A 139,179-nucleotide genomic window follows, 5' to 3' on the forward strand; every position below is an offset into this window, starting at 1 on the left:
GTTTCATTTAAATACCTTTTAATACAATCCCAAACTGAACCCTTACTCGTTATGTGTGCAAGCATGAGGATCTCATGACCTTGTTTCCCAGACAACACTATCCTTCTTTTATCTATTGTTTAAATTTGTGAGCATCTCCCTCAAAAAGAGTGCGGCTGTTATAGCTTTATTTTGACCAATGAAAAAATCTTTATCATCATCCTGATTTGGGACTCGGTGTCGAGGTTCACGAGTTTCATACTGCCTAGCATCATGATATGTTTCAAAAGTATTTTGTTTAATCTGTTTTTTTTTCCGGAAGATTTTTGACCTGTTTCTTGCCCTTTATTTTCTTTGTACTGACCCAACCCTGCGAATTGTTTTTTTCTAATTGCTCAATTTAATTTCTAAATTCTTTTTTATAAGACCCATCACCTGTCGTCATATTGGTTTCTTAGACAAAGTTGTTTACTTCGAGATAGCTATAAGAGACATGCATAAATGGTTCTTACCATATTCTGTTTTGAACTTTGCTCAGTCCTGGTCACTGACACCAAGAAAGTTCATGTAAGCCTTCTGTTTTACGGATCCAATTGAGGGTCAGCTCAAATTTAGTGATCACAAGTACAGTACAGCAAAACTCGGTTATAACGAAGTTACTGGGACCTAAGAAATTACTTCCTTATATCCGTAATTCGTTATAACCGTATAAGAAATTCGTTTAATTTACATAGCTGGGGATCCAAGATGCCTTCGCTATATCCGTGAATTCGCAATTTCCGTGTTCGTACTAAACGAGTTTTACTGTATTTCTTTCTGAAGCGGTTTTATTAAAGCGTGATTGTATAGTCAAAGTTACAACAATTAAAATCAGTCCAAATCAAAGAGTCTGGTCAACATCATTTCACCTGGGTATATATAACATTTTACTTATAATGGACAGTTCTGACTAGTTGGGCCCATTTACGACGACCATGAGTGAACATTTAGTGTTCAAAATTAAGATTAAATTTTTTATTTCTAAATAAAGTAACAAAACCGTCAGAACTGCCAATCAAAGAGTACGGATGCAGGATTTGAGTCTCCGAGTCCTGAGTCTCGGATTCCCCCACCTAGGTATGAGGCATCACTTACTCATAATACGTTCATTCATACATGGCATAAAAGGTTACAAAGGTTAATATATAGAATACACAATACATGACTTAATATAGAGTACCAGAGCTATCGTTGCAGACACAGAATCGCCAAATATGACACTTGTTTTTAAGCTCTCAATTTGGATATTATTATGCCCGTATTATTCACCTGGTTTTATAACATCATTTAGGAATACTAGGCAGTGCTACAAGATTCACAGAGTTCATTCTGTTAATTATTATTAATACCATTCAGTGCGCAGTACCTAGGTACACATAAATATCATAGTGACCATTATGTAATGCTAGCAACTCAAGGTCATAGCATGGCTATCTGTTTTACAAATGTTTCAGGAAATACATTCGCAAAAATCAGACATGACATCCCCGAGCCGGACGGAAAAATTATCAAAGGTCTTCACTTAAAATGGGAAAGGCGATGAAATATATTTTGCAATATTAGAGGAAGTAAAGCACTTGTAAACATATTTTTGCTCTTAACGTTTTCATATCCATACTAATCAACAACGAGAATGTCATACGCTTGTGCGAAAAGTTTCTGGTTATACTTTATGGTACTAACTATTTTTAAACTAGGTAATGTACTTTTCATCAACTTTGTTTGTTCAGTCGTCAAATGGTATACTATACTGTTAATCTTTTGTACCTTTTTTATATAAAAATTCTAGAAACAACAGCCTTTGTCAAAAAGAGGGCATACCAGACCTCTACAAATGGTTCGTATGAGGCGTTTCTTGGTTGTGATGGTGACATGGACACATTCTCTCTGACAGCTGAAGTAAACAGTGACTGGTTAATGAAATTAGATAAATCAATCAGAATTATTTGGATATATGTCAGCATTAGAGCAGGTAAATAATAGTTTATTTTTTTATTTTTAAGGTACAGTCTTTGTTTATTAATAATTCATGCTGTTACACACAACTGACACAACCATGGACAATTTTTGTTATTAATGAGTTTTAAATAATTAACAGGTCATTGAAAATGATATAGTATTTATAAACAAATAAATAAATATATAGCAATTTTATGACACGCGATTTTTGTTTATTTGAACAACGATTGAATCCTGTTTTTGTGGATATACTTGTCATAGTATGCCTATATAAATGATTGAACATATCTCTTCTTTTCATTCACGGTGCACTATTAAAACCAAAAGAGCATGTTAGGATAGTCTAAAATATAATGTGAATTAATAATTTGATTCATATTTTATAACGTTTTGTGCTTATCTTGAATACATTTTTTATTAAAACAAACAAAATTTTTGAATTTGCTACATTTTCCATTCTATTTTAACATCATTGTATTTTTAAATAGATTGCTATCTGTAATTAAGGATTCCTTCATCAAAACGACATACTAACAATATTTAAACTCTTATACTTAGGTGCTTAGTTTAAAAACTGAAACCATGTTTATTTGATTATTTCTGATAGTCTTTCTTTAAATGCGCATCGATAATATCTTTAAAATGTATGTAACAAAAGCAATTGATTAAATGTTTTAACAAATCTTGATTCATTTTGCTTTAGTGCGTAAAGTGTATTAGAAAATTTATGTAAAGAATACAGAGTTCTCTTTTGAATTTTATTATGATATCATGAAAACAGGTAATATAATTTATAAACAAGTCATAATGTATCTAATGATTCAACAAAATATTATATCAATTTATAACGAACACTATTGCTTGGAAAGAGAAATTATCCAAGATTTTAGTTATGCGAGGGAATGAAAATGTACATCTCCTAATTCAATTTTAGTTCATACTTAGTCTCATTTATATGAAGAAAATTTTAGTGTTAAAAGTCGTTCATCACTAGCTTTAAGTGATACGCATGACGGTCGCAATCTATTGAGACATGCGATCAGTGATTATTATTGCATTTTTTCATGCAGGTACCTATAGAATTTCAGTTAAAGATACAGAAAGTGAATATGTTAGTTGTGCAAACATCTCTAAACCTAAAGATAATGCACAGATTATGAAGAAAATAATAACATGCAGCGACTCGGAGTTCAAATATGGACATAAAATTTTAATCACGTCCTTGGAGGATAACCCGATGCAGATATATGAAGTTGAAATCATAGGTATGAATAAGCAAGTCTGTGTACCTTGATGAAAATTGCTTTGCTTTCTGAACTGTTTCGATATTGATTTAATCATATTTGCACTAAAATGCGAGATATTTTATTATCAAAAAATGTTATGAGAAAATGTTATGAGTTTCTTGGGGTTTGATCTATGATAAGCCCGAAATAGCGTCAATTATCTTGCGTGTATATAGAGCGCAGCTCAGCTGTGTGAAACGTTGCCAAATAGAGCGAAATCTAAGAACCAGTGTGCGGGAAATGACCGAGCTTAACCTAAAGATATTTCAAACAAATTTTTTGCAGCATACCAGTATTCCTTGAAGCTCCTGTAGTTCTTTGCTAAAAATGGTTGACCTTTCACGGGGATGTTACGTGGTGTAAACCAAAAAAGCTGTTACAAGTTTCCATTCCTTCGTATTCTGTCGAAAAACAAGCAAAAGAAGGTTTATGTATGACGGCAGAGTGAACTCGTGCTTTATTTTTCCATGATCAATAAAGCGGTGGATCAAACATATGTACTGCGCGTTACATGTTAATAGTATTCAATCTCTCAGTGTAAACCGCGATTCTTCGCCTAATCATTGTTTAAATTCTTTCCTGGCTTAGGTAATTGGATGATATACATATACACATACACAAGTGCCACACTTTACTGACATTCCGACTCAGTAGTGAGTAGGAATTTTTAAAAATCCAAATTTTATCAGAATAACATCTACATCGTTTTTTAAAGGATGAAAAGGAATAGAAAAGAGAAAATTTAACAGTTACAACTCTATGCAGAAGTTGCATATGGTCAATCCTTAAAGTGGGAATGGGTAATCCTAATACGTTTAAAAAAGTGAACTATGATTTGTAATTTTTTTTTAAATAAAATAATTTAATAATTTTTACATAATTCATATATGATATAAAATTTATATATTGCTCAAAACGTTCATATCTAAAATTGGCACTTCACAACCCAATGTATAGCACTTGAGCCGTATACAGGAGTACTAGTTTGCAAAACCTGATGTTGTATTTATTGCATTTTCTTAGGAAAACGTTACCACTTTTTCAGCTCTCAGGTGAATTTTATAAGTTCATTTCTATTTATGTTTAAGATGATATCTGAACCCTCCTAATTAGTCATTATCCCTACCTGTGATCAAAATTGAATATAATATATATGTAATAGAACATTCAACTTTTTTGTCCTTTTCCTACCATTAGGAGTTTCCCAAATAAACCAGGCAATTATTTGGAATGTCTCTGACTCGGTGGATACAAAATCAAAAGCTTTGGATAACAACTTAGATACATTCTACAGTTCAGAAGAAAGAACTAAAGCTTCGTGGATTCTAAAACTTGATGCAACATATCTGATGAAATGGTTTCTTATTTCTATAAGGGGAGGTATTTCTAATTAAATATTTCTCAACTTCTTTTGAATATGATATCTTATCGTTACACATCTCGAATATTATTGATATATTTGTTAATAATTTTGGTAATATTTGTATTGTAAACAGTTTCATTAAATAAAGATGACGAAAAAGTTCTTTCATTTTACCTAAATGAAGATGTTTCAGAATTAAGTAAAATAGTATACTCAATTTGTATATTTAGTATATTTAGTAGTATATATTCTTTGTTGATATCCATTAAAACATAATCCTATAACATTAAAGACATTTTTGAAAGACATTTTTTTCTAAAAAAATTTTAGGCCGGCAATTGAAAGCAACAATTATGTTTTCTTAGGTTTCATTAACATTGAAATAACTTTACATATTTTATTATGATAAACGAAATGATAATTGTAACTTATTGCAGTTAATGTTATATTTGCTTTGTTTAAATCTAGTTTAAACCCAATTATAGATCTAATATTTCAGATTATTAAGAAAAGTATGGCCATGTGAATAACAAACATATTTTTATAAAACATAATTACTTACTTACTACTTGTATATATATATTCCTTGTACATGCTACAATGTACTTGCTTTCATGATAGGGGAATTTGAAGTACACATTACAACTGGAGACGTAGAGTTAAATTTGACGACATTGTGTAAGCGTTTCAGTTTGCCTGGAATTATACAACATTACACAGCATTAGAATGTGACAAGGGAATGTGTGGGGATACAATAGTTTTAAAAAAGATGGATGAAGACTCTTTGCGATTATTTGAATTTATTCCAATAAGCAAGTATAAGTTTAATCAATTTTACCATGTTTTATTTAAATTAAATTTTTTATCATTGTTAAAAGATGTTTTTCCTGAAATTATTCATTTGATTATAGGATACTTGTTCTAAACACTTCATGGAAATAGATATATAATTTAATATAATTGCATTAGGAGTTTGAAATAATTTAAAAGTATAAATTATACTTGATGAAGAATTTGTAAGGTAACCAGTTAATTGTTATGGTAATTATACACTCATTTGAAATTAACGCACGCACACACACACACACACACACACACACACACACACACACACACACAGAATGAGCAATTAATTATAGCATATATAAGGTCACTTGAATTTTGTAAGTATTCAAAGCCACTTGCCTCTTTCATACGTATTAAACATGTAAACTGGTTAAATTAAAAAAATGTTTCTCTAATCAAATTATAATCGAGGCGGTTTGCTCAATTGTGTTTTTCTTCAATATATTTACGAAGTGATCCATTGTCTAAATAATCTTTTATTTGCAAATCTTAATTTCTTTAAGCTTTACTCAAACCCTTGATTGTAAATACTGGTAAAATTGTCACTTTAATATCTGGATTGAGTATAAGATTGGAATTTCCTCTTGAAATTAAAAATTTGTAATTTATCTTATCATTATCAGAAAAAATCTTGCAAAATTTACACTTCACATGTTTATTATCAAAACTCTAGTTTTTTCTCAAACAGAAAGAAACTTTAATTCCTTATTTACTGAGATAAAATCAAAAGTGTATATGAAAAATTCTATGGTTTAAAGGGGCATGTTCAATATTTGTTAGGTCCAAAGTGACCCAATCAGCTTTTTGATATTAAATGAAAGTGGGCACAAATAATGTATTTCCTATTTAAATAAGAAATAAGGAATCATTTTTTGAGTATTATGAGGTGATGATTTTGGCCCGAAGAGCTTTATGATAGATTTGATCACGCCCCGACCGAAATTATCATCTCATAATGTTCAAAGAGTGATTCCTTATTACTTATATTTATATAATTTTAAGCCATCGTACGATTGAATATTTAAATATAAATAAGCAAACCCCGCTGGCACCTCAATTTGGCGTCATTTGTATTATGGTTTATATAGAACATAATCGATGCGTAGTGTTATCACAGGAAAAGACACTGGAAAATGTAAATATAGTTAAATAAAACCTATTTGATTACAGTATGTCCTTCAAATCACTTCGGACCAAACTGTGCAAAATGTCCACAGAACTGTCGGTCTTGTGATTCTATCACTGGGGTGTGTATCCAATGCCAAGAGTCGTACTATGGAAAGTTTTGCCATCTTAACTGTCCAGTTAACTGTCTCAATTTGATATGCGACCAACAGACAGGATCTTGTAATGGCTGCAAAGAAAGATTTGAAGGAAAAAGTTGTGAACTTGAAATGGTTTCATTGAGTATATCTACAGGTTTCTTGATATTTTTTATATATATTATCAATTTTCATTGTCTGTGTCGTTGATCATTTTTTGATGTATATATATCCAATTGTTGTTACAGGAAATACTCGAGTTTTATTTGATGAAACCTTTGACAAATCAACTTTAATAGACAAAGAAGGTAGTTTTGCTGCACAAAAAATAAATGAGAATATTAATGTTATAATAAAAACAAATATAAGGAATTAATTTAATTGATTATTAGAAATACTTGTTTTAGGAAATCTACTGTAATTTTATTTTCATTAAACTACAAGAATGTATCATACATTTTTACACAAAAAACCAAAGTACACTAAGAGTTCCGTTTGACAGATAATAGAATTTGCCTTAGTATGTCCACCTCTTTTCGTTATGATTTTTTATACCTTGTGATGAAAGGGTTAAAATATATCATTATTGTGGAAATTTTAAAACTGAATTTGACTACAATATAAAACACCCGCGCATTTCCAAATCAAATATACTGTAATCGTTTCTCAGGAAAAAGATTAAAAATCTCAGACACTAGATGATTTTTAAAGAGCGAAAGTTTCTGGTCAATTAAAAAGCTGCCTTTATTTTGTTTTTCTGTTACCTGCTCCAGTGATGTTTTTAACAGGAGACTATATGTTTAACAAATGAAAATTATTAACTAAAACATTTCGTTTTAGATACAGAAAATACTCGTTCGTCTGACAATTTAACCTTTGTGTCCCCCATAATGGAGAAAAAAAGTAACTACGTTTTGTATAGAATACATTTTTCATGCAGATTATGTGTGCATTTACAAATACGTTTCAAGACGATTTTTATGCCTATATTTCATTTATCTGAAATAGTTACGTAAACATGGAACTTAAAGACATTTATAGTGAAGTTAAATTAACTGCAATCAAATCTTGTTTAGTTTGATCTATTATCGTACAACAATATTGGCAGTAATATATAGAGCAGGATCGAAAATGTCGTTTTAGATTAATATAAAAGTTGCCATATCAAAAGTAAATAACGAAAACAATTAATGAATAGCCAAATTTCAAACAACACAAATTTCCTTTTGTTTATGCGTTTTAGTTTTAACAATAACGGACAGACAGACAGTCACATTGAATATAATTAGTATAATTATACTATTGCTTATTTTCAAGCAGTGTCTATTCAAAAAAGCACTGATCAAATAAAACTATCCGATAATGCCAGATTACAGTCGAAAATTAAATCCATACTCTATGGTTCCGGATGAATAGCGTAATAGCAATGTGTTATGTCTAGTTTATGTTTTTAGCTCACTTGAGCTGAAAGCTCAAGTGAGCTATTCTGTCACATTTTGTCTGTCGTCTGTCTGTCTGTAGACTTTTCACATTTTCAACATCTTCTCATGAACCACTTGGCCAATTTCAACTAAACTTGGCACAAAGCCTCCTTTGACTTAGGGGATTCAAAGTTGTAAATTTAAAGACCACTCTTCTTTCCCAAGAGAAATAATTAAGAATTATTAAAAAATTTCGAGAACTTTTACATAGAAATGTAAAGGAATGTATAGAGTAAATCTTGAAAAATCTTCTTCTCAGAAAGGTATCAGTCAGGAAAGCTGACATGGGAACATCCTCAGGTAGTGTATATTAAAAGTTGTAAAAATCATGACCCCCGGGGGTAGGGTGGGGCTACAATGGGGGTCAAAATTTTACCTCGGAATATATAGAGTAAATCTTTAAAAATCTTCTTCTCAAAAAGCAATCAGCCAGGAAAGCCGAAACTAATGTGGAAACATTGTCAGGTAGTGAAAATTCTAAATTATGAAAATCATGGTGGGGCCACAATTGAGGGAGGCGGGGGGGGGGGGGTCAAATTTCAATCTGAAAATATATATAGTAAATCTTTTAAAAAAATTTCTTCTCAGGAACCATTCAGCAGGGAAACCTGAAACTTATGTTGAAGCAACTTCAGGTAGTGTAGATTCAAAGTTGTGAAAATCATGACCCCATGGTAGGATGGGGCAACAGTGGGGGGGGGGGGGGGGGTCGAATCTTTACATACTAGGAATATAGAGATTAAATCTTTAAAGATCTTCTCAGAAAGCAATCAACCAGAAAACTGAAACTTACGTGGAGGCATCGTAAGGTAGTGTAAATTTAAAGTTGATAAAATTATGACCCCTGGGGGTAAGGTGGAGCCACAATGGAGAGGGGAGGCTCAAATTTCAACAAAGGATTAATTAGGGATAACATGTAATTAATTAAACTCAATTACAAATACTTGAAAAAAAGTATTTGTAATTGAGTTTAATTAATTACATTTTAAAAGTAATTAAGTGGGGACACAATGTGGAGTCGACGTTCAGAGTTTGATGTAGTTTTATATCCTTTATATAAGCAAAAGGTTTTTTGGAGAACTTCAATGCTGAATGTGATATAACTATAAAAGCATCCTGTTCGAAAAGGGACGTGATTATATAAAGAAATTAGAATATCCAGGAGGAAACAGAGAGTTTAATACAGGTTCTACATGTATTCTACCAAATTGTCCAGATATTTTGTATAATGAGTCCATGAAGCTGACTGTATTGTTAATTGTTTATTGTTGCCTATTGTTGCTCAGGTGAGCGATGTGACCTGCTGGCCTCTTGTTTGTTGTGTTGCGTTTAAAAAAAAGAGCTTATGATTTTCGTCAGGACAGGTAGTCGATTCAACACTTTTTTTGTTGTTATAAGATATATACGTTAAGTCACTTTATCAAACTCATCATTCGCTAAAACAAATTCAATACATACTCCTTTGTTTTAAACGTTTTTAATGAAAAGCAACTGAAGATGGCAACAACGTTGACCAGATCGTTCTATGGTGTATGTTGGTAATCCTCTCGATACTTGCTGCTGTTGTGATTAGTCTTTTTGTTCATAGGTAAGTCAATACGTTAATTATACGTCCTATTAACCAAAATAGACCATCAATTAAAACCTCATATACAACTTTCAATTTTGATATAATGATATTCTAACAAGAAATATTTTAGCAAGAAAAAAGGAAATCCAATAGTAAAAAACATTGAGGACAATGACACTAATATAGAACTCCACAGAGAAATCTCCACACACGAGTCTGATCTTGTGGAGATTGTGGAGGACAATCCTGATGACGTGGAGGAGGAAGTCATCACCGTGGAATACAATAACTTGACGTCAAAGAGGGTGTCTATAAATAAGTTCTTAGAGGATTTGCCGAGCAGAATAAATAACGGTGCCTTGGAGGGAGAGTTCAATGTATAAATCATTATATATTTTGAGATTACGCTTAACCGGTCTTTGCACAGAAATCTTTGTTGTGACGTTTTAAATTTATTCTTATAGGATCTTCCAAGCGGACTACTGGAATCATATTCGAACGCGTTGAAGAGTTTCAACAGAAACAAAAACAAATATAAAGGAATCTACCCGTGTAAGTATATTCTTTAAAGCATTGAATTCAAGATTTTAGTTATATGTTAAGAATTACGAACAAACAAACATGTACATCCTGTGATAAGAATTGTACAAAAGCCTAAAACAATATACAAGTGAAGTATTATTGATGATACTTAATTATATGGGAGTGTCTTTTATTCAGAAATCATAAAGAAAGTAATATACAGCATGTTAGATGAATGTAGCTAACTCAACTCTCCGTTACTCCATGATAGAAACTCTATGTTTTCATGTAAAATTTATATCCCAGACTGATCACATATATGTATAATGTCTGTAGTACTGCACTTGATACCACCGATTTTTAATAATTAAAATATATTTTTATTGATAAAATATACTGAGGACAATCACGCAGGTTCTGGAGTACTCCAAACACTTAGAAATGAAACTTTTATAAAATAATGTTCGAAAATAGACTGTTACAGACAATAGTTAAAAACATTTTCATACTGCTTGATCTAAAGTTATCCTCCTTTTCAGATGATCACAATTGTGTTAAGCTGACAAGAGATGACAATGATACTGAGGGATATGTCAATGCATCCTACATACACGTTAGTTAGATAGGCATGAAATAATGGTTAATCAAATTTTTCATGTTTTAATAGACCAGTATTTCTTTCTAAGATAGTAAATTGCTTTATACATTAAGTAACTGTTGTTTCTTTTTAATAATTATTTATAAGAAAAACACCTTCTGTAGGGCTATGGAAAAGAAAAGGCATATATTGCAGCACAAGGTAACACTTTTATAAATTGTCTTAATTTCGTAAGAACAAATAATGATTTTTTCATCTGTATAAATTATAAAAGGCATCTTGTGTTAATTTACATAATAAACAAAACGATACCTCGAACAAAGCTACACTTATATTGTGTACACAATCAAAAAATAGCCATCAATGTGAAAATTCTTTTAATCAATATGTTTTCCTTTTCAAAGTACCTAACAGCAAATAATTTTACAGGTCCTTTTAATCCAAGAACGTTAGAAGATTTTTGGGGAGTTTTTTGGCAAAACGACTGCAGAAGAATCGTTATGCTTACAAATTTGTATGAAGGAGATAAGGTAACTGGTTTGTTAACATTTTAAAAATGTTCGAAATGTTCTGTATTAAACCACCTTTTATTTATGATTTAAAATTTGTGACTAATCGGTATAAAGAAACTTGCCTCAATATGGAACATTTTCATGATAAGAAACGTTTAAATTAATAACTTAATTTTGTTTTTATTTTCCCAAGTCGTTACATTATACTTTGTTTATGATGCTCTTATCAGTTTTACATTGCCACTCATATTTGGTTGTATTTCATAGATGAAATGTTTGAAGTACTGGCCAGATAAAGAGCTAAATATTGGTCCATATACCATTGAATTGGACGGTATGGATGTGTTTGACTCGTACGCAGTGCGGTATTTGACGGTAAAGTACCAGGTCTGTATTTTGTTCTCTTATTTGATATCGTAAAACATTTCTTAATTCCTTTATTTAATATGAAAAATTGACAAATTATATATATAACTTAATATGTAAGACAGTTCGTGAAAACATACTTATACCTGCTTGATATGTTAAACATATTCCAATCGAGAAAAGACAATCACGATTTTTTTTATCAGTATGATATAATGATATTTTTTTCCCTCGGACTGAAATGTCACATTTCCATTGGTTTAAATATGACACGTAACTGCCGAATATATTTCAATGTTTTGCTGGTAAGGATTTATATTTGGTGATATGGTAGACGCTTTGCCTAGATCTTCTTATCACGTCATGATACAGAAATCATGTCCGCATTTATAAGTCCTTTTTATTTTGCTTTTTAAATTTCTTTAAAATTAGAGTAATTGCCTTTTGAAATAATGTTCAATTTAAAGATACAGCCCGAAGTTAGCATAGCTCTCTCCTATTCATGACTATTTGAACACAAAGTATCGTCAAGTTGAATATCCCGCGCCTTCTCTTACGTCACGTTTTAACTTGTTTTAATTCTACACGTAGTTCGCTGTTACTGCATCAACAGTAAATATCATATTTTGTGTAAACTGTGATTAGAGATAAAAGATCGTATCAAAGTGCAATCTTTAACAATGGTTCACTCGCAAAAAATCACGGCCATATGCCAGAGAATCGTGCAAAATGGCCATGGCTTAAAACGATGAGTCGAGATTTACCCAAACATCTGCGGAGAAAAAGAAAGTGAAAACTTTTTTTGTAAATATTACAAAATCCGTTGAAAGTGACCAAGAGTGCAGCGAAGATTCCTAGGCTTATTAGTAGTTGAAACTGAGGTTTAATGGGAATTTGAAAGTAAGACTGCGCGAGATGTAGGGCAACTTTTACATGGATCCGTTTGATACTTCGTCTCTGCGTCTATGACTCATCAATTTGATATATGTCTGAAGTCAGTCAGTTACAAACCTTATAGAGACACTGTAAATTTATTAATGGTTGCTTTGATATTGTTGTGTACATTAACTTTTCATATTTGCAAATACGACATACCATAGGAAGAAGTGAAGAAAGTGACACAATTCCACTTTACGGCCTGGCCTGACAACTCCGTACCAGAAAATGTGACTTCGTTGATCAGCTTCCGGAATCTCGTAAGGAGTGGCCTAACGTCTTCAGATGGACCAATAATTGTTCACTGCAGGTACATCTTCACCTTTTTAAACTTTGATTTATACTGAATGTCAATATGATATGGAGACTGTCCTAAAAAGTAATTGCCTGAATTATCCTTCATCATACAATAGGCATAGCTTAAAAAGTTAAAAACTCACAAGAATGACCTACATTTATTGTGATTTTTTTTCCTCAAATCAAGCTCGATGATAGCAAAATATTTCTAACTGGCTCTAAAGCTTTATTTAATATTTTAGACAAAACTATTGATGTTTCATGCAGTGATTACATTTGAGTTATGTATGTTAAGCGCTGGAATTGGTAGAACCGGTACATTTATCGCCATCGATTATCTTCTGGAAGAGGCCACTGTTGAGCAAACTGTTGACGTCAAGGGATACGTCATTTCACTTCGACATCAAAGTGGGAAATCCATTCAGACATACGTACGGTTCCTTAAATTTTGAAAATTCTATTAGGTTAATTCCTTTTTTATAGAATCTTCTTTATGGAATATATGAATATTATGTAAGACTGCATCATACAGGTTTTAGGTAAAAAAATTGTTGTTAAAGTAAATCCACCCTCCTGTGACGTCATACATTTTACATAAACCATGAATTCATTAAAATTCTTGCAAGTAGATTTGTAATTTCTATGTTACCATAGATGCACATCAAAAACTCAAATCATTGTTTACTTGGAGATATTTAATAAGCGTTTCTCATCCTTATTTTCGACATAATTCAAAAATGACAAAGGAAAATAACTCTGTTGTACTTTTCTCTAAGTAATATATCTAAATGCTATTATTTTTCTAATGTAAACAATTTTTTCTTTTTTTTTTAACTAATTTAGTTTTCTGGCATAGTAAGTAATAAAAATTTAATAGACAAACTTATATTTAATTTTTAAACAAAAAAAGTGTGATTTTCAGATAATAATTTCTGCCTTTGTTTTTTATTACCTTACATCTTAAATAGTATAGATACATATATATTTTATTTATTTTTTTGATAAAATTCAAGTCCAATAAGTTAAAAAAGGTTAAGTTTTTAACTTTGAACCCATGATTTTATATGTACGGAGTTACCTTAAGGTGACTTAAGGTGGCTCACTATATATGTACTTTCAGATAATTTTTCAAATAAGCAGAAAACAACAGATAAGAAGTATATAAATTAAATAGACAAAGATAGAGAGATACAAAAAAAATTTCTTTAATTAAATTCAAAGATAAAAATATAAACAACAGTTTTAAGCAGATTTTAACTTGTGATCTTCAATACACAAGCCCGATATTTTAACCACCGAGCAAAAAAATTGTTTCGCAAAACATTCAAATCGCCAGTGTGAAGTAGTGTCATAAAAATTTAAAACCTTGATGTAAGGAGCTACTTGAATGATTTATAATCTAAATAAAAATCCAGCAGTGAAATTACTTAAACAAGCAATTATTTTATGTAATTTTTAACATTCCAGTGACAGGTACAGTACATGTACATCATCTACAGTTACCATTGATTCGCTATTATACTGTCTTAATATTATTTTCAATTTCATAAATTAATAACTATGACGGCACATGTATCAATTTCAGGAACAGTACGTCTTTCTTCACGACGCTGTTGTTGAGGGCTTCACTAACACCATTGGTCAACAAAGCTGTCTAGATGCGCTATGATGGACGGATCAGCTACGACGTCGGATAAATCTGTTTATCTTTGACATACACAGGAATGGTAGTGATTTTACAAACGAAAAAAACGATGAAAGATTAAAAGAATATGTATTCCAACGTTTGTTGACAACTCTACAGAAAATAATTTTGCTGCCATATTTTTTGCCAATTGTTTTGTTTAAATGTGCGAATAAGGTTTCAATAAATGACTCATACATGTATATAGAATGCAAAAAACGATCTTTTGTCAAACGATTTAGGTAAAGCATGTTTGAATTTAATATCATCTTTAACAACATGTTTTTGCATTGTTCAATTATGTCATGTAATTTAATGCACAATACGTCATCCAATTTCTTCCCTAAAATTGATCTAACATTGGTCTAGACCGCTGAGTAGATTTTTATTTTTGAAACACAGATAGTACGATCCACCTGTTTTTCTAAAATATCATTAGTTAGAGTTAAACTATAACGTCGGGTGTTTAGTCTACATAATGACATCATGTTTCATACGTAAAACATAAAACTTTTTTCTTTGGAAATAGCTGAAGAGAGTTACATGATTTCGATTTTTTTTTATGTTTTCCTGTATTGTCAATCGTGTTTCTTAATTAAGGCACAATTGAAACTTGTCTGGTTTCGATTTATTTACTTTTAATTTTAAATTACCTTTAATTAAAACATTGGAACGCTTTTAACTAAGTATAGGTGCAATAAACATAGATAAGTGCCATCAAATCAATGATCCAACTTACTTTCTAAAAACAAAAAGGCGGCAATAAAGCTGCACCAAGGTCGTTAAGAAAAGTTTTAGCCTATAGTACCCCTGGTTCAATTCTCACTTGTCACTGATTTTCTTATTTATACGTGTTACAATTAATCCTTGCCTTTTAAGGCGGGCCGCCTCTCGCTGCGCTTAATATTAATGTCATTATTTAAGTAATTGAAAGGTTTTGACATAACAGCATATTTAAAAGCAATTTCACTGTCTAACACGCTCATTGAAAATCCCTGCATATTTCCATTTTTAGTTAACTTAAGTCGCAACAAAGGTTTTTTCCCCAATTCATGCAAGTATTGCCATGAATATGCTTCATACTTTTAAACACTTCTGATAAACCTTTACTATAAATAATGCACATATATTAAGATTTACAAGCACGACAAGAATGATTATTTGTCATGCATAAAAAATTTAAAAAATGAACACCACTTAATACTAAATAAATTGAATTAGGAATTCCTTATGAATATCCTTAACATGTAATTGATACCTAGCTTTATCATACATTTACAAAAGATTTCAAATACCATTTCTTTTAACTACTGTGTAAGTGTCTTGTTAACTTGGTTCACTTATATTTAGTGAGAATCTTTTGTATCACTTTATAAAAGCGCAATATTTGGGAAAGACCTGTAGAATATTCTTTTATATAAATGCACTCTTTGAATATTTTTTTCTGTTTCTAATAAGACTTTGGATAAAATGATAAGTGTATTTTACTATATAGATATTACCTGTTTATCTTAAGCTCTGACACATTCCTAAAGAGCAACATCAAATGTGCTTTGTATAATCTATTTGGGTGCCGGTCAATCCGTACCCAAACAAAACCTCCCCGGTCAATCCGTCCCCTATATTTTGGCTAATCCGTCCCCAATGTTTGGTCAATCCGCCCCAAATTTTTGTTCGTTATCTGCTCCCAAGTTTGGTCAATCCGCCCCCAAGTTTGGTCAATCCGTCCCCAAGGTTTTGTTTTTATTTTCATTTTCACATACATAATGTGTTTCTATTTCACATATTTTTTGTTTCTATTTATTTTTTTCAGAATGTACATTGAATGTGTTCCATAACTTAATTAGAATAATGTGAGATTTACGTAGATTATTAGTTGTTTTGTTTTTTTAATATCAGTGTAGTGTTTTGTTTTTTACTGTCTCTGTATTCCAAACTTTGACAAAATACGAATCGTGTTTCATAATCAATGTATTAATAGTATTTACCTTTAATATAGAAGAGCGTATATTTGAATAAAATTCTTCCAATCTTCAAGGAGACAGGCCAAATTCATAATAATCGCTAAATACCAAGGGTGGTCATAGTTTTCACACACAAATAAAGACTGTGCAGACCGCAGGCGACGCTAATTGTCAAAACAACAGGTGGGTATATATAACTTTAAGATCATTTATATAGCTATTTGGAAACGCTAGCTTTTTATATTACTTTAAATATAATTAATATAGCCATTTAAATATGAATCCATTTAAATATAAGCAAAATAAAACAAAACAAAACTAAAAAAAAAAACTAATGAATCTAATGAATCTACCGGGGAGGGATTGACTAAAGCATGGGGACGGATCGACCAAAATATTGTGTTAATTAACATTATACCAGAGGACGGTTTGACTAAAGTTGGGGATGGTTTAACCAAAACTAAGGGCCGATTTACTTTGCATACATAATTATACGATGGGACGGTTTGACCAAATTTTGGGGGCGGATTAGCCAAAATATAGGGGACGGATTGACCGGGACGGTTTTGTTTGGGTACGGATTGACTGGATTTCATATATTTTCACGTCTATAAAACCATGAAATTAGCTGCAGTTTTGGTAAATAAGTAAAACTTCGTAGGAATATTTTTAAACAAATACATGTTAAACTTTAAAAAACCACAAACAATCATTACAATTGAATAGGTTATATGTATTCCAGGAAACTTGATGAATTAATCTAAACAGCGACCAAAAACTTCCTTAATATCACCAATTGATACATTTCAATTACAAAGCTTCATGCCTATCACATTTTTCCGTCCGCATCCTCGATTTCTGAAATAGAGTAATATCTGAGAATGCAAATTATTTAACTATTACCAAAAAACAAATGGAGATATTTGAATTTTTTTTTAAAAATATGATAAATATGTTAACTATTGTTGAAGTATCTCATTTGAGTATCAAAAGCGCAGCATGCATAACAAACAAATCTTTTGTAGATGCACCATTTCTAAAAAAAATAAGCATTATACTCTTATGTACCTTAAACCTCATTTTGAGTAAGTAGTTCATTAGTTTGAGGTAAAATGATATCTTTCTTAACGATAATAAAGTAAACGTTTCATACAGCACACACACCGTTTTCTTTAACCAATGAATTCAAATAGTGTAACAGAATTTTGTTACAACATGTTTTCAAAGTAATGCTAATAATGTGTAATGCTACAAATTTAGTATTACAAGAAATGGTAATGTTATGCATTACTTTCCAAAATCTAGTGTAATGCTGGCATTACAAGGCATTGCTTTGCATTACTATAATTGTTTATACATGTCCATTCTTAAAATCATAATTAATTGTATAACTGAAATTGTATTTGATTGAAAACTATTTTTTAAAAAATAGAAATAGTTCTTAAAATTAAAATATTTCAATTTGTTATTATTTTTTAAAATCCATTTTAAAATTGCCAATATTATTAGCTATAACAACACAATCCAATATCATTTAAGAGTCTTGTTATTAAGAGTTTGAAATCGTTTGGAAAGTTTACTCCAATTAGTTGTGCATTCAATAATTCTTTACAGTGAAGAAAGTGGCAACAACACACAATACCCTCAGGATATAATCTACGTATCGAAACAATCTTTTGTTTTAAAAAGTGCTAAACAACCCCACCCCTTCTAATGACTGCGTTCAATTAAAATATTGGACAGACATGCTCCTTTTAAAGCAAAAAAAATACACTGACACTGTCCAAACATGATCTATGTAAGCTTAAAAATCACTAATATTAAACCCATTTTAACATAATTTTCTCTCTCTCTCTCTCTCTCTCTCTCTCTCTCTCTCTCTCTCTCTCTCAATTTCTGTGTTACATATTAGGTGTTGGTGCACTGATAGAAAATGCAAGAATCATTTGTTTCTTTTATTTACAATTGCATGAACACTTAATATATTCTAACATAAAGATTTTCAAACAGTATTTTCATTCCAAGCTTCACCTTCCCCTGTAGAACGTTAATTCAATATAGCTAGGTAAATTTCAAACCGACAGGATAAAACTTTAATGATCACAAGGTGCAACAGCAATCTTGAATTATTCCTTAAATTTAAACTTGATAATGCATGAACATTAACCTATAGATATGAAAAAGTGTGTTTTATATTAGACTTAATATTTCACGAAGTAATGGTAATGGTAATACATTACTTTACCTTTACCTTTTTGTGTAGAGGTGTTGGTACATTTGATAGCATCGACCGGGTTGGACACGGTAGCCCCGGGTTTGAGCCTGGTCTGTCGCTCTCGCGGTAACATTGGTACATTGGGCAAGCTACTTTACTCTCCTAGTGCACTCTCTCCACCCAGGGGTTAAAATTGGTACCTGGTACAAAAAGCGAGCTGGTAATGTGAATGTAAAGCATTAGCACCGTAATTTGGCAGCTCTGCATGTATTCTCCCCTGGGAGTTGAGGATGCCATGAATTGTACGGGTCTCGCCAGGGGGTAATATGTAGAAGTCGTGCAAATCATTGTACTTTGCGAGCAAGACTATAAACTCCCACCTTTACATTTTACTCATGTAATGGTAATGTAATGCATTACGTCAAGAAAATTAAGTAATGGTAATGGTCATATAAAGCCCAAATGCATGAAGTAATGGTATTGTATTGCATTACTTTACAATGTAATTCACCTTAAGCCTGATATATATATGTAAAAAGTGTAAAAAGTGTGTAAAAAGGCCGATTGGTTGAAACTATATACTGCATTATAAAACTTCTGTATAAATGTACATGCATATCTATATATGAGCCTTCATCTATGCTACAGACACACAAACCTTGCTATTTTCTTATCTGTTTATCTTTTGATGAACGATAAGTTATTGAATTCTAAAATATAAACCTTGTACATATATACAAGTTTGCAATGTTTGACCTTGCATTTTGGGTAAAGGTTGCTGTTTGGCATACATTTAGTAATCTTGCAAGACAGCAGTTTTCTAAAATACATAAAGAATATTTGATTACAATGATTTATTGGGTTTTTGTCAGTTTATGATGCATTGCATTTAGTAATCTTGAAAGACAAATAACTCTAAATTTAATTGGTAATGGTGAAGAATATTTCAACGAAGTTTTCATGTTTCATATTTTACGATATAATTTTGGCTAGATTGCCTTTAATTCGCTTAAGATAGAATTTGGAAATAAAGTTCATGATTACTTCATCAAATTGCTGCAAATAATAACTAAAAGTTTTTCTTTAATTAAACATTGAAAGAAGAGAATAACTTCAAACAGTCTATTTACATTTATTCAAAAATTAACCATTCATTCATTCTGTTCTAAAGCATAAGAGTAAAATATTTTGAAAAAAAAATCGTTTCATCACTAGTTACATATAATTCATTTATCTTCAAATCAGAATGCAACAAAGTAAATAAGATTGCTACTTTTTTTTACGGTAGGTTTACAAAATTGTGGACATAAGTGATTTTTCGGCATCTCATTATTGTTTATGGCTGAAGAATGTAACAGAAGAAATTAATAATTTATCACAGAAATAAAAAAGTATTTAATTCATGTTCTAAAATTTGTTAGTACAACCATTGATAACAATATTAAGCAAAAAGAAAGATTTTTGACCATTATGTATACAATTTTAAAGATGCCAATAGCATAATTTTCTCTAATCATGTATAGAAAATGAAGAAATGTTACTTCTTTAGTTGGTGTATGACTTTATAGCTAAATATTATTGTACATCATTTCTATTATAAACTTTCAAAACAATTTCATGTATTTTCCTTACACCTAACAGTCATAGATTGAATTAGCATCTGACAAATAAAAGGACATGTATAAAACGAATGTAGGAATTTTTTAAAACTTTCTTGTTTAATCAATTTTTCCTCCCTTTTATTATTTAATAATTTAATTCTGGTTGTAACGCGCTTGCTGATTGGCTATAAAATTATTTTATATCGTATAAAGAAGGTTGCCTACGCCATAGTAAGACTAACGTCAAAAACGTATCAATATGCGTGACGTTACGTTTGAATTTTGTACAATTTTACGTCATTTTAAAGGTGAAATGACCGTTTTAATCGACAATGAAGAGTAAAAAAATTAAATTACAAGCAATGAATTCAATATTTTTTATTATTGAAACAGTTTACGCTTTTTTATAAACCGCTTCGCGGTTTATAAAGCGTAAACTGCCCCAAACCATTTTATATCGTATAAAAGAAATAAATATTGAAAACTTTCCTTAACCAATGTTGCCTTAAGAAACGGGACCTCATTCTTATAAGTTAAACCATAGGACGCTTCATGCAAATGTGTATGTTCACTTATCATTTTTTTTATATCAAACGAACTTTTACCTATTTTACCGTGATGGAATATATATATATATATATAATAAAAAATAACAGAAAGCCGATTCAAAACTCTACCGGTTTCATTAAAATCTTCAGGAGTTTTGAACAATCACCATAGATACATAAGATACATACATTTCAAATGATCATTGTGACGTCATATAACATCAAGTATATGTTGCGCTTACCAGTGCACGGCTGTTAGCGGACATCTCAGAAACTGTGCCAAGAACATTTTTCCGAACTTTACAGTGTGTCCTATTTATAAATTTTATAAAGCAACAACCGAAAAAGAGCGTGAAACAAAAGAAAAACATTTCATTTCATTATATAAACCAAAACTGAATGCATTATAATTATGAATGTTTGAATATATTTTATGTTTTTCTTGTACAATTATGGAATATTTGAATATATTTTATGTTTTTCCCGTACTATTATAAAACGCTTATACTATGACGTCATAATGAACTCTGAAAAGCGCAACATATACTTGATGTTATATGACGTCACAATGATCATTTGAAATGTATGTATCTTATGTATCTATGGTGATTGTTCAAAACTCCTGAAGATTTTAATGAAACCGGTAGAGTTTTGAATCGGCTTTCTGTTATTTTTTATTATTTATTACTTGTGTGGATTAACTTTACTTATTTTGGATTATATATATATATATATATATATATATATATATATATATATATATATATATATATATCTGTTAACAATTAGGACAGTTTGAAATACACATTAGTGTTGGGAATACAGCTACCAATTTGTCAACAAATTGTAAGGCAACTGCGTTACATGGACTACGAAAACGACGACAGACAGCCACAGAATGCAAGATGGTAATTAAAAGAGATGGATTCATTGTCAAGAAAATAGGTGCTGGATCGTTTAGTTTACTTAAAGTGTATCTGATAAGTTATCTGTCGTATGAAAAATTTCGTAAACGTTTTTAGACTTACCAATGATTCTTTTAATTAAAAGGATCTTGAATCAAAAATGTATTTAATTTACAACTGACAACAAAGTATTGTTTAAAACTATCTATACTTTATGTTGTTATCGATGTATTTTCATTCAGTATCTCTTCCAAATTACTTTGAACCAAACTGTGTAAACTCTACAGAAAAATGTCAGTCCTGAAACAGCTGCTTTAATTTGATTTGACCAAAAAATAATAATAATAAAGAAAGAAAATTTAATGCTGTGCTTTAAGATACCAATATTATTAGGTCTATCTCAACAACAGATATAGGTTAACATAAACCATACTGAATTTAATGATTATACTCATATAATTAAGCTGCGAGCTTTTTCTTGACAATTTAGTTAAATTGTTGTGTTGAGTTTCCTCTGTAGAAGCATTGATTTGCTCAATTTTGTTTGTTAAAGGACGATATCTCAAAAAAATATATCAGCATCTCCTTTTTCATACGTTGAATTATTAAAAAATCTGCAATATTTGATATTTTAGAATAGAAGTGTAGAAAGTGGCACATTTTGAATAGTGTGAATATTCTTTGATCGCGTAATATTTCAAAACTTGGCGTATAATCGATGAATTTGTAGACTCACTAAGCGTGAAATTCTTGCCCTGATATAAAAAAGGATATACAGATGTACATATGAAATAATTAAACAGATCGGGCAAGACTTATTTACATATCACTTTACATTGTCTATCGCCAGTTAAGGACATACCAAGGGATCAGTAAAATCTGTTGAAAATAATACCTGCTAATTATGCTTTTGCATCATAGAAATTTAATAGCCTAGCATAAATTATGTTGTCACATCAAATATTATTGATATGAAACACAATAGATATTCAATTTGAATAATCAAGTTGAGGTAACAGTAGACACGTTCTAAACATATTTTGATGTTGAAAAAAGCATATCATTAATTTAAAATGCTTATATTAAAATTGGTTTGTCATTTCACATGCTTTTGTAGAAATCTAATTCAGGAAATCACCAACACGGAAGGAAAAGCGACAAAGGTTACTTATATCTGTCACAATAAGGGTGTTGCATGAAACCTTGTAGAATTTAAGGAAATGTTCAATCCGATTAGTTCATTACAATTTATATTTATTTTAAATAACAACGAAAATGCTGACATTCATCATTTGGGCAAACCTTTCTTTATAATGTCAGTGATATCTTATTTAAAGATAGAAGGTAATTTGTTAGTCTGTCTGTCACCCTGTTTGTAAATTCGTTTTGAAGATAGTTTGTTTTGAAAATGAATGATAGGCACAACAGCCTTTTCTATATTGGAGACCAGCCAGACCTCCACCAATGGCTCTAACATTGTCTCCCTCGGTTGTGATGGCGACATGGACACATTCTCTCTCACTAATTCTTGGGGAATCCAGTCATGGAGCATGATTTTAAAAACGAAAACAAGAATCAAATGGAACTTTATCAGTTTTGGAGCCGGTAAGTATTTTGAAAGGGATGTGTATGTTGCATTTAAAAAGATTTAAGGAAGGAGTCTTCCCTGGTTTTCGACTTGTCAGACATAAATCTAATTAAATGTCCAACAAATCAAGATGAAAGGGAAAGAATTGCTTTAGATTCAAGAGTCTATTTAGCATTTTTAAAGCAATTTCATTTATATTGGATTTTAACAAAAAATGTCTACAAATGATGTGATACTTGGGTTTCAGTATATGTTTTTAAAATATAATTGGCCGATCCAACTAAATAAATTATTTTAATGACGTATTGAAATGTTATAACTAGTACTCTTGAGTACTGAAACACAAATCATAAATAAACAAGAAACAATCCACCAATTAACAAACAATTTTACAAGTCAGTTTGTACTTTTATGACGACAGAGTACTTGTGAATACATGCAAGTGGGATTCAAATATCTATTAAATAAAGCGCTAACATCCGTGCCAATGAAAGATATTGATATAAGTTGAAGAACTTGTTTATATAATCAATCGTTGTAATATAAATAACGTTTAGGTTTGTTTTCAAATATGTAATTTGATTTTTTTTTTAATCAAGGTTATAATCTATATACATGTATATTTACATCCTTAACTGCTTTTTCTTATATCTCAAAAGACAGTGTAGTGAGTCTAATAGACATCAGTATAATTAAAATCACATAATAATATCAAATTAAATGAAAATGAAATTGTGATTAACAGATTTGTTCTGAAAAAGAATCATTAATAATTCAATAATATATAAATATATAAGACTTGCAATTGAAACAAAATCTCCATAAAATGCATTATCAGTTTAAGTTGCTTTTATTTTTTTGTTTTGTTTTGTTTTTTTTTTTTTTTTTGCAATGGCCTTAACCGTCACTTCCAAATAAACTAGCACAAAACAAATTTTTCGTATCAAAATTATAAGTTATTTATGTTTGAAAGCTTTGCTTCGATGGCTAATGTTGGTAATAAGACACCAGGATGTCATTAAGATTTTAGTAATATAGCTTATATATCATGCAGGTACCTACAAAGTTGTTTTAGAAAAAAAAAGCTGCACCCATGAGATGTGCTTCAATCTCGCAACCTGTTTAAAGGAGAAATAGTACAATTTTAATATGCCCTTATATAGTACACAAATTGAATAATAAAATTTCAATCAGCAATGCAGAAAATAAAGCCCTTAAATAGTACACAAATTGAATGATAGAATTTCAATCAGCGATGCAGAAAATAAATCATTGACAATATATGAAATTGACATCATGGGTAATTTTCTTTCTCTTTAATAATCTTTAACCTTTCTTTATTTATCAACTCTACGATGATTATTCTGTAAAATTGTCATAAGATAAAATGTCATTGAAATAACTTAAACAAACGACTTTTTAATTGGCACAAATAGCATATGATGTTTCTAAAGCGATCTTTAAAGCTGAACACCACTCGTAAATAGGAACCGGTACCTGGTATATAAACCCCTCGATTTCGTCACACTCGACTGCATACCTGAAACTGAAACTGGCCGACGTGTAGTGTTCCGTTTGTGGTCTTTGGATGACTTGCATCTATTTCTTATTATGTATGCATTTTCTGTTTGCATATAATGCTTTTACCAATATATTTGATGTTAGCATTCTCCTGACGTAAAAAAAGTACGTTAAATTTGATAATTTAATCACGATCGAGTAAAATGGCGAGGCAAAATGTACGTCGACACAGGTGTTTAGAGGTATGTGTCTTATATAGGGGTTGTAGGGACAGCAGTGGTGAAAGAGAAATATGGCGAACAGTGTCTTTTTACGAGCGGTGTTCAGCTTTAAAGTTTCATCAACATATCATTTAATATTTATTCGTTTGATGAGATATCGGCGCTTCTGATTGGTTGAAAAATTTCTTTGATACCTGCATCAATAAAATTTTCGCCGGATCTACTTTTCTCAACTGCTCTGATCTAACACTATTTATAGAACGGGAATTTCCAAGATAAACACTGTCAACAAAATGTAAAGTTGTGTCTGTTTTATTGTCAGCAAACAAAATGCAAACTTGTGAATATAAAAACTTGAATGTTTAACCTTCAAAAATAAACAAAACACTTTGTTTGATTCACGAAATAGAAAATTAAGCTTCTTCTAACGATTTCGTCTGCTTGAGATCAATCAACATTTACAGCGAGACTGGCTGTTCCTTTTAAGGATTTCAATATTATAACAAACATATAGGCATATAAACTTTCACGGTAACACTGCTGTTCAAATTTGGTAACGATAATTTTTAAATTTACACACGTAGATGATCGGTCATCAAAATAAGCGTCGTAAAGAAAAGCTATGAGTAATGCATCAACTCCTTCGGTGAATTCCAAGCGGCAGATATATACCATTTAAGTACATCACTGGCTATCTAGTTACCACAAAGTTTACAAAAGTCGCTTATACATACTATTCTTTGTCGACATATCAGCTATTTTCGTCCACGATCGCTTTTCCTTGGATGGTTATGTCCAATTGCATATTCCAGCGATCTCACATGAAAACTAGTTTTAATACGAGTTTTTCTGCACAGTGAATGATATCACAAGCTATCGCATGTATTTTCCTTTCGTTTTCAATTCAGCCGGTTCAGATTTTAACTCACTATTTTTGTTTAATCCATTAAATTCAGCAAGTAGCTCTGCATCAGCTGAAGGCGAATCCATTTTGAATATTGTTGCTGTTGTTGTTTTGTATTCATACGCGCCGCTTCATTTACATTATTTACATTTTTGATCAATGACACTTCACATTTTTTTATTTGAAAATGTTTTATTAAATGATAAGAAATGAAGATAATAATTTTTCATCAATGCGCTACGCGCATTGATGAAGTTTTCCGGTCAATTTTTTCTTTGATACGTCGATCAATAGAAAAATTATTATCTTCATTTCTTAAGTCAACATTTCAAATGTATGTCCAAATGTATGCGTGATCTTTTTTTTTAAAGTAATTTCTGATTTAAATCCAAAACTTGTTTTAAATTCTTCTGATTTTCTGGATACAGTATCACGAGCCCTTGAAAACAATTTTGAGACGTATCATGCTTCACAAGAAAGTAAATATGAGGCTTGTTTTCTAAAATTCGATGCAGTCTATGTGATAAAATGGTTTCTAATTTCTGTCAGAGGAGGTAATAACTAATCAAATGTTCAGCTTCTGCAACTAACTACATTCCATACAGTGTAGCTTCCAGGAGTACTTTTGATAAGACAATACTCCTTAAAACGTGTTACTTGGAGTACACGAAAAAATTCCTCAAGTGTTGCAAGTATTAAATTACCATACTTTGTACCAAAAGTAAGATAATATTTCTTTCATATTATTGGAGCGTGTTTTGTTGATTATCATCAAACTTGATAACAAAATACAATAGGAGAAAAAAAAATAAACATAAAAGTATTTACAATCAGTTTAGAGGAAGAAAATATTCACTTTATAATTTTCTATTGTCAATTACAAAATGATCTCACAAAAAAAGAAATCATATTTTTTCCACTTTTTAAAAGTAATTTGAAAAAAGCGATATAATTCAATGCATCCTAATAGAGCCAAGCGTTTGATTCCTCTAATACTTTGTCTCTGTGTATCTTTCATTAATAATGAACAATTGAGCATTACAACCATGATTAAAAATCTTTTACACTGAGACCGTTTTTATACACTATAATGCAATAAAACGATTAAAATATTTTCTAACCCATAAATGAATCAGCTTTCATTTACAATGTTTATTTCTATAGACTGACATTTCATTAAAGTTGGACAACTATTGTTTCCATTTTGTTTTTTTCTTCAATAAAAACATTCTTGACTACTTGTTTCGTTGAAAAACACTATCTGCATATACATTGAAGAATGTGATAAATTATACTCAATTCTGTTTTAAAGAGCATTAAAAACAATATTTATATATTTATCCGATGTTGTTTATACTGATAGGCGGGAGCTGGTTCAGATCATACAATGTTAATGTAATGATATAACAATTTTAATTAATGACAAAACTAGTGAACAAAAAAAAGTCAATTTTTTCGCCTTTAATGAAATAAAGCTGGTGTGTATTTAAAGCAGGTTATGGATCTTGGAAAATTGCTTCGATGTATTCTACATAGATAAAACAACACCAAATTAAGCGGTTTCAAAGGCCGTTCCTGCTGTTATGTGTATTTTTGTTATAATTTCAGATTATTAAAGCCTCATTTTGTCATACAAACACATGTTAAGAATAAACTTTCGTGCACCTCTTTCCTTTAATTATAATTGTTTTCCTGAACATTGTATACGAAATAAAAGCAACATATAAACAAAATCTTAGACAACAAATTATATTAGTAATAATAATGAAAATAATAGTAATTATAGTGCGGGTTATAATAGACATCACTAGAATACATGTATGTCATATGTATATAGCTTTGTAAAATATTTAACAAAACTATTCTCCTATCTTAAGTTACATGTCGTCTATTATTGCAGTGTAAAGACAATGAATAGTTTTATTATAGATTAAGCTTTTACAAGTTATTGCTCTCGTGTATACAAATCACATGGTATAAATCAACCAAAAAAAATTCAATCAAAACCTATATATCCAACCTCTTTTGTGATTCTCATGCTTAAGATAAATGAAACATGAAGGCTTCTTAAGTAAAAATTTAAAAAGACAACTTCTGTACAGCTTTACTTTGTACAACTCAAATTTTGCTTAATTTACACAAAACTATATTCTTTCATGTAAGGGACATTTGAGTTGCATATCACCGATGGGGATACTTTGAGGAGTTTGTCAACACTGTGCAGGACGTTTTTACTTTCCGGAATAAAACATTACCAGATATCAATAGAATGTGAAAACGTTATTAGAGGAGAAACAATTGTCGTGAAGAAGATGGACGGAGGCTCATTGCGACTTTATTAATTGAATCCTCTAAGCTTGTGTTTAATTAGTAACAAAAACTTCTATGAATCCATCTACTGAAAAATTGCAAGTCCAGTAGTTTAAACCCTGCAAAAGTGCAAAATCATTTCTTATATAATTCAAAATGCATTTTATTTCCTTTTAATTTTTAAATCATATTTCAGATGAATATTTTGCATTCATCTTCTTATATTGTTTTTTAATATGTGTTAGCATTAAATGATATCAGACAGTGCTATAGGAAACACATTTACGTTTTTTTTGTCCTGAGATTTAACCACATTGTTAATTGTTGAAAACAATAGAAAGATGTTTACGATATTCTAGTAAAATAAAAATGCATTTTTATATACATTAAAATTTTTGATTTACATCATTCATTGTATGTCCTCAGAATTATTTTGGACCAAACTCTGCCAAATGCCAACGGAAGTGTCGGTCCTGTGATCCGATTACAGGGAAATGTACTCCGTGTCGGAGTTCCTTGTATGTAGAGTATTGTCAGCATTTAGAGCCATTCCCTGTAAGCATTTAAACTTTTTCGGCACGCATAGAAACGGATTTTGCCGAAAATTTTCCAGAATGTAGACTTAATTGATTTACAAGCCAAATTGTCTATATACTGTCCAGTTTCCATGGAAACTCGACTCAAACTTTATTTTTTATTAAAATAGGCCATTTTTACTGCAGTGTTATAAAAAAAAATGCGGCAAGCTCAATGTTTAACAAGCATAGAATTAAAATCATCAACCCTTCATCTATCTAAAAATGTAAAAACATGATGGGGAAGCTATCCTTATTGTTGTGAAATAATAAGTTCAAAAATGATTACATTTTTGGAAAATGAATTATCTCCCTTTGCAATTTAGAACTCTTTTGTGCTGAGAGTTCAAAAAGAGAAGTGTTGAAACAGCATGTCAACAAACAAATGACAAAGTGGGTTTTTCCCCAAATCTTGAGGATTTTATCCTTATTTTTGTTAAGACACATAGATATTGTCACTACACATTTAACATGAACCTGTATTAGTGTTTCTGAAATCCCATCTAATGCCTTATCATGTTAATGTAGTGCAGTTGGATTTAATGGATTTTTTGTTACTTCAGGTATGTAATGCATATGAATTAGTGAGAAAAATAATAAATTACAAATAAAAATACCAGTTATATTAATTACAATACCACTGGAACTTATTTTACATGCATGTGTTATTAATGTTTCTTTCAATCTAAAATATATGAGTTGTTTCCCCTTTTAGTACCTTCAGTCCCTGCATGAAAACAAACAAGAAAATCAATACACACAAGAAAACCAAACTAATTAAATCTGTAAGCAAGAAATAAAAAAAAAATGTGCGCAAAGATAAAGCTATTACCATACATATTCTGGTATTCTATTAATAATATGAAAATTATCCCCTCCCTCACCACAAAAGCTTGGAAAATACACACAAAATCACATATGTATCATTTGAAAGTTAGAAAATTGATTGTTAAAACCAAACACTTTTCACAATTGCTTATATGTACATGTATTCATTCGTTAAAATACATGTATTACAACTGTTTGTTACATGTACATTTATGTAGAATGCATTCATATATGTAGGGGATACAATCGACAGTCAGAGGTAGTTTCTAAATTTTTTGGGTAGAGAATTTTGTTAGTACTTTCTTATAAGTTTCCTCCTAGTTATTAAGAAAGTTGAAACATGTTACCAAACTAACTGTCATACTGTTTGAGGGGATTATTTTTCCAAGAATACTTTCATCAATGAATAAAAATGCATGTAGGTATTGTATTGATAAGTATTGTTTTAAATTGGCTTGTGTTTACTAGTCTTTATGCCAGTAATTATCATTGGGATATAGGAAAAGGACTGTAAATATCAGATTCGCAGATCTTTTAACCTTTTATTTCTTAAAAAAAATTGAGTATAAATAATTTGTCATTACACGCACTGATCTATAGGGGTGTCGGAAGTCAGGGTCACTTCCCCTGTTGTATTTAGAATTACAAATTTCATAAAGAGAACTAAAAAATGACAATGAATCCGGCCTACCCAGGAAAACACTTAAACATCAAGTTTATTAAAATGTATTGTGGGGTCCATTGTATTATGATAGGGAGGAGTTACCTTGATTTACTTTTATTATCTATTGAATTCACATACCTTAAGATTTATAGTTATTATAAACTTTTGAAATCAGCATAAAATTTTATGATATTTGGGATAAGTAATGAATTTAAAGCTTACTTGATGAAAGTAATATTTATTTTCTGCTGGGAAATTATATTTCATGCATAACTCCTTTGCTGAGTTTTATATAAATGAACCATTCTGATTCAGCCAAAACTGTTAATTGATATGAAACAATGAAACAGGTCGGGTACACCACCTTATATGGATAGCATTATCTAACATGTGACAATATTTACGTCAAAAAGGTTCTCCAATCCAGTGAATAAGTCGCAAAGCATGACGGTCTACTACGTGTTTACTTTTCAACACATACACGTGGTTTGTGGCTGTATTATACACAATATTTAATTGCTTGCGGGAAAATTTGTATAACTTGATTTTTACTTTAGTTGGTAAAAAAGGAAAGATTACTTTCCGTAGACATTGTTCCATGCTCACATTGAAAAATACTGTTGTTTTAATTTATCAATTGTTGCTTCAAAGTTCGATCAGTATCAATAGACTGGTATACATGCGCATACAAGTACAAGCAAATTTTGATAAGGAAAAACTGCCTTATTGTTTATTGGTGACTTAATTATTGTACACCATTAATAAATACAGGTAATTGTACATTTTTAACATACATAAATAGCCACGATAGTACAAATGCACAAAAATACAAATACAGAAGTGCAAGTTATGTATCGTGTAGTATTTTGTACACTAAGCATTCTGATGAGTGTCCCTGAAGAAACTTAAAAATTCTACTAATAAATGTTGTCCCAAACCTGGGGTACTACGTGAAAAACGTACTCACTGCTTCTAATATAATAGGGCGTACATCTCTTTTGAACTTTGACAATGAGGTATTTAGATGGGTTGAAATAAGGCTTCATAGGCAATATTTTTCAAATGTGAGCATAGGAATGCAAGATCAGACATGATTTTCCATGTTTATTTTATTAATTATGAAAAATAATTGAAAATGAGTTTCCAAAGGACAATTCAAAATGGTTAAATATATTTTCAGTACGCATTGTATACACTGAAACTTGTAGTAGCCCACAATGCCATGCAACTCATTCACTTGATTGGTTTGGCAATAAAAGTAAACAGATACCTAATTTTGTATGCAAATTTATGCCGACGTCACAAAATCTAGTGGTCTCGACCTGTGAAAGGAATGAAAAAATATGCATTAGGAATGTAAACATAACTTTAAATACAAACTTGCTATTTGGATGAACATGTTTAAAAATTCTCTGCATTAGTAAATTGCAGGAATTGTATTTTTGTAAATAATGCATGTAAATTAATAGTTATAACATCATATCGGGTACTTGTATAATATAGATTGTGAAGTTTTAAAGAAGATAATTTGAAAATTCCTGATCCTTGATTACAATTAAACAGGAAATATGGAATGAAATTAGCATCCATGTAAATACTTTGATCCAATGGGAATAGAGTGTTTCAAATACAGTTCTATTACAAGGACTTATTTGGTATTAAAAGTGTATATCTGGTAACTGAAAAATAACCTTGTATGCTGAGTAACAGTTTCCAGATAAATTTTTAAGAGTTCTTTAAACTTTTCTTCAAACTGCATGGTTATAAGCATATGGGTTCATCCATGAATTAAAAATTCAAGTTGTTTGAGTGAGTGAATTGGCATTTTAAGCAATGGAGAAATGGAAATTACAACAATTGGGATTCTGACCAGCATATTTATAACTAGAAGAACTTTTATTTTTTTTTTTGCAGCTAAGAAAAATGCAAGCATTCATAAACATAGTATATACTTAATCAACACATGGATCATTACGTACAAGTACATTTGCACGATTATATTTTTACACATATATATATACATTTGATTTTAAAAATTAATTAATTTCAGCATTCTCATCTTTATGCATTTGTTTTAATTCATTAAAGTTATAATTAAATAAAATACAGATGTATGATTTTATTAGTGCTGCAACAATTACTTGAGGGATTGAAAAAGAAGATGGCAAAGGATGTCATGATAATTTATATTAGAATACTATTTATAACTGGTTTGAGTAATAATTACCATGATAATATATTTTGATACCTTAATCATTAAATTATTTGAATGAAAATTTAAAGGGACATGGTCACGATTCTGGTCAAATTTTATTTTCCTGTTTTTATTATTTACAATGCTTTATGAATGCATTTCTAATGATCGAGTGAAATTTTGGTGGCCATCGATGAGTTTTAAGCGAGATACAGGGCTCACAATTCTTCGTCATGTAAACAAGGCTCGTGCCCTGTTTTTGTTTACATAGGTTCAATATACCAGTAAAAATTCCTTTTCAAGATGATTTGTCAATATTCTTTTTCATCTTAGGTATAAATAAACAGTTTCTAACGATTAACACATTCATTTTAGGTCTAAATCTGGAATTTTCACTTCAACATTCAAAATGAAAACAAAAGCTTTGTTTACATACCGAGGAATTGTATGCTCTGTAACTCGCTTATAACTCAACAAATTTCACCTAAATTTTGATTGCCTATTGAAAATGCCTTACTGAAGCATTATAAACATTAAAATCGAAAAAATAATTTTTGAAAAAAATCGTGACCATGTCCCTTTAACATCAAGGAAGAAGTCAACTGTTTTTTTCGCACTAAATGAAAACATGTACATGTAGCATTATGATCTTTCTTACCATATAATAAAATATTACCATAGCAATCAGTTATGCAAACAAGAGGCCTGAGGGCCTCATTGCTCACCTAATCAACTGTAGCCATAACTCTAATGAAATTAGAACACTGTATCTTGACAAGTTAGTTAAGTAATTCTTGTTTAAAAAAGATCTTCGAATTTTTTCTTTTTATTTATATGTAAAAATTCACCAACCCCCTCTGATTGTGGGCTAACCCTTCTCCTAGGAATCATAATTTGAACAAACTTGAGTCTACGCTACCAAAGGATGCTTCCAAACAAGTTTCAGCTTTTTGGACATATGATTTTTGATAAGATTTTTAAAGAATGCCAACAAATTTTTAATAATTATAAATAAGGGTCGTGCTCTGAATGTGACCTATAGTGATCTGTTTGTCTGTACATTCATCCATCCAAACATCTGTCCATCTAATGAAGGTCTTATCAGATTACTCTAAAAAAAATTCTAAGCATATACACACTCCTTTAAGCTCTGTCTGGCTCATACTTTTCTTAAACAAAACATTTTATGTAAAATGTGGAAAGTTCACAGATGGACGGACAGACAGAGACAGATGCCCTACAAATTGCTTTCAGCTCAGATGAGCCAAAAAAATAAGTTTGATAAAATATGCTGTCCTTTTTTTCCATCAAAATTTGGTAATCCTTACATAATGAAATGAGATACAAAGACATAAACTGTCTATTATACATAGAATTGAACGAAATTGTTTATGATGTTTCCATGGTAAAGATTGTTTATATATCTTACCTAGTAGGTTCAATAATGTACACCAATATTACAAACACTCTCAATATATTGCATATTTAAATATTCACATATTTTTTTGCTCAAAAGGACATAATTACAGTGTAACACATATTTATGAACCATCATAGTAAGTGTTTTCTGAAGTTTGAAAGTTGTAAAATATACACTTTTGTTTCCATGAAAACAACAATTTTGAGGCAACTTCCCCATCATGTTTTGATTGTTTCTAATAACAGAAGACCCAGTCAATTCAGGATTGGTGTCAGTTTGCATCAACCTGTCCGCAAGAATTTACAGGGCATCACCAAAAATGCCTCATTTCTAGGTTTTTTACAAAGTCGTTAACCAAGTACTTTTAAGCCCTTGGTACAATAAAGAAAAATAAATACTTTGATTTGATTAATGTATTATTCAATAGTTAAGATGTGATGCTTTGAGAGTTTGATGAAGATTAATCACAACTAATCTAATTGAAATAAATATTTAAGCTGAAAAATTGTGTTCCTCAGTAAAAATCAAGACCATTTTGTGCTAAGAATGATGGTTATGTGTAACCATGGTAACAGAGTTGCCTAGCAACCAACTTTTGGTGTTTTTATGATAGGTATATGATAATATGCATCATATTAAAATTTGAGAAAAATCGGTGACTATGCGTGCCGAACCTCCTATGTACAAGTGTTTAAATACATACAGAGAATGGCTCTTAATTGTCCAGCAAATTGCCTCGACATCATCTGCGACTATGCAACAGGAGCGTGCAATGGTTGCAAGAAGGGCTTTAAAGAAAATCACAGTTGGTCACATACCACTATTTTTACCCCGTGCTCATTAACCGCAGGTAGTTCCATTCTAAAAATGTATGTATTATTTTAAAAATTCTTAGGGGTACTAAATGGCCGAATTTGGTTCCTTTTATGGCATGGATGGAAAGAAGAAGGTTTGAAAAAAATACAGGCAGGAAAAATTTTAGAAAAATTATCTTTACAGGCGCAATAGAAAGGGTGTAAAGAGGCCAATGTTTACACAAATTCCAAAGTGAAAGTGAATTTTTCATGGTAGGGGTTATTTTAGGAGCCATATCTCAGTTCCCTCTCGATTGATTTTCCTGTAGTTTAGATATGTTGTTGGACTAGTGTCATTCTATAGGTATGCTGTATATGAACTCATTTGAGCCGGTGGAATTTTTTATATGATTTATTTTTGTATAAAGGAATAAGAGGGAAAAATAATTGTGGTCTGTGTCCAGTAAACAAGAAATAACTTCATTAGTTATATCAACAGGTATTAAGAGAATATTCAAAGCATATTAACAACTTTCTATTGTTTGTGACATTAATCATTTCTGGAAGTTATTTATTCAGCTGTAATGAAACCTGTAAAATCAACTACATTGCATAATGAAGAAAGTTTTGTCACAAATTATCATAACGCTGTATCATATATAAGTCATTTTTGAAAAATATTTGGGATAACGTGTATTTAAAACAAATGTTAGAATGTGCTAAAGAAGTTATATTATATTATTATAGTCTATACATATTTTAAAAAGTCAACATCTCGTTAGATTTGCTTTTCTGTATCAATACGTTTGGTTTGTTGGATTCGGAAAGAAAATCAAATGAATATTAAATCGGTTTCAAAAAATGTTTTGATTTTTTTTTGGTTTCCAACAACATATATTTTTAACAAAAAAAAAGATCGGAATATATGTTAGAGAAGCAAAATCCATTTTTTATTTCATTTGTATGTGCGTGCTGAAACTACAAGGGCATCAAACAAAACAAACTTTGTCACACTCAAGGAGATAATATATAATTGTGCAACTTAAATTATATATTTTTATGTAGATTACATGTTTATTTTTAAATTCGTTTTAGAAATAGTTTGCATGCATTTAAGAAAGAAATTGTAATTTCATTCTGCATATTAACTACGTTCAAAACGCCTATAGTTGTAGAATAAAAAACACGTATTTTTTCCTTAAAAATGCGAACAGAGTCGCTTCCACGGACATCCGTTGAATGCGCATTCCATTCATCAACAATGTGTTCAATATCTTGCATGTTAAAAATACACTATGTATTTTTTTCCTAAATAGCTCTGTTATGACTGGCATATTTCAAAACAGACTATTTTTTGCTCTATTTTCGAGTAGTTTTTAGTGCAAAAAAAGTAGGTGGTTCATTTTGAAAAACGGCTTATTATTAAATCATACTAATTTTCAGGTTTTTAGTAATATGCATATCAATGTCTTCAAATAATGTCACATTTTAGAAACTCAAAGCCGAATACTTCATGCTTTTAATAGTTTGATATTAAAAAAAAAATGTAATTAAACCAATGCTTGACGCAGTGATTACTTTACATTAGAATTTTTTGTCGAAGCAAAACATTCCACCAAACGTTTCAGGAAAATAAACAAGAGGCCCACCGGTTTTGGCGGTCACTGGAATACTATAGCCCTTGGATATACCTTTCATGTTGTTCTATGTTTGCATTTTGACCTTCAGTTTAGAGTCTATCAACCCAAATGTCGATACATAAAAAGTGGGAAGAAGAGCGGACAATAGCAGGATGAATATACGAGTTACTAAAGTGACCTAAAAAAATACATGTAAACTATATGCTCACATTCCACCCCTGAATTTTTTTTTATAATAAACAGCCTGAATTCGTGTCCCATGGGCAGTGGATTTTATAATGTAGTAAGAATCATTATGGACGTATATTGGCCCCGCCCTAAGATTTGTACCCCATATACACAGGGGCCATGAGTTTCAAAATATTGGTAGAAGACTTCATGGACACCATAACCATCCATTTAGTTTTTTCATATATGTGTGAGAATAGAGAAAAACTTCCAAGATTTTTTCAAATTTTTGGCCCCCTCCATGAGGCCCCCTGAATTGGTAAGTATATCTTTCCTCTTAACCTAGAGTTGCTCTAAACCGAAGTAAAAATGGGCGTTACAGTTTTCAAAAAGAAGTTAAAAATATTTTTTTTAAAAGACGACAGACGGCGAACGACGCACGTCGCACCACGACACACAAATAATAATGGCAAAAGTGACTAAAGTGACCTATAAAAAGTCAGCGGATCAGAAACGCTTTGCTAGCGTAGATGAAAAGTCAGTAGTTTCGCTTAAAATTTTACTTGGGCTCAATCACAATCAAAATTAGACTGACTCTTTTCTAAAATCCTGCATTTTTTAAAATAAATTGAAATGTATTTATTAACAATGAAATCAATAGTCATTGCGTCATCTTATTCGCCCTTCGTCTCCTTGTGACCTTTGACCTTATTATGCACCCTTCGTCTTGTCAGCATGTTTAATCCTAATAATGTTTACCAACGTCGTCGGAATCGACAACTGTCAATCAATGCTCAAGAGACGTCGATTTGACAATACTCTTGACATAATCTACTGACCAATTGACCTTTTGAACTGGACATGCTATACAAAATGTAACACAATTTTGTCAGCCTGTATACAAGGATTGACGACAACATCATCTACCCACTTATAATACCTACAATCTAAGTAGATTGCACACTTCCTAAAGGGAACATAATCTTTGATAAAGAAAACAGGGCATTATATCTCCGATGCTGCGGTGCAACAAACAACACCGTTTCAATTTCTGAGGAGAATTTAAAAATGTTACAGTTTTAACAATTTTTACCAGATCACGCAAACATTCAGACAATTTGTTCTATTCCTTTGAATCTGAAAGTACATTTTAATGCTGTAATATTTAAAATGATGGGGTCAAAGAAAATTTAATCAAAACCAATTGGGGTCAAAGAAAATTTAATCAAAACCAATTAACAAAGTTGTTTACAAATCATTTATTAGACATGATAACACATTATTTAAGGTATACAATGTACAACTGCAGGGTTTATTACTATAGTGTGTAAGAAACAAAAGTTACTCAATCTTCAGTGACAGAAATATTAATGGACAAAGATCAAATAAACACCATTCTAATGTTCAACAAATGTGGTACCTTCAGTTTTTCTGCTTTGAGAAAAGAAAATTTATGATTTTTATTTCTATTCTTATAAAAAAATGATTGAAATTAACTCAACTTAATATAAAAATAATAAAGGAGAGCTAAAAAAAATTTTTTACAGATATTTAATTCAACTTTTAGTGTCATTTTATCAACATTAAAATGTTTTGGTTTCTTTAACAAATACCAAACAAGGTTTCTCTGATTGTATTCTTATAATGTACACAGTTTGTTTTGACATTAAATGTAAAAACATTTAATTCATTGACAATACAATCACTACACTAAAACAGTTTATTATGATGTATAAACATGATAAACAAAACAATGATATTGTTGACATGAACTAAATGGACATATTTTTATATGCATGACTCTATTATATATTCTACTACAGTTATTGCCGAGATCAAAGAGATGCCGCGGACATTATTCTCCAATATACCACGAACGTCATCAGTAAAGTATCAGATCAGAAATACCTATTTGTCTCGCACTGACCATGAAAGTACAACTTCAAACCGTAAAAAGTTTTAAAACTATGTCAATTTCACGTGTTAGTTCCAGTCAAAACGATGTGTATTGTCTCAAATGTTTATTTTTAAGAGATCAATGCGGCTGTTCCTAGGACCTCCCCAGCACATTTTCACTGCGTGTTTTTACATAAAATATATCACGTGTAGTAGTAATAATCGTATTAAATTGCCCTTAAAATATTAGGAAAATAACTCAAAAGATATTTTATAAATAAGTGAAGAGTATTAAAATCCTAAGAAAAAAGTATGTCGTCTGCATGTGATTCCTTTGATCGATACACATGTAAACATTACTAACAAAACCGTTGGGGTTACACGGAACAGCCGTCAAAATGACCTAGATCGTCTCTCTATAGGAGAAACGATGTGTAGAAATACTGGGCTGTTAGTAGAATAGAAATAAAGTTCTTGTTTTCATGAATGTTGCAGGATAACCTCCTCGGTCTCGAAATGTTGTTTGAAATATAAAAGCCTCGGCTAACGCCTCGGCTTTTATATTTCAAAACATTATTTCTCTACCTCGGAGGTTATTCTGCAACATTCACGAAAACTCGTACTTTATTTCTTAAATATAATTAATTATCTTTATGCTAATACATGTTATATATATCCACACATTCAGTTTGTCAACATGTAATACATATAAACAATGTTACACTGCTGTGTAATGTTCTAGACATATTGTATTTTCTTCACTTTACCTCTGTACTCAGCCACAAAGAGGTTGTCTCTGGTGTCTACACATAAACCCCATGGATACTGTATATGACAGTTGTCAATGTAGCGGAGGAACTGTCCGTCCTGATCCAGGATGTGGATACGGTCGTTGTTATATATAATGTCTATGTCTGCTGTCAGGATAAGACCCTGGCTGTCTGTTGTGATGCCGCGTGGATAGAATGATTCCTTGGTAGTAGAGGGAGGACCAGTGTAGGTAAACCGGAGTTTCCCGGCCTGATTGACCACCACTACTGCACGGGCGTCACTGTCTGACACACAGATATCTAGGTTCCTGTTCTCACTGATGTATTTAATGCCACCGGGTGAATAGAGAGGTTGTCCTTTGTCGTTGTACTGAATACTTTGTTTCTCTGTGGAGCCAGAGTAACACACAACTTTTGTTTGTTTATCATCATTACTGTCCATGACAACCAGGAGGTCACCAGAGGAGGTACTACAAACACCGTAAGGTCTCCACCCCCGTAGTTTGATCACGGTCTTTATCTTTTTATTCTTCACTATGTTCACAGTTCTATCATCGTAATCAGTATAAACTAGATCCCCACTCCTTGTCACTGCTATGTCCAGTGGATAGGTCCCTGACTTGGTTTTGACTGACTTCACTAGTTCCCCACGGAGGTTGTACAGTCTCATGATGTTGTCATTACCACGCGTCCACATCTCCTCATCACTAAGACAGGACACACTGCCTAATCCTCTATACTCGGTGTTTATCTGTGTGATGATCCGTGGTACATCAATGAGCGGTCTGTCCGGGGGAGAGGACTCAGCACCGGGAGATTCCATGGTGTAGCCATGTTCTTCTGTTTTGATAGATGACGCTGACAGATAACCAAACTGTTGATAAAGCTGTTCTTTGTTGATCTTCTGAGGGATAAAACTTGGTAAGGACACTGTGAGTTTAGGGGGCAATCTTCTGAATTCATCATTCCTGGATTTGTAGGCAGAGACACGGCTGACATCATTGGAGTCCAGTAACGTCTTTAGTTCAGTAATGGTCTGTGTGATTTCAGAAATGGTGTGTTGAATTTCATCTTCCTGTTTGTCTAAGACAGCCAGGTGTTCGGTGTCCGTTTCCTCCACGTAAGATTTCATGTTTCTGATAATGGTGTTTATTTCTCTGTGCAAGTCTTCTCCATGTTTGTCGATTTCTGTTGTTATTTTCTGGGAGTTGTCATTCAGAGCAGATTTTTGGACTTGGTTAATGGATGAAATCTCTTTGTATTTGGGATAAATGGATTTCTCTAGTTCTTGTAAATCTTTTTGAATTACTTCTTTCTTGCTGTCAATGTTTTTAGATATTTCAATAAATTTATGGCCACTGTGTTCTTCAGAGGAAGCACATGTTGTACAAATAGGAATGTCACATTGTTCACAGTAAAATACACATAATTTTGTGGAATGTTTTGGACAATTAGGAGTAGATCCTCTCTTTTCAATTGGCAGCACTTTGTGTTCTTTGGATAGATCAGAGAGATGGTCCTTCTCACAGGCTTTACACAGATATTTGTTACAAATGGCACAGTACATAGGGGGGACCGGAGTCTCACAGAGACCACACCGTAACACATCCTGGGCCCAGCGCTTGTCCATGGTCAGATACTTTTACTCATGTTCTGAAAAAATAAAAAGATTTTTTAGTTTTTTGTCCACTTGACTATTTCTTATAAAACTGGTATTTTTTAAAGAAAAATATTGTTCTTGTTGCAAACAGGACACTTTAGAGCTGAAATGACAGGGAGACATTTAAATTCTTTAAAAACAGAAATTTCTCATAGATATAACTTGTTTAAAGAATGTGACTGACTATTTGAGACATTATATCCCAAACAGGCTATGGTGACCAATTTGGGTGATTGGTCCAACCTGTTAAACCAGGTCCGCAGGACATGTAGGACAATATCATTTAGTAAACAAATGTCGGCAAACACTGCTTGCTTTAACTCCAAACACACAGAGTAGTAACTAAATGGCTGCTATTGGTAAAAATAATGCAGTTATTGTCTCTATTCGAAAATTATACGGCTACTAGCTGAAAAAAAATGGCCAATATAGTAAGTACTTTTCTTCGCACATTGAACGAAATGCCATTATATTGAAATATTTTAGCTTAGTATAGTAGTTGACAACCCTTACGGAACAAAACACAAATTTTGACACTGAAATATCAGTCTATTTTTCTATAAAATAAAGAATTTCCATTAAACTAAGCAATTAAATGTCATCGATTTGGACACTTGTCCAAGCAAACTAGTCTATTGAACTTGATTGCACCATATTTAAAGATAACTCTAAGAAATTGAAGCCACAGATTACTTGATATTAGTACTCTATACAGTTTGCTGTTCAGAATTTCCCATTTTAATCATTTATCAAAGAACTGTAAAGATTTTACTTAAAGGACTTATGTTACGGCTACTATTAGACAACAGCACCGGTTTCTATTGGAAATATAAAGTTCCTAACTTTAATGAAGTTACTTCCCCGTTATGCATAGAATTAAACAATTATGTTCAGTGTTTCTATATTCTGTTGAATATATGATCAATAGATTTCTATACTATTAAAACTTACATGAACCATGCCAATTGTAAGTATACATTTACTGTCATTGTCAATGAATACCTTGGTCAATATTTTCATCCTTTAGTAAATTTTAATTTTTATGAAAATAAAATAGTTTGGAAAGAAGTAGCTTTATTAAATTTGATAGGTTCATTCGGTAGTGTTAAATCTAGGATTTGAAAAGGGCATGTTAAATAATGGTAAAAAGGGCACTTTTCTCCGCAGTAAATATCATAAAACCTTGAAAGGGCACCTTTTTCTACGGTAATATTATAATTAAAATCATTAATCCTTGAAACAAGCGTATTATAAGGAAAATTTTGCATCGTAATCAAGTGTGACCTCGAGATCTGTAATGAAACGAGATAATTGAACAATAAATGATTTGCTTTTGCATTCACATAAGTCTTATTCAATATTTTATTTTCTGAATCAATCTTTTTTTTCTTTCTTAAATTGATTTACATTCATTTATATCCCTTAGAACAGTCAAGGCATTGCTAGTTTTAAAGTATAATGCATTAAAATGTCTTTATTTCATTTAGACTTTATGTAATATGTGAACTTAAAGATATCTGAATCCAGTAATGTATAATGTAGACAATATTATCTTTTGAGAAGTAGACAGGCATAGCATTGATGTAGGCTATGCCTGTCCACTTCTCAATCAAAAGAAAATAAGTAGACAACTGATGGCAAAATTATTAAACCCTTTTTACCACACAAATTTGGATATTTAAATTGTTGTTTTAAGCTTTTTAAAAATCAATCTGTATTAAAATCTGCATATTCTCTTGACTGAGAAGTGGACAGGCATAGCCTACATCAATGCTATTCCTGTCCACTTCTCAAAAGATACTATTGTCTACATTATACATGTCCTATGATTCATTACTGGATACAGATGTGTTTAAGTTCACATATTACATAAAACCTAAATGAAATAAAGAATTTTTAATGCATTTTACTTTAAAACTAGTCAGACCAATGCCATGACTGTTCTAAGGGATAAAAATAAATTTAAATCTATTTAAGAAAGAAAAAAAAAGATTGATTCAGAAAATAAAATATTGAATTAGACTTATGTGAATGCAAAAGCAAATCATTTATTGTTCAATTATCTTGTTTCATTACAGATCTCTCGGTCACACTTGATTACGATGCAAAATTTTCCTTATAATACGCTTGTTTTAAGGATTCATATTATTATGGTATCGTAGAAATAGGTGCCCCTTTCAAAGTTTTATAATATTTACCGCGGAGAAAAGTGCCCTTTTTATCAATTATTTAACATGCCCTTTTCAAATCCTAGATTTAACACTACACCCCCTTTTAAAAGGGTGTACATGTGGCCCAATTTAAATCCCCTTCACCCAATAATGCTTTGTGCCAAGTTTGGATGAAATTGACCTAAAAGTTTTGGAGGAGATGAACATGTGAAAAGTTTACAACAATGACAGACAATGGCCAAATTTTATCAGAAAAAACTAACAATGCACTGGTGAGAAATGGTACTCAGCCAGAATTGGGGGCACGTCAGTAGAGATAAAACACTAGGTTTATATTATCAACTTAATCAGAAAATAGTTTCATGTATTAATACCTACAGTTAACAAATTACAAACCTTTTCACCTTCAACCAAAATGGCGACAATGCGCTTGGTGTTTTCTTTTCCTGGTTAGGTTTCCTGTATAAAATCACGTGATTGAGTAGTTCAGGCACGTATCATCAGGGGGAGCCAGGGGGGGCCCCCCACCCCCCCACACTTTTTTGGTCAGCAAAGATTTTTCTTAAATTTACATACAAAAAATTAAGTTAAGATGGAGTTGGCCCCCCCCCCCCCCCACTTTTAAGGGACAATGTAAAAAATTGGATTGAATTGAAGTTAAACTGAAGTTAAAAGTAACTTTTTCCTTTCTCTCGCTCCCCCCCCCCCCCCCCCCGGTTTAGGATTTTCAGGATTTTGGAAAGTATTAACTTTTTCCTTTTTTTTTTTTTTTTTGCTTGTCAAGATTTTTTGGATGAGTCTGCCCCCCCCCCCCCCCCTCCCACTTTCAAAAACGATGCTACGTGCCTGTAGTTTCGAGTCTGGATTATGACACGCGATTTTACAATTTAGAGTTGTCTTTCTTGTTTGCTGCATTATTACATTTCCCCGGATTTTTATTCTAGTGTATGCATACTGGTACTGTACCAGTTAACTGAGGGTTCGGGTTTATAGCATGCGACTATCCGGGATTGTCTGTTTCGAATAAAGAAAAGTAAGTTTGATGGAAATCTTTCTTGAATATGTTTTAAACATGAGCTTTAACGGTCATTGTTTACCGCTGATTTACATCTTTGCACTTTTAGCTGTAGGAAAAGTGACGTAATACGTTAAAAATAGAATATGACCTCTTTGTGATACGTTATTATATCCCTTCTTTGATTTGACATATAATATCAATGCATATTAGATTTCTCAACAATAAGAATTCACTAAATTCTGAAGGATTCATGGTGCAGTTGAACGCCTATAAAAATTGCACAATTATGTATTGAACAGCATACGTTTTTATGTATTACCGTACGATGATAAACGGATAATTTTATGAGTTTTGTTTATGTATAATAACCCCACGACCTATAGGCTGACCCTGCAATTGACTTAATTCAATTTTTACTTTGCAGAATATGAAATCAACGTGTAAAGGAATTTTACTGGGTTATTATCACGAAGCCGATAACTGGTACAGTAAATCGTAAAAACTCGGCAAATTCGGAGCGTGCTAAATAGCACAAAAACAATATGTTTGGGTTCTAAATGATGATATAATCTAACGATGGATAAATAAGGAGTTCACCATTCAAAGTATGTCAAGTTTTATTCAAATATATCAAGAAATAAGGAAACACGAAAAGAAAACGTAAAATTATAGCCGATAACTGGTACAGTGCCAGTACATATTAACAATAAAAGTTTTTAAGACCAATCTTAGAAGAATCTAGGATCCCGGGCGCCTATATTTGCTTCTTGGGCGCTCCCGGGCGCTCTCGGGCGCTTTTTAGTGCGACCGTCGAGTCTTGGTAAACATGGTAAAATGGGTAGGCAAACCCGGGCCGGGGCAAAATAAAAACCGGGGCAGATCGATATTTTCCAGTTTTCTTTTCAAATAATCAACCAATCTCATTGAAATTTTCAGGATATTTTAGTAATCGATATAACTGTTTTCGCTGTAAATATTTTTTACCAAGACTCACCGTCGAGTCTTGGTAAAATGGGTAGGCAAACCCGGGCCGGGGCAAAATAAAAACCGGGACAGATCGATATTTTTCAGTTTTCTTTTCAAATAATCAACCAATCTCATTGAAATTTTCAGGATATGTTAGTAATCGATATAACTGTATTCGCTGTAAATATTTCTGCACAACAATGTGTATTTAGAAATTTATCGACGATTGTTGATTTCCAAGTTGGTAAAATGGGTAGGCAAACCCGGGTCGACATTTTACGGTTTTGTGGACTTATTTAAGAAAAAAACTGAACATTTCACGTTTAATTCCGGTAAAACATATGAAATACAAGTAAGAAATAGGCATTTATTGAACGAAAAGTAATAATTCTGCGATAAATTACAGTTTTTAAGAAAAACCGGGTCATTAAAACCGGATCCGATCACCCGGGACAAACTTGATAATTCCGTAATAGTTGCGTGTCTTCGTTATCCCACATGGATATTTTTAATGTTTTGTTAATGTTACTTTTCATTACAATAATTCACATAATTAGAGAATAAAGATTACAGATACTGTGCCTATCTTAATATTAGTGCTTGTAAGATATTGTTTTTTTATAGGCAAACTGAGTGTGAGGCCTGGTAGGGCGTCGTGGTTATCACGATAAGAACAGTACTTGCTTACAAAATAAAGAAATAAACATAAACAAAAACAAAATAATTAACTACAAAAAACCAATCAGCATGCTTAACTAGAGCAAAGCTCGTGGCAAAGCCACGAGTAGGTCTTCCGTTGTTGCTGCGAGTTGATAATTTAAATGATTTGGTGTCAAACGATTATAATGACTAATGACTAAAATTTCACTTCTGCTTTTGTTATAAAAACGTGTTGTGATTGAAAGCCTGTATAAAGACAGGAAGAAAATGCTTTAGGAAAACTATTTGTCGAACACAGTTTGTGTAATTGTTTTGAAAACTCTTTAAAGCCCTGTCACATCAAGTTCCCAGGGCGTGTTCACGGCGTTGTAAAATTCATGGAATTCGTAGGATCGCAAGGAAAATTTACAAGTGAAAATGTCAAGGCATCCTGATGGTGACGGAGGCGTCCTTACAGAGCTCCCAACTACGTTTCCACAGAGTTCTACTTGGCGATTGACTGCGCTCTCGCTGGGTATCCGCCGAGTGCTCATGACGTGCTAGGAGTTTTTACCACATGTCCACAGCGTGCCCTGCGCGCTGACTGCGTGCACATGCGCTGTCACAGCGTTCTAAAATGTTCTAGGATATCCCACCGCGGCGAACGAAGATGCCGTTGCATTGTTACGGCGCTGTAGTAGACTCTAGTTCGTTTACCATGGCGTTTTACATTATTCAATGACGCAGCGGGATCGCCGTGAGGACGCAGCTCCAGTGTGACAGGGGTTTAAACAATGAGAAGTTTAATGGCGAGTTAAATTTTTAAGGATAGCAAGGATTGTTATATACATGTATTCATGATTCATGTAAGGAAATGCACGCAAAAACGTGCAAAAAAACCCCACGTAACTTCTGTAATTAAATCTTTCTAATTTTTTGAAGACTATGTGCAAGTTTGAAATTGTTGCGTGCTGTCAAAATTTGGTAAATAGCCAAAATTGATGGCATCTCTGAAAATTTGTTCAGGGCTGATATTATTTGATAATTCGAGTAGAATCGAACATTTAAAATAATAATCAGCTATGAAAGATCATCGGGAGAATTTATGCATAAGTGAGCGTCTAAATTTTACACCTGATATACAGACACCGTTATGTAACGTAAAATTAAATGACATTACTTACAGAAATGAATATTACTTCTCTCGACGATGCAGTAATATGCAAAATACCCTATTTTTAATTCAGTTTTTTCTCCTTTATCGGATCATAAGTAATTCTCTCGGAGAAAGTTTACGTATGTATTTTGAAAAAAAACCGGTAGAAACTTCAATAAAAATAAGGGAAAAATTAAGGTGTTACGGTTTTTATTTTCAATTGCTTTAATTAAATGTGACAAAGGGGCATATTCGGTCGGAATTTTGGGGTAACATGTACATGAAGTAAATTTGATGCAAGTTCCATGTTTGTATTTTGTGGGTTTTTTGTTTGTTTTTTGCTTTTCTCTGTTTTATCATAAAGATAACCTTGTAAGTCAATTAAGTTGCATGACAACCTCATACCACACAACTTCAAGAAAACTTTTTTTTAAAATCAATTTTCATATAATTAGCAATAAAGAAAATCCCAAAGAACACATGTCCCATCTCACTGAAGTGTACCTTTGAGAAGCGCATATATTTTTTGGAGGCAGATATGTCACTATATTATAGTCTGTAAGTCAAGTGAACTAATCTGTCCACACTTGCAATACTTTGATGATTTCTATGGCGACCGCCTGCATAGCATAATGTAGTCGTATTTCATAACATCTAATCCCAAGAACAAATTGCCTTTGACTTAATTAAAACCTTTTATTATAATATATATAATTCTGTTCATAACTATATATAATAGAAGTTTAGCGTGTTCAACAGGTAAATTTATTATAGCCACGTTCTCAGATTATGTACTCGCACCTTTAATGTGAAAATGAAAGTCTTATTGTTTGATAATTGACCACTTTGAAGAAAGCACACTTCGAACTGTTGATTAATTATACATAACAATTGATGATTTGCAGCCATAAATAACCTGGGGCTATATACGTTCTGAGCTGTGTGCGCTGAAGCGACACAAGATTTTCGGTAGCACGTGGCAATTGAATTAACGCAATAAAGAAAGTTGAAATTTACAAAGACTGACCGAATAAAAAACGGATGGGAAAGAGGAACACGTTCAGGAGAAAATGTTAAACATAAGAAGAAGTCACTATCAAATGATTTTCGACAGATCTGGAATTAAAAAAAAAAAGAGCACAAGGCAGCGGGGCGGTGGGAGGGCAACACAGATATAAGTTCGTTTTCACAATGAAATGATCAAACGACCATGTAGAAACATTACAGAGGTTATTTATATGTGACCGATAGAATCTAAACAAAACTTGTTTCAAAACTCAAGTGAATGTTCTTTAAAGTAATCACCGAATGCCTCAATTTAGGGCATTCCTTTATCGTGCCAGCACCTACTGCAAACATGTAACATGGAACTTTGATCATAAATTGATTTGGTTTTTAAATTACCTTGTACGCTGTCGTATAAATCAATGCTAAATCAACTGTACGAGTAACATAAATTCATCTGTTCACCTTAAATCAATATAATAGTTGAAAACATAATAAAAATATCATACAAAATACCAAACATGCACGCGTGATAAGGTAAATGTAGAAGATGTCACTTGCGCGGGATCTCCTCGGCCATGTGCGAGGGATGATCGTTATTTCAAGGTTTTAATATTTGTGTTGTTGTTTTTTTTTGTTGATTGAAAACATTATTTGTACAGTTTTTAAAACATTTAAGACTTTCAAACCAAACATTCAAATATGTCTGACGAGTTGGAGTAATATCGCTTTTATTAATTTTCAGAACGACTTTTAAAATTTACTCTCCAATGTTTGATTTAAACAGATACAAAATGAACAAACTTTTATAACATATAGTTAAAACATTGTACAGTGTATTTACCGCTATATAAACTCAAACAAGTTCATATTCATGCAAGTGTGCGGGTGCGAATCTTGTGTATTAAATTAGATAACCGTTTACCGCTAGGTAGTGCAGCCGCGGATGATTTCCTCGGCCGCAGGCGAACGATAGATTACGTAAAGATCGAATTAACGCATACACACGCACAGCTCAGAACCTAGGAAGATTTGAAAAGTTTGCAGTTTAATTACTAAAATCTATCAAATAGAAACTTTTTTTTTACTTAAAACCCACAATTGGTCTATATGTCTGTTATTGCAGTAGATTGAGAATGGCATTGCTTTTATTAATTAACTGAACGATTTTTTAATTGACACCCTATCGTTTAATCCAATTGAAGAATAAACCTTTATGTGTACGTAATCAAAACTGAAACAATTCTTCAGTTCGAAGCTGAATTAACTCATTTATGAAAAACGCAACGCTCGTGTATTGGATAACCGCTGACCTCTAGGTAGTCCAGCCGCGACCATGGTGACCGATTTTCTCGGCCGCGGGCGAAGGATAGCTTACGTAATGATACGCACACAGCTCTGATTCAAGGTGGATTTTAAATGCATGCAGTATGATAACTAAAATGTAATGCATAGAATTTTTTCAATACGTAGTTTGTGTTTTACTAGAGAAGAAAAAGAATGTTTTGTTTTCCGATTCTTGTCTTTAAGGACTGTGCACTTTAAGAACTAAGCAACAATGACTTAAACTTCAGAATTCTTTAAATAAAAAAAAACAGCATGTGTTCTAATTTTTTTTTTCTCATGAATTAAAGCCTCCTGTATAAACCAGCATACTTTCTGTGGTCACTTTATGCAAGTTTTAGGCACAAAGACTTTCGTTAAGTTGCCAAATGAAAACAGGTACATGTTAACATGTAAAGCTTTTTTCACTCATACTACACAGATCACTTACAAAATAACATTATAACGACCTTTATAAGATCCCAACAAACAACTTTTCCAGCGACAGCCATATCGAAATCCTAACAGTTTTTGAGTTATTCAGCAAAATTTTTTAGGGGCTACTGGCCCTTAATTTAAGGGACCAGCCCCTTTTTATTGGTGTCAAATGAATGCCCTTAACATTATGCACAACTTTTGTTCAGTATGTATTTAGGAAATATTTCAAACTAAAAAGTTACGAAGCTAAAACAAGAGAAAATTTTTGCTATTTTTAGAACATAGATTTCGATTGATTAATTCGAGTGGAATAATTGGATAAAACTAAAATACAAAAATCGGAGGACAATATTCAAAGTGTCAATGATAAAGATTTTTAACTATAAATTATTTGCTACGGACCATTTCGGAGCCTTTGTCCGGAAACTAATGCCCCTAAAATTTTAGAAAAAGGGGAATAACTCAAAACCGGAAGTTGCGATTTCAATTCTTTTTGTGCTCTAGCAACCTTTTTTAATTTACAATACACCGTGAAAATTTGAACGAAATCGGATGACAAACAAATAAGTTATTGAGGATTTAAAAACGTCTAGAAGAAGAAAAATAATAATGAAGAAGAACCATCAGATTCAGTACAAGGTCTTCCGTTGGAAACGGAAGACCTTAATTATTCGTTTATATTATCACAGCTCTTTTAGTGCTATATAGTATTTAAAAAACTAAAATTAAAAGAAAATAGTGCTTTAATGTATTCTTTAAATATTTATTAAAGGTTAAAACTATAATAAATGTGTAACACCAAAATATTACTAACCTTCTCAATTTTATAAGAACAAGGGACGTTATTGGCCAAAAAATGCCGTGTTTTAAAATCTAATGATACATACCATTTTCAAAAGCCAAGAATAAACAAAACTCAATGGTATATGATTTATTCATATAACTTTAGTGTAAATATGATACATTTTACGTTAAACACGGCGCCTTTTTAAAACGAAACGTCGACATTTTATGAAGCCTTAAACGCGGCGTCATAAACATGACGGACAGGCTTAACTGGATTTTAACACAACCAAACATTTCTCTTTTTTTATTTTTTATTTTTTTATTTTTGGTATTAGTATTTATTTCCAAACTTTCCATCCCCTTTGTTTAGAATAAGAATTTCGTATTAACTAACTCGACATAGTTAGGGAATCCGTACTGCAGAGAAATACTCGAAAGCCAGTAGAGGAAAATGAATATATTATTTACATCCACCAAGTATGATCCCTCTATTTTATTACGAAAATGGATTGTACATTCATAGCTCTGTTGAAATTGACAGAACTGAAATATAAACGATCCAGTTCTTACTAGTTTATGATCGGTCGAAACCTCCAGCAACCTAAGAAAACCCCGGACTACACGAAATAATCATGGTGATGTCAGAATCAAATTCCAATAGGAGACGATTTGGCTGTTTCTTATACCTAACGTACTGATGTACGTAACAATAATTTTATTAATTTTTCTTACTTTTTTCAACCAATTTATTAATTTGTTGATAGAAAGATGTAAATATAAACAATAAATTAGCGATCAATGCAGAGAAAAAGAACGCGGGTAAGGTAATTTTTTCTGCAATGTCGCCACCTTCATTTACCGCATGAATCGCCATAGAAAGCATTTTATTGTTTAATATCGTACTTATACTTTGTTAGTTTCTTGTTTTTTTTTCTAATACACAAACAGCTACATGTAATTTAATACAATCGACGCGCGTGGATAGAACAATTTAGCAACTTTATAAATGCGGGAATTTCACAAAGAAAATCATTTACCAACCGGTACAATAATATACAAGAAAAATGATTAATTAAACAGATGAATAATATATATTTAACTTCTAGCAAGTATTAAGAACGAGCACAGGTCAATGCACTTTCTTTTCAATCTAATTACGTGTGCTTTGTATAGATAAAACCTATAAACCTGGTCATAGATCGTCTACAAACTTTTAGTCACTGTGTGGAGATCGTTGTTTAAGCCGTGAGCTAGTCTAGAATAAATAAAATTTATTCAAATAAGACTTTAGGAGTTCAGTCACTGTTAGTATGCATAAACATACATTCTCAGAGAGAGAGAGAGAGAGAGAGAGAGAGAGAGAGAGAGAGTTCAACGTATAGAATATATAATACAAATTAAACTTCACACTCGCAGTGTAAGAATCATATCAAACATACATGTAACAAACAATGTAAGACAAAGTTATTGCTGATCACACTTCTATTATCTTCGGACTTGAAAAACAAAGGAACGACACATTTTTGTTGTCGACTCGCGGAAGGAGCATGTGATGCAGCTAACGGGCTGAGTATACATGTATATATATAGCACGTGGACTCTGAAACTGCTTGGTTGAATTTCATCATAATATGCTAATAATGTGCATTATTTTATCGATTAAAGGATTTAATATATGACAACTAGATTAAACAAATAGCTTATATTAGTGATTTAAAATTAAATGTACGTAAAGTTTAGTCTATCACTCATTCTCTCTCTCTCTCTCTCTCTCTCTCTCTCTCTCTCTCTCTCTCTCTCTCTCTCTCTCGTTTTTTTGGAACAAGTGATGTAGCCTATAAACAAAAGGTTTCTAAGTGGTTTGATAAAGATGAAGTCTAAAATTTTAGACAAGATCACAAAAGACACTTTATCTACTGATTCACTAATTCTGTGCGCCAAAAAAATGAATATTTACATTTTACAGTGTCTTTGTCTGTGATAACACTACGTATCGATTTTATACTGTACAGTCCAATAAATTCAAATGACGTATAATTGGGGTGCAAGTGAGGTTTGATTATTTATTTTCAAATAATTAATCGTACAATTGCTGAAAATTATATGAATATAAGTAATAAGATATCATTCTTTGAATATCATGAGGTGATAATTTCGGTTGGGGCGTGATCAAATCTATCATAAAGCCCATCGGGCTTTATTGGATTTGATCACGCCCTACCTAAAGTATCACCTCATAATACTCAAAGAATGATTCCTTATTCCTTTAATATACCGGTGTATGAAACATGTGCATGTTTTATAGGGAAAAAAATAGATACTAGTAAATATAAAAATGTATTATAGAAAGAAAATATAGGTTGAAATTGACTGCATATATTGTTCTTATCGAGAAGGTATAATTGTTTTCATTAATATTTTAGATTTAATATCGCTGAATAGAGTAAAACCCGAGACACATTTCCAAAAACGAGCAACGGCGGACTTTTTTTTTGGGGGGGGGGGGGTAAAAATGGGATTAATAGGGTGACAGTCGGCACTTCATCAGCCGTTGTCTTGGACAATGTCGTATTCATTTTTCGTCGGCCGACCAACTTTGTGTCCATCGGGCCAAGTTACATTTTTTTCTGCGTCGGTGTCCGATTTCTTCAGTTAAACCACTCGTTTAATACTAGTAGTCCATCGAGCAATTCTCGATCATCTTCCGACCTTCGGAAGACAGTTCTTATGTCTGTCGTCGCTCGGTCGATCGACATTTCGGCATTTGGATTTTCTTAAATGTCGGCCGACTGACGACCGAGGGTCAACTGGTCTTTGGGGCGATTTTGACAAATCGGCTGATGCACTGACGATCAACCGTATACGGATTAGGTTTAACATTTACCGGCTATCGGTTAATATATGAGCGGCGGTCAGGCGCGGAACCCTTTTCCTCGATAAATTGAAGCAATGTCCACGAAGTTACAGGTGAATATTCAGAAAATTGCGAACTTGTCTATTTAATCGGCCGACCATCGGTAGTAGTCGAAAGTAAGAAAAGATCACGGAAGACGAAGACAATATGACAATATGTCTAACGTCTGTTCTGGTTTTACGATTGATTAAACTACTTCGATCACATATGACGGATACAAATGGATTTAAACATAAACTGTGTACTTAAAGAGGAAATTATTAATGCTTTGATCAATCCTTTCAATATGTCTGCGATTATGTTCTGTTATGATCTCAACAAAAATCCACTGTAAAAATTTTATATAATCGTTTACATCTAAATAGTGTGCGTGTTGTAATTTTCTATTTTTTTATTTATCAATTAATTTATTTTTCGGTTGCAATTTCTATTTCTTTTTTCCTTTTGGCTTCTCTTACGTATACAAAAAATTATTTTAGATTTTTATAAGATAAACTCTCTTTCACCGGTAAACACCTTGTTCTATGCCACGTCAAACGTTAAGAAGGAACTTTACCATAAATTACCAACTATTTGAAAAAACCTTCTTCTTTTTTAAACTGCTTTAGAGCATATGCGCTTTAGTATAGCAATATATCAGGTATTGTTAAAAGTCATATATACAATGTATATAAACATTTTAGATATAATACCCAAGTTTTATTTAGAGCTAATTACCTTAGTCAGCTCAAGATATCGATTACGCCCTTTTTAGCTCACCTGAGCTGAAAGCTCAAGTGAGCTATTCTGATCACATTTTGTCCGTCGTCCGTCTGTCCGTCCGTCTGTCCGTCTGTCCGTCCGTCCGTCTGTCCGTCTGTAAACTTTTTACATTTTGAACTTCTTCTCTAAAACCGCTTATCCAATTTCAACCAAATTTGGCACAAATCATCCTTATGGGAGGGCGAATATAAATTGCAGAAATAAAAGTTTGATCTGTATTCAAAGCGGAGAAAACCTTGAAACTGTAGAAAAAGGGGGGTGCATTTTTAAAAATCTTCTTCTCAAGAACTACCGAGGCAAATTCAACATAGTTTAGCATAAATTATCCTTATGGGAAGGAAAATATAAATTGCAAAAATTAAGTGGAAATTTTGTTTCAAATCTGAGTTATTTCGAAAATAATAATAAAGGAAATGCGTGTTTCAATCAGTTTAATAGCTTCGGGTTCGGCATCCGGTAAAATGATTCCATACTTCTAAAACGAGGTTCTTTGTTTAAAGCAGCCATGACATTATACGAAAAAGGGTCGATCTGACTATGATGAATTTGCTTGTTGTGCAACAGTTCGCGTATGAAGGGAAATTTTGAAACATACAAAATATATTGGTGCCGATTTTGTGAAGTAAATTGAGGCTAAATATTTCAATGCGTTGACAGTTTTCACACATGACGTTGGTGTTAGCTTGTTCTGATTTTCGTTTCGTTCTCATTATGCTTTGTAACCTGGAAACTATCGTCTGTATTTCGTGATTTTTACGTATCAAATCAAACAGAGACTTCGGTAAATCAAACAGTTAACTGTTTACCTGCGCAAATTAAGCAAAATCGGATGTAGGGGACGGGTACTGAAATACAATTCATTCTATCGGTAATTCGGCATTATATTTTGCGTAATGGTACATGTAGATTAATGCAATAGGTTTTGTTGAGATGCTCGGCATTTTTTCGAGTTTATTCAGTTTAAATAGAGTTTGATATCGCTAACGGAAATATGTAGGTATATATATGTATATATATATGATTCATTTCGAAAAAATAAATTGTGTTCTTTATTTGTTATACATGTAGTGCGTGTTTCTTGTGTTTAATTGTTTACAATTTCTATTTACTAACCATATTTGAGTGTTAAGCTTCGAATTATAAGCAAGATACAGCGATTTGCTAACAATTCTATGTTTGTACACAGATCTTAAAAACTAAAGCTTAAAAAAGTAAAATATTTGTCAATATTTATTAAGAAAATTTTCAAAGTCTGTTCTTCCAGAAACCAACTTTAACAACTTATTGTATTGTAAACTTAACCTTTTTAGCTCACCTGAGGGTGGGGCCACAATGGGGGGTCGAAGTTTAACAAATGAATATATAGAGTAAATCTTTAAAAATCTTCTCCTCAGAAACTAATCAGCCAGGAAAGCTGAAACTTGTGTGAAAGCATCATCAGGTAATGTAGATACAAATTTGTGAAAATCATGATCCCCGGAGGTAGGGTTGGGCCACAATGAAGGATCGAAGTTTTACATAGGAATATATAGAATAAATCTTTAAAAATCTTCTTCTCAGAAACTAATCGGCCAGGAAAGCTGACACTTGTGTGGAAGGATCCTCAGGTAGTGTAGATTCAAATTTGTGAAAATCATGACCCCCGGGGTACGGTGAGGCCACAATGGGGGATCGAAGTTTTACATAGGAATATATAGAGTAAATCTTTAAAAATCTTCTTCTCAGAAACTAATCAGCCAGGAAAGCTGAAACTTGTGTGAAAGCATCCTCAGGTAGTGTAGATTCATAGTTGTGAAAATCATGGCCCCCGGGGGTAGGGTGGGGCCACAATGGGGGATCGAAGTTTAAAATAGGAATATATAGAGTAAATCTTTAAAAATCTTCTTCTTAGAAACTAATCAGCCAGGAAAGCTGACACTTTTGTGGATGCATCCTCAGGTAGTGTAAATTCATAGTTGTGAAAATCATGACCCCCGGGGGAAGGGTGGGGCCACAATGGGGGATCGAAGTTAAACATAGGAATATATAGAGTAAATCTTTAAAAATCTTCTTCTCAAAAACTAATCAGCCGGCAATGCTGAAACTTCTTTGGAAGCATCCTCAGGTAGTGTTGATTCAAAGTTGTGAAAATAATAACCCCTGGGGGTAGAATGGGGCCACAATGGGGGGTCGAAGTTTAACATATGATTAAATAGAGTAAATCTTTAAAAATCTTCTTCTCAGAAACTAATTAGCCAGGAAAGCTGAAACTTGTGTGGAAGCATCCTCAGGTAGTGTAGATTCAAATTTGTGAAAATCATAACCCCGGGGGGTAGGTATGGGCCACAATGGGAGGTCGATGTTTTAGATAGGAATAAACAGAGTAAATCTTTAAAAATCTTCTTCTCAGAAACTAATCAGCCAGGAAAGCTGAAACGTGTGTGAAAGCATCCTCAGGTAGTGTAGATTCATGGTTGTGAAAATCATGATCCCCAGGGGTAGGGTGGGGCCACAATGGGGGGGGGGGGTCAAAATTTAACAAAGGAATATATAGGGTAAATTTTTAAAAATCTTCTCAGAAACTAATCAGCCAGATGTTTCTTTATAATTGTTAAGACTTTGGCCCCAGGACAATTCTTTGGCCTCCCGAGAAGGTTCATAGTTTGATGTACGTTTATATCTAATATATAAACTATTGTTAAGGATCATTTTGAGAACTGCAATACTCAACATATGATAAGACTATAAAATCATCTTGTTAGAAAAGGGACTAATGATTATAAACATAAGAATATCCAGGGGAAAATGGATTTTATTTATACAGGATCTACATGTATTATTGTACATTGTCCAGATAGTTTGTATTATGACTCCATTAAGCTGATTTTATCATACCTATTGTTCCTCAGGTGAGCGATGTGGCCCATGGGCCTCTTGTTTTAAAATACAATTGCCGGTCATTAAAGCAATAAATATTTACTGGCAAAGAACAAAATGACGACAAAACGCTATCTTCGCTAACACTGCGTGTAAAGATATCAGGACCACAAAAGAAAGATGGCAACAAAGTTTACCAAGCCCTGCTATGGTGTATGTTGTCGTGATAATTGTGGTTGTTGTGATTGGGTTTTTTTTTTGTTCTAGGAAAGTCAGTATGTTTATATCTGCGCCTTCTTAAGCAAAATAGAACATTTAAAATGCAGATTTTATGAAATTTTCCACACATTCAATAATATGCAAAAGGGAAATATGTATTTATAGGAATAGACATTATTTGTTTGAATAGAGTGGATATATACCCTTTTCCAGTAGTGTTTACTCAAAGAAAAACTGAATGAATTAATTCATTCGAAAACATTAATTCATGGTAGAAACGATATCCATAATCTATCCTTTAGGATGAATAATATAAAAAAAAGTTATATTACATTATAAAATTCTGTATAAAATACGCTTAGTTTGACTTCTATTAGCCTGGAATTTGTACCAACCAAGTAAAACTACTGACAATATTTTATAATATTGAAAGATACTTGGGTAATAAAGAACTGAAGTTATGCGCAAAACACATATTAGAATGAATCAAGTTACGACATGAATTTTAGATCCGTACATTTGTAGGTCTTTAACAAATATTCATTGCAGCACAAGCAGTTTTTCGAATTGCTTTCATATTTCGGAAATATAATACCTTTTCATTTTTTCCAAAATTTCTCATTTTATTAATATAAACAATGAGAGCAAGTCTTTCTATGAGACGATATTTATATGAAACACAATAAACCAAACAAATAGCTGCAAGAGGATTCTTTTCAAATCTTGCAAAACTATTGTGATTTTTTATTTCCATGAAAAGGTATTTTTTGTCAAAAAATACATAATCGTGTGAGCTTTTATTTCCATGAAAAAGTTTATTTTAGTAAAAAAAAGTACATATCAGCAAAATATTTTACAGGTCCTTTGATCTAAGAATATTGACATATTTTATGGTAGTTTTTTGGCTAAATGACGGCACAAGAATCGCCATGTTTACAAGTTTGATTTTCTTGAATTTACAATTTTGTAAATTTTCACATTATCGAACACTTTTTTTGCAGACTGCTATTGTGTAAGAGAACTTTAGGAACTATGTGAGAAGTGGTTGCTAAGGAAATTTGAAAGGCATGTGAAATTTGTTAATATTAACTCTTTTTAAAAAAATAATCAGATGCCTAATCTTTTAATGTTTATAATGAAGTTTTATGTTTTGCAAGTAAATATAAAGAAGAATTAAAATTATGTATCAGGGAATTAGAAAACCACAATATATCTCTTGAGAAATGTAATTTGGTTAAAAACCATAGATTCTAGAAATCGATAGACATTAGCAAAAGTTATGAACTATAATTATGATTATGATACTGATTATATTTATTTACAAAAAAGAAAGATTTATTAGATAATTTAATAAATAACAAACCTCTTTTTCTATCCAGGATTTCTATCACTAGCTTTATATACCTTTTACAAGAAGTGTACAAGTTCAAATGTAAGCGATATATATTCGAGGATATTATGTGTGCCTAATTGACTATACATCATACTTGTTACACTGCACGTTCTATGCATGTACTGTCACTAATATTGTCGATCTGTGGGATGCCAAATATGATGACAGGCAGATAACCAATCTATTCTATATGGTTAAAGACTGCAATACAAAATAAAACAATTATAAGTAAAACAATAAACAATCATATGTAAAACAATAGATATTATGATCAATAAATTATATACAGTTTGAACTTTAGCCACAGTATCAATTATTTATGTCACTAATAACGTTTTATAGGTTAAAAATTTAAACAGTGAGACAATTAATTATATGCATATATAAGTATATGTACATGTATTATACAAAGTGTTCTTTGATATAGCAAGAAAGTATTGGTATATGTACAAGTACTTGTAACACTGCTATTTCCCCAGGTTTCAACCCAAAACAACATAAACATGATGCGGCAAGGCACACTCAAACTTGAATGACGTCGTCTATCAGAAAAAATTAACTCGTTCTAAATCAATTAATATATACAAGAGTCCCATGAGGCCACATCGCTCACCTGAGCTACAATGACTTTATGTGGGCGTTCAAAGAATATTGTACCATACGGCCCCTCGGTAGAATAACAAAAAATAAATATTGTAAAGTATTCGAATTTTACACTTGATTTTGTATACACTTAATCTTTGACCTTTATGGAATACCATTTTTACCAAAAATAAGAAAATCCTATGAAAGATATAACACTAAACTTTTGGTAGGGTACACTGTTAACTTCCAATTCCCTATATTTACGTTCTGCCCCCCCCCCCCCCCCCTCCCCCACTTTATAAAGCGATCAAAATATTTGAGAGCATATACATGTACGCACATATTCTTCCTTATACTCACTAGTTATTTTATTTTTTAAAAATTTATCATAATATCTATTGTTCGATATTACACCAGTTGGTGAAATGAACTATATGGGAAGAAAATTTCATTTAAAAAAATCCTATAGATGTGAAGAATAAAATTGTGTCTCAATGCGCAGCGCTCAATTCCTCAAATTAAAAACATTGAAAAATTTAATTGGTCTTTCCCATCATAAACGACTGTTGTTTGCCTGGCGTGAACTCCCGTGACTTTTTAACCTTACTCACTTGATTGATGAATACACTCGAATGAAAAATGTTGTCATGTGACATGTAAAAGAGTTATTATATTCAATGTATTGATAGGCATATCACTGTATTTTACTAAAACCCAACCATTATTTTCAACTTTATTCAAAAACAACAAATGGCTACAAACCAGAATGATTTTACGCTGTAATATTTTCTTAAGTATAGCGATAATGCATTTATCACCGTAAAAAATGTGTTAAAACTATGGAAACTGTTTTAACGGTGTCGTTTTTATTCACAACTATCAAAATTAATGTGGAATTCATATAATTCATCATATAAAGAGGGGGCCCCAGAAAGAAAATGCTTAGCATCTCAACAAAACACATATTGCATTAATTAACTATTACGCAAAAGATCACACGTACGAATTACCAATAGAATGATTTGTATTTTAGTACTTTGTTAATATACCAGATTTTGCTTATTTTGTGCAGGTAAACAGTCAACTGTTTGATTTACCGAAATCTATGTTTCATTTGATACGTAAAAATTACAAAATACAGGCGATAGTTCCCCAGGATATAAAGCATAAATAATATGAACATGAACGAAAATCAAAACAAGCTAACAGAACACAAATGTCAATGTGAAAACTGTCAGCGCATTTAATATAAATGTCTATTTACTTATGCTAATAATTGCATCAACCAAAAAATCAGATTTGGTTTTATTCAGTAAACAATATATCCTACAAAGTTAAATTTAAACATCAATGCAAATGTCATTTGAAAATAATAACCAAACTACTGTTGCTTTTTCAAGATTGCAATTATAATCTATATGACATTTATTGATAAGTTATATTTTATTTTGAAAAAAAATATTTTCACATGTGCAAATCCTGAAAGTTTCTTCCTGCCTTTTCTTGTGACAAATTTTTATTCCAAAGACGTTAAAAGCATTTTCCAAAAAAAAAAAAACCTCATCATCTTTAAAGTCTACAATATTAGCTTTTGTATGTGTAACGTGTACAGTATATTCATAAAAAGTGCTTAAATCATTTCAATGCAGTAAAAGTAAATGTATTTGGATTTGTTTATCTTTATACTTATCCTTATACATGTAATTTTATATATGTAAACAGTTTCCTGAAAACCGACAACGTTGTTATTCGTGATAATAAGTATCTAATTAAAAAAATATTTACGGACGGAATAAATAAACACAAGAAATATTCAAGATTCTTTACCTAATCTAATATAATTATATATGATTATGTGCTTAAAATAATGGAGAAAAGAGACCAAAAATTATAGTTTTCGTTATTGTAACACAGCACATTTACACTGTGAATTATTATCCGGTTCAAAATCATTCATATGCGGACATATTAAACTGCATGCCTGACGGAAAACACTTCAATTATATAGAAATAATATTAGCATATCATTTTAGTTATGATGACGAATTGTTCATAATTAAGTGAAGAAGGCAGTATGAAATATATTCATTCTCTTGGAGTTTTCTTTTCAACACTGATTATTCTTAAAATGCCTGTCAAAGGTAATATGGAAGGTTATAAATTGGCATTTAGTTAGAAATGTATCTCTTTTTTAATCTAAATGTTTGTAATTTTCAATTTTTGTATTGTAATGGCTTACTTCTGTTATTTTTTTTTATCGAAAATCGAAACATGGCAGCCTATGAAATACGGGAAGCCTACCAGTCCTCTACCAATGGATCGTACGTGGCTTATCTCGGATGTGATGGTGACATGGACACATTCTCTTTGACAAATTACGGAAACAAGGAATCATGGTCTGTTTTACTGGATAAAATCTATAAAATCACATGGATTTTCGTCCGCATCAGAGCCGGTAAATGCTTTTTTTGATTCATGAGAAATGATTTAAATGCAATTCGTTTGGTTAATTATGAAGAGAGCTCATTACTCTGTTTAACAAAATAACATAATTTTTAAAACGAAGATATAAGAAATGTTATTTCTAATATTCTAGCACTACAACTAACACTACTGAAGAAACTCTTCAAGAAACTACTCAAACTTACCATAATTATCAGGAAATTTAAAAATGCAGTAGTTTGAATTCAATAGGTTCCGTATAATAAAACGCACAAAAGATAACGACAAATAAACAAAAAAGCTAAATATGTTACAGAAAAAGGAAGGGTGCAGTAAAATACAGGCGTAAAAATTCCATATATTCCATATACTTTTCCGGAGAAAACCCCTTGTGCTATGACTTGAAGGCCTTGAAGATTTATACCTCAATATAAGATATAACTAACGCACGTTCTCTTCTTGTAGACTGGCAATTTTTATCACGGTATATTAAAACAATAAAATCCTCTCTTTGCTGTTCAAATGGGAAAGGAAGGTAGCGACATTGCAGAAAAATAAATAGCACGTGTACGCGAGTTATAAATATTTTTTCTTGGGTTACTGAAGGTTTCGACTAATCGACAAACTAGATAGAAATGGATCGTTTGGATTTCAGCACTGCTAGTATATATGGAGCTGTAAATTACAATTTGCTTTGTTGATAGAATAAATGTAAAATGGTAAATGTAAATATTGTTTAATATTTTTGTTGCCCCATCATTTTCGTTAAATTTTAATTTCTTTTTACAACCTCCTGCTTTCGACAAAACTAATGTTACATCGACAAAAAAGGATGCACTTAATGCCTCCACACTAAATGCATGGTACGGCAACTAAATTGTTGGCTCTTAAAGCTTGAAATTAACAGTCTGGTGTGCGTGCATTAATTAAAAGAAACTTAAAATTAATTAATATGTGCTGGTAAGAAAAGTTTTATGTTTGTACGTTTTACTCTAGTCTGGCCTTTGGAATTTTTCAAAACAAATGATGCATTTGATTTAAATAATGAAACAAAATATCCGGGTGTCCTTCAAGATTTATATCATCCAAAAAGTTAAGGCTACTTTATGACTGGCATTCAATAAAAAGCTCAACAAGATACATGCAGTCAAAATCAATCAAAATATAAAATATTAATGAAAAATTTGAACATAATAAATGTTATTAAAAATGATTACTTTTCAGGTTCATATGAATTCAAAATTGAACTGAGTACACAGGGAACATCATCTGATAAATGTTCAGATATCAAGCCAGCTACTGCTGAAACGTCAGAGGTTATGGAGAAGATAGTAACCTGCACCTATAGTGATAAAATCGAATATAGATTGGGAAATAAACTCACCCTCACCAGTATCCAACCTGCTGTCATGCAGGTATTAGAGATAACTGCTTTAGGTATGATTTTCTAATTTATGTTATTATTTGTCATTTGAGAAAACAGATATGTTATCTGTTATCAAAAATGAAAAGCATATTATCATTATTCTATTTATTCGTGATATTAAGCTACTTTAGGAATATTACTTAAGACGAACGATATTGATTTTAATTATTGCGATTAGCAAAAAAAAGATGAATTAGCAAAATACTACTGATTGACTTTACTGTACTTTTCAGGACTTTTTCAGTTGGACAAAGAATTGGTTCAGAAAGTATCAAATTTTCCTACATCAGAAGCCTTGGACAACAATTTGAATACTTATTACCATTCTGAATGAAGAAGTAATGCGTCGTGGTTTTTGAAATTGAACGAAGTCAAAGTTGTAAAATGGATTCTTATTTCGATCAGAGGAGGTAACCATTGTCTTACACTTCATAAAAATACAATTTTATGGGGGGTTTTTATGTTCAAAAGCATAAATGTCAAGTCAATTTGTTAACTATATATCTTATTTAAATGCAGAAAATTAAACTCTGGGAAACAAGTCTTATTTTTAAATTGAAATTGGGTAAAACCTGATATTGTGTTGCATGTCAGGTCAATACGAAATACATATTAGTGTTGGAAACACCGCCATTTGTTTGGCTACCAGATGCAAAGCATTTGAATTGCCTGGAATATCAGAACAACAGCAGACAGCAATAGAATGTGACGCAGCACTAAGTGGAGATACAGTTATAGTGAAAAAGATAGGTGATGGGCCATTGAGACTGTTTGAAGTGTATCCCATAAGTAAGTTTATTCGTTTTTTCTTGCTACCGTCTGGCATTAAAAATACTGGCCAATCAACTACTAGGTAATCGATGTTTTAAGTATACGTTGAAAATCTAATCTCAGAAAGAGACCAAATAGATTGCAGGGGAGAGGATTATCATTGCTGATAGTATGTAAAAAAAAAAACAAATTACTAGATTCATAAAGATATTAAACTGTGATTTTGTCTGGTTTTTTATTTTATACATTTCTTCAGTGTAAGCTATCACTTGATTGGTGAAAATTCAACGTATTGAGGTGTGATACATGTACTTAATGAATATATGTATAGAAAATAAAATTAATTGGAACATCCTTTTACATTCAATAACAGTATGCCCTTCAAATCACTTCGGGCCAAACTGTGCAAGATGTCGACAGAGTTGTCGGTCCTGTGATTCTATCACTGGGGAGTGTACTGAATGCAATGGTTCGTACTACGGAGAAAATTGTCATAACAGCTGTCCAAGGAACTGCCTAAATTCGATATGCAACCAACAGACAGGGTCCTGTAATGGTTGTGTGGATCATTACAGAGGCAAAACCTGCAATGAATATATTGGTACGTTTGTATAATCAGCAAAACGACCTCTTCAATGAACAATTTCTATTTTAAATGCATATAAAACTATTCAAACGATTCTTATTACAAACTCTACTTAAGATGTAAACGGAGTAAACAGTTTGTTGAACATTGACTTTTTGAACACTTACTGCTTTAGATCCGAATGCAAACAAAAACACACTCCATTGTAATCACTCGTTTGTCACGTGTGAACAAAACATCAAGGTGTGTATGGTGTGTACCTCGAGTTTAATGCTTGAACAGTGCAAATATAGCTGTGAAGAAATCTGCTCTGGGAGCTCCTTTCTGAAAATAAAGGATAACAAAACAGATCGAAAGTGTGGTAAGGAGATTTTGTTTCGTTTATGTAGCCAAGTTTAATTATATGTTTTATTCATTACAGACACAGTGGAAACAAATACATGTATTTTTTAACTGAGAAGATGAAATAAAATTCGCTACGAAACGATACTAATTATCAACCTATGAAACTGAATGTGCATATAAAAAGGCACAAGCGATAGTAAGCCATTTGTATCCTGAAATATTTGAAAAGAACGTAATTAATTTAGTCAGTTTGTGATATGATTGACTTATTGATTAGATAAAATCCCCATTCTAAAAAACTAAATTGGCGAGGAGAATATTATACTTCTTGTGTATCTAAATCATTAAATCATTAAAGACAACAATAATTGTATAAAATCAATAGGTGAACGGTGATCTGAATGAAAAGTATTCTTTAAATGTTTTTCTATAACCTGTATGGCATTTTTAGGAAATAGATTTATCAACAGACTGGTGTAGATTTTATTAGATAATTTTTAAATGTAACTATTTATGTTAAATAGACTTGGGGACAATTGTACTTAAAATTTTCAAATTTTATTTTTCCATTTTAAGTGTTTAAATTGAGAAATATACATATATAGAAGTTTATAATGCTATGTCAAAATTTGAAAGTCAAATATAAAATTATAAGAAAGATACAAAGTTCATAATTTTTGTTATGTAAACATAGCTCGAATATTGTCATTTTTGTACATATATGTTGTATTGGTGAAAGTTTCAATCAAATGTATCTTGATTTTGTTAATAGTATTTATAATGATATTGATTTAGTTTAAATTGATTTTTACATGTTATATTGTCAAAGAAATGGTGAAATCTCTACATTACATTTTTTGTAAACATCTATAAGACTCGAGCTTTGTTTACATAAAAACCAATTCTTACCTCTGTATCTCGCTTGTAACTCGACTTTAACATTAAATATTTTGGTCAATCATTTAAAATGCACCAGTAAACCATTTCATGCATAAAAAATGAAAATAAAATTTTTGATCTCAAATCGTGTCCAGGTCCCTTTAATTAATAAATGAATACAGAACAGTTATCGATGTACGACATTAAGCGATGGATGCCTTCCGCAAAAAAAAAAACTGAAATATAATGCACAGCCATGTGTAGTGCATGTAATTTTGCAATATTTAACTTCCTGTTTAAAATATTATGCACATACTGCTTCGAGGTAAGTATAAAAAAAGAAAATATTTGAAGTTATTATCTTATTTAAATGAGGCTGCCTTTGATAAGCCATTATGTAAGTTTTTAAATTATAAAGTGACGAGAAGAGATTTGATTGAAAGGTTTTTCAGTTAGTGTAATTACTGCACGTATGTAGATCCCGGTTTTAAAAATCATATGGGTGTTTTTGGAGCTACAGTTTCTAACGTATTAAAAATCTGCAGTTTACGGGCACAGAATATTGCGCTTTTGAACTGATTTATCATATTTCCGACCAAAAGTGGTACAAATATTCCATTTAAAAAATTATCACATATTTTACCACAGATATGTCTGGACCTTCCCTGATAAATTCTAACTTACAAACAAATTCATCGCTCGGACCAATAACCCCCTTTTTAGCTCACCTGAACCGAAGGTTCAAGTGAGCTTTTCTGATCACCCGTTGTCCGTCGTCCGTCCGTCTGTCCGTCTGTAAACTTTTCACATTTTCGACTTCTTCTCAAAAACAACTTAGCCAAATTTAACCAAATTTGGTACAAAGCACCCTTATGGACAGGGGATTATTAATTGTTAAAATAAAGGGCACAGCTCTTTTCAAAAGATAATTGCGAAACAGTGAATATAGGGTGCGTGTCTTTAAAAATCTTCTTCTTCTTAAGAACCGCTGCACCAGAAATGCCAATTTTTACACAAAAGCTTGTATATATAGTGAAGATTTTAAATTGTAAAAATTGTGACCCTCGGACCAAAACTGGGGCCCCAGGTGGGTTTCAAAGTTTAACATAGAAATACATAGGACAATTGTTTAAAAAATCAGAAATTTAAATTAATGATACCTATAATAAAGAAAATGTCAGCTTGAGCCATGTGTGGGCGTTCCGGCCTTTGATATGTATAGTGAAGATTCTAAATTGTAGAAATCGTGACCCTCGGGACAAAACTGGAGCGCCAGGCGGGTTTCAAAGTTTAACATAGAACTACATAGGAAAAATGGTTAAAAAATTTCTTCTCAAGAACTACTGCACCAAAAATGCCAATATTTTCACAAAAGATTGTAAATATAGTGAAGATTCTAAATTGTAAAAATCGTGACCCCCAGACAAAACGTGGGGCCCCAGGAGGGGTTTAAATTTTAACATATATAGGAAAATGTTTTAAAATCTTCTTCTCAAGAACTTTAATGCAACAGTTTGGGATATTACTATGCATACATGTACATCCTATAATAATGTAGATTCTAATTTGTAAAAATCGTGACTCCTGGACAAATAATGGGGCACCAAGAGGGGTTCAAAATTTAAGCATTTTAAAGAATATAAAGCAAACGTTTAAAACTTTTCTTCTCAAGAACTACAATGTTATAGTTTGTGGAATTATTATGCATGCATTCCTGGCTTACGTAGATTCTTAATTGGTAAAATAGTGATACTGGGGTCAAAGTTTCTTATTGAAATATAAAGGTAACATGCTAAATAATCTTCTTCTCGAGAACTACAATGCTTCAATTTGTGAGATTACGATCATGCATACAACCTTGGATAATGTAGGTTCGATAGTTTCGAAATAGTGACCCCTCGACTAATACTAGGGACCCAAGATGGGTTAAAAGTTAAAGGTAGAAGTATATATGGAAAATATTTTAAAATATTCTTCTCGAGAACTACAATTCTTCAATTTGTCAGATAACTACGTTAGCATCCTCAAATAGTGTAGATTCGAAATTATAAAAGCCGTGACCCTCGATCTAATACTGGGGCCCCAGGAGGTGTTCAAAGTTGAGCATAGAAATATAGAGGGAAAATGATTAAAAATCTTTTTTCTAGGGAACTATAATGCTTCAGCTTGTGAGATTACTATGCAAGCATCTTTAAATAATGTAGATTCCAAATAAATAAAGCTTTGGCACTGGACTAATACAGGGGCCCCACGCTGGGGTTCAAAGTTTAACATAGAAAAATATATTGAAAATGTTTTTAAAAAGTTTTTTCTCGAGAACTATAATGCTACAGTTTGTGAGATTACTATGCAAGGATCCTCAAATTGTGTAAACTCTAATGTAGTGGAACCAAGATATCTTTCTTGATGTTCTGTACTGTCTGAGAGGTATACCTCTTGATGTGGGACTCTTCTACGCTCAGTTTTTCAGGCTGTGTACGTGCGGTCACGCCGCAGTGATACATATTTTCATTCCTATGTTATTATTTATATGGTTAAAGCCAACCATAAACCTCGGACCAATACTGGGGCCCCAGAAAGGGGTTCAATGTTTAGAATAGAAAAAGCATATGCTACGAAATAGAATGTTACAAGGAACTGCTGTTCAGGTGAGCGATGTGGCCCATGGGCCTCTTGTTTGATTTTCTTTCTGGATATGTGCATGTGTAAGAACTGACATGAATATGATAAACGGCCTGTAACACCCCGTTGGTATACCCAACTACAATTTATGTTACCTTAATTCATTTTGACAAACTCCTCTGTAAAAACTTTTGTGGTTATACAATAATATTTTATATTTAATGATTATTAATTTAAAGATTATTCATATAATGATATTTTCTATGACAACCTCATATTATTTGTAGAGTAAGCGTTTTGTAACATTCCCACTGGGTAACTCTCTGATTAATTTTCCGGCATTAAAAATATTATATTTATTTGAATTCCCTGAATGTTTTATGTTAAATTTTGTAAAAAAAAAAAAAAAAAAAGGCACAAGTATCTTGATACGAACTTACCTTCACAAAAAGAGGAGACAAAAGACAGCTTCTAATTGATTACTAGAGAGCTGTTTTCCCTGCACCCCCTTTTTACACGTCCGGACACTGTAACTCCCTACTCTTATAAGTAAATGTGGTCATGTCCATACTAATGATCTGACAAACGGTTGTCGGCAGTAGCATTTTATTTATATTTCCGACCCGGTGTCTACAGGCTTAACACTGGACTTCATTATCTATTTCTCCTTGAACACAACTAATGATATGCGAATGTATTTAACAATTACTGTAGAATTTCCGTTATGATAAATATTATAATTATATATACCGGTTGAGAAAGTTACGGTCGGTTGCTTTCCAATCAAGAGATTCAGGTTACACGGACTTCTAAATGCATGAACTACACATTGTATTTAAAAAACAAAGTTTGTAAAAAGTATAAAAGATACTTAAATAAAAAAAATCGTAACAGATGGATTATTGCTTGTAATAATTACCAATGTATCTGAATTATATTGCACAGATAGTGCTGTCCTACTTCGCGTGTACATCGAACACGTGGGTCGTTCATACAGAGTGCATAACGGCTGCATCTTTATGTTGACCCAAGCACTTTACAATAAATATTTTAAATGAGCAATTGTTAATCGAAGAAAGTAGCAACGTAACATTTTTTTTTATCAAAAATACATCTTTTTCTAAAGTGAATGCTGTCTCTGCGCGATCTATTAAAGTGTGTAATTTGCGTATGTGCGATGTTACAACAGAACGCCACAGGAATACGCTCTAGAATCATGATAGAATGTTTTATTTTGTTTTGTATTTTGTTTGATATTTCTTACCAAACAGCATTTATCATTCAAAAGGCGTTTCTACAAATCGTTTTTACGAGCCGCCAGGAGGCGGTCCGTTATTTGATACATATTCAAATATTGTAACTGCGTTTTTGCGAGATTGTTTTTTTTAATGAATTAATATTATGCTCATTTGTATCAATCAAAAGTAAAATTGCATGTGGAAATATGTTTTATGCCTTTTAAAAATTTTAAATAATACATATTTTAGTTTTACTCGTAAATAAAAAAATTGATTATAGACTGTCGTGTTAGACGCGTTTTTATTGAGACTATAATGTATTCGGAAAATTTCGGAGTTTTTCATTGTATCTAGATCGGTAAACGGGACATACTAAAGACCTAAAATACTAAAGACCTCAGTTACATGGAATTTTATATAAATGATGTATTTGAATTTCTCTATCCTGTGTCAAATAAAATGACTTTGTGTGTGAATTTATTATATTGCCATGTGCTTTGTGATAGAAAATTATCATGAGATGCCATCCATATCAATTATTTACGCAAAAATATGAAAGAAGTGAAAATTTGAATGGACCTGACAATTTGAGCTAACCTGAATTACTTTTTTTCATTCTTTTGAAATAACCATGATTATCTTCATAAACTGTAGTGTGGATAAGATTTATAATTCCATTTAGGAAAAAAATATCCGACTTATTTTTTACATTTAAAATTGTGTAGATTCTACCGGATGAGCATGATCTTACATGTACCTTTATATTAATCCATTTCTATTTTATTATGTGGTCCCTTGAAATTATATAAACTGATGCATTAAGTTTTAATTCAATACAATGCAACCAAAAAATCAAGATGGTTTGAAATATATAATCTACAAGAGAATATACATTCGTAAGTATTAAAATAATGTACACGTACAAATCAGCGCATGTGTTCTCCATTACTTTATACTATAACAATGATCATACTTTTACCGTTAAAATGCTTACAGTAACGAACTCTATTCTTAATAATAATAGTTAAATGTTAAATTTCAAAACGTGTTGCTAAAAATATAGTAATTAAAATTAAAATCTACCATTAAAATTAGTACAACCAACTCGTTATTTTCTTCTTTGTGGTGTGTTTTTATGTTAACAACCAATGATGATTCATACAACAATTATATTTTTGCGGCCCATTTGACGCTGCGTCAATATGTTTTATTGTGTCTAATTTAACGGGTTCAGGTGGATGAGATACCTGAATGTGGGGAAGCATGATTAGTGATCTTGGCCTTTTATATATAGGGGGTGTGTAGTGATGAACGGAACAATAAAAATTGGCAACTATTATGGCGGCATTGGGAGATAAAAGGGAAATAATGCGTATTTATTAATTCATCTCAGCTTTAAACTACAGAATTGCAGAATTGTAGACAGTTGCCAAGCTTTTTACATGATGAAAGGAAGCTAGAGTGCTGATAGTCTTTTCTTCTACCAATGGTAAGTTGCAATATTTTGTAGTATGGTAAAAAAGCTGTGATTTACTATTGCTGTGTTTATAGTAAGTATTTTCGTCACATTTTTATGTACTTGTTATACGAGGTTAAACTTCAACATAAATGCTTTACTTAAATTATATCTTGAGTGTGTGCTTTATACATTAATACAAACGTACAACATTTCATGTAGTTTGCAGTGCAGTTTTACAGTGTTAGTCTTTTTTTTTAAATCTCAAGGTTTAAATTGTTTAGGTTTCAGATACTTTTAACGTTATAAATTTAGAGTCCATATACACTGTCTTTTTAAGCTATTATATGGTGTTATGTTACCTCCATATTGTAATATTAGTCGCTTCGACTAGACCTATGTACATCTGAGTTTATTAATTATGTTACTCAAAATAACTTTCAAATTTAAACGTTTATCTGGTTCATTGCCATGTTCCAGTCCACTGCCAAACGTTGCTATTTTCAATCGCTGCTACCACAGACACATATTGCTTAAATAGTCAAGTCATTATTGAGCTAGGAGACTGGGTTCCAGAGGTCGTGAGTCGTGAGTTCAAGTCCCGGCCGGGGTGGAGGTGGAGCTCCAATAAGGTGAATTTTCCTGTGCTTTTTATATATATATATATATATATATATATATATATATATATATATATATATATATATATATATATATATATATATATATATATATATATATATATATATATATAAAGAAAATTATTAATTTTAAGACAAAACAGAGGAAAACGTTAGCGCTTTCATTCAATCTTCGGACGATTTTAGAATTTTGGACTTAACTATATATATATATCTATATATATAATTCCATAAAATAGTTTTTTTTTTCTGTTTGACTGAGTAGACAGTGGCAGATTCATTTCATTATTGACTGATGGAACATCTGCGAAACATCAAGACTACTTCTGTTGATATATTTTCTTCTCCAAAATTACTGAGCAGATTTTAACCAAACTTGACACAAAGCATTACTATGTAAAGGGGATTTAAGTTCAAATGAAGGGCCACACCCTCTTTAAAGGGGAGATAAATTAGGATAATTGAAAAAAAATCTGTATTTTTTCAAAAATCTTCTAAAAAATTATTAGGCCAGATAAGCTATTCCCTAAAGAAAAGTGGGGCCACAAAACGCGGGGGGGGGGGTGTTATATAAGAATAGAGAAAATCTTCTTCCGGGTAAATCAACAAAAGGGGTTGGTATATACCATATAGGCCTAAATATTCTTCTGCATATTCTTCTGTTTGAAGAAAACAATATAATATTGAAACAATGTGTCAAAATCTCGCGTTTATGGGAATGTTTTTATTACTGTAAAAAGGGATTATCTCGCTTTAGAGAGACTGTTTCTCTATGGGGGAATTGTTCCCAACCTGTTAAACGTTATGTACTTAGTACGACAGCCTTTTGGTAGCAGTCTTTATTATATTTTGTCAACAAATTTGTTGAAGGTTTTTTCTCGGGGTTTTCCAGTGTAGCTTATGTGGCCATAGACGGTCATAGAAGACTTCCCGATGCCTAGCGTGTGGGCGAGTCGACGTGACGTCTGAAGCATGGTACTTTGAGGACCGTATTTCCATGTCACGTTGTGACATTGGGGACAGTACAATGGTCGAGGCAACACTGTACATTATGTACGCGGACGCACTTAGTGGGCACTGAGTACATCGGGAATTACCCTGGTCTGAGGGTGGATACCACCGAAGACACCGATACTGGGACCTGGGCAGCGTGAACTCTAACTCTCTGTCTCTCTCTCTATCTCTCTCTCTCGTTCTCTCTCTCTCTCTCTCATTTCAATTTATTTTGTATATATGCACATATTTGGTTTTTATATAAAATTGTTAAATTAAAAAAAAATCTTCTGTTTTACTTATCAAGCTAAAGGGTGTGATGGCAATGTAATATTTATATTAATGATTGCTGAACTTAGTATTTGCAAATATGGCTAACAAAAAACTACATAACAGTGTAAATTCTACAACATGACGTTGTTTTTTGTTAATTGCTCTTTTTAAAAAGCACCAAAATAAAATAAGTGTTCTTGGGTTTTTTTCATAAATACACGTATCTCTTGCTAGATTTGAATTTTTAGAGAAAAAATATTAGGCACAAATTGTACTATTTAAATTCATTTATATTTTTGTTAAGTGCTGGAATTGTAGAACATGTGCATTTAACGCGCTTAATTATCTTCTGGAAAAGGACTGTGTTCAACAAACTGTTGACATTAGGAGATTTGTCATTTCACTTAGACGTAAAAGGGGCAAAACCATTTCTACATACGTAAGAGTACGAGAGAGCAATGCACAATTTTGACTGTTACTGAAGACAGTGCATAGAACCATATTTGTACAAATAAATTATCAATGTAAATAATCAGAAAAAGGCATTCGTTATTAACTTAACAATTTAGTTGATACATGTATTACATTTTACAACATCATTCAATTTTCCTTCCATTTTACGTATTTGACGGAGACCGATCCTGGACAATACAGTTTATACTTTATAAACTGATAATCTAAGTCAATCAAATGACGAGCTATATACAGACTTACATGATTCACATATAATAACCGAATGTGTAATTCAAATACAGTATGCACACTTTGATACAACGGAGTCTAAAAACATTACTTTCAAAGAAATCCCAACAATGAACCATTATTATTGTTTTCAAGTAGAAAAGTAAGTGGTATTAGAGCGATGTTTACATAAGGATCATTTCCTGTCTGCCATGATGTGAACATAAAGACCATTACCTGTCTGCCACGATGTGTACATAAAGACCATTACCTGTCTGCCACGATGTGTACATAAAGACTATTACCTGTCTGCCACGATGTGTACATAAAGACCATTACCTGTCTGCCACGATGTGTACATAAAGACCATTACCTGTCGGCCACGATGTGTACATAAAGACTATTACCTGTCTGCCACGATGGATACATAAAGACCATTACCTGTCTGCCACGATGTGTACATAAAGACCATTACCTGTCGGCCACGATGTGTACATAAAGACTATTACCTGTCGGCCACGATGTGTACATAAAGACCATTACCTGTCTGCCACGATGGGTACATAAAGACCATTACCTGTCTGCCATGATGTGTACATCGATATCATAACCTGTCTGCCACGATGGGTACATAAAGACCATTGCCTGTCTGCCATGATGTGTACATAAAGATCATTACCTGTCTGCCACGATGTGTACATAAAGACCATTACCTGTCTGCCATGATGTGTACATAAAGACCATTACCCGTCTGCCACGATGTGTACATAAAGACTATTACCTGTCTGCCACGATGTGTACATAAAGACTATTACCTGTCTGCCACGATGTGTACATAAAGACCATTACCTGTCGGCCACGATGTGTACATAGAGATCATTACCTGTCTGCCATGATGTGTACATAAAGACCATTACCTGTCTGCCATGATGTGTACATAAAGACTATTACCTGTCTGCCACGAAGTGTACATAAAGACCATTACCTGTCTGCCACGATGTGTACATAAAGACTATTACCTGTCTGCCACGATGGATACATAAAGACCATTACCTGTCTGCCACGATGGGTACATAAAGATCATTACCTGTCTGCCACGATGGGTACATAAAGACCATTACCTGTCTGCAATGATGTGTACATAAAGACCATTACCTGTCTGCCACGATGGGTACATAAAGACCATTACCTGTCTGCAATGATGTGTACATAAAGACCATTACCTGTCTGCCACGATGGGTACATAAAGACTATTACCTGTCTGCTACGATGGGTACATAAAGACCATTACCTGTCTGCCACGATGTGTACATAAAGACCATTACCTGTCTGCCACGATGTGTACATAGAGATCATTAACGTTAACGTTATTTCTATTTCACGGATTCGTTCTATCAACATATACAGCAAATGTCAAATGACAATGTTCATGACTTAATAGCTTATACAGGCAAACACGATAAATACAGCTTGGTCTTATTGGGAGGGGGGGGCTTTGAAGGAATTATTAACAAATTTTTATTTCATTTGACATGAATAGGTGTAAATACCTAGTGTTTTCTCTAATATGAGATGATTCATGAACATTTCTCAGTGATGGATTGTTTCAATTAATCAAACGGAAATGAGTATTTACAACCTGGATTGCGGAAGTATAATTAAAATGGTACTTTTTCTCTGCACTCCAATAAAAAAAAAATGTTTAAAAATAACATTTCAAACCTGTAATATGCACATTATATCTAAAAATATTGTATGAATCAATTAACCTCAATATATTTTTTTTATACTTGTCTGTGCTTCATGAAAAATATTAGACTCAGTCTGGTATGTTTAGTGGTCGCGATCTACTTACATTTTTCAATTGGTTTCTGAAATTTATATTGAAGTCAATGTATAAGGTGTGTATTTATTGCACTTAACACTTGCAAAAATTTCTTTTTGATATCAAAATTTACGATGAAGGAGAAAGATTTTATTTTTTTTATCAAAGTACAGAATGTAATCCTTATAGATGAACTTTAAAACCAAAAAAAAACTTCTATTGCTTATATGGTTAAAAAAAATATTTTCGATTATGTTCAAGAACATGATATGCAATTAAAATAGGAATTTTTCTATTGTGTCTAGAGTGCAATAAAAGCCTACAGCCAAAGTCCGTTCATAACTTGTACGATATGTTTTGAACACGTTTGCAAAGATTTAATAGTGTGGAACATGACCATCAAAAATATGTGATTAGCTGTATCAATTGTTGCTGATTATTCCACAGAAACATCAAAATTTTTACGTAAAATTTAGGACTTTTATTAAAAATCTTTTGTATTATTCCTTATTTGGAAAAATATTTGTAGTGGCATAATACTATGGAATCATTAAAATTCGTGGGGACAATTCTCGTGGATTGCTAAAAATTTACAGATTCTTTAGACCTTAATGTCGTGTTTTCTCTTATACCTGTACAAGGCAATATTTTTAAACCATAATTCATAACGATTGATGAGAGGCACGCACGAATTCAACGAAAATTGAACCACCACGAAATCTAATGATTCCTCACTATTTGATGCAGTATTGAAGCGATTAAATTATCCCTATATCCAGTATAATAAGTATAAGGAAATAGCAAAAAATATAACTGGTTTATGAAATTAAAACGTTCATTCAAAGACTAAAAAAGTGGACATTTCCGAAGAAGGGTAATAAGGGTGGAACCAAAAGAGACCTGGACAACAACTGGACGTGGTTCATGTAACAGATCCGAAGATGGACTCTAAACAGACAGACAGACATGGTTATATCTGTTGGTTATATCTGTTGACGGCTTCATATGTTAAACAGCATGATGAAGCTTTTATGAATCTCTAACCTTTATTTAACTGGTAATATGTGTTGACAATCTTATAATATGCTAACTTGTATGGTTATACATGTACCACCTTCTATACTGAAGGATATTTTATATATTAAATAGATATCATTATTTTATGACGTGTATTGTCCTCTTTACGTCGACTTTGCAGAACTGGATCATTTCTAATCAGGAAAAATATTAACGTTGTTGAATGATTGGCAATATAAGGTATGTACCTACAAAAGTAACGCAAACGCATTTAGATATGCTTCTCTTACGTTAATATATATTTAGAATAATATGTAGAAAGAAAAAGAGAAACACTTTACATTAATAAAATACACTTTTTTCTTTTCCCCTTTAATATCAAAAGTACATTTTTAAACCCACACAAAGCGGACGGAAGAGCATCGAGAATAAATGTTCGCAGATTAAAGATGCACTTAGAACCATTATAGAATATCATGACAGTGTTCAATTGAGGAAGGATTTATCGAAATTAGATACATGTACTGTAAAATAAGACATTATGAAAGGTAGCAACGCTTTAGAAATTATTTGTTTAATATTGTTTATCAAAATACCCGTCAAAGGTAAGTTTTTAAAGTTTTAGATTTTGTATTTGGTGAAAGATGTTTTCATGAAAATATATAATATAAACGAATGCTAATATATAATATTGATGTCTTTTAATAAAAATTGAAACATGGCAGCCTATGAAATACGAGAGGCCTACCAGTCCTCTACCAATGGGTCGTACGTGGCTTCTCTCGGATGTGATGGTGATATGGACACATTCTCTTTGACAAATTACGGAGACAATGAATCATGGTCTGTTGTACTGGATAACATTTATAAAATCACCTGGATTTTCATCCGCATTAGAGCCGGTAAGCGCTTTCTTTTTTCTGAACACATGTTTTTTAAAACGGAAATATTTAAGAATTAATTTCTAATAATATAAGAGTAATTAATAAATTTTATATTCCATGGTGACATAGCATTTCTTTTTTGCGTCAATGAGAAATAATGACGGACAAGACTGGGATTCGAACCCGGCACCCCTGAATATATATAAATATATCTGTGTAATTTGAATGTTTTTAACAGATATTTAAATTTAATTTAAAGTCAAATAAAAGTTAGTCTTTTTTAATATCCGTTAAAATAAAAAACAAAATAACCATTTGTCATATATTTCCTGAAACAATGTTTTTATCATTTAAAAACATATTTTAAACAAAAGGTTTTTTTCGATTTGAACAAATCCTTTCGGTTTTTTTGGCCAAGGGAAAGTCTATCATAATGTATCTTGTACTGATCGTAAAAAGTTCTATTCTACATATAGTTGTTGATAATAGCTTATAGCGTCCTCTAGCACCAGCTTATATGTTATTTTTAGCAAGGAAAAAAAGACAAGAAATAGTCACAAACATTAAAAAGCATGCAACATTTTTACATCCAGCTGAGCTAGCTTCCTTTTCTTTTCAAAAAAAAAACTTCCATATGCTTTTTTAAATCAAAGTTTACAAATCTCGAAACTTGCAATATTTATCAGAGTTTAATTAAGGCAATCTCTTAGGATTCAATACCTGTGTAATACAACGCATAAAATCTATCTTCAATAAACAAAAAAGGCAAAAAATGTGCTTTACTAAAAGGAAGGATGCACACAAGTAAACGTCCTCTTTAAAGAATTATTTATTTTTACTTCCTTCCTACTGTTCTCGAAAAAATATTAACTCGAAAAGTATAGCCGTACACAAATATCTACCTCATACATAAAACGTCAATTTAAAAACATGGTTGTTTTATGCATTATCTTTAAAAAAAAAACTGAAATTCAATCGATAAGTATGGGACATTAATCAGTGATATATTTGATATATTACTAACAAATTATTTAAACAATATAAATTTTGTTGGTGATTCATGAAGGGAGCGATATTTCAGATAAAAATAGATAACACACGTTGCTACCTTCATAAGCATTTCATTGTTTATATTTGCATCTTTCCTTTAAATCTTTAAATTAACAAACTGACGGATATGTTATCTAAAAAAAAACTGAAAAATTATAATTCTGTGCTAGGCAAATAAAGATATGTTTCTCTCTTTTTATTATAATTTATGAACTTTTGACTTTTGGAATTTGTCAAGTTATTTCAACAATACAAGTACAGTAAAACTCGTTTAGTAAGAACACGAGTATAGCGAATTATCGGATATAGCGAATTTTTTTTTAGTCCCCGGTAAAATTCTTGACAAATCTTTGCAAAATTTTACGGTCATAACAAATTCGGATATAACAAATTCATGGATATAGCGAACTGATTTTGAATCTTGTAGAGTTGAATAATAACAGAATTTTAAACTTTTATAACGAATTTCTTTACTGGTAAAAAAGTTTGCACTCGCATTTAATATCATAGTTTGAATAATGAATTGACTTTCATATAAATGTTATCAATTCACAATCCGATTATTAAAGGTATCAAAGTAATGTATTTTTATTTTAAGCCCCAATTAGCAAAAACTATAGTCTGGTGAAAGAAGACATGTATATAGTGAATTTGCTATTGGTTTTTTTTTACGAATTCGTTATACGGATATACGAATTACAGATAAAACTAAGTAAATCCATTGGTCCCTAGAATTCGCTATAACCGAGTTTTACTGTATAGTGCGGGGTTTTTTTTTTTTTTGGTGATTCATGATTATGAGGGAGCGACATTTAAGAAATAATAAATAAGCCGCGTTGCTACCTTCATAAGCATTTTATTCTTTGTATTTGTATCTTTTCTTTGAAGCTTAAAATAAACAAACCGGTGGGCATGTGTTCTTTTCAAGAAACTGGAAATCAGTTGCTAAGAAAAGAATATTTATTTGTCTCTTTTTGTACGAAAGCCTTCAGAATTTGACAAATTAAAAGATACATGTACATTACAGATTTAAAAAATGAAACAAAATGCTTAGATGTCCAACAAGAATTATATTACACAAACATTATTGCTATATGTCTACTGCTACCTATATTAAATAGAATAGGTTGATATCCAACGAAAAACGCATCAAGATGCATGCAATTAAAATAAATAACAATGAAAAAGTAATATAAACTTAAATCAGAGTTATATGTATTGTACAAGATTACTTTGCAGGTTCATATGAGTCTAAAATTGAACTGAGTCAACGAGGAACGACATCTGATAAATGTTCAGATATCAAGTCAGATACTGCTGAAATGTCAGAGGTAATTGAGAAGATAGTAACCTGCTCCTATAGTGATAAATCCGTATATAAATTAGGAAATAAACTGACCGTCAGCAGTATGCAACGTGGAGTCATGCAAGTATTCGAGATCACCCCTTTAGGTATGATTTTCTTATTTCAGTTACCATTTGTGAGTTAAGTAAACAGATATGTTTAATGTTAACAAAAATTAAAAACTATCATATTATCATTATCGTAATTATATATGATGTAAAGTTCTTTAAGGGATGAAAAGAACAATATTGTTTTCAATAATTGCAAATAGATAAACATTGAATTGGCAGAACAGCAATGTTTGATCTTACTGATTTTTTCAGGATTTTCACAGTTTGATCAAGAATTAATTCAGAATGTCTCAGATTTTCCTGCATCAAAAGCATTAGACAACGTATTGGAAACTTATTACCATTCTGAATCAAAAAGTAAAGCGTCATGGTTTTTGAAATTGAACGAAGTCAAAGTTGTAAAATGGATTCTTATTTCGATCAGAGGAGGTAACAATTTCTATACGGTTGGCTTTCCATATATACATGTATATGCATACACTACATAGAAAATATGGTTAATTTTATTTATTTAAGTATTTAAAACAATCAATGCCAAGTTGGAATACTAATTATGTATTGTATTCAAATACAGAAAATTCTTCCCTGAGGGACTAGTCATATTTAGCACGCAAAAAATGGGTAAAACATGATATATGTCTCACACGTCAGGTCATTATGAAATACATCTCAGTGTTGGAAACACCGCCATGACTTTGGCTACCAGGTGCAAGGCATTTGAATTACCTGGAATAATACAACCACAGCAGACAGCAATAGAATGCGACGCAGCACTAAGTGGGGATACATTTATAGTGAAAAAGATAGATGATGGGCCATTGAGACTGTTCGAGGTGTATCCTATAAGTAAGTGTGTTCGTTTTTTCTCGCTACCGTCTGACATTAAAGATACTGACCAACTAACTACTTGGTAATCGATATTTTAAGTATAATTTGAACATTTTATCTCAGAAAGAGACTAAATAAAGGGGAGAGTATTATCGTTACTCATAATATGTAAAAATACAATTTGCTTGATTCATATAGTTTGTCTGGTTTTTGTTTTATACAATTCTTCAGTGTAAGCTATCACGTGATAGCTTACACTGAAAATTCAACGTATTGAGGTGTGATACATGTAATTAATGAATTTATATACAGTCAATAAAATTAAATGGAACATACTTTTACATTCAATATCAGTATGCCCTTCAAATCACTTCGGACCAAACTGTGCAAGATGTCGCAAGAGTTGTCGGTCCTGTGATTCTATCACTGGGGTGTGTGTCCAATGTAATGGTTCGTTCTACGGAGAGTATTGTCAACACAGCTGTCCAGAAAACTGTCTGAATACGACATGCGACCAACGGACGGGGTCTTGTAATGGTTGTGTGGATCATTACAGAGGCAAAACCTGCAAGGAATATATTGGTACGTTTGTATGAATAACATATGTAGATAAATAAAAATATCTGAGCGTTTGCATCAGTAAAACGACCTCATCAATGAACAATATCTGTTTTAAATGCCTGTAAAACTATTCAAACGATTCTTATTACAATCTCTACTTAAGATTTAAAAGCAGTAAACAGTTTGTTCAGCATTGACTTATTTGAACACTTACTGCTTTAGAGCCGAATACAAACAGAAACACACTTCGTTGTAATCACTCGTTTGTCACGTGTGAACAAAACATCAAGGTGTGTATGCTATGTACCTCGAGTTTGATGCTTGAAAAGTGCAAATATAGCTGTGAAGAAATCTGCTCTGGAAGCTCCTGTCTGGAAATAGTAGATAACGAAACAGTTCGACAGTGTGGTAAGGAGGTTTTGTTTCGTTTATTTAGCCAAGTTTGATCATATGTTTTATTTATAACAGGCACCTGACGTCTGAAGCATTGTACTTTGAGGACCGTATTTCCATGTCACGTTGTGACATTTGGGGCAGTACAATGGTCGAGGCAACACTGTGCATTACGTATGCGGACGCACTTAGTGGGCACTGAGTACATCGGGAATTACCCTGGTCTGAGGGCGGATACCACCGAAGATACCGATACCGGGACCTTGGCAGCATGAACTCTCTCTCTCTCTCTCTCTCTCTCTCTCATTTTAATTTATTTTGTATGTATGCACATATTTTTTTTAAATTTAGAATTGTAAAATTAAAAAAAAGTGTTTTACTGATCAAGCTAAAGTGTGTGATGACAATGTAATATTTACTAGTATATTAATGATTGCTGAACTTCATATTTGCAAATATGGCTAACAAAAAACTACATAACATTGTTAATTCTAAAACATGACGGTGTTTGTTGTTAATTGCTCTTTTTATAAAGCACCAAAATAAAATGTGTGTTCTTGTTTTTCTTTTTTATAAATACATGTATATCTTGCTAGATTTGAATTTTTAGAGAAAAAATATTAAGCACAAATTGTTCTATTTAAATTTATTCACATTTTTGTTAAGTGCTGGAATTATAGAACATGTACATTTAACGCGCTTAATTATCTTCTGGAAAAGGGCTGTGTTCAACAAACTGTTGACATAATGGGATTAGTCATTTCACTTAGACGTCAAAGAGGGAAAACCATTACTACATACGTAAGAGTACGAGAGAGCAATGCACACTTTTGACCGTAACTGAAGACAGTGCATAGTACCATGTTTGTACAAATAAATTATCAATGTAAATAATTAAAGAAACGCATTCGCTATGATCAACATAACAATTGAGTTGATACATGTATTACTTTTTACAAGATCATTCAATTTTTCTCCCATTTAACGTTTTTGACGGAGACCGATCCTGGAAAATACAGTTTATACTTTATAAACTGATAATCTTAGTCAATTAAATGATGAGCTACATACAGACTTACATGATTCACATATAATAACCGAATGTGTAACTCAAATACAGTATACACACTTTGATACAACGGAGTCTGAAACATTACTTTCAAAGAAATCCTAACAATGAACCATTATTATTGTTTTCAAGTAGAACGGTGAGTGGTATTAGAGCAATGTGTACATAGAGATCATTACCTATCTGTCACGATATGTACATAAAGACTATTACCTGTCTGCCACGATGTGTACATAAAGACTATTATCTATCTGCCACGATGTGTACATAAAGACCATTACCTGTCGGCCACGATGTGTACATAAAGACCATTACCTGTCGGCCACGATGTGTACATAAAGACCATTACCTGTCGGCCACGATGTGTACATAAAGACCATTACCTGTCGGCCACCAGGTGTGCATAAAGACCATTACCTGTCGGCCACGATGTGTACATAAAGACCATTACCGATATCAATAAGTATGGGACATAATTCGGTGATATATTTGATATATTACTGGCAAATTATTTAAGCAATATAATTTTTTTTGTTGATTCATTCCAGACATGATGGGAGCGACATTGAGGAATAAAATAGATAACACACGTTCTAACTTCTTAAGCATCCCATTGTTTATATTTGCATCTTTCCTTTAAAGCTTTAAATTAACAAACTGGTGGATATGTGTTATCTAATAAACTGAAAAATTATAACTCTGTGCTAGGCAAATAATGATATGTTTCCCACTTTTTATTATAATTTATGAACTTTTGACTTTTGGAATTTGTCAAGTTTTTTCAACAATACAAGAACAGTAAAACTCGTACGAACACGGGTATAGCGAATTATCGGATATAGCTAATTTTTTAGTCCCCGGTAAAATTCTTGACAAATCTTTGCAAATTTTTACGATCATAACGAATTCAGATATAACAAATTTATGGATATAGCGAACTGATTTTGAATATTGTAGTTTGAATAATGAATTGATTTTGATATAAATTTTATCAATTCACAATCCGATTATTAAAGGTATCAAGGTAATGTATTTTTATTTTAAGTCCCAATTAGCAAAAACTATAGTCTGGTGAAAGAAGACATGTATATAGTGAATTTGCTATAGGTTTTTTTCACGAATTCGTTATACGGATGTACGAATTACAGATATAATTCACTTAATCAATTGGTCCCTAGAATTCGCTATAACCGAGTTTTACTGCATAATGCTTTTTTGGGTGATTCATGATTATGAAGGGAGCGACATTTAAGAAAAAATAAATAAGCCACGCTGCTACCTTCATAAGCTTTTTATTCTTTGCATTTGTATCTTTCCTTTGAAGCTTAAAAAACACTGGTGGGCATGTGTTCTTTTCAAGAAACTGGAAATCAATTGTTCAGAAAAAAATATTTTATTTGTCTGTTTTTGTACGTAAGCCCTCGGAATTTGTCAAATTAAAAGATACATGTACATTACAGATGTTCAGATGTCCATCAAGAATTATATTACACAAACATTATGGTTATATAATGTCTACTGCTACCTATATTAAATAGAATAGGTTGATATCCAACGAAAAGCTTAAAAGATGCATGCAATAAAAAAAAACAAAAAAGTAATATAAACTTGAGAGTTATATGTATTGTACAAGATTACTGTTCAGGTTCATATGAGTCTAAAATTGAACTGAGTCAACAGAGAACGACATCTGATAAATGTTCAGATATCAAGTCAGATATAACTGAAATGTCAGATGTAATTGAGAAGATAGTAACCTGCTCCTATTGTGAAAAATCCATATATAAATTAGGAAATAAACTGACCGTTAGTAGTATGCAACGTGGAGTCATGCAAGTATTCGAGATCACCCATATAGGTATGATTTTCTTATTTGTGATACCATTTGTGAGTTGAGTAAACAGATATGTTAAATGTTAACAAAAATTAAAAACTATCATATTATCATTATCGTAATTATACATGATGTAAAGTTCTTTAAGTGATATAAAGAACAATATTGTTATCAATAATTGCAAATGGATAAAAATTGAATTGGCAGAACAGCAAAGTCTGATCTTACTGATTTTTTCAGGATTTTCACAGTTTGATCAAGAATTAATTCAGAATGTCTCAGATTTTCCTGCATCAAAAGCATTAGACAACGTATTGGAAACTTATAACCATTCTGAATCAAAAAGTAAAGCGTCATGGTTTTTGAAATTGAACGAAGTCAAAGTTGTAAAATGGATTCTTATTTCGATCAGAGGAGGTAACAATTTCTATACGGTTGGCTTTCCATATATACATGTATATGCATACGCTACATAGAAAATATGGTTAATTTTATTCAAGTATTGAAAACCATCAATGCCAAGTTAGAATACTAATTATGTATTTTATTCAAATACAGAAAGTTCTTCCCTGAGGGACTAGTCATATTTAGCAAAAAAAAAAAATGTGTAAAACATGATATATGTGTCACATGTCAGGTCATTACGATGTTGGTCCCATTGCTTACCTTAGAAACAGTGTTTAAAAAAAATTGCTAAGTTGGAACGATATATATCAAATACTCTGCATTGCTTAAACCTTATCTAAAACATATTAGTTCTATCAATTCTAGACATAATTTTTTATTGTATTTCAAACTAAACAATAATTTCTTATCACGATTTTTCAAAGAAGAAAGATGTGCAAGTAAAATGTTTTACTCCAAAAACACATAAGTATTGTTGGCAAAACGGTATTTAGAACGAAGATATACTAGTAAAATAATAATTAATTCCACATTTTATTTTAAATGATTTGCATTTTTTATGACTGACTAAATCAATTAGGACAGCTGTTTAACTATAAAATGTTAATCTTTTTGCGAGTTAAAAAATGTTTATTCATTTGTAAAAAATAAAGCACAATACTGCAATAATTAGATATTAAAACACGATTGATAATATCAGAAGTTCATAGCCACTTTACGGTGTTTAATTTCTGTGCTCTGCAAACAAGTTAAAAATTGATCGTGTAAACAGTATATATACATGAAACATAATTTTGTATACATGCAAGATGATTATATTGAAACAAATCCTTTTAAGGCATTGAAAAAAATGCAATGCAAACATGAGTATCTGACAGATATCATAAAGGTGCAAAACATTACTTTCACAAATACAAGTTATTAAAGTCTACATGCTAATATAGTATGCTAACAGTTAACTTATGTATGTCAGCATTTTATTTTATTATCTTAATATTCAAAATACTTATATTATGTATCCCATGCTTGTGATTTTAACATTTGGAATTGGAATTAGGTACTTTTAAAGTTAATTTTCTGGATCAAATTTACCTCACTAACTGAGCTATATATTATAAGAGAATCAGGTCTGTTTTGTTTAAATGCAAGTTTATAGAATATTACATTATTTTACCTGTGTATTACTATTGATATAAGCCATCAATTATTTAGCCAATAAATTAAAAAATGACATTCCTTAAACATTTATGCGGCTAAATACATCTTAGTTTGACATTGTAAGTGCATGAATTTCCCCTAAAAATATTGTATCAAGATTTTTATTTGCGTGTTTAAGTTTAGACATACCTGTCCGACTAATTGGAGGCGCGACTGGGTATGAGGGTAGATTAGAAGTGTACTACAATGAAAGCTGGGGGACGGTGTGTGATGACGTATGGAACAAGCAGCTCTCTGCTGTAGTGTGTCGATCTCTAGGGTTCACATGGTAAGGTTCTTTGATCAATGGCGTAAATATGTCAATCTTGGTAAACTTGTAACCATGTTAAGATTGTATGTTTTTCATGTATTTTACTCCAAATACGCCACATATACCTTTATGAATAATGCGATATTTAAATTGTAATCACAATATATATTTATTAATCAGGAATACCTCTGAATCCTATTGTTGTGCTCGATATGGTCTTGGTTCGGGTCATATCTGGTTAGACAACGTTAACTGTACTGGGTCTGAGGAAAGAATAGAGGATTGTAGGCACAATGGCTGGGGAATTTCCGACTGTGGTCATGGTGAGGATGTGTCTGTCAGCTGCCTTCCGTCAAATGGTACGATTCTTTTAAATGTCTGTTTAGTGTAGGTTTCTATACCTGAATATAAGAAACATTTTAACTCTGATGCAAATTTTACTGATTGTTTTGGATATTTTTATTACAATAACTTAAAAACAAAAGTCTCTGTTATTGTAATAATCATTGTATTTTAAACGACAAAATGTATAAGGAATAATTGTCATCATATGTTGTTCACATGATTTTACATTGAACACAAAGTCTACATGCACATGTACGTGTTCGCCCCTATAAATTGAATAATTTTATAAAATATGAAATAAAATAATCTTAAAACTTAAAAAATATTAAAACTACTATGTCTTCTATAGAAAATCAAAAATGAAATAAGACACTACCAATATTACTTTATTTACCGTGACGAAATTTCGAACAAGAAATTGGTATTCTGCAGCAAGTGCTTCATTTTATGGCTATTTTTTTGTGTTGGCAACCTGAATAAATGTATGTACAGGATGGAACCATTAAAACAAGAACATCGACTTTGAGTAGTTGTATCAAACAGCGCTGTAATGTATGTCTGTCTTTTTCATTGTTGTCAATTCAGACATATATTAAATTGATTGACACGATTTGTTCGACATTTAAATAGTACGTAATGTTTTGATATTTCACTTGCTACCAGCGTCATTTTTAACTTCGTTTTAAGATGAGAATAGTGACATTATACCGAAAGTCTGCATTCTAGTAAAAATGACTTATGATTAAACATATTTGCATTTATGCAAATATACCTTGAATAGATTAAAATATGTCAAGAACCCGATGAATGCCTCATCGACATATTGTTTGAAAAAAGTAATAGTTTATTTATGAACGATGATGTTTTAGCAATACTTATTGATGACCACTTACTTTTGTAGATGTGGTTCGACTAGTAGGTGGTTCATCAATATACGAGGGAAGGCTAGAGATTTTTCACAATGGAATTTGGGGTACAGTGTGCGATGATATGTGGAACAGCCATAACACAGCTGTAGTGTGTACATCTCTTGGATTCTCGCCGTAAGTCTCTCCTTCTCTATCTCTTTATCTCATATTATCGGTGGAAGACGGCAAAATTCAAATATTTACTTCTTTCGATATTCTTTTCGTACATTACCCAGTGTATAAGTGTAAAGTTATATAGACTGTGTGTTAAGGAGGAAGAGGCAACTCCATATTGTGAACTGCCTACTATCGAAATAAACAATAAAAAAATATTCAGTTTGATTGTTATGCTTTTTTCTGTTACAAGTATGTTAAATAACTGCGTATCACAATATCTTAGAGCGTTGATTGCAAATCTGTAAGTCATACGTTAGAATCCCACTTTTGGCTTTTAGAGTTTTCAAAACAAAAAATTATCTTGTAAAATTTTAAAATTGGGAAATGGGGGGATGATACCATTAGTATACCCTTGTTTAGTGGGAAAATGCATTGTATAAGCAAATGAGGAATTATAAACTACTATTTATAATATTGACTTTCATCAGTGCTGAGGCTGTGTCAGTACATGGCCAACCTTTTGGACTAGGGACGGGACCAATTCATTTTTTAAATGTTGTGTGTCAGGGAAATGAAAGCAGTATTGTGCAATGTCAAGACTGTGGATTTGTTAATCACAACTGTGACCACGCGAAAGATGTTTGTATAAACTGTACATCTCACAAAAGTAAGTTTCGCTTACTATTATAACGAATGAATGAAAATTTACCGATTTTTTGATTTGTAATCTTTTTTCAATATCTTGTGAAGATGAACTTCCTCATGTATTTACAACGTATTCACAGCATTTTTTAAAACTAAAATCATTATGTAGAAATCACGACGAGGCTTGTCGGAGGTTCTTCTACTTACGAGGGGAGAGTAGAAGTCTATCAAAATGGAACTTGGGGAACAGTTTGTGGAAGATGGTGGGGTAACGCCGATGCTGCGGTAGTTTGTAAATCCCTGGGATTTCCTGGGTATACTTGATTTTAATATCATAATGGTTATGTACCTTATGACAAACCAATCAAACTGAAATATTAATGCTTCTTATAGTTTTTTTAAAGGTGTGAATTAATAATGGGTCACGGTATTAATTCATCAATATATTACATGAATCTAATGTTCCGACATGTTACGACACATTCTCATGTACTGCAAATTCAAATTTGTTTCAAGTCGTGATATCCGATGGTAGGGTTTGGCCGAATGAGGGGTTGAATTTTTACATTGGAATTAATGGATGAAAACCCTCTCAAGAACTTTAATGCAACAATATTGGAATATGGAAACAATTTTTATTAATTGCAAATTCTACTATATATGATTTAAATAAGTAAAAATCAATATTGTTTTAAAAAATATCGACCTAACCCTAACCCCGACCTATAGATACTATACTACTATATTAAAATAATAGACTCGAGTATTTGGGCTTTAATACCAAGAAATCGGAAGAATACTGTCGTTTGTTTTATATATTTTAAACACCATTGGTACTTGAAGATTACCAATTTGTTTTTATTTTTTTCGATCAAGCTTCGCTGATTCATAATCAACGAAAAATCCTTTTAAAAATCCGGAAATCATCTGGATTTTTATTCATTTTACAACCTTGCGCATGTGCATTATATTCACACTAAATCACGGGATTCTCTTTGGTATATGTTTCCACAATATTACATTTGCATGGATAAACTCAGGAACGATATTACAAATACTTGTTTTTGAAATTTGTCTTATAACCTGTTCATTAATAGAAATACGGGAGATAACTCTTACTCAGTGCATTTAATATGAAAAATCCCGAGAGTTCTGAATGTCAACATGGTTTGTAAAATCGAAGCGAGTGAATAAGTGTTAAATTCTTCATTGATATGAATCAAATTTTTAGATTAAATGTGTCAATGTATCTATTTCGAAAATGTACGTTATAATATGCGATGTCAACCCGTGCATGCACGGGTCAAAGTCTAGTGTTAACTTAAAGGTCTGGAAATGTGACTGAATAGCAGAGTTTTGTCATTAAGTCACATTTCAGTTTCCCTTCAGTCACGTTTAAATTGACTGAATGACACAGATGCATCATGTGCTCTGGATCGTTATAGACTACAAGAAGAGACTCATATTTTGATATTTAAAAATATTTAAGTTAAAAACAGCTCAAACCATGATATTAAACATATGATGCTACTAAAAATGTTGTTTCTTGTAAAAGGAATCCAATTTTTCAAATAATTTATAATGATTTTGATGACGGAATCTCTGGTATAAGGTTTTAAAAAGATAAATAAGCACTTGATATAAAGTTTTATTGTTCTTAGTTCTGTTCTTTTCAGTATTGGTTGTAAAAACAAACACAATAATTTTGAATGTATTTAATTTATAACATTAGGAAACTTTCCTGAAGTTTTTGTGACAATCACATTTTTACAATGAAAATGTATTTTCAAAACGGTAACGACTTTTCATATATTAACAATAATGTTTCTTTTTTTAAAATGGCATACTTTGAACCCAAATAGATATGCAAAGACAGCATATCAAACTGTATCAATATTCTAGGACTGGTGCAGTGGGTAGCTGCTGCTCTTTATTTGGATATGGATCGGGACCGATTCATCTTAATTATGTGGAATGCAGCGGTTCAGAAACAGATTTGAGCCAATGTGTGCATACAGAAGCAAAGAACCAGTATTGTGGGATTTACCATGCTTCTTCTGTCAAATGCCTAAATGGTTAGATCAGCAATATGCAAATTATATGTTCCTATTTTTCCATGTTGTTTTCTTTGAATATAACATATATTACTTTATCTACGAAAAGCTTTTCATGTACAGCACAAAATATTATCTAGCAGTACTTAAGATTTAAAAAAACATAACTTCATGATTCAATCATTTTTAAATCTAAAATAATTCATGATATAATTAAGCTTCTTTCATAAATACCTCTTCATTACAATTTCTAACATAAAACCTGAAATGATTTTGGCTGAATTACAGTTCATAAGGCTACAATGCCATCATCTGATCCAACTATACCTAATGTTCAAACCTCAGCTGTTATATGCCCATCAAAACCCAGCACAACAGCCACACCATCACCAGCCCAAACAACAGGTGTTTCACTAATTTCTACTGAAACTTTAACGGCTACGGAAAATCAAATTACAACTGTGATGTCATCTCCGTTTCAAACTGCAGTTGTAACCTCACAAGCTATTCTAAGTAGGAGTGTTTCTTTAACATCCTTTCGGATTACCACCGTTACATCGGCACCAATCTCATCAACATTTGTAGAATCTTCATCTGTTAAAAAAACAACAGATGTTCCAAGAACTAGATCAACAATAACATCACGTATGTAATAATATTGAAAATGTCATAGACATGTTATATAAAACATAAAAACAATATCATTAACAAACTTAAAATCAGTTTATCCTTTTGGTTTTGTTTATTAATAAAACGAAACCAAAAAAAACGTTAAATGAAAATGTCCTTAATAAAAATATAATTAATTGCTTGCAAAAACGAACTGCAAACTATCTGTTGAAACATGTGTACCTGTACCCTTTAAATGTCTTTTTTTCCATGTTAGATATAGAAATACTTCATTTCGAACATGTCAATTTAACACTACATGAAGGCAAACCAGCCTGGTTTAAAGTGAAAGTACAAAGTAATACATCGTGCAACGTTAAATGGCTTCATGATGGAAACCTAAATACCAGCTCCTCGACAAGGTTTACCATGACGTCAATTAGAAAAGATATTGACACATCATCACATACCCTGCATATAACTAGCGTTCTACCACGAGATGGAGGTAAAGTACAAGGAGCATTTAAATGTACCGCTAATGTTTTTTATAAACTTCTAGTTCATTAATATATAACAACGTTATTTGGTTTTCTTTTAGGAGAATGGACAATTATTGCATCAAATCAGGAGATATATGCAACAAGAAACTTCACAACTACAGGTAAAAACAGATTTCTTTAGTTTTTATCCAGTATCAATATTTTTTTTCTTCTCAAACAATAATGTCCCTTTTATACGAAAATTAAGAAGTGTCATTGTAATAAATAATTTGTATAATTAAGATTGAAGTAAATTGCACTAGTTGCCTTCGTTATAATTTTCGTACATTAACTTGTTAACATTAACTTCTTGTTGGTCTAGTTATTCCTAGATTGAAACTTCAGATGACACCTCAGTACGACTTTTCAATAGCGCTCGGTGACGAAATTCATCTGCAGTGTAATGTTATTAATCCAAATTCGTTAAATGATGTCGTCATCGGAAGTCTCGTTTTGAAGAAAGATGGATCTGTTTTATCAGGTAAATGAATCAAAGATCAAGATGATTCATAAATTGTATGAACTTTAATATCATTTAGATTTTTTTTATCGTTTTTCAAATCACAAATATGTTTTATTGAGCTGTATTTTTGGTCTTGTAGATAACAGTTATACAAATTTCTCTACTATGTGGAAAACGTTGCATGCAGCAAGCAGTCACTCCGGACGATACACCTGTGTTCTTTCTGGTTATGATAATTTGTTGGACCCTGTGTTTGCCTCTGTATACATTACTGTCATTAATCCGGGTAAGATTGGTTCTAACATTTTGAAAAAAAAATCAAGAAATCACAATAATTATTTTGTATTCGTAGAGGAATTTTATAAGCTCTACAGAATATACTTTACAAAATAAAAAAATCAAAGACGTATTCGCAGTTATTTCATAATTTTATTTAGTACACATTTATTTCTTTTCAACCAAATTTGAAACATTTCCTCATCAAAACAAGATAATAAAATGTTGCCATTTTTATAGAACAAATAATATGTGAAAGAGAAGAATCAGAAGGTATAATGTGGAATACTACTCTTGCAAGAACAACTAAACATGACCCTTGTCCTGCAAATCAGAAAGGTTAATTGTTATATATTTTTTAAACAATTACATGTATAAGAAAACCGAAAATTCACGTTTAAATAGATATGAAAAATATAGCTTAATGGTTTTATATTTCTCGTCAAATGTATTAATTTTGTAACTGTACCATTGAATCGATTTTCACATTATTTGTTTATTCAGTTTAAGAAGATAAAATGTTTGAAATTATAATGATTTCTATTGAAATGCAATCTAGGAATAGCATCAAGATATTGTGAACCAAGTGGAAAGTGGGAATTTCCTACTTTTGTCAACTGTACGCTTGAAGCTTTCATAAATGCTTTATCTCAGGTATTTTAGTTGTCTTATTTTGTAGTGGATAAATAAAACCGAACAAAAACTACCAAATATTCAACTGTTTGTTGATTGAACAAAGCATTCATTTTGTCTGTGTTTATTTTTAACATGGACAGTTGGATGAGATAATAGAAGACGGAATACAAAACACAGAGAAGGTTCAGGAGACAGTCAACAGCGGCTTACAAATGATGAAGAATTTGACGACCAATGAAATCAGTCCAGGGGACCTGCACTCCTCTCTGAACATCTTGGAGAAGACTGTTTACGTCTCTAACTCTACTGGGTCTAATATTGAGAAAAAGGTTACTTATTCATTATCCCAAATACAATATTCGTTTAAAAAAATAAAATGTGTAATTTTGTACAGTTATAAATTTGATCGTCTGAATTAAAAACATTCCTCTAATGGGGAATATATTTTATTCACTTTTTTTCAAAATTACATTATTGCATTTCTAATATCAAAGATGAAGTTAAATAATTGGATGCTTACAGTCCAATTCACCATTAAAAAAAAGGAGTTTCCCTTTGCAGTGGCACCCAAAGTAACAAGGGAAAAACCAAATTTAACCTTCTTTTTGCAACTAAATATTCGTCCTCTGATAAAGTCCCTTAAAATTAAAATTTGATATATTCGTTCAATGTGTTGATTGTCCCATCCTAGGGCAATCAACTCACACATCGAACACAGGTTTTTGAAGAGACTTGGACACGATTTTAGATCATTTTTTTTTTAGTTATAAAATGGTTTACATGCAAATTTTGAATGATTGATCAAAATGGGTATGTTATATTTTAAGTAATAAGAGAGATACACAGGAAAGAATTCATTGTTATGTAAACAAAGCTCGTGTCTTATATTTGTTTACAAATAATGTAAAGTATGGAATCGCCATTTCTTGGCTAAATAACTCGTAAGAAACGATGTAAACTTGTTTAATTTGTTTATAAAATATATAATCAATAGAAGAAAGCAATATTTGATTGAAACTTATAACAATAAAACACATATGTAAACAATAACAAGGCTCGGGCTTTGTTTACAAAACAAACAATTGCATACTCTGTATCTTGCTTATAACTCAATATCTGACTTTAAAAGTTTTGATAAATCATTGAAAATATACATATTAACCATTGTATACATTAAAACTGGAAAAATAAAATTTGACATTTTGAGCTCAAACCGTGTCAAAGTCCATTTAATGTCAAATGATAAGTTGCAAAAACTTTCTACTACAAAGGCTAAGTACTGTGAGGCTAAGTACTGTGAGGAATCTATGGGTTTACCCCAAAGGTGGCAGCCAAGGGACATTACTTTTAGAAAGTGTGGATTGGTTTGTTGTCGTCTTAAATCGTGAACATTAGAAAAAAGAAATAGCCAAAAGTAAAATGATTTTCAAAGACTAGGAGAAAATTAGGTATACATTTTATTGATTATTATACATTAAAAACTTTATCTGTTTTTAAAAAAACACTGGTTGTCTTGGATGATATTTTTTAAAAGTTTTGTGAGTTGCTATATTTCAGCATTTTTTTTTCAATGTTACATGTTTGTTTATATAATTTGTGAAGATTGCTATAAATACAAATTTATATGTATTACTTTACCAAAGGTGTTTTATGCTGTTGTTGACAATGTTTCGTCAACAAATAACTCATAATCTTGGTCAGCAGTCATTGAACAGGTACTTGTTTATTTTGATTGTGTATGCTTAATTCAAATGTTATGTTTTTGAGTTGTTAAGTCTACACCTGAATAATACTTTTTTAAGACACTACGTCGCAAAGTTGCGATTTAAATGTTTTGTTTAATTGTGTGTATTGTTGAATATCGTCACAGCACAGTGGTTAAAGTCATGGGCTTGTGAATCGCAGATCATGAGTTCGAATCTGCCCGGGGCTTTAGTTCATATTTTGTTAAATAAATTTTTGAAAATATAATTTTTTTTTTATCCAAAATTTACTCGCCTAATTGACTTATATACTTCTTATCAATCATGATATATTTTATGATTAAATAATATTCAGCTTATTTGAAAAACTAATTCAAGGTGTAGTGGGCTTCCTCAAGTCAAACGTTTGAAAAAAATACCTTTAAAATAACAAATTTTAAAAAAGACCATGTTTGTATTGGGTTATTGATCTTTTTAAAATTAAAACTCTTTTCAATCATTAAAATACCTTATTAAAATTTCGAACATTAAAATAAGCCCATTCAAAAAGATTTGATGTGTGATTAAATATTAACCAATAAGTTTTAGCAGAATCTTAATTTAAAGTGTCAAACAAAATCTGACATGCAGTCGATATTAACTGACGCAATTTCTAATCACCAAACACTTCGCAGTTTTATAGCAACGGACAGATGGCTATTGGCAAATCTATTATATATGTTTGTCATTAATTAAACATTTCACCTAGTGTGAATCACAACATACATGTGCATGTAGCAGTACGTAATACATTCTTTTGTCACTGATCACTGCTTGCAGCTAACAAAATAATACCAAAAAAGTTGCAATTCCTTTGAGAAAAACACGTTCTTACTTCTCATTTCAGACGGGAAAAGACTCAAGTTCTCTCTTAAAGAATATGGAACTCTTCAGTGAAGTTGTGATTCAAAACGACAATATAACGGCAATTCAGTTCAATGGCTCTAATTTTGGTAACCGCACATGTATTATCTGTTTAAGTGAATTATGCTTATCAGTCATGTCTTAATAAAAACATTTTAAAAGGGTAATACTTAACGTGATTTTTGTTTCTTTTTTTCCATGAAGGCGTGACAATTAATCAAGCAAAAATTGATGAAACAGAAATACACTTTCCGGATGGGACCTCAACTAATCCATCTCATGGCTCTGAAGAAAGTTCATCTTTTCTAGAATTACCAAAACAAAAGGCAAAATTTGAAAAAGGTATACATTGCCTATTATCTTTTGTTTAATAAACAATAGTATCAATAATTCAAATATTATTTGGTGGGTTTTTATATTAATATTGGAATGAAGTGACTTTATCAAATTAAATTGCTAACTGACTCGCATATAACCTTTTTAATTATATGAAGTTTTCATCAACAGTTAGAATAATTGTTTTGTAAATTTATCATTGTTATGAAATTCTGATATTATTACAACGATACTCTGTGTGGCCGCATTATACAATATATTATGTTAAAAAGCATATAATAAGCCTCCTGACTTACTTTTAAAAAGAAAATTTGGCTACGATATCTGTGTATATCTTTTTAATCATATCAAGTTCTTATTACTTATGTTGTTTATTTATCATTGTTTTTAATTTCTGATATTCTTACAGCGATCAACTTTGTGGCTGCAATATACAAAACAATGTCAACAATTTTGCCTGCTAATTCTGACATGTGAGTTTTTCAATATAATCTTTTTTTCATGTTATTTTGAACGTTGTACGTACTCCTTCATTAAAAAATGCAATAGGCCTATCAAAGACATTATTTCTAACTGCTAATAAAAATTTGATATGGTTAAAAAATTATACACAGAGATCCAAATGCGGATAAACAAGATAAGACGTCTATGAAAGCATTTGTCAATTCTCCAATACTGTCCCTGACAACTCAACCTAATCTTGGAGAGTTGACCCCGTCTCTGAATCTGGCGTTCCAACATATCAACAGTGTAAGATATCGAACATCTTCCCAACATAAACAAAATTAATATAATATTTAAATTATTATTTTTACTATTTATTTAACATGCAGTATCTAGGCATTGCATGCTTAATTTTAAATGTTGTTGGTCATATACTACTCCAAGCAGTGCAAACAGATTGAATACCGCGCGTTAAAATAATGTTTTGTAAACTATATCATTTTGTTTAACATGTAAATTAAAGTGTTAAAAGCTGTATCAATGTGTCTGATTCTCTTTAATGTGCATTAGATTGAGACAACTGGTATGCGCGCCGTGTGTGTGTCTTGGAATTTTACAGAAAGGTAGTCATTGAGTTGTCATTGTTTTATACAAATATTAATTTGATCAAGTCTCAAGCAAGAAATAAAAGAAGAATTTTTTTTATCGATTAATTATTGTAATTTTTTAACATCTTACATTATTGAAAATATTTTACTACTTATAAAAGCAAATGGACAGAAAAAGGATGCAAAGTAAACGAAAGTGATCATAAAAGGACAGTTTGCCGGTGCAACCATCTAACAAATTTTGCCATTCTAATGCGGCCATACTCTCCGGTAAAATTGATCTCTTTTTTATATATTGATGCATTATAATTCTTAGCTTTTGATCCTACAAACTTACAAACAAATGTTTATTTCTTGAGGTGTTGGAAGAGAAGCAGTCCTTGAAGACGATATCTCTTGTTGGGATGATAATCTCTCTAGCGTTCTCATCTCTGACGTTTATAATCTACATCTTGACTTGGAGGTGTGTAAAAAAATGATTTATAATTTTTACATAAGGATACGGCGAATCGTTAAAATTATTACGAACAACCTCTTTGCGTTGCATATTTTTTTTCTTTTCAGATCTATCAGAAGTGACCAAAACATCATAATGTTGAATCTTTGTGGGTCGTTGATTTCGTCATATGCCATATTTATCTCTGTAGTGGAACAAACAGAAAATGAGGTTCACATTTTTTTTTTCGCACTGTCAGTGCAATGTACTCTATTGTTTTAGATTGAAACAAAATTTTAGTAACAAAAACTTAACATATTCATTATTTTTTAAAGTTAAAATATGATAAACGACTATCATTATGTCAACATTCAGGTTGTGTGCACTGCGATCACGGCCATTCTTCACTATTTCTTCCTGGTTACCCTCTTCAGTATGCTGGGAATTGGCGTCTATTACTTCATGCGTATATCAGTCACGTCCTACGCCATGCGTGTGGCAAACAATTTTGGATCTAAGTCTAGAGTCCATTGGTTCCTGGTAGGAATATGGGGTAAGTGGGTGTACCTGCCGTGTACACTTGCAGGTATTGGTGTGTTTCTATTTAAATAGTCCATTATCTCTCTCTCTCTCTCTCTCTCTCTCTCTCTCCTCTCTCTCTCTCTCTCTCTCTGTTTAACATAGATGTTGTTTCGTATTTCAGATACACATTATATAAATAGTGCCTGTTTGGGAGGGTATTTCAACTGTTATCCTCCCAAACAGGCACTATTTATTTTGTTATACTGAATGTCTTTTTTAAAATTTTTAAGAAAATTTTACTGCTTTTATATAAGAATAACGTGAATTCTACAGCGAACCGTACGCGCATAATTTTCGCGCATGTAACATTTTTTATTGTTATACTTTCATGTTAAATACTGAAATCTGATTGGTTAAGACGCAGTTAATAATATTGACTATTACCCTCAGCGTAAGCAACGCACTTGGCAACGGGTAACATTAAAAAATGTTACATGCGCGAAAATTGTGCGCGTACGGTTCGCTGTAGAATTCACGTTATTCCTATATAAAAGCAGTAAATTTTCTTAAAATTTTTAAAAAAGACATTCAGTATAACAAAATAAATAGTGCCTGTTTGGGGGGATAACAGTTGAAATTGACACCCCTCGAAAACCATTGTCAACCTCCGCTTCGCGTCGGTTGACAATGGTTTTCTCGGGGTGTCAATTTCAACTGTTACCCTCCCAAACAGGCACTATTTATATAATGTTACCCGTTGCCAAGTGCGTTGCTAACGCTGAGGGTAATAGTAAATATTATTAACTGCGTCTTAACCAATCAGATTTCAGTATTTAACATGAAAGTTTAACAAAATGCTTTATTTACTTTTAATGCAATCTAAACAGGCATTCCTGTCATTATTACTGCAACAAACCTTGGAGTGTTCTGGGGAAAAGGTTATCACCTAGAAAAATAGTATGTGTCCATTTTATGCCATTTAAATTATTCCTCTGCACTGATCGTACTATTTTTGACAAGTATCCATTTATTTCTTGGACTGTTAGTTGTTGGTTGTCCATGGATGGGGGCTCTCTCTACCTGTTTATTGTTCCTGTCTGTTTAATATCATTCGTAAGTTACCTTCTATTTTGACGATGTAGATAAATATAACAAAATTTTCAAAAAAAAATTCAACAAAACAAATAAATATAATAAAATTTTAAAATACATTTTGCACTTTTGTAATCCATGAAAATTTGAAATAAGAAAGGTTTTTTTATCGAAAAAATAATTAATTTTATATCATATTGGAATGATTCATTATAAGAAAAAAAATATTGTCATACAATTTATATTCAAATTTCAGTTAAACCTTCTGATTATTGTTTCATTGGTCAGAGTTCTATGTGCTACAAGCGTAATGACTAAATCCTCTTTACATAAAAAAGCGACGTAAGTTATTATCTTTTTATTCATAGATATACATTCACTTGTATATGCTGATATATCCCGTTTTATATTATACTTCATCAATAATAGATTAAATATCAAATTTGTCTACTTTTGAAATCTGGTTTAATAATTTTTGTTACAATACCATTATCATCATAAAAGTTAAACTATTTGCAATATGACATTACACGGGTAGGGCCGGACTACGATCCTTAGGAACACTGCTTCCAGTTCTTGGTGTGACCTGGGTATTTGGAATTATGGCAATTAACGAAGACACAGATATCTTTCAGTACATTTTTGTCGCTGCAAATTCCTTACAGGTCAGACTAGCTCAAGATGTTGGGCTTTTTTTGTAACAACTTCAAAGAAAAACAATACTTCCTACATCCTTATTGCGCCATTTATTTATTTTTTTTTAATTTTTCAGGGATTTTTTATATTTGTTTCACACGTTTTGATGAATAACAAAGTAAGTATATCCATGGAACATATATCAATCGGGAATTTTCTTTTTTTCGCTGATATCTTTTTTTTTAAATATTCTTTTTTGTTTTGGCATATAAAACTTTTAAAGAATTATGTATTAATTTATAATTTGTCAATAAAATTCATTTTATTTTCCGAAAAGGTGATGCAAGGGTTAAGAAACAAGTATCCAGCCTTCAGTTTATGTAAAAGAAAAACTAAACACAGAAAAATAGAATCTGTTTCCATTTCACGAAATAAGTCGACAACTGAATTTGATTCTCCGCTTAAAGAAGATAAGGTGAAGATTGTTTTACATGATAATTATAAAATGATTATAGTGATAACAATTATAATAGATCCTGTTGTAATGAAAACCTGAAACAATTTTTTTTTCAGAAAAGTGGCAAATTTGAAAGATCTCGACAATTGAAAATAAAAAAGAATAAAGTAAAGAAGTCCGAGTCTTTTATGACTGAGAAAACGATGTATACAGATTTCAATCGCAGTATATTAAAAGAAAATGTAGGTTTATATCAGAAATATAATTATATACGATCTTGTTTCTCGAAATAATATTATTTGTATTTAGGTATGAGTGTGATATCACACTTTTTATAGAGGTCTTTGGTTTTTATATCGATCACATCATGTACATATTTATATCTTGCAACTATTGCAGAGTTCAGTAATGGCAATAAATAAATCTGCGATACAAAGGATACAGAAGATAGGAATAATATCGGAAGGAAAAGACACGGTAGAAGTCATCTGTTTATCACTTTTTAAAGACATTTTTTTCTTTTTGAGTATAAGTTGTTGTGATTAACTATATTCAAACAATTGTTGTTTATTATATTATGTATAGTATCAGAAGAGTTGAGCTGATTTTTAGCATTTCACTGATTTAAATCTCTATGAAAGATATAAAAAAATGGTATAAATATTGGTGACGTTTCGAAAAAATGTTCAGTCATTTTTTTTAATTGACATTTTCTTTTACAGAGAAGAATGTTTCGATGGCTGTTCAGTCTAAATACCCCGGAAGAAAACGGATATGGTGAAAAATATAAAAAGTTGGAAGAAACATCTTGAACGCCATGGGATTTATCAAAAGACATTTAGACTTGCTCAAATATCTATGTTGTTTTAACTTTTAACATATCTTTTGCAAATTTAACTGAATATCACAAACTTTGTTTTCTGCTTTCAATAATACTCAAATGTTGTTAACATGTATAGTCCATTCTTGAAATCATTTAAAGTTAATGAAAAGAGCTCGTTTTATTAAATATCGAGACTTGAGCATGTCTAAAAATCTTGATGTGATTGTTTTTATTTGACTTATAATTTCATTCACTAGCTTAATTTCATTCATAAGCCTAATTACTGCAAAAATTTGGCGCAATACATACACTGTATTTGAATACAACATTAACTCTTTATTCTTTGTTATCAAAGTTCTCCACTGTAAAGATCTTCTTCTATCACTGTGAATTTCTCTACTCATCTCTATCCCCACCACCTATAATTGGTTGTTGATTTTTAAGATAGCAGCGATAACGTAACGTAAAAAACGTATTAAGACAGCATCGGAATTTGGCGTGGAATTTTGAAATTTATATTGATGTGATTGTATTTTGGTTTGTATTTTTTGCTTACAATACTTGTATACCTTTCTTTTTGGTTTCACATTTTTACAATGAACGATGAAGAATTTTTTATTTTTTTATTTTTTTATTTTGACATTTTCAACTCACAATTGCATATAAACATGTCATTGGTATAAAAGCAAGTGAAATAAAATTTCAAAAAAAAAAACATTTTCTCATTAGCTAGTGTCTAATATATATATAGAAATATATATGCATAGAAATATACAATTAGTGAAAGTTATAGGGGAGAAAGTTCAGAAAGAAAGACTGATAGTATTATGTGCAGAAACATTGTATCGATTTTTAAGTCGATTTTTTATTGAAAATTTCAAAAGTCAGAGTAGATCACAAATCTGTTTAAAGTGTTTTTCATACTGAGTGAAATTACAATTTTTTAAAAGGAAATATTTTTCAATAAGTAATCTATTGGTTATTATGGTAAACAATGTACTCATATCCAGTTTGGGTACCATTTTGTATTTACAGGCAAAAATAAACTGTTTCACAACAAGTGTCAGTAAGTTATGAACTTTGTAAATATTATTGTTGTTAAATTTACCAAATAATACACCTATATAAAACTATCGGAAAATTAAACTTTGATAGAAACACAACTGCACACCATATCTCTTTAACATTAGGACAGTCATAAAAAAGATGCTCAATGGTTTCAAATTCTACATTACAAAATGTACAATGCTCATTGTCTTTTAGTTTTGATTTCGTTAAAAAGTAGTTTGTTGCAATTATTCTGAAATTAATATTTGAAATTGTAACCAGTGATATATAGATTCCTTTGTAGTTTTAAAATGGAGCTCAAAAAGTTTACCCCAATCCGAGTCACTAAATCTATAACCATCTCCATGCCATTCATAGACTGCTTTGATTGTTTCTTTCTTTTTACTTATTAAGATATTATACATATCTTTACAACCTTTGTTTGCTTTCTTGAAAATTGAAATAGTATTTGGTATATGTGCTTGTATTTTAATTCTTGCCTCTTTGGTATTGTAAGTACCAATTCTATCCAACACAGCCTTTTTAAGTCCAGCATATTCTAAAAAGTTTGTATTTACATGTAAATTATTAACGGATTCAAGACTTATGAAATTGCCTTCTGAATTAAAAAGATCAATCATAAATATGAAGCCTGCATTAAAATACCTTTTTAGGAAAGCTGAATTACTATCAATTCTAATTTGTGGGTTATAACATATATGTTCACTGTGAATGTTTTAATTTTCAAGGGCTGAAATGTCTATTATTTTCTACCAGCTATAAGATACTTCTTTCCAAAAACAGTTATGCATTATATTACCAAGTCTGGACAAAAAGTCTGTTCCTCTTAGCCATAAATTGTTCACTGTTGTATTTAGACTTGTCTCTAACAAATTAACCCATATCGATTTTGAATGATCCAGCTTGACTTCAAGGCCAGAATAAAGTCTTTATAATCTACCATTTTAAGACCGCCAGATCTAAAGTCTTGTATAATAGTTTAATTACTTTGTGTATTTTGCTTCCCCAAAGATAAAGGAATAATTCTCTTTCAAAGTTTTCTAAGAAGTCTTTACTTGGATTTGGTAATGTAAGTATCAAATGATTCATTTTTGAATATAAGGGATTTTATGACAGTTAATCTTCCAAATATTGTTAATTTACGTAGTTTCCACTGCTTTATTAGTTTTTTTATATTGTCTAGTTTTACATTGTAATTTAAGTTTATCATTTCATCTAAGTTTACCGAAAAATTTATTCCTAGCAAGTCAAAGTTTGTATTGTTCCAATCAAGTTTCCATCTCGAGTGATGAAAAGTTTCTTTTGAGAATTTTTTACTTCCTATCCAACCATCTTTGTCTTAGAAAAGTTTATATTTAGTCCTGATATATCCGCAAAAAAATTTAGTTCTCTAAGAATACCGTCTAATGTTTCTGGTGATCCATTTGTAAATGAAGAGGTGTCATCTGCATATTGTGAAATTTTGTATTCAGTATCACCTATTTTTATACCTTTAATGTCTTTATTATTTCTAATTATTGCTCCTAATATTTCTGCACAGAGCAAGAATAAGTAGGGTGATATTGGGTCACCCTCTCTGCACCCTCTTTGAGGGTAAAAATAGTCTGATATTATTCCATTTTGAATAATACATGTTTTTATGCCATTATAAAAGGTTTGTATCCAATCTTTTATTGAATTTCCAAAATTAAATAGGTCAAGTGTATGAAAAACAAATTCCCATGATATAGAATCGAGGGCTTTTTCAAAGTCAATTAACATAAGTAAACCTGGAATATTGTTTCTTTCGGTATAGTTCATTAGATCATATACTAATCTGATATTTTCACCTATGAATCTACCTTTCAGGAATCCAGTTTGATCTCTGCTAATTAATTTGTCCATGTATAACCTATTAGCAATACAGCCTGATGCAATTTTATAAAAAAAATAACATTTAAAAGGCATATTGGTCTCCAATCTTTTTAGATACTGTTTAGATTTACCACTTTTCGGAATGCAGGTTATTATACCCAATTTGTTTGGCTCTGAAAAATGCTTAACTTGTTTAAAAAAGTTAATTGCTCGTGTGATAAATGACCCCAGGTCATGCCAGAAAAATTTGAAGCATTCACAAGTAAAACCATCAGGACCTGGGCTTTTTTCATTTTTCATATTTTTGAGAAAGGATAAGACTTCATTTTTTGTTATGGGCCGTTCAAGAGTAATTGACTCATTTTCACTTAATTTTGGCAAGTTACAAGCATTCAGTTTGTCGTTAATTTCACTTAAATCTACATAGTGCTCTCTTTTTTGGTATAAATTCTGATAAAAGCATTTTGTTTCATTTAATGTATCAAATTGATCATATAGAATAGATCCATCATTTTTAACAAGTTTTGATATTTGCGTCTTGATATAATTCCTAGATTCTAGTGTAAGGAAATATTTACTAGGTTTTTCTATTCAACTTTTGATCTTTCTTATATTTTCTAGCTCTTTCTTTTTAATACTATATTCATTTATATTCTGATCTGTTAAATTAAGCTCTAAGTTAAGTATGTCCTTTTCCAATTGTTTTTCTTTTTTATTTATTTGTTTTTTCTCAAATGCTGCAAAAGATATTGATTTACCTCTAATTTCTGTGAGCAGAATATCAAGGAAGGTTTGATCTGTAATTGTAAATTGGATAAGCTCATTGTCTATATTTGTAACGCTTTCTCTCTCATATATGGGGCATGCATACTGAAGCTTCACTTTGTTAATTTCTTCCTTAATTAAAGTAACATATTCCTTATCTGTTAATAAAGAATTATCAAATTTCCAAAAACCTTTGCCTTTTTTGAATTCACTAGTTTTACAAGATAATATGACAGGTGAATGGTCCGACCGGTAACTATTTTCCGATTTGACTGATAATATCTTGGGTAGCAATGATTCTGATATTTAAAAAAAAATCAAGCCTAGCTTGTTTAATGGGGTTTCTTCTTCTCCAAGTAAACATTCTAGAATCTGGGTAATTCTCCCTTAAAACAACTTTTAAGTTTAATGTATTCATTAGATTATTAACTTCTTGTCTGGATTTAGGGCTATTATGATGTAGGTAATTCAATGAATCTAATTCTTTGTTTAAAATCAAATTAAAATCACCACCTAATATAATGTCTTGAGAAGAGTAAATATCTTGGAGGGTATTCAGTAGTTGAGAATAAAATTCTGGTTTGTCAGAGTTTGGACCATATATATTTATAAGCAGAAAGTGTAGATTCTCTACAATAACATCTAGAATCAAGTAGTTTTCGTTATCATCTCTGTATTGTTCATGAATTGTTATCTCACGATTGTTGTTAAAAAGAATAGCAACCCCTCTTGAATTAGATTTGTACGAGCTAAAAAAAAGCTTTGTATCCCCATTGTGTTTGTATTAGGTTTTCATCTTCTTGAATAAAGTGAGTATCTTGAATAAAATAAATATTATAATTTTTAGTTTTTAATATCTTAAAAACATCTCTTCTATTATTTGGGTCCCCAAGGCCTTGACAATTGACAGTAAGTACTTTTAATTGAAAGGAACTATCCATTATCAAATTCGTATACGGTGGACAGTGTGCTCCAACATAATTGTGCAGACTTTGTTTTGATAGAGAAGGAAAGTGCAAAAAGTTGGATAAACAAAAGTATGTAAAACGCATGATTGGATATGTAATGAAATCATACTAGTAGGGTAGGGGGAGGGTGGGGGGAGGCACCAGAAAAATGTTTTCAAAAATACTGAATATCATTGTATTCTTTAATGAAAAATATATGGATGCGGTTCTGAGAAATTCAAGAGGTAAAGCCCTGTCTCTTATGTTTCATACATGTAATTATAGTCTCTATAAAAAATACGTTAACGTTAGAATATATTGTAATACAGTCATAATCTTGATTCTGCATAAATGGAGCTATGTTTCATATTAAAAACTTTACCTTCAAAATTTCCCTGTGTAAATGGTAACATGAAATAATCCATGGACACGTATTACATACATTTTTGTTTACAGCTGAGCCATGAGTTACAACACCGGAAATACGAAACGAAACGATGAAGAATTAATTTGTGTTTGATCAAAGTACAGAATGAAATCCATGTAGTTGAATTTTAAAACCAAAACTAACACTTCGATTGCTTAGTTGGTTAGATTTTTTTATTTGCGCTAGTGATCAAGAACATGTTATGAATCTAAATAGGACTTTTATTGAGTCTAGAGTGCAATAAACACCTACAGCCAAAGTTATTTTGCAACTTTAAACTCAGTTCATATTTGGTACGATAAGTTTTGGACACTTTTGCGACAGATTTAATAGCTTGATGTGAAGCAATTGACCATCCAAAATATGTTATTGCCGTATCAACTGTGGCTTATTATTTTGCAGAAACATCAAAATTTTAACGCACATTTCAGGCCTATTATTCGAAATATTTTGTGTCAATCCTTATTCAGAAAGATATTTGTAGGGGCATAATAAAATTTGTGGAGACTATTTCTTGTGAATTGCTTAAAATTTACAGGTTGGTGGGGACGTAATTTCGTGTTTTCTCTGACACCTATCAAAAGCAATAATTTTAAACCATTATTTATTATTTCGCGAAGGATTGAACCACGATGAAATCTAATAAGACTCCACATTATTTGATGCAGCGATTCAATTATCCTTATATCTCAGGTAATAAATAAAAGGAAATAGCTGTAAATATAACTGGTTTGTGGAAGTTACTAAACGTTCAATCAAAGAAAGGCAAAGAAATGGCCATTACCGAAAGGGAAAAGAGAGTGGGACCAAAAGAGACATGGACAACGTCTAAACTTGGTCCATGTAATAGGTCGGAAGATGGACTCAAGACAAACAAACATGGTTATTTCTGTTGATGGCTTCATTTGCTAAACAGCATGAAGAAGCTTTAGTGAATCTCTAACCTTTATTTAACTGAGAATATGTGTTGACAATCTTACAATGTGCTAACTTTTATGGTTATAGCACCTTCTAATACTGAAGGGTATTTTTATATATTAAATAGATATCATTATTTTATGACGTGTATTGTCTTCTTTACGTCGACTATGCAGCACTGGAACATTTCTAATAAGAAAAAATGTAAACGCTATTGAATGATAGGCAATATAAGGTATGTACCGACAAAAGTAACGCAAGCGCATCTAAAAATGATTCTCTTTCTTTAATATTTATTTAGAATAATATGTGGAAAGAAAAAGAGAAACGCTTTACATTAATAAAATACACAGTGAATTAATATTGTTAATTCTTTTCCCCTTCAATATCAAAAGTACATTTTTAAACCAACACAAAGCGGACGGAAGAGCATCGGAAACATATGTTTGCAGATCAGAGATGCACTTAGAACCATTATAGAATACTGTAACAGTGTTCAATTGAGGAAGGATTAATCGAAATTAGATACATGTACTGTAAAATAAGACATTATGAAAGATAGAAATGCTTTAGGAATTATTTGTTTAATATTGATTATTAAAATACCCGTCAAAGGTAAGTTTTTTAAGTTTTGGATTTTGTATTTGGTGAAAGATGTTTTCATAAAATATATAATAAAAACGAATGCTAATATATAATATTGATGTCTTTTAATAAAAATACAAACATGGCAGCCTATGAAATCCGAGAGGCCTACCAGTCCTCTACCAATGGGTCGTACGTGGCTTCTCTCGGATGTGATGGTGACATGGACACATTCGCTTTGACAAATTACGGGTACAATGAATCATGGTCTGTTACACTGGATAAAATTTATAAAATCACCTGGATTTTCATCCGCATTAGAGCCGGTAAGCGCTTTCTTTTTTCTGAACACATGTTTTTTTAAAACGAATATATTAGAAAAGTCATTTGTAATGATATAAGAGTAATTGATTAATCAGATATTCCTGGGTGACATAGCATTTCTTTTTTGCGTCAATGAAAATAATGACGGACCAGACCGGGATTCGAACCCGGCTCCCCTGAATCTCTAATCAGGTGCTCTATCAACTGATATATATATATATATATATATATATATATATATATATATATATATATATATATATATATATATATATATATAAATATATATAAATATATATATATATATATATATATATATATATATATATATATATATATATATATATCTGTGTAATTCGATTTTTTTAACAGATATTTCAATTTAATTTAAAGTCAAATAAAAATAAGTCTTTTTCTTATAAACGTTAAAATAAAAAATAACCATTTGTCATATATTTCCTGAAACAATGTTTTTATCATTTAAAAACATATTTTAAACAAATGGTTTTTCGTCCTTTCGTTTTTTTGTTTTGTTTTTTTTTTTTGGCCAAGGGAAAGTCTATCATAATGTATCTTGTACTGATCGTAAAAAGTTCTATTCTACATATAGTTGTTGATAATAGCTTATAGCGTCCTCTAGCACCAGCATATATGTTATTTTTAACAAGGAAAATAAAGACAAGAATTAGTCACAAACATTAAAAAACATACAACATTTTTAAAACCAGCTGAGCTAGCTTCCTTTTCTTTTCAAAACTAAATTTGCATATGCTTTTTTAAATCAAAGTTTAAAAACCTCAAAACTTGCAATATTTATCAGAGTTTAATTAAGGCAATCTCTTAGGATTCAATACTTGTGTAATACAAACGCTTAAAATCTAACTTCAATAAACAAAAAAGGCAAAAAATGTGCTTTACTAAAAGGTAGGATCACACAAGTTAACATCCTCTTCAAAGAATTATTTATTTTTACTTCCTTCCTATTGTTATCAAAAACAACATTAACTCGAAAACTATTGCCGTACACAAATATCTACCTAATACATAAAACGTCAATTTAAAAAATATGGTTGTTTTATGCATTATCTTAAAAAAAACTGGAAACCAATCGATAAGTATGGGACATTAATCAGTGATATATTTGATATATTACTGGCAAATTAATTCAACAATATAATTTTTTTTGGGTCATTCATGCCAGACATGAAGGGAGCGACATTGCAGAAAAAATAGATAACAAACGTTGCTACCTTCATAAGCATTTCATTGTTTATATTTGCATCTTTCCTTTAAAGCTTTAAATTAACAAACTGATGGATATATGTTATCTAAAAAAACTGAAAAATTATAATTGTGTGCTAGGCAAATAAAGATATGTTTCTCTCTTTTTATTATAATTTATGAACTTTTGGAATTTGTCAAGTTATTTCAACAATACAAGTACAGTAAAACTGGTTTAGTACGAACACAGGTATAGCAAATTATCGGATAAAGCGAATTTTTTAGTCCCCGGTTAAATTCTTGACATATCTTTGCAAAATTTTATGGTCATAACGAATTCGGATATAACAAATTTATGGATATAGCGAACTGATTTTGAATCTTGTAGAGGCAAATAATAACTTTTATAACGAATTTCTTTACTGTTTAAAAAGTTTGCACTCGCAATTAACATAATAGTTTGAATAATGAATTGATTTTCATATAATTTTTTTCAATTCACAATCCGATTATTAAAGGTATCAAAGTAATGTATTTTTATTTTAAGCCCCAATTAGCAAAAACTATTGTCTGGTGAAAGAAGACATGTATAGAGGGAATTTGCTATAGGTTGTTTTTACGAATTCGTTATACTGATGTACGAACTACAGATATAATTAAGTTAATCAATTGGTCCCTATAATTCGCTATAACCGAGTTTTACTGTACAATGCTTTTTTGGTGACTCATAATTATGAAGGGAGCGACATTTAAGAAAAAATAAATAAGCTGCGTTGCTACCTTCATAAGCATTTTATTCTTTGTATTTGTATCTTTCCTTTGAAGCTTGAAATAAACAAACCGGTGGGCATGTGTTCTCTTCAAGAAACTGGAATTCAATTGTTCAGAAAAAATATTTTATTTGTCTCTTTTTGTACGTAAGCCTTCAGAATCTGTCAAATTAAAAGATACATGTACATTGCAGATTTAAAAAATGAAACAAAATGTTCAGATGTCCAACAAGAATTATATTATACAAACATTATGGTTATATAATGTCTACTGCTACCTATATTGAATAGAATAGGTTGATATCCAACGAAAAGCTCATCAAGATACATGCAATTAAAAGAATAACAATGAAAAAGTAATATAAACTTAAACTTAAATCAGAGTTACATGTATTGTACAAGATTACTTTTCAGGTTCATATGAGTCTGAAATTGAACTGAGTCAACAGGGAACGACATCTGATAAATGTTCAGATATCAAGTCAGATATAGCTGAAATGTCAGAGGTAATTGAGAAGATAGTAACCTGCTCCTATAGTGATAAATCCGTATATAAATTAGGAAATAAACTGACCGTCAGCAGTATGGAACGTGGAGTCATGCAAGTATTCGAGATCACCCCTTTAGGTATGATTTTCTTATTTGCGTTACCATTTGTGAGTTGAGTAAACAGATATGTTAAATGATAACAAAAATTAAAACAATCATATTATCATTATCGTAATTATACATGATGTAAAGTTCTTTAAGGGATGTAAAAAACAATATTGTTTTCATTAATTGCAAATAGATAAACATTGAATTGGCAGAATAGCAATGTCTGATCTTACTGATTTTTTTCAGGATTTTTACAGTTTGATCAAGAATTAATTCAGAATGCCTCAGATTTTCCTGCAACAGAAGCCCTTGACAATAATTTGGATACTTATTACCATTCTGAATCAAGAAGTAATGCGTCGTGGTTTTTGAAATTGAACGAAGTCACAGTTGTAAAATGGATTCTTATTTCTATTAGAGGAGGTAACAATTTTTATACGGTTGGGTTTCCATATATACATGTATATAGATAGTATGGTTAATTTTATGTTTTACGTATTTAAAACCATTAATGGCATCTTTGGTTACTAATTTTATATAGAATTCAAATACAGAAAATTTTATCCTGGGAGACAAGTCATATTTTGCACACACAAAAAATTAGTAAAACCTGATACATGTGTTACACGTCAGGTCATTACGAATTACATATCAGTGTTGGAGACACCGCCATGAGTTTCGTTACTAAATGCAAAGCATTTGAATTACCTGGAAAAATACAACAACAGCAGACAGCAATAGAATGTGACGCAGCACTGAGTGGAGATACAATTATAGTGAAAAAGATGGATGATGGGCCATTGAGACTGTTCGAAGTGTATCCTATAAGTAAGTGTGTTCGTGCTGTTATTGCTGCTGTCTAAAATTAATGATAATGATTAATCAGCTACTCGACTATCGATATTCTAAGTACATATACGTTGGAAATTTTACCTCAGATAGGGACCAAGCTGAATTGCAAGGGATAGTATCAACATTATTCATAGTATAATATGTAAAAAAAAAAAAATTACTGGATTCACACAGAAATTAAAGTGTGATTTTGTCTGGTTTTCTCTAATATTCTTTTGTAAGAGTTATATTCTTATTAGTAGAAATCCATCGCTTTGAGGTGTGATACATGTTTATATATTCAATGAAGGAAATATTTATTGGAACATAATTTAACATTCAATATAAGTTTGCCCGCCAAATCACTTCGGACCAAACTGTGCAAGATGTCGACAGAGTTGTCGGTCCTGTGATTCTATCACTGGGGTGTGTACCCAATGTAATGGTTCGTTCTACGGAGAGTATTGTCAACACAGCTGTGCAAGAAACTGTCTGAATACGACATGCGACCAACGGACGGGGTCTTGTAATGGTAGCAAAAATGGATTTCAAAGAGATAGCTGTAACCACGAAATTGCTTCGTCTGCAACTATACCAGGTTTACAAAATTTTTGTAAAGCATTGACACTTAGAGGCCATTGGAAGTATTTTTCTATATAGAGTTATAACGGTTTTGAAATAGTATTTAGCAATTGCCTTACTGACGTTAACTGTTTACAGGATTGTTTATTCTTTTTATCCATAATTGAATTCCGTATGAAAGGGTTATAACATGTAATTTGCTTGACGTATGACCATCACATCCATCTTTCGATATAGCATATATTACTAGTAACTAGGCTAAACATTGTATTTATATGTGTTGCTCTTTGCCACCAGCGTGACTTTAAATGTTATAAAACATTGTAACACAATACGTAAAATTATATAGAATAATAGTACGTACATGAAGTACTACAATTGAATTTAAACGCATTTATGAATTTTATATTAATATAATGTATAAATTTTGAATAGTAATTAATAATTATAAACAAATATGAATTTTATTAATTGGCTGTATTTAGAAACTGAAATCCAAATTCAGTTACGTAATATCGTAAATAATATTACGTAAATGTAATACTACAATTGAATTTTAATTGAATTTAAATGCATTTATGCATTTGATATTAATATGATGTATTTATAATAAATTTTCGAATAGTATTTAATAATAATATACAAATTTGAAATTCATTAATTAGCTGTATTTTGAAACTGAAATCAAAATTCGGGTACGCAATATAGTAAAATGAATTCCTTGTGGTCTAAAAATCAAATTCAGACCCCAAGGAAAAATATAAAGAGCAGAGAAATACTGGTGGAAAAGAGCAAACTCATAGCTTACGGGATAAACATATACCCTTCGCTATTTAAATGTTAGAACTACAATTTAATTACCATTAATCTAGTTATATTAATAGGATTTACCGCTTGGCTTAACAAAGTCAATGTTTAAAGTATCATTTATTCTTTTAAAATGATATTTCGTTTCTGGGGTTTCTGGTCTTGCTAAAAAAGTACAATTTTTACGTTTTACCTTGTTTTCATTGATTCTTCGATTTTAGAACAGAAAGTTAGTAGTGATGTTTTGATTGATTTTTTTAAATATTCTTTTTGGTATTTGTGGAAAATTTATTTGGTGTTACAAAAAATCATCACATATTTATTTATTTTATAGATGAAAAAAGTACGTCTATTCCTCTGGGTCCAGCGTGCAGTACAACAGTGATTCCAATGAACAGTAATTAGAAACCATATTCCTCCATTTAAATGTATTTGGACCAACTTTCGAAACCACGTTGTTCATCGCAGGCTTTTTTATTTTGAAGAACTTAGTGCAAAGAACTACATGTAGTTCCTTTTGTATAAAGAAAAAAGTATCACCAAAGGAAGTGATATAAAGTTAAAAATATATTTTTAGTTATTTCGTACTTGTTTTTAGAATTCGTGTTAAAACATTAATTATACAGAAGGAAAGTAGACGAGAGCCAAAAGATATGTTTGACACATATTAGCTTTTTAGGCTAATTTTAAGCTTTATAACGCCTAAACATCGGTAAATTTCAAACTCATTGTAGTTGCTATTCGATGTTTATTTTATACTTAGATAAATTAACACAGATCAGAAATTGATTATAGTCTGTCCCAAGTTATTGCTTCCATCAATTTTTGATGATTTTTAATAAAAATACACATACCTGTGAAAGAAATACAATTGAAACCGATGAAAAGGAATATATCCAAGATATCTTCATTGAGCAGTTATCCCTATTCACTCATAAAATTTCACAGGAACGAAAACAATTTTCTTACGGAGATATGTAATGGGAAATGTTTACATCTTTTCTCCTTTCGGAATACACTCGGAATACATCGCACAATTTTTTAACATTATCATCCGGGCTTTTTAATGGCTGATACAATGCAAAACAGATAATCTGGACATTTTTCATATTAGTAGATGAACGTAGTTTTAGCACAAAGGTATTAACTATTATTGAAATATCAAGCAAAAAGTGGTGGAAGCAAAAACTCGGGACAGAGTATAAACTTTTATTTTTTTTACAAAGTGATATATCATTATCGCCATTTGAGGTAAATGCATAATATCTTTTAAATGACATTTATCTATACAGTAAAACTCGGTTATTGCAAAGTCCTAGGGACCAATGGAATTACTTCGTTATATCCGTAATTCGTTATATCCGTATAACGAATTCATAATAATATCCATAGCGAATTCACTATATACATGTTTTCTTTCACCAGACTATAATATTTGCTAATTGCATGAGGCTTAAATTTTTTTATTGCTTTGATACCTTTATTAATCGGATTGCAAATAGAAAAAATTATATGAAAATAAATTCATTCGAACCATTTTATTAATTGGTAGTAGAATTTTTTTTTTAATCTATAAAAGAAATTCGTTATGAAGGTGTTAAATTTCGTTATTATTCACCTCCATGGGACTCAAAATAAGTTTGCTATATCCGTAAATTCGTTATAACCGAATTCGTTATAACCGTAAAATTTTGCAAATATTTGTTAAGAATTTTACCAGGGATTAAAAAAAAAACGTTGCTATATCCGAAAATTCATTTTATTTTTCAGAATTTATTAACTCAAATCAAGAAAACACCGATCACACCCTAATTGGTTTGTCATGTGTGTTATCTATCCTCACACTTTTAATTGCTGTTGTAGCGATACTTTTTGTTAAGAGGTAAGGCTGGAATTTTCTTCTTCTTCTCCTTCCTCTTGTTTAAAGAAGTGGCAAGCCTTATTTTCTAAAGTTCGATTTTCTTTTATAGCACTTGCAGATTGTTGTTTTCTTCTCTTGTTTTAATGGTTACGTTATCAGAATCATGGTTAAAATGGTTTACAATTTAAAAGATCTATAGCAAGTTGTTATGATATTCAGGCATGGAACAAACAAATTGAGACAACATGCTTTGTTTTATATAGAAGAGCCGGAAATCTAAAGTTTAAACAAAGTGACACACTTGGCATTTTATCAAATAATGGTTTGTCATTGGAACTCCGAAGAGAGATCTCCACACACGACTCTGACCTTGAGGAGATTCGGGATGATGACCCTAATGATATGGAGGAGGAAGTGATTACTGTTGAATACAATAACCTGACGTCACAGAGGGTGTCCATAAATAGGTTCATAGAGGACTTACCATATAGGAAAAATAGCGATGCCTTGGAGAGAGAATTCAATGTATGTTTGATTATCTTATTTATGCTAATTAATATTGCACCTTCGTAATTTCAAACGGAAATTATTATGTTTTTCGAATTTTTATTGTGTAACATTATTTATTTAAGTCCGCAATTGCCTTTTTTATAACGTTAACTAATTGTTATATAATTTTTAAGGATCTTCCAAGTGGATTACTGGAATCCTATTCAATTGCACTGAAAAGTTTCAATCGGAACAAAAATCGATACAAGGGAATATACCCATGTAAATATATATATATATATATATATATATATATATATATATATATATATATATATATATATATATATATATATATATATAAGCACAATATATATATATAAGCACAAACATTGCAATAACTCTCAAATTGACATATACCTGCCCATAGTGAATGATAGAGATATACATAGAGCACAGAGATATTCACCTTTTTGGAGCTCCACCTCCGCCCCGGCCGGGGTTTGAACTCACAACCTCTGGAACCCATTCTCCTAGCAGTGAGCGGCCACCGCGCTAACCTTTGGGCCATCTATATATATATATATATATATATATATATATATATATATATATATATATATATATATATATATATATGATCTTTTGAATTTATCAACTGTTTAACATTATTATATCGTTAGACTTTAATCAGATAAGCATTTATCTAATGGCTTTTTATATATTTCTATTTTTCATCGTTAAATTGGTTCCATCAGATGATTACAATATGGTGAGATTGAGAACAGATGATGATGAGGATGAAACCGATGGATATGTGAACGCCTCCTACATACATGTAAGTAAAGACGATGTCTGTACCAGTGTAGATCAATATAACCTAACTATTATTGTATCATTAAAACACCAATTATATGTAAAACGATAAAACGATATTGGTCTTTTTCATTGACATAATTTTTTATTCTCTAAACATGGCTAAAAACGTGACTGAAATATCCAGATGATAAAGGATTATAGTAGATATTGTTATATTTAATAAGTAATTAATAATTGGTATTTTTTACTTCTATATGTTTTTTAGTTTGTTAAGTTTTATGTTTAGTGATAGGGGTGGTTATCATATGCATATTGTTAATATCTTCTTCAGGGTTTTCGAAAAGAACGAGCATATATAGCATCACTCGGTAATATTATTAAAAAATTGTTTTTTTTATTTGAAATTTTTAAATATTTTTTTTTCTAACATGTCCTATTGACAAGGAAAATTAAAGTTGATTTATTAAAAAAAATAATCAAATATTCAATAAAGATACATAATGGACATATCTATACAATTCAACTATACAATTTTATTAAAGAGCCATGGTATGCTAGCAGAAAACAATCGTTTTCTAATCAAACCTGCTGTCTTTTTGGCAAATATATTTGCAAACAAATAGCATGCGTGCGGCTCATCGACAAATTAACAGAGTGTTGTCTTTAATGTAATCTTTAATATGGTTTCGAATGATCAATTGATACTTAACAGGTCCTTTTAATCCAAGGACGTTAGAAGATTTCTGGAAGGTTATTTGGCAGAATGATACCAGTAGAATCGTCATGCTGACCAACACGTTTGAAGGAGATAGGGTGAGTGGGCAGATATGCATTGTCACTGCCTGTCCAAGTTTAAAAAAATATTCTTTTTTTTTCTTTTCTTTTTTTTTTTTTTTGTTATTGTGCTCCTTCAGACGAAAGATAGTTCTTATACAACTGAATTCTAATGGTACATTTTCTGTTGCTTTGTACCAATTATTATAAAAGTAAGTTTTGGGCACATCCCAAATTGTCCTTTTTATATGTTATTGACTGACTTTTTACAGTTTGAATATTAGAAGACTTCAAGTATTTTATTTACACAAACACTAAACATCTGCATGTGTATAACGTACAGTATTATATAAATAGTGCCTGTTTGGGAGGGTAACAGTTGAAATTAACACCCCAGAAAGGATAAAATCACTCTAAAGCCAAAACCAAATGACTTGGTATGCACAAAGTCCAAGATTCATGGCCCAGTTACCAAGCTATTATAACCATAATCATTTCGGTTTTAATTGACATTGTTTGGTCCTTTACCAATCATTGTCCAGAAAGGATAAAATCACTCTAAAGCCTCTAAGAACAAATAAACCCTGCAAACAATAATAGAATACAGTATATCCAGGATTTTTATTATAAATATGAGTTGCAAAAGCTTGTCCTCATCCTTTTTTTAACACAATAGAAAACTAATAAAGATTCTTTCATTTTTTTTATATCCGACATGTCAACTAGAATCTTACAAAGCTGTTTTACAATGGATTAGAAGCATTTCAATTTTGTTTTAGATAAATGTTTAGTTAGAAGAAATGATTTTAAAATTACCATGACCAGAATAAGTTGTAGGGAAATATGTAATTCTTTTGAGTTTAATCTTGAAATAATGATGACTAACGCAAAAGAATTGACAAAATACAGATAGAACCACAAAAAGAGTTTAATATCTCGTGTGGAACTTATACAAAGTGTGTTGTTAACCTTTTTCCTCGCCATTCAATTTGGTCCCTTGATTCGCTCGGCACCAAATCTCCTTATCTTCTTGCTTCGCTTGGCACCATACCTCGTGGTACTCGGACTTTACCAACATGTACTTGTAACACTCTCTTAGGATTTGCTATATGTTTTATAGATGAAGTGTCTGAAGTACTGGCCGGACACCGAGCTAGAAATTGGTCCTTTTATCCTTACATTGGACACTGAAGATGTCCTTGACCAATATACACTGCGATATTTGATAGTCCAACATCAGGTACGGGGATCTTTAAGTAAATTTTTTTAGAGGTTCATTCTTTAGGAACAGGAATATTTTTAGAGATCGAGCAAAGCTGTGATAGAACAAGAATATATGTTCTCCCTATGTCCTTGCGTAATCAGTAACTTTACGATATATTTACCTAAGAGTTAGATAAGGCATTGAAAGTTTTAAAAGTTTTAAATGTCAGCCCCTGACGCTAGTCCGGAATACAATTTTTAGAGAAAAAAAAGGACAGTTGTTACCTGTGAATTTAAAGGGTTAAGTAATGTACAAAATAAAATGAAAAAAAAAATTAATGTTCTCGAAATATAATATTATATAATTCAAGCAAATATTAAAAACGATTTATATCCTAGGAAAAATGCCCCGCTTGTTTTTGAAATGTTAGTTAATCATCAAATAAATTCATTTCGTTTTTTAACTTCTGCGGCATGATTTCTTTATAAACATCTCATTAGCTCAAGTTTGCAAGAACAATTATAACAATTTATAGGAGGAATTCAAGAGAGTGACCCAATTCCACTATACCGCTTGGCCCGACAACTCCGTCCCTGAAGATGTGACATCACTGATACTATTCAGGAACCTGGTCAGGAACGGCATGACGTCATCAGACGGACCAATAGTTGTTCATTGCAGGTATTGATAGTCATTAAAATAGAAAACGAGTATAGTACACATTATCATAATTTTAGTGCAAAATGTTCCTTATTTGGTCTTACATCGACTGTAGTACGTTTAATACTAGGTAAACACATATATTTTTACTCCTTGATATCGTGTTACATGTAATGTCTGTTATGTTTACCATATCACAATTACAGGTGTTTCTTAGATAACTTGAGGTGCAATTTTATTTAGGTACAGATGATCTTGAACTATCTATTATGATATTTTTTAACCACACAACCAAAGAAACTACAACATTGGAATAAAAATGTGTGCTTCGCCAGTGTAACAGTCCCTGTAAGAGCAATGATCATTAAAGTGTAAATGATACTGACTTCATTGATCATTTTGCTCTATCTTAAGATAAGAATAAATGTCATATAGAAAAAGAGGTATACTTTCCAGCAAGTGTTTTAAGGTCGTATAGCTGCATCATACTTGCTTATTAAATTTCTTCTGTGTAGTGCTGGAATAGGAAGAACTGGTACGTTTATCGCCCTTGATTATCTCCTGGAAGAGGGCGCTGCTGAACAGATGATCGACGTCAAGGGATACGTAACCTCTCTTAGGCATCAAAGAGGAAAGTCCATTCAAACATACGTAAGTTTATTGAGTGCATCATTATTTAATGTGAATAATAGTACCTATATTCTTAAACAATTTTTTTTTCAAATCAGATCTACAGAGAATTATTTCATTTTCCTATTCAGTTGTTATTATACACTAAGTTTAATGTGTGTTCGTACGAAATGTGGAGATAAGTAATCGAGGCGCTGGCCATATTGCCGAATATTAATTCACATCACACGAACATAGAGCTATATCCAGCAGTCACATGTCATGTTTAAACCAATGAAAGTGACATTTCAGTCCGAGGTTAAACAATTATAGCAATGCTTTGTTAATTTCAGGAACAGTACATCTTCCTCCACGATGCTGTGGTTGAGGGATTCACAAACAACACTGTCACTGACACTGTCAGGCAGAGCTGTCTCTCTGTGTTATAATGGACTTACATGTAAACAAACAAACAGCAGCATCCCAAAGCTGTCTCTGTATTATAATACTAGTAGACTGGTCTACTCAGAAACAACTCTGTCCCATAATTATTGATACCTTTCGATGTTAAGTGGAAATATTTAAAATTGATTTGAATATTAATAATAAAATTGGAGTTAAATTTATTTTGAAAAAGAAACTCGTCATATTTTAACCACGGAGTAAAGATTTACATGTAGATATGCCATGTTTCTTTGACTTGGATTGACCAGTCGGCTGACCACGCGATGGTTTCCACACACCTATGTCTATGAAGATTGTGTCAATACCACGTTAATATCATTTAGAGTTTGTATGGCGCTCAGTTTAAAATTTATGATACCTACATTAAGTGGTCAAGGTCAATCGAAACTGTCAATTTATCATACGGGTATAAGTTTATAATATATTGTTTGTTTATTACGTATTGAATTTTTTCCATTTTATTTAAACTTGCTATCAACGTTCTGATTTAGAACGTGATAAAGTACGAAAATAACCAAAAGATTATTTTTTATGTATATTTGTATTTGGATTATTAACATGTAGTTGTATATAGTTTATTGAATGTGCGTTAAATAAAGTACAAGAGATTTATGTGTACGCGTGATGTGTTACCTTTCAATAATTGTCTGTATAGAAAATCATTGATCAGACCATATTTTGAATTTTATTTCATAGGATTTTTATTCATTTGAAACGAAATACTATCAATATATGATTAATAAACCTTAAAAAAAGTATTCTTTGGACAATGTTTTAATGAAAAATATTCAATTACATGTCTGAAGACCTTCAGCCTGAGAGATATTTTTAGTTACCATCAGAAGCATTAATTATGCCGTAATGTTTCGATAATAATCAATGTAATACTAGTATACCATTGTTAAGAGAGCACTATTGCTATGTACTCCTTTATAACAAGGGTGTGGTTTTTCGAAATTCTTGTGATTTTGTTTTTTATAATCAATTCAATTCATGATGATTTGCAACAAAAAGGTTTGAAGTTTGAAATAGCAAATTATTAGTAAAATTCGATAACTATACAAACAACCACACCTGTAAATGACTTTCACGATTAGTACTTTATAAATGTTTTAGAAATGGTATAACTCAGAAAATTAGGAATTTCATAACTATATATACAAATATATTATTTTATGATTACATTTCATATTTTTCTGCTAGTATTTGGTTTTGAAGTGATTTGTTCCTGTTTTGAAACGTTCTCTATTCTGATTTATTTTTTTCATTGGTTTTAACAAAACAACACTCTCCCTTGTAACATTTTAATGAGATAACGGGTCTATCATGGAGTGCAATCGCTACATGATACACTGACACAATTTTGTGCATCAATTATTTTAGATCACTCAAGTAAAACTTTGTTTCGTTAGTCGTGGTATTGATATCCATGCAACTAAAAGACTTTTCTGTCTGCCACTGGTCCTGTCATTTAATGTCCCTCATAAATAGTTATTTCTATTGAGTCGGGGTTGATATTTTTTCCAATACATGTAACTGATGTTTCTCTTCAATGTTCCACACAATACTCTCTTCTTTCAAAATGACTCGTACAATTTTTACAATGTTCAAATTTTACTACGGATCAGTTAATATTAATCAGGTTTAAGAGTGTCTGTTTATAAAGTGTTCTGCGCTGATATTGCTGTATCAGTTATTAGATGATCCTGTGATTGAGCTTTTCCCCCGGTCGTTATATTTGTGCCGAGCGGTGACAGATCTAAGCGATTCGTTCCACTGGGCTCGTTTGATGAGATTTCCTCACCGTATGTTTCATGGATAACTGTTGGTGCCTTTCCACCGTCTATGTTTTCACAAACGACAGCTGGTAAAAATGTTTCTACATCAAGTGCTGCTTGAGCAACCGGTGACAATATTTCATCGGCAACTGTTTCTTGATCAACCGGTGACAATATTTCATTAGCAATTGTTTCTTGAGCAACCGGTGACAATATTTCATCGGCAACTGTTTCTTGAGCAACCGGTGACAATATTTCATCGGCAATTGTTCCTTGAACAACCGGTGACAATATTTCATCGGCAATTGTTTCTTGATCAACCAGTGACAATATTTCATCGGCAACTGTTTCTTGAGCAACCGGTGACAATATTTCATCGGCAATTGTTCCTTGAACAACCAGTGACATTATTTCATCGGCAATTGTTTCTTGAGCAACCGGTGACATTATTTCATCGGCAACTGTTTCTTGAGCAACCGGTGACAATATTTCATCGGCAATTGTTCCTTGAACAACCGGTGACAATATTTCATCGGCAATTGTTTCTTGATCAACCAGTGACAATATTTCATCGGCAATTGTTTCTTGAACAACCGGTGACAATATTTCATCGGCAATTGTTTCTTGATCAACCAGTGACAATATTTCATCGGCAATTGTTTCTTGAACAACCGGTGACAATATTTCATCGGCAACTGTTTCTTGAAGAACCGGTGACAATATTTCATCGGCAATTGTTTTTTGAGCAACCGGTGATAATATTTCATCGGCAACTGTTTCTTGAGCGACCGGTGACAATATTTCATTGGCAATTGTTCCTTGAACAACCGGTGACAATATTTCATCGGCAATTGTATCTTGGGCAACCGGTGACAATATTTCATTTGCAACAGTTTCTTGAGCAACCGGTGTCAATATTTCATCGGCAATTGATCCTTGAACAACCGGTGACAATATTTCATCGGCAATTGTATCTTGGACAACCGGTGACAATATTTCATCGACAACTATTTCTTGAGAAACCGGTGACAATATTTCATCGGCAACTGTTTCTTGAGCAACCGGTGACAAAATTTCATCGGCAACTGTTTCTTGAACAGTGGGTGACAATATTTCATCGGCAATTGTTTCTTGGGCAACCAGTGACAATGTTTCATCGGCAATTGGTTCACTAGTTAACGGTGTCGAAATGATTTTGTCATCTGTTTCATGAGATTTTGAAGTGGGGATTTCGCCAATTATGGTTTGATGTGCATCACATGAAGATATTTCTCTTTCATTTATGGCAGTAGTATACGGTGGCAAAATTTCACTAAAAACTGGTCCATTAGCGGCCGATGAAGACATTCTTTTCGGAAAAGTATTATGCACTTCCGGTGAAACAATGTCGGAATCATCTGTTGTATGATGACAAGGTGACGATATTTCTTGAAGTTTTTCGAGGACTACTGGTGACAAGATCTCGCAATCAATTATCTTACGAGGATGCGGGCGATTCTGAATCTCATATTCTGGAGTAATCTTTTGCGTTACTTCTACGTCCAATTTTTCACAAGCATTCGGTGAGGGTATCTCTCCGTCTTCCGCTTTTTGATCATCCGGTGAGAGAATTTTCCTTGCATTTGTTTCATGATGATCACGTTTTAATATTTCTCCTCTAATAATTTTATTGGAATTCGATGAAAATATTTCATTGTCTGGTAAATTGCTTATAACTGTCGACTTTGGCAATAAGATTTTCTCTTTTTCTGTTTGCTGTGAATTTTGTACTGAGAATCGTTTCCCGTTATTGGCGACATGATGATCTAATGGACAGCTTTTCCCGTCAACTGTCTGATAATGGTCTGGCCTGTAGATAACCTTTGGTACGGGGCTCATTTGCACAGTATTTGGTCGCACGGACCAAGGGCTGAATTCTTTACCTTTGACCCTTGCCAGATTCGGCGGTAGTCTCAGTTCAAATTTCCCGCCGCCAATATGTGGATACGTCGCCGCCATTGGCGATAATCCGCCATTAGAATCAGTCTGTGAAGCTTGGCTAGGTGTATCAACGTAAGCCAGTCTTCTGCTCAAGCCTTGTAACGAAATCATAAAACTTTTATGTAAAAGATAGATAACATTGGTCATTCCTAAATTGTTACCTCACATCTATGGACGACTATACTAACCCGACAGTAAGCATCATACCTAATATAAGTACAGGAGTTTTTATAATCAGCTAAGCAAAAACCCTTAATAACAAGATACAATTATATTTTGATTTGATTTTCCGCATGTCACAAAGAGAGAGAGAGAGAGAGAGAGAGAGAGAGAGAGAGAGAGAGAGAGAGAGAGAGAGAGAGAGAGGGGTGTTGTGTTATATGTTACGAATTAAAGCTAACTTTTAAAAACCAACTTTTGGTGATTTGTGACTACTAGCGTTCTGAAATTTATTATTTCGCTCTGTCAAATTTGCTGTACGATGTACAAAATTTTGATAATTTTGTATACCTACTTTTAAAAAGAGTCCCAAAATTTAATATCATTCAAAAAGTCATAATTTTAAGAGGAGTCTTCCTCTCCTTCCGAGTTAGCGTTGATTATATAATTTAACTAGTATTGAGTGAATAGAGAATTGAATTGAAATTATTTTAATCCCAACACAGAATGGTCATGCAAATATAATGGAGATACCTGAAAGAAATCGTGCTTTAAAAATAATCATATCATCATAATTGTATAAATTATTTCATAATTACATGTACTTTTTAATTATCAGGGTTTTATCAAAGAGCAACATTCTATCAATGACACGTTTACTTAGAAATCTTAAAAAAGATGTTGATATTTTAGTGCAAAAAGGTATCACTTTCACCGTACGTTTGCTTCAATTTTATGAATTCTACAGGGTTCCATTTTAAATCATAAAGGATTTTTAACAAATTAAAGATATTCACAATGAGAAATTAGCAAAGAACATTACCTATAATTCTTTGTGTTCTGTGTATATCTCTAGTCTTCAGATATTTCAGTATGAAAACAGACACTTTCAGCAGAACCAAAGATACCAGAGTGGACACTGCAATCAAAATGGCGATATACCACGTGTTGTTCCCGTGATCGTGGCCCTGACAGCACCACTGGTCATCCGCCACACCGCAGCAAGCCTCGCCATCATCACAATACAGAATCCCGTTGATACCAGTGACGTTATTGAAGCACACGGTATGCATTGCATTGTTCAACTCACGTTACCATTTTTAAAGATAATGTTGCTACATGTGTACGTCATAGATGGTTTGACGTCAAGCGTCACTCAATTTCCAGCCCTTTTATACGTTGTTAAATGAGGACAACTTTGATTAAACTATTGAGTGAATCCATGGATTAACTATTTGGCGGAATAAAAATGAATACAAATATCGTATTTTATCGAAATGTTGTACTTTATGTATACATCAGACTCGGAAGTTTTAAGGGAGATCATCTACTATCCGCTGAAAGAAGTATGCGAAAAAACATTGTGTGTGTATTTCGAGAAATACAAAAATGATTGAAGAACAAGCATTATAATAGATAATCTTTTATTTTCAAATCATACATATAAAATAAACCTCATTTCATCTGTCATGTTGTAAATTTTGAATTTACTGGGTGGGTGTAAATACAAAATTTACAACATGACATGTTGTAATGTTGTAAATTTTGTATTTACACCCACTCAGTAAATTCAAAATTTACAACATGACACATCCCTCAGAATCTGTTAATTAGATTTCACACTATAATTTTTTAAGGGACCTATCAGTCGCTGTCTAATGTACCATGTGTTTCTAATCACAAAAATTATTTATTTAGAATCAATGCTTACTGCATAGTGATTTATAATTAATAAAAATAATTGTATTTTAATTGGTATCAAAGTCAAATTCCAGTAGTGCGTTCTGCACACTTTGATTCCGTTAAATTATTTTTCGGAGAACGAGGAAGGATACAGGAAATATATATAAATAACTGACTAGTGTCATAAATTAATTTTATAAAAATGTAGAATATGTACAGGAGATGTTCTAGGGAGGCCTATAGGACCATGAATTGCCGGCAAATACATTTTAAACTTTATTAATTGTAAAATTGATATTGATGGCAACATACCGTCATTAATCTGGAAATATTTTCCCAGGCTGGAGGGGGGGGGGGTCCGAGGAATAATTTCCTTGCGGGGGGATGGATAGGTTCCTAAACTTATTTTTAGTAATTTTACTTTATGAATTTTCTAATAAATAAATTTGAAATTTCCAAAGAGGTTGCAGGCCTCACCCTCGAACCCCCCCCCCCCCCCAAAAAAAAACCCTCTAGACCAGTTCATATCATAAAAGTAAAACATAACGTAACATGAGACAGACACAACAATTAAAAATACAGATAAAAATATTTTAATATTTACACATTTTCCTCAAGATTTATCTATACAGATCACACTTCGGTGGGATGTAATCAAACGGAGGAGGAACGTTTCCATGCACGCCGCCTGGTGGTGGAGCCATCTCTCTGTGTGGTGCAGGCACCATCTGGTCAAACCCCAGGGGAGGCGCTAATTGTTGGGCTGGTCCGTGTGGTCCGTATGGTGGGGTGGGGTGGTTGGGTAAGGGATAGGGAGGGTGGGGCTGGGAATGACCTTGGTTCGTGTTGTGTGCCCCGTAGGTGGGTTGGCTCCCCGGGTACGGTGGAGGGGCTCCTGGCCAACGTTGGTCGGGTTGAGGTGATTTGATTGGCGGAGAGACAAACACCTGCCCCCCTGACACGCGTTCCCTTACAGCTGCTGCTGGGGGCACGGTGTTGTAATTGGGGTTAACGTGCACGGTAGGATGCGTCCTGTTACTGAAGACCCGGGGTACTCTACCTAGAATATAAGTTCTCAATTCTTGGTCAACAGCAATACAGCTCATATGCATGTACACACAATTAATATAAACATATTAATATAAATGTGAACGGGTCCCTTAAAAAAGACAAAGAGGAGTTTTACATAGTAAAATTCTGTAGGAACTTTTCTCTTAAGATACAATAAAAGGAACATTTCAATATAAAATAACATATATTCATCTTCTATCTCTAAAGTACATAAGCGTCTTTCTGATGGAATATTGATGCTGATTGCATCTACCAGAGGCGTATTCAACAGAGCGAGCGCTCGCCAAAATTCCCTATACCCGAAACACAAATTTTGGCGATCGCTCGCGAGCACTCTCTCTGCTGAACACATCTCAGTTTCGACGGTAAGACAATGCTATGATAATCTTAATTCACATAATTATAAGTTTCTTATATTGTATAGGAATTAAGTACGACATCGTTGAGGAAATATTCAAGAATGTTCATTACCAGCAATAGACTTTAATCATTATATAAAATGGATTGCGTTATAATTACATATTGGTACTTATATTCCATAAGACGCGGGCGACTGATCTCACCTGTGACTCGGCCAGGCTGTCCTCTGCTTTTACAACACACACATTTGATAACCAACAACGTTATAAACGTGACGAACATGAGAGAGAGGACTATAGCAGCGATGACGCCAAAATCTACGCCAGAATCCACAGTACCGTCCCAACAACAATACTCATAGAACCCGGAACTACAGCACACCTCGTTCTCGCTGCAGTATTCGAATCCAGACCGTGTCCAACAAGTCTCAGTAGTGTGCATTTTGAATGTTTATCGTGACGTTATTACAACCCTTGGATATTGTGACGTTTTTGTACGTAAAATAACGCATATATTTGGCGGAAAATCTGAATGTACAATAATTTAAAGCACAACAAATTTCAATAATATGACGAAAAGATAATATATTACGATTGTTGAAAATAAAAATGAAGACAGGCCTTGAGTCTTCACATTGTATTATCTTTCTTTTAATATATTGGCTTGTAGAACGACAGCCGCCACGAATCGTACACTGACACAGTGCCACTTGTGATTCATTGTTTTCTTGGTCGGCAATTCCTATTTGCGATAAAAAGTATAATACACGAGTTACCTAACACTGCTTACCTCCTTGTTTCTTTACACATCGGGATTTCTCAATTTCCGATTGTTTTACGCAGATTTGCTTTTAAAATACCACTCTCCAAATATCTAGTTTTAACTCATTATTCTGAAAGGTGAATTTACCTTTCGTCTTTCATAATTTTAAACACCATAGATTTCGATTTCGCCTACATATAAGGTTCTTTGCGAGTAGTGACAGGATCGGGTAAAAGTTAAAATCCCAAGGTTTTCAATCTTATCTTTTATTTTTTATAGTAGTTTCTTTCGAAAATGATCTAGAAACTTTTTGGTTGAAAATACGCCACATTATAATAGGTGTTAGATTATTATGATGTATCTAACGAGAATTTCACTTGAATACTATTTTTCATTCTTGAAATTATTAAGTTACTGTATGGTTTGTATATCCATTTAGACACAAATAACCGATACAATAAACTTTGGCTTATAAAAAGTAGATTGAGCGAACTAACTATTTGCATTTTCTATCTTTCAAGCGTTGCTCGGCCTAAAAAAACAATGGCAACACAAATATTAAACAAATTGCTGAGGAATAAGTCTTCACTGTAAGAAATAATCGAAATCAGAAACTATTTGATAAGATAGTGTTTAATGCTTTAATTTTCATAATAATCTTTATTTTTGCGTAGTTTCGCAAACTTCGAAATCGCCAAATGGAAATAATACAATTTCCATTCACACATGTGTGTACATAAAAATAAATCTTCATAATTTATCAATTATTTAGCAAAAATTCTTTATTAAATAAAATAAATATAAATTTCCTACAGTTACATATGTACTTGGATACAGAACGGAAACAAGCAGACACAACTAAGTCCGTTTTAAGGTGTAACAGTGTTGCTGCTGAAGTTGTACGTTAACCTTTCTATCAAGATCAATCCGTTCACAATATCACACGGAAACATCGTTCTTCCTCACAACTGAGACCTGATCAGTTCACCTGTCGCTGTGACGTAATTCACAGCGGAAATTTTAGGATACACAATATAAACATAATTTGTGTCCGGAGATTTCGCCGGAAGGCAATGTTTAGGTTTTGGCGGGAATCTTAGAACACATCCCCTGGCCTCTTAATGTGCGGGCAAAGGAAACGGAGAAATGAGAACAGTTTTGGGCTCCATTTGTCTCTCACCCCTTGTCTTCGTGTCTGGTGGGGAATTTATTTATCCGGAGGATTTCTTCTTCTAGATCCTCTGTCTGTACAGAAGTCAAAGATGGACTCTCTGATAGAGGGGCATGAAACCATGGTAACCGGTCACAGTCTATATCATGCTCCTTCATTTTGCCATCTTCAGTTGGTTGTTTTTCCGGTCTAATGTCTTCTTTATCGTCCTGAGGATCAGCGTACAACACCTGATAATCCGAATGAAATCCGGAATCGTAACTGTCCATGTGATGAAAGCAAGGTGCACACTGCGGAAGTGACGTCATAGTCTCACATTCAACGATGAAGGGCACACAGACTTCCGGGCACCATTTTTTCTGTGTGTCGTCACGTGAATAGGTATATGTTTTGACTTCCGTATATTTCTCATCTACTATCGGATCCTGTAACTGTTCTGTAAAAGGTTGAATATATCATAAGATTATTACATAGTATCAAAAAGGTCCGGTTTTGCGTAATTTGAGAGCATGGTTGTTGTTTTTTTTTAAATTGTTGCGCTATTCCATCGTAATTAAAATTGGATTTGAAAACATCAAAAACAATCATTATGTTTATTTCAATTACGATTACATGTTCTTTAATTATCTTAAACAGAAGATAAATGCTTGCTAAATTCATATGATTTAATCTTCGAAAATTTCCCTTTCTTCAATATTATTTTCTACAATGATATAGAATCTTGTTGTTTATTATAAGATAAAACACACTTACCTTTGGTTGCCAGGCTGTTGTTCCGAACTGCCTTCATTCCGCGTTTCCTCAAACATGAGTCCATCGCTAAAAAATAAATTCAAGTAGATTGGGAAAAAAATAAATGAACGATTATTATCGAGAGTTTAATATCTTACAAAATGCAATCACTACCTTTTAACTTAAGGTAGACTGGAATTCCTACGGACAATATGATCACAATGACAACTGCTATGATAACGAATGGAATAACCCCCGGTCCCTCCTCTGTAACCTTAGCCGGCTGCGACACCCGTGTAGTTGGTAACTTCCTGGAAGGGTTCGGGAATGTGTCTAAAATGAGAGAACTATATCATAAATGAAATAATTCATGATTATATATTTATGCGTGTAGTTGAAGCTTTTGATCAATCTCAGTAACATATAATAATGCTGCAAATCATTTGCTGGTTAGTTGCTGAAGTTAACAAAAGGTGTTTTTTATCAACCAGCAAACAGAGTGATAAAAATACCTACATGTACATATTGGTGTGTCGATCCACCTAACGAGTTTAATGCATTTCGCTGTATATATCACATCTTTGTGGACGTAGGTCTTATATCGGCGTGTCTTGGTTGTGATGAAATTATCAAATTTTACGCACTTGATTTAAAGTCAGGAGAAAAATGACAACAAAAGGTCAAGGCATATACACGGAAATGACAAAAAGGTGTGCAATAGGGGGTGTAACGAACTTAAAAAAGTTAATACCCCAGTACTGGTGCTTATTTACAAGTCATGTTCAGTTTTAAGCAAAAAAGAAGTACGTTTTTTCTACTCCATTAATGACACAAACAGTGCGGCGCCGTTTTTCTATAGTGCGGCGCCGTTTCTCTATAGTACAGTTTTCAACATGATCATTTTAAATATTAGAAAAGGAAATCAAAGCAGTCTTGGACGGACACCTAACTTACATCTCGGTAAACAACTGATCTATTTATTTATATACATTGTTCTTCCTTTTTGTTTGCTTTGAAGAGAATGCAGTGTGAAAGGGAGAGAAAGAGTGTGAAAGTGAGAATGCCAAACAATTCTTATGTATTACATTGTTTAAAAGCATATGTGATTGTGAAAATGGAAAAAAAAATAAAACCAAAAAAAAACTTACATTTCGGAATGAAAATGGAGATATTGTCTCTGATGACCTTGTCTGTAAGGTCAAGGTTGATTGACTTCGGTAGACTAGTGACGTACACTCGAAGATGGACAGCCTTCGAGAATGGGTTGTTATAGTGACACGTCAGCTGATATGTTATCTTCTGCAAGAGACTACTTCATAAATTTAATATTCTCTCTCTCTCTCTCTCTCTCTCTCTCTCTCTCTCTCTCTCTCTCTCTCTCTCTCTCTCTCTGCTAAATTTTCTTGCGGTTATTGTGAAAAATGCAAATGACTGATAGTACAAATAATTATACATTATAGCATACATATGTACTAGACTTTTTTAATCTTCAATTTGCAAAAATACCGTTGCGTTTCCCATATTGAAGATTAAGTTATTTTCTCTGAGGTCCATAACGAAATTATGAAAGACATCCCCATCCTCAAACTCGATCTGAAAGCCAAGCAGATCTCGGACTGAGGCTACAAAAATGACAAAAAAATTACGTACAAATGATTATCTTAAGTTTTCTCTAAATGTTAAACATCCTTGTGGCCATAATTGAGCTCATATATGATCATAGTCTCATTATACTACCATAGAATATTTTTCTTTTTTAAAAGCGAGACTGAGAATTTTCAGCTTGTCTTAGTTGCATGGCTTCGGGGCCAAATCCAGACCAAATTGCAAGAATGAATTAATGTTAGAATTACCAATGCATTCTTTAAAGATATAAGGAATAAGGAATCATTCTTTGAGTATTATGAGGTGATAATTTTGGTCGGGGCGTGATCAAATCCAATAAAGCCCGAAGGGCTTCATGATAGATTTGATCACGCCCCGACCGAAATTATCACCTCATAATATTCAAAGAATGATTCCTTATTACTTATATTTATATAATTTTAAGCCATCGTACGATTAAATATCTAAATATAAATAAGCAAACCCTGCTGGCGCCTCTGTTTGGCGTCATTTGTATTATGGGTTATATAGTACAAAATCGATACGTAGTGTTATCACAGGCAAAGACACTAGAAAATGTAAATATATTAACTTAATACTGATTTTACAGAGAATTACAGAAGCTTCTTATTTTATTTTTTTTCCAAACAGAAAAAAATACCACAAAATACTTTAAAATAAAGAACGTGACTTCATTATGAACTGATCTAAACGGACGTATGTGAACCATAGAATTGATACATTTAATATACACATGCATACAAATACATGTATATTCCCAAACGTAAAATGACACCAAAGAGTGCATAAATTAAAGTGGGGAGGGGTGTTCACAAAAAGAGCAAAGTAAACATTTGTGTGAAATATCTCTGTAAAATTCAGATTAGAAACCTGTGCTACGGCGGAACAAGTGACGTAAACGTTACGTAACAATATTGATGGACCACTTGTAAAATGCTTAAAACTAATTAATCTAGTCTGAATAGCACACACTGAAATGAGTTTCATAATTTGGTTGCATCGGTTGTACAACGTGTGAAAAGAGAGCAAAATCGTTAATATTGGATGTAATCCACAAACATGTAGTCCTGTAAATAACACTGAAGTCAACTACAGTCACGATCTAAGGCAGTTGTTTTCCTTGGTGTCTGGAGTAGCAACCTTATCGCTAACATGCATAGAATCTCATCCCAATAGCACATGCAGTTCTTTATTAATACAAATTTGATATTGATAATTATGTTTCCAAATTACCACTTCATATTTCATAGAACTGACTTACAATCATCTGGTCCTCTCCACTGAAGCGTAAAATCAGTGACGTCACCGTTCCGGTTGACTGAATACCGTAACGCCGTAGGTTCGGATGGTCCTAATTTGTTCGTCCATTCCCATATAGCTATAAAAAAAAGATACAAAATGTCAACAATTTTTAAAATGGAGGAATTTACTTAAAGGGACTTGGACACGATTTGACTTAAAATTTTCAAATTTTATTTTCCCATTTTTAATGTTTATACTGATAAATATAGAAGTTTACAATGCTATGTCAAAATTTGAAAGTCAACTATCAAGTTATAAGCAAGATACAGAGTTTATAATTCTTTGTTTTGTAAACAAAGCTCGAAAATGTCTTTTTTTTACAAATGTGTTGTATTGGTGTAATTTCAATCAAATGTATCTTTCTTTTGTTGAAAATAGTATTTATGAAGATATCGAATTAGTTTAATTTGTTTTTTGCATGTCATTTTGTCTACGAAATGGTAATTCTCTACATTACATTTTTGTAAACAACTATAAGACTCGAGCTTTGCTTACATAACAACCAATTCTTACCTCTGTATCTCACTTGTAACTTGACTTTAACATTCAATATTTTGGTCAATCATTTAAAATGCACCAGTTAACCATTTTATACATAAAAAATGAAAATAAAATTTTTGATCTCAAATCGTGTCCAAGTCCCTTTAATGAAAGTATGCATCTCTTTTTTGAGAATCGATGTAAAAAATACATACATTCCTCATCGTCCAACATGTGTTGTTGGTTAATCTTGCAATGTTTTAGTTCGCTCTGCAAATAAATAGAAATAAACTACTAGTATTTACAAAATGATATTCCACTCTATCATTTGAGTTAAAGTTTTCAATAAGACTAGTTCATGATGCCAAAATTCATTTTTAAATATCAAATAAGAAACCTGACATAAAAAAACCCCACCAAACAAAGCGTGAGTTTTCACGTTGTGAAACACCATGGAGGCTAATATAGAATTGTTAAAATCATACTGACTTTTGCTTGATCTGCTGATATCAAAGCAAAAGTATGTGTATTTCTTTTCGACCGCCTTCCCTCTCTAGAAAATGCCAAATGGAACAGATGCACATTCTATCCACAAATAACATGATTTAAAAAATACTAACGAATACTCAAACGGCAAGTTGTAAAATAGGGGAAGAAACCACATTGTTATGAAGTCATATCAAATCTCGCTTTAAAATTTTTAAAAAGGGTTATTTTATTTAGAATAAGACGGAGAAGCAACTTAATTTGGTTGTTAAGTGAATTCCTCTGAAAGCAAAATAAATGTTAAAAAATTTATTTCATATTGGAGGCAATGCCGCAAAAAAAAAGTATCAAAAACAAATTTCATGTTTAGAGACATTGCTCTATGACTTTAATTTAAGTTTGGTTTCTTTATTGGACTTTGTAAAAAAAAAAAAAAAAACAAAGATGGTTACATCGTGTGTTCCTTCGATAACATACATGTAAATACCATCATAATATGGATGAAATGTCCCTTTGAAGCATGAAACTTTAGAACAATGTTTAATTGGGACGTTTTCACCTTTAGTTACGGAATGACACGTTTTAATTGATCCGAAATGAAACCGTTGCACGTTTGCTTAAGCGTAGTTTACGAGAAATAGAGCGGTCATTTCTTATCTGTGTGTCAACTTATAAATGAACACTTACGTCTGTCGTACATTCCGTTCCTAAATTACAAGCGAAACGAGTCAGGAACCCCTGGGTCACAGGGAAAAGAGTGACCCACAGGAAAATAGAGCCCCTCATTGCTGGCACCCTGGTCTATTGTCTCTCCCGTCACACAGTATTGCTGTCCCCCCACGCCGATATCCCCCGGACTATAGAGGACATATCTGTAGACTCTTTAACACTCTTGTTTTATCCACTGCGACAGATAACGAAAGTCTACCGATCCGAGTTCATCTCATAAAGTCGGGGTCGAGATTCTGTTTGGCTCTCCATTAATCAGGCACCACGTGTCGTGACATGATGATGGGATTTTATCCCAGTGTCTAGCTGGTCTTTCTGATATTTCCTTTCCAATCAATTCCTGTGCTTACAAAAGCCATCTGTGGAGTTAATAAAAGGCATGACTTCTAACGCAAGTTTACTGTTATGGAATTTTTCATCACGATTTTCCGAAATGTTTTTTTCCGCACATTTTGCTTAAAGTATTCAATCACCATCGTTGAGAGAGAGAGAGAGAGAGAGAGAGAGAGAGAGAGATAAACTACCCCTAAAGTTTTGTTTTATTTGACCTTCAGTAAAGATACTCCAAATCTTATAAGTTGAATTATCTACGTTAAATAATTGTGAGTAAATATCTCAAATAAACGTATCAATCCCAAACCCCGGGCCTTAGTTTTTGGCAGTTTAAAGTAATCGCACAACATAAAAAGTGTCTAAAGAAGAGATGAAGTGATTATACATATGTCTCAATGTTAACAACTATTCACTTAAAGAAATCATTAGTTTAAAAACATGCAAGGATGTTCGGAATCAGCCGATTCGTAAGGGACTCAATTGCTAACTTTTGTTCATGTTTTATTTCTTGAAAACATTTCTATTAGATTATAGATGTTTTGATACAGATATTTATTTATTATTGTAATTATATATATTTAAACAATAGATGTCTTTAGTGTTTCAGACGGATATGATTAAAGCAATCGTTGCAGAAAAAAGGACAGAACCCGTGGTGAAAAGAAATGTCCTACCAGCTACAATGTATTAGATGTTTTAATGAGTAATAACCTCTGTGTACTGGTGTTGATAAATAAGTCTGAAGTGTTGATCCTCTCTTTGGCTTAAGGTACTGTTAAATATATTATTTGAACAAAACTATTTCACAACATTGGCATAAAGTGTGTTTAGGAGAGAACATACAGTGTATATATAAGCATCAAGCCTGATGTTTGGTCCAATTCAATGTATTTGTCATGTTGTAAATTTTGAATTAAATTCCACCCAGTAGATTCAAAATTTACAATATGGCATATTTACATATACTTGAATGAAATACTAATTTATTAAATTAAGTGTGCTTCATGTATCCAATACTTAATTTTTACCCAGTACAGTGCAATAGCATATATTCGCTAGCCAAGAGTTTTCTGTCAACTCCGCAGTTTATGGGGAGCGGCCTGGAGCGAAAACCCTTGGCAAGCAAAGATGTGCAACAGCTTTGCCCTGAAAATCAAATGTAGTTTTTTAATCATTTTTAACTAAGAACAGATCTCCTGTAGAATTAACAGCAAATGAACCATATCTCTTAACCCATTACAGAAAACTTTAGACCGACTAATAAGAGAATTGACTTGTATGTTAACTCAATACAGTAAACTGTAGAAACCCCCTCAGCCTCTCAGGGGGATACGTTTCTTATTATATAAGAACTCCCTTTTTCAATATTTCCCCTACCAATGAAGTATACGCACATTTTTAACAATAACATGATTTATTGAAATAAGTTTTAAATAAGAAACTTTGGGGTCAACGGATACAATATCTGGATAAAATCTGTTTTGCCTGAAAATAAATTAACTTCCTGATTGTATATCTATGGATTTATGGCGATTCTTTTACTTACTAATACATATACATCACTTCGAGATAGTGATATATCTTTTGGCCCATAAGATCTTTCAAAACTCAATAAATGCAAGATGCCATTTTTAGCTCACCTGAGCTGAAAGCTCAAGTGAGCTTTTCTGATCAAAATTTGTCCGTTGTCTGTCGTCGGCGTTGGCGTTGTCGGCGGCGTTGTCGTTGTAAACTTTTCACATTTTCTTCTTCTTCTCCAGAACCACTGCGAAGATTTCAACCAAATTTGGCACAAAGAATCACTAGGTGAAGGGAATTCAAATTTGTTCAAATAAAGGGCCACGCCCTCTTTAAAGGGGAGATAATTGAGAATTATTGAAAATTTGTTGGTATTTTTCAAAAATCTTCTTCTCAAACACAAGACAAGCTTAAACTTGTGTGGAGGCATCCTCAGGTAGTGTAGATTCAAGTTTGTTCAAATCATGGTCCCCGGGGGTAGGGTGGAGACACAATTGGGGGATCAATTTTTACATAGGAATATATATAGAAAATCTTTAAAAATCTTCTTCTCAAAAACTATAAGCCAGAAAAGCTCAAATTAAAATGGAAGCATCCTCAGGTAGTGTAGATTCAAGTTTGTTCAAATCATACTCCCTGGGGGTATGGTGGGGCCACAAGAGGGGGTTGAAGTTTTACATAGGAATATATAGTGAAAATCTTTAAAAATCTTCTTCTCAAAAACTATTAGGCCAGGAAAGCTCAAATTAAAATGGAAGCATCCTCAAGTAGTGTAGATTCAAGTTTGTTCAAATCATGGTTCTCGGGGGTAGGGTGGGGCCACAAGAGGGGGGTCAATTTTAACATAGGAATATATAGAGGAAATCTTTAAAAATCTTCTTCTAAAAAATATCTGGCCAGAAATGCTCAAATTAAATTGGAAGCATTCTCAGGTAGTGTAGATTCAAGTTTGTTCAAATCATGGTCCCCGGGGGTAGGGTGGGGCCACAATAGGGGGATCAAGTTTTACATAGGAATATATAAAGGAAATATTTAAAAGTCTTCTTCTCAAAAACTATTAGGCCAGAAATGCTCAAATTAAAATGGAAGCATCCTCAAGTAGTGTAGATTCAAGTTTATTCAAATCATGGTCCCTAGGGGTATGATGGGGCCACAATGGTGGGATAGATTTTTACATAAGAATATATAGAGAAAATTTTCTTCTCAAAAACTATTAGGCCAAGAAAGCACAAATTGGCGTGTAACCATAATTCTCAGTTAATGTAGATTTAAGTTTGTTCAAATCATGGTACCTGGGCGTAGGGCGGGGTCACAATGGGGGATAAATTTTTATATAGAGAGAAAATCTTTAAAAATCTTCTTCTCAAGAACTATTAGGCCAGGAAAGCCCAAATTTGAGTGGAAGCATCCCCAGATCGTATAGATTTAAGTTTGTTTAAATAATAGTCCAGGGGTAGGGCGAGGCCAAAATGGGGGATGAATTTTTACATAGGAATATATAGAGAAAATCTTTAAAAATCTTCTTTTTAAAGATTATTTGGCTAGAAAAGCTTAAACGTGTGTAGAGGCATCCTCGGGTAGTGTAAATTCAAGTTTGCAAATCACAGTCCCTAGTGGTAGGGCGGGGCTGGGATGCCGGTTTGAATTTTTACATAGGAATATATAGAGGAAATCTTTAAAAATATTCTGGGAAAGTTTTCTGTCCAAAACTCAGTACTTAGTTTGAAAGCACAGGTTATGCAGGTTTAGGTTTGATGAAACCATGATTCCCTAGAGAAAAGTGGGGCCATGAAATTGGGGGGGGGGGGGGTATATAGGAATAGAGAAAAATCTTCTTACATGTACAACAATAAAAGGGGCTTGGTATTTACCCAAAAAAAAGATGTTGATAAAAGTTGGCAGATTTTGAATTTTTTTGCAAGATCTACTGTACTTAGTTGTTAAGATATGTTGATACTGTACTGCTAATTTGATCAGAGTTACGGCAATTGTTGCTCAGGTGAGCAATGTGGCCCCTGAACCTCTTGTTTAATAAGTTATTTTTAATAACCAAAAATGTTCACCCTATTAAAGTGCAACGCAAACAACCACTTTCAAAATTCTTCATCTTCATTAACATGTATGCACTTTACAACATAGCAAAAAGAAACATTAAAATTCACAGCAGTCTAAAAAAGACTTCTTGATCGAGGCGATTTATTAAATGTTTCATTAAAAACCGTTTTGACATTGAAGAAGAGTTTTATGGTGTCCCTAATCTGGTCAAACAATTCTGGGATACCTTGAATCTCCTAATAAAGTCGACGGCGCTTCTGTGATTTGCTAGGTTTTTATTGGAGCCAGTAGTCAATGAAATTCCTCTTCTTTTTATTATATGTCAATATTCTTCGTAAAGGTAGAGATTTAAAAGGATTGTATCTTTTTATAAATTGAGAAACAAGATCAAAAGGACAATGGGATTTCAAACTGTTGGGAATTAGGTAAAGGTTGAAAAAGGTTTAATAAATAAAAGAATATAAACTTTGGGGTATAATGTGAGTGATTTTGGGTACACTTTAAAGTTGAGAGAGTACGTGTAGTACTTGTACGAAGACAGTTGTCTTATTTATTTATGTTTTTTCAACAGTTAAGGACCCACAGGGGGGCATTTACATTAAAAACATATAAAATTAATGTACACCGATACTATTAACAACTTCATAAATGCTTTCAATTTATATTCCACTATATTATTCAAGCTCTTTCTTCTGTATAGGCATAAAGAGTCTGTCAGATTTTAGACGAGTGTGTATATCGGGTTTACATCAGGTGTACTAATGTTCTGTAAGTAGGTACTGAGGCGCATGTGCGGAACAAGGGTTACTGACTTAGCTGTACGCAATAAAAGTCTGTTTCCACGGGAACAGCCGGGTTGGCAGACCGTTTCGAAACTATCTGTTAAAGGCCTGTTGAAACGGCTTAAGGTGAAAAAATTTGGAATTTTCTAGACATGTTACAACGGAATTTGTCAAAATTTCTCCTAAATAAATGCAAAGCAACCAAAAGAAAATTATGTAAAATTGACAATCTGGCCGAGAGAATTTATTCTAGCTTTTAACAAACTTCACTTCCTGTGCAAGTCTTGACAGGCTGGTGATCATTAAAAACAATTTCTGAAGAATCTACTTTGTATTGGTATGCTTATTCCCGCAAAAAAAATATTTAGGTTATTAAGTCCAGATACTGGGCAAAATTAGTTTAGGAAAATGTAGCATTAGCGTCTGTCAACCCGAATTTTCCTGTATAGCTACAGGTTTTAGCTGGCAGTACTAAAGGCTTGCACTGAACATACGGGCACCTCGATCCTGTAGCTGATCCTATCGACTGTAGCTGATCCTGTAGCTGTTCCTATCGACTGTAGCTGATCCTGTAGCTGATCCTATCGACTGTATATCTAATAGCTGCATGGCTGACACTGCA

At 32.0% G+C, this 139,179-nt stretch overlaps 9 protein-coding genes and 2 long non-coding RNA genes across 12 annotated transcripts; 6 read left to right on the top strand and 5 right to left on the bottom strand.

Moving 5' to 3' along the window:
- Nucleotides 1-1,629: 1,629 nt before the first annotated feature.
- Nucleotides 1,630-15,220, top strand: LOC128158537 (uncharacterized). The gene is made up of 17 exons (XM_052821412.1): nucleotides 1,630-1,715; nucleotides 1,808-1,990; nucleotides 3,048-3,242; nucleotides 4,461-4,643; nucleotides 5,248-5,439; nucleotides 6,644-6,892; nucleotides 6,984-7,043; nucleotides 9,705-9,804; nucleotides 9,917-10,163; nucleotides 10,251-10,338; nucleotides 10,848-10,921; nucleotides 11,071-11,107; nucleotides 11,336-11,436; nucleotides 11,686-11,805; nucleotides 12,885-13,030; nucleotides 13,313-13,448; nucleotides 14,603-15,220. The coding sequence occupies exons 1-17, from the start codon at nucleotides 1,652-1,654 to the stop codon at nucleotides 14,684-14,686; spliced, it is 2,259 nt and encodes a 752-aa protein (XP_052677372.1). The 5' UTR covers nucleotides 1,630-1,651; the 3' UTR covers nucleotides 14,687-15,220.
- Nucleotides 15,221-37,972: 22,752 nt separating this feature from the next.
- LOC128158538 (E3 ubiquitin-protein ligase TRIM71-like) lies at nucleotides 37,973-43,721 on the bottom strand. The gene is made up of 2 exons (XM_052821414.1): nucleotides 43,655-43,721; nucleotides 37,973-41,080 (listed from the first exon to the last, which is right to left on the bottom strand). The coding sequence occupies exon 2, from the start codon at nucleotides 41,055-41,057 to the stop codon at nucleotides 39,396-39,398; it is 1,662 nt and encodes a 553-aa protein (XP_052677374.1). The 5' UTR covers nucleotides 41,058-41,080; nucleotides 43,655-43,721; the 3' UTR covers nucleotides 37,973-39,395.
- Nucleotides 43,722-44,196: 475 nt separating this feature from the next.
- On the top strand, nucleotides 44,197-64,844 carry LOC128158541 (uncharacterized). Its single transcript, XR_008240010.1, has 8 exons — nucleotides 44,197-44,291; nucleotides 58,342-61,459; nucleotides 61,597-61,773; nucleotides 62,985-63,197; nucleotides 63,420-63,596; nucleotides 63,781-63,975; nucleotides 64,331-64,558; nucleotides 64,719-64,844. It is a non-coding gene; the product is annotated as an uncharacterized LOC128158541 (long non-coding RNA).
- On the bottom strand, nucleotides 64,434-68,960 carry LOC128158542 (uncharacterized). The gene is made up of 3 exons (XR_008240011.1): nucleotides 68,830-68,960; nucleotides 64,711-64,867; nucleotides 64,434-64,541 (listed from the first exon to the last, which is right to left on the bottom strand). It is a non-coding gene; the product is annotated as an uncharacterized LOC128158542 (long non-coding RNA).
- An 8,057-nt stretch (nucleotides 68,961-77,017) lies between these two features.
- Nucleotides 77,018-80,437, top strand: LOC128158539 (uncharacterized). Its single transcript, XM_052821415.1, has 4 exons — nucleotides 77,018-77,118; nucleotides 77,239-77,415; nucleotides 79,687-79,899; nucleotides 80,116-80,437. Exons 1-4 carry the CDS (start codon nucleotides 77,055-77,057, stop codon nucleotides 80,349-80,351), a joined length of 690 nt encoding a protein of 229 aa, XP_052677375.1. The 5' UTR covers nucleotides 77,018-77,054; the 3' UTR covers nucleotides 80,352-80,437.
- A 7-nt stretch (nucleotides 80,438-80,444) lies between these two features.
- Nucleotides 80,445-81,718, top strand: LOC128158540 (cell death abnormality protein 1-like). Its single transcript, XM_052821416.1, has 3 exons — nucleotides 80,445-80,709; nucleotides 81,046-81,273; nucleotides 81,475-81,718. The coding sequence occupies exons 1-3, from the start codon at nucleotides 80,499-80,501 to the stop codon at nucleotides 81,696-81,698; spliced, it is 663 nt and encodes a 220-aa protein (XP_052677376.1). The 5' UTR covers nucleotides 80,445-80,498; the 3' UTR covers nucleotides 81,699-81,718.
- A 13,917-nt stretch (nucleotides 81,719-95,635) lies between these two features.
- LOC128159142 (adhesion G protein-coupled receptor B1-like) lies at nucleotides 95,636-101,350 on the top strand. Its single transcript, XM_052822198.1, has 17 exons — nucleotides 95,636-95,708; nucleotides 96,365-96,428; nucleotides 96,570-96,705; nucleotides 96,970-97,022; nucleotides 97,169-97,277; nucleotides 97,367-97,470; nucleotides 97,572-97,674; nucleotides 97,819-97,996; nucleotides 98,853-98,922; nucleotides 99,012-99,078; nucleotides 99,314-99,399; nucleotides 99,596-99,722; nucleotides 99,830-99,871; nucleotides 100,031-100,168; nucleotides 100,267-100,392; nucleotides 100,550-100,627; nucleotides 100,873-101,350. The coding sequence occupies exons 1-17, from the start codon at nucleotides 95,636-95,638 to the stop codon at nucleotides 100,960-100,962; spliced, it is 1,644 nt and encodes a 547-aa protein (XP_052678158.1). The 3' UTR covers nucleotides 100,963-101,350.
- Nucleotides 101,351-107,446: 6,096 nt separating this feature from the next.
- On the top strand, nucleotides 107,447-120,217 carry LOC128158536 (receptor-type tyrosine-protein phosphatase T-like). Its single transcript, XM_052821411.1, has 17 exons — nucleotides 107,447-107,567; nucleotides 107,687-107,863; nucleotides 110,267-110,479; nucleotides 110,696-110,872; nucleotides 111,083-111,277; nucleotides 111,630-111,878; nucleotides 113,004-113,066; nucleotides 114,440-114,551; nucleotides 114,794-115,055; nucleotides 115,214-115,301; nucleotides 115,778-115,857; nucleotides 116,170-116,206; nucleotides 116,551-116,651; nucleotides 117,733-117,852; nucleotides 118,352-118,497; nucleotides 118,992-119,127; nucleotides 119,439-120,217. Exons 1-17 carry the CDS (start codon nucleotides 107,504-107,506, stop codon nucleotides 119,532-119,534), a joined length of 2,316 nt encoding a protein of 771 aa, XP_052677371.1. The 5' UTR covers nucleotides 107,447-107,503; the 3' UTR covers nucleotides 119,535-120,217.
- Nucleotides 120,218-120,838: 621 nt separating this feature from the next.
- Nucleotides 120,839-123,326, bottom strand: LOC128159143 (uncharacterized). The gene is made up of 2 exons (XM_052822199.1): nucleotides 123,251-123,326; nucleotides 120,839-121,834 (listed from the first exon to the last, which is right to left on the bottom strand). The coding sequence occupies exons 1-2, from the start codon at nucleotides 123,324-123,326 to the stop codon at nucleotides 121,209-121,211; spliced, it is 702 nt and encodes a 233-aa protein (XP_052678159.1). The 3' UTR covers nucleotides 120,839-121,208.
- A 2,342-nt stretch (nucleotides 123,327-125,668) lies between these two features.
- Nucleotides 125,669-127,144, bottom strand: LOC128161375 (proline-rich proteoglycan 2-like). The gene is made up of 2 exons (XM_052824656.1): nucleotides 126,785-127,144; nucleotides 125,669-126,210 (listed from the first exon to the last, which is right to left on the bottom strand). Exons 1-2 carry the CDS (start codon nucleotides 127,020-127,022, stop codon nucleotides 125,771-125,773), a joined length of 678 nt encoding a protein of 225 aa, XP_052680616.1. The 5' UTR covers nucleotides 127,023-127,144; the 3' UTR covers nucleotides 125,669-125,770.
- Nucleotides 127,145-127,963: 819 nt separating this feature from the next.
- On the bottom strand, nucleotides 127,964-134,232 carry LOC128159707 (uncharacterized). 2 transcript variants are annotated; one of them, XM_052822889.1, is made up of 8 exons: nucleotides 133,828-134,232; nucleotides 132,870-132,924; nucleotides 132,134-132,250; nucleotides 130,753-130,868; nucleotides 130,395-130,542; nucleotides 129,421-129,579; nucleotides 129,268-129,333; nucleotides 127,964-128,950 (listed from the first exon to the last, which is right to left on the bottom strand). In XM_052822889.1, exons 1-8 carry the CDS (start codon nucleotides 133,924-133,926, stop codon nucleotides 128,520-128,522), a joined length of 1,191 nt encoding a protein of 396 aa, XP_052678849.1. In that variant the 5' UTR covers nucleotides 133,927-134,232; the 3' UTR covers nucleotides 127,964-128,519. The 2 variants fall into 2 exon arrangements, with proteins under 2 accessions (XP_052678849.1, XP_052678848.1); XM_052822888.1 differs by having other exon boundaries at nucleotides 130,395-130,545; nucleotides 133,828-134,230.
- Between the last annotated feature and the right edge of the window lie 4,947 nt (nucleotides 134,233-139,179).

This window comes from Crassostrea angulata, chromosome 8 (assembly GCF_025612915.1).
Source record: "Crassostrea angulata isolate pt1a10 chromosome 8, ASM2561291v2, whole genome shotgun sequence".
Lineage (NCBI taxonomy): Eukaryota > Metazoa > Mollusca > Bivalvia > Ostreida > Ostreidae > Magallana > Magallana angulata.

What these genes read in the sequence shown, in the direction of transcription:
- LOC128158537 (XM_052821412.1), top strand. Translation starts at nt 1,652, where the DNA reads ATGTCATACGCTTGTGCGAAAAGTTTCTGGTTATACTTTATGGTACTA. An exon ending in TTCATTGAGTATATCTACAG is followed by an intron (nt 6,893 to 6,983) that starts GTTTCTTGATAT and finishes TTGTTGTTACAG; the next exon opens with GAAATACTCGAGTTTTATTT. An exon ending in CCAATAATTGTTCACTGCAG is followed by an intron (nt 13,031 to 13,312) that starts GTACATCTTCAC and finishes ATGTATGTTAAG; the next exon opens with CGCTGGAATTGGTAGAACCG.
- LOC128158538 (XM_052821414.1), bottom strand. Translation starts at nt 41,057, where the DNA reads ATGGACAAGCGCTGGGCCCAGGATGTGTTACGGTGTGGTCTCTGTGAG.
- LOC128158539 (XM_052821415.1), top strand. Translation starts at nt 77,055, where the DNA reads ATGAAAGGTAGCAACGCTTTAGAAATTATTTGTTTAATATTGTTTATC. An exon ending in TATCAAAATACCCGTCAAAG is followed by an intron (nt 77,119 to 77,238) that starts GTAAGTTTTTAA and finishes GAAACATGGCAG; the next exon opens with CCTATGAAATACGAGAGGCC. An exon ending in TTTCATCCGCATTAGAGCCG is followed by an intron (nt 77,416 to 79,686) that starts GTAAGCGCTTTC and finishes ATTACTTTGCAG; the next exon opens with GTTCATATGAGTCTAAAATT.
- LOC128158540 (XM_052821416.1), top strand. Translation starts at nt 80,499, where the DNA reads ATGTCTCACACGTCAGGTCATTATGAAATACATCTCAGTGTTGGAAAC. An exon ending in GTTCGAGGTGTATCCTATAA is followed by an intron (nt 80,710 to 81,045) that starts GTAAGTGTGTTC and finishes ATTCAATATCAG; the next exon opens with TATGCCCTTCAAATCACTTC. An exon ending in AACCTGCAAGGAATATATTG is followed by an intron (nt 81,274 to 81,474) that starts GTACGTTTGTAT and finishes TTACTGCTTTAG; the next exon opens with AGCCGAATACAAACAGAAAC.
- LOC128159142 (XM_052822198.1), top strand. Translation starts at nt 95,636, where the DNA reads ATGGAACTCTTCAGTGAAGTTGTGATTCAAAACGACAATATAACGGCA. An exon ending in CGTTCCAACATATCAACAGT is followed by an intron (nt 96,706 to 96,969) that starts GTAAGATATCGA and finishes AATGTGCATTAG; the next exon opens with ATTGAGACAACTGGTATGCG. An exon ending in TGGAACAAACAGAAAATGAG is followed by an intron (nt 97,675 to 97,818) that starts GTTCACATTTTT and finishes GTCAACATTCAG; the next exon opens with GTTGTGTGCACTGCGATCAC.
- LOC128158536 (XM_052821411.1), top strand. Translation starts at nt 107,504, where the DNA reads ATGAAAGATAGAAATGCTTTAGGAATTATTTGTTTAATATTGATTATT. An exon ending in GTTCGAAGTGTATCCTATAA is followed by an intron (nt 111,278 to 111,629) that starts GTAAGTGTGTTC and finishes ATTCAATATAAG; the next exon opens with TTTGCCCGCCAAATCACTTC. An exon ending in ATACAAGGGAATATACCCAT is followed by an intron (nt 115,302 to 115,777) that starts GTAAATATATAT and finishes TGGTTCCATCAG; the next exon opens with ATGATTACAATATGGTGAGA.
- LOC128159143 (XM_052822199.1), bottom strand. Translation starts at nt 123,326, where the DNA reads ATGGCGGCGACGTATCCACATATTGGCGGCGGGAAATTTGAACTGAGA. An exon ending in GAATCTGGCAAGGGTCAAAG is followed by an intron (nt 121,835 to 123,250) that starts GTAAAGAATTCA and finishes CGGTTGTTCAAG; the next exon opens with GAACAATTGCCGATGAAATA.
- LOC128161375 (XM_052824656.1), bottom strand. Translation starts at nt 127,022, where the DNA reads ATGCACACTACTGAGACTTGTTGGACACGGTCTGGATTCGAATACTGC. An exon ending in ACAGCCTGGCCGAGTCACAG is followed by an intron (nt 126,211 to 126,784) that starts GTGAGATCAGTC and finishes CTTATATTCTAG; the next exon opens with GTAGAGTACCCCGGGTCTTC.
- LOC128159707 (XM_052822888.1), bottom strand. Translation starts at nt 133,926, where the DNA reads ATGAGGGGCTCTATTTTCCTGTGGGTCACTCTTTTCCCTGTGACCCAG. An exon ending in CATGTTGGACGATGAGGAAT is followed by an intron (nt 132,251 to 132,869) that starts GTATGTATTTTT and finishes TTTTTTTTATAG; the next exon opens with CTATATGGGAATGGACGAAC. An exon ending in GTGGAGAGGACCAGATGATT is followed by an intron (nt 130,869 to 132,133) that starts GTAAGTCAGTTC and finishes TCATTTTTGTAG; the next exon opens with CCTCAGTCCGAGATCTGCTT.